The sequence below is a fragment of the Bos indicus genome, chromosome X, assembly GCF_029378745.1.
Source record: "Bos indicus isolate NIAB-ARS_2022 breed Sahiwal x Tharparkar chromosome X, NIAB-ARS_B.indTharparkar_mat_pri_1.0, whole genome shotgun sequence".
NCBI lineage: Eukaryota > Metazoa > Chordata > Mammalia > Artiodactyla > Bovidae > Bos > Bos indicus.
The window spans coordinates 85,420,251-85,559,037 of record NC_091789.1 but is presented as its reverse complement, the minus strand read 5'-3'; the positions used below and the strand labels follow the sequence as shown (position 1 = coordinate 85,559,037).

Genomic DNA, 138,787 nt, shown 5'->3' with positions numbered 1-138,787 from the left:
CAAACACAAAAACATTTATTCAAGAAAATCTAAATCTCAATAAGAAGAGTCTGTGACACTTGAGAAAAGACCCACAACCTCCCCCACCCCAGTTCAGCATGACTGAAGCTCCACTCCTGGCACACGTGGGCAAGAAAACAGAATATCCTCTTCTCTCAGGTCTCAGTCAGGGATTAAAGTATCTTTCCAGGAGGGGTAGGCCTTCAGGATTTCTCAATGACCCCTAGCTACAGTTCAGTTCAGTCGCTCAGTCGTGTCCAACTCTTTGTGACCCCATGAATTGCAGCACGCCAGGCCTCCCTGTCCATCACCAACTCCCGGAGTTCACTCAGATTCACGTCCATCGAGGCAGTGATGCCATCCAGCCATCTCATCCTCTGTCGTCCCCTTCTCCTCCTGCCCCCCAATCCCTCCCAGCATCAGAGTCTTTTCCAGTGAGTCAACTCTTCGCATGAGGTGGCCAAAGTACTGGAGTTTCAGCTTTAGCATCATTCCTTCCAAAGAAATCCCAGGGCTGATCTCCTTCAGAATGGACTGGTTGGATCTCCTTGCAGTCCAAGGGACTCTCAAGAGTCTTCTCCAACACCACAGTTCAAAAGCATCAATTCTAAAAAAAAAAAAAAAAAAACAAAAGCATCAATTCTTCAGTGCTCAGCCTTCTTCACAGTCCAACTCTCACATCCATACATGACCACAGGAAAAACCATAGCCTTGACTAGACAAACCTTTGTTGGCAAAGTAATGTCTCTGCTTTAGAATATGCTATCTAGGTTGGTCATAACTTTCCTTCCAAGGAGTAAGTGTCTTTTACTTTCATGGCTGCAATCACCATCTGCAGTGATTTTGGAGCCCCAAAAAATAAAGTCTGACACTGTTTCCACTGTTTCCCATATATTTGCCATGAAGTGATGGGACCAGATGCTATGATCTTCGTTTTCTGAATATTGAGCTCTAAGCCAAGTTTTTCACTCTCCTCTTTCACTTTCATCAAGAGGCTTTTTAGTTCCTCTTCACTTTCTGCCATAAGGGTGGTGTCATCTGCAATAAGACGACTATTATTTTAAAAAAACAAAAAATAGAAAATAACCAGTTTTGGTAAGAATATGAAGAAGGTTAAATCCTTGTGCCTTGCTGGTAGGAATGTAAAAACAGTACAATTGCTGTGGAAAACACTATGGTGATTCCTTAAAAAAAAAATTAAACATAGAATTATACTATATGATCCAGCAATTCCATTTCTGAGTTATTTACCCAAAAGAACTGAAGGCAGGGACTTGGGTAGGTATTTGTACACTTATGTTCATAGCAGTATTATTTACAATAGTCAAAACGTGGAACAACTCAAATGTCCACTGACAGATGAATGGATAAACAAACTGTGGTACATACATAAAATGGAATATTATACCACCTTAAAAAGGAAGGAAATATTGACACACACTACAACTTAGATGAACCTTAAAGACATCACTCTAGGGGAAATAAGCCAGTCACAAAAGGGCAAATATAATACCATTTGTATGAGGTTCCTAGAGTAGTCAAATGAATAGAGATAGAGTAGAATGGTGGTTTCTGGGGTTGAGGAGACGTGGGAATGGAGAGTTATTATTTAACAGGTACAGAGCTTCAGCTGAAGAAGATGAAAAAGTTCTGGAAATGGGTAGTGGTTGTTCCACAACACTGTGATGTGCTTTATGCCACATAACCATATACTTTAAAATAGTTAAATTCATAGATTTTATGTTATATATATTTTGCCACAATAAAAAACAAGATAAGCAACTTTAAAATGGGCAAAGGATCTGAATAGACATTTCTCCAAGAACATATGCAAATGGTCAAAAGGAATATAACAAGATGCTCAACATCACTAGCCAGCAGAAAAATGTGAAGCAAAACTACAATAAGGTGACTTCCCTGGTGGTGCAGTGGTTAAGATTCAGCACTGCAAGGGCCACAGGTTCAATCCCTGAAAAAAGACACACACAATAAGATACCACTTCATACCCACTAGGATGGCTGTGATCAAAATGACAGAAAATAACAAGTATTGGTGAAGATGTAGATTAATTGAAATCTTCATACACTGCTGGTGGGAATGTAAAATGGTACAGCCTTTGTAGAAAATAGTTTGGCAATTTCCCCAAAGATTAAACATAGAATCACTATATGACCAAGCAAATGTACACCTAAATATATACCCAAGAGAAATCAAAATGTATGTCCACAAAAACACTTGTGCACAAATATTGATAGCAGCATTATTTATAGTAGCCAAAAAATAGAAACAAATGTCCATCAATTGATGAATAGTAAAATAAAATGTGGTATGTCCATAGGTCCTTCCATCAATTGATGAATAGAAAAATAAAACATGGTATTGTTAGGGGAAGCACACTGACTGAAACCGCCCACCCTGGCCAGGCCCTTTAGTAACCATTCGCATGAGTTGTTTTATGACAGGAGATCCTGGTAAGGCATATGGAACTAATAAGCCACCACCAACCGGAAGAGTTCGGCAAAGGTCAAAAGGAGACACCACGTGTCAGTCTGCTTCCCAGAATTCCTCTCGCTAGCATCCATCTTGGCTGAGAGGTGCATGCGCCACCAGGAAAGACTCTGAATTAGAATGATTGGCCAAAGACCACCTGGAAACTAATCCCATCACCATAAAACCCAAGACTGCGAGCCAGGTGGCAGAGCTGTTCTCCTGGGTTCCCTTACCCTACTGCTCTCCACCCAGGTGTCCTTTGCCAATAAAATCTCTTGCTTTGTCAGCCAGTGTCTCCTTGGACAATTCTTTTCTGAGTGTTAGATAAGAGCCCACTCTTGGGACCCTGAAGGGGGGCCTCCCCCTTCCTACAACAGTATGTCCATACAATCAAATATTATTTATCACTATAAAGAAATGAAGTTCATGCTATAACATGAACCTTGAAAACTGTTTGCTAAGTAAAAGAAGCTAGTCACAAAAGACCACACATGGTTAAGATTCCCTTTATATTAAATATCTAGAATAGGCACATTTATAGATACAGAAAATAGATTAGTGGCTGCCAGGGCTGGGAGGGTTGAGAGGAAATGAGGGATGACTGCTAAACTCTGTGAATATAATAAAACCCATTTAAATAAGTGAACTATAAAAAAAAAAATAAGTGAACTATATGTACATGAAATATAGCTGCATCAAGCTGCTTTTTTAAAAATATAGGTGAATTTTTTTTAATAAGGGATATCTTTAGGTTTGTGGATGCATACAAACATGTATCTATCTAATAAATAGAATAGATTTAGATAACATACATAGATCTCCAATACATATGGTTATGTGAATAAAGACAGATGCAAGACAGCATATAAGATGACATCATTTCTCTAAAAAAGAAAAATTATATATAAATATATGTATATATATGCATAGCTGCTTATATATATATATATATATATAGTTATCTCTACAGCTTTTCTCAACCACAGTTCAGAGATTAAAGCCCTATAGAAAAATTTTTTGTGTGAATATTCCTTTAATTTTCCCAAGAACAGCATGTAACTAATGCCATTCTAGATGTTTATTAATTACATACAATAGACACCCTAGGGCTGGGCTACAAAGGGACAACAGAAACTGAAAACCCTGGTTCCCACTGGGATGGGAATGGGAAGGAAGTTTTTCCTGGTATGCCCTTTTATAACTTTTGAATCTTGAACCAAAACATAAATAATAATAAAAATTTAAAATTAAGTTTGTCTAAGAAAAAAAGAATAATTGAGTTTAACTAAACCTGGATATAGAATTAATGAAGCATACCTTTTTCTCACAATACAGTAGATTCTAAAGCATGTTTACCTGCTGAGGGCAAGAATCTGTGATGAAGACAAAAAAGTTTAAGAGATAAGAAAGAAAAGTAATAATATTGGCCAAGTCAGGACTCTTTAAAGATGTGAGGGTATAGGACTTTCCACACGTGTAGAAGATAAGCTTTTCAAAAGGGAGGTAAACAGGAAAGGCTGAGCACAAATATAACTAGATTCTGAAGTAGAGGAGCTGGTATTTGGCTTCAATTTTCTTTATGAGGGGAGGCAAGAACATCTTCAGAATGGGAGGGAACTGAGATGGAGAAGGCAATGTGAGAAGAGAGGTGAGGAACGGTTTAAAATAGCATCTACTGGGAATGGGAGCAAAAGCTAGCTAGTAATAGTAAAAGGATTGCTGGGTCTTTGTGGTTCCTTTAGGGGACATTGTGAATTTCCCTTGGGGCTCCACATCTGAGGAGGCCTCTGCCAACTACATATTAAGTTCAGGTCAAGGCAACCAAGATGGGAAGTTTTCTGGAAACCTTGTCATATGAGGACTGGCTGAAGAAGCTAGAACTATTGAACTTAAAATGAACCTAAAATGGGCGGGTGGTAAAGGAGCCACGAACAATGGTCAAATGTGATGGTTTGCCACATTAAGAAAAGGGCAGAATTAGGAAATCTTCTAGTTTTAAGATACTGTGACTTGCTCCATACTATTGTTATCCTCTACCGCACAATTGCACTCATCTCACACGCTAGTAAAGTAATGCTCAAAATTCTCCAAGCCAGGCTTCAGCAATACGTGAACCGTGAACTTCCTGATGTTCAAGCTGGTTTTAGAAAAGGCAGAGGAACCAGAGATCAAATTGCCAACATCTGCTGGATCATGGAAAAAGCAAGAGAGTTCCAGAAAAACATCTATTTCTGCTTTATTGACTATGCCAAAGCCTTTGACTGTGTGCATCACAATAAACTGTGGAAAATTCTGAAAGAGATGGGAATACCAGACCACCTGATCTGCCTCTTGAGAAATTTGTATGCAGGTCAGGAAGCAACAGTTAGAACTGGACATGGAACAACAGACTGGTTCCAAATAGGAAAAGGAGTTCATCAAGGCTGTATATTGTCACCCTGTTTATTTAACTTATATGCAGAGTACATCATGAGAAACGCTGGGCTGGAAGAAACACAAGCTGGAAACAAGATTGCTGGGAGAAATATCAATAACCTCAGATATGCAGATGACACCACCCTTATGGCAGAAAGTGAAGAAGAACTAAAGAGCCTCTTGATGAAAGTGAAAGTGGAGAGTGAAAAAGTTGGCTTAAAGCTCAACATTCAGAAAATGAAGATCATGGCATCCGGTCCCACCACTTCATGGGAAATAGATGGGGAAACAGTGGAAACAGTGTCCACTTTATTTTTCTGGGCTCCAAAATCACTACAGATTGTGACTGCAGCCATGAAATTAAAAGATGTTTACTCCTTGGAAGGAAAGTTATGACCAACCTAGACAGCATATTCAAAAGCAGAGACATTACTTTGCCAACAAAGGTTTGTCTAGTCAAGGCTATGGTTTTTCCTGTGGTCATGTATGGATGTGAGAGTTGGACTGTGAAGAAGGCTGAGCACCGAAGAATTGATGCTTTTGAGCTGTGGTGTTGGAGAAGACTCTTGAGAGTCCCTTGGACTGCAAGGAGATCCAACCAGTCCATTCTGAAGGAGATCAGCCCTGGGATTTCTTTGGAAGGAATGATGCTAAAGCTGAAACTCCAGTACTTTGGCCACCTCATGTGAAGAGTTGACTCGTTGGAAAAGACTCTGATGCTGGGAGGGATTGGGGGCAGGAGGAGAAGGGGACGACAGAGGATGAGATGGCTGGATGGCATCACTGACTCGATGGACATGAGTCTGGGAGAACTCCAGGAGTTGGTGATGGACAGGGAGGCCTGGCGTGCTGCAATTCATGGGGTCGCAAAGAGTTGGACACGACTAAGCGACTGATCTGATCTGATTGTTATCTTCCCAGACTATAAGCATTCACTGGTTGGTGAACGATTCTGCAAAAGGACTTAAAACAGATCACCACTGGAGTGATGGGGGTTAGAATGTAGTAGATTAAAGGGTGAATGAAAGGGGAGGAAAGTGAGACAATAAAAACAGACTGTTCTTTTTAAAAGCAGGGTTATGAAGGAAAAGAGAAAAATAAATTGAGCTAAAGAAAAATGCAGAATTTATGAAAGGAACAATGATAGCAACTAATACCATTTAATTGATCAAAAACTGCACTTTTCTTCATGCTTTTAGCATTTTTAAAATCGGCGTGCAGTTTATAACTAATGGAATCTCACAATTACTGTTGGCCAGGAGAATACCCTGGAGAAGGAAATGGCAACCCACTCCAGTACTCTTGCCTGGAGAATCCCATGGACGGAGGAGCCTGGTAGGCTACAGTCCACGGGGTCGCAAAGAGTCAGACACGACTGAGCGATTTCACTTTCACTTTCAGGCAGCAGTTATGATGTAACTGTCATTGTCTGACACCTTCTGGTAAGATCAAGAAAGCACCAGCATCAAAACTTGCAAAATGGATGCAGCAACATGGAAGAAAACCTTGGATGGACAAAAGTAGAACACTTCGCCTACACCCCTCCCCCCACTCCCCTGTCACCACCAGAAATAATACATTTCTAATGTTGTTAATGACAAAGAATAATATTATGTAGAAAATTCAGAACATATTGACTGAGCCAAAAAGTAATTCAGAAGAGTCAGATTCCAAATGTGAAGATGTTTTAAAAATACCTTAACCAATTTATTTCATTTCAGAGTTCTTGGTAGCATATATAAAAGAGTTATATATGATAAAAATCCTTTTCTAAACAAGTCTTAAAGAACACTCCCAATAATTATAAAATATAAATTATAAAAGCTAAAATGCATTGTGTTATTTAATTGGCTGTATTTTTCCTTCTTTTTGTTTATTTTTTTTTTATTGAAGTATAGTTGATTTAAGGGAGCATTTTGTCCAAAGATGGGCACAATAAAGGATAAAAATGGTAGAGATCTAGTAGATGCTGAAGAAATCAAGAAGAGGTGTAAAGAATACATGGAAGAACTGTATAAAAAAGATCTTAATGAACCGGATTACTATGATGGTGTGGTTAGTCACCCAGAGCCAGACATTCTGGAGTGCTAAGTTAAGTGGGCCTTAAGAAGCACTGCTGTTAATAAAGCTAGTGAATGCAATGAAATTCCAGCAAAACTATTCAAATCCCTAAAGTATGATGCCATCAAGATTTTACATCCATTATCTCAGCAAATCTGGAAGACCCAGTAGTGGCAACAAGACTGGACAAGGTCAATCCTCATCCCGATTCCCAAGAAGGGTAGTACCAAAGAATGTGCTAACCATCAGACAATTGCACTCATCTCCCATGCTAGTAAGGTCGTGCTTAAAATCTTGCATGTTAGGCTTCAGCATTATTCGAAACAAGAACTTCCAGATGTCCAAGCTGGGTTTAGAAAAGGAAGAGGAACTAGAGATCAAATTGCCAACATCCTCTGGATTATAGAGAAACCAAGAGAATTTCAGAAAAACATCTATCTCTGTTGCATCAACTATGCTAAAGCCTTTGACTGTATGGATCATGAAAAACTGTGGAAAGCTCTTAGAGAGATGGGAATACTAGACCATCTTACTTGTCTCCTGAAAAACCTGTATGCAGGTCAAGAAGCAACAGTTAGAACCCTGTGTGGAACAACTGATTGGTTCAAGATCGAGAAAGGAATACAACAGGGCTGTCCGCTATCACCCTGTTTTTTAATCCTATACGCTGAGCACATGATGAGAAGTGCCAGGCTGGATGAGTTACAAGCTGGAATCAAGATAGGTGGGAGAAGCATCAATAACCTCAGATATGCGGATGATACCACTCTAATGGCAGAAAGTGAAGAGGAACTAAAGAGCCTCTTGATGAGGGTAAAGGAGGCAAGTGAAAGAACTGGCTTAAGACTAAATATTTAAAAAACTAAGATCATGGCATCTGGCCCCATTACTCCATGGCAAATAGAAGGGACAAAGTGGAAGCAGTGACAGATTTCCTGTTTTGGGGCTCCAAAATCACGGTGGACAGTGACTGCAGCCATGAAATCAGAAGACAACTGCTTCTTGGCAGGAAAGCGACGACAAACCTAGACAGTGTGTTGAAAAGCAGAGACATTACTCTGCTGACAAAGGTCCATATAGTCAAGGCTATGGTCTTCCCAGTGGTCACATATGGTTGTGAGAGCTTGACCATAATACAGAAGACAGAAGGCCAAAGAATTGACGCCTTCAAACTGTGGTGCTAGAGAAGACTCCTGAAAGTCCCTTGGACAGCAAGGAGATCAAACCAGTCAATCTTAAGGGAGATCAACCCTGAATATTCACTGGAAGGACTGATACTGAAGCTGAAGCTCCAGTATTTTGGTCATCCAGTGCAAACAAATGGTTCATTGGAAAAGTCCCTGATGCTGGGAAAGATTGAGGGCAGGAGGAAAAGAGGGCATCAGAGGATGAGATGGCTGGACAGCATCACCAATGCAATGAACATGAACTTGGGCAAACTCTGGGAGATGATGAGGGTCAGGGAGGCCTGGTGTGCTGAAGACCATGGGGTTGCAATGAGTCAGACAGGACTGGATGACTGAACAAAAACATAGTTGATTTACAATGTTGTGTTAGTTTCTGGTGTACAGCAAAGTGAATTTTTTTTCTTTCTTACTAGTGCATAAAACAAGAGAATATATTATAGTCAATGATGTTTCAGATTAGATGAAATCCAAATTCTCTATCTTGAGTAGTACCTATTAGAGTGGACTTCCCCAGTGGCTCAGCAGTAAAGAATCCACCTGCAATGCAGGAGAAACAGAGACATTGGTTTGATCCCTGGGTTGGGAAGATCCCCTGGAGACGGAAATGGCAACCCACTCCAGTATTCTTGCCTGGGAAGTCCCATGGATAGAGGGGCCTGTTGGGCTACAGTACATGGGGTCACAAAGAGTCAGACACAACTGAGCAATTGAGCACATATGCACCTATTAGAGTACGATATGATTAGGTGCAAAAAAAATGCTTATTTATTGGGCATTAAAAATGTATTCATTCATTCATTCAAGAAATAGTTACTGAGAGTTTACTACATGCCAGGGAATGGACAATGGATATAGAATGGTGAATAAGACAGATATTGTCTTCACTCTCATTGAGCTTAGTTGCTAGATAAGACAGCAGTTCCCAAACTGGTCCCTCAAAGTCAGCTCCTTAAGACAGTCCAAGAAAAAACAATAGCTCTGTGATCAGATTAGTTTGGGAAATGTTGCACACTAAATTCACTTCTTCACAATGTACATTATCACACTAAAGGTTTTTTAAAATCCTGTGGTAAAGAAGCTTTTGTTTCACTCTGCACACCCCAAATGTATTATGTAAACCTAGAGTCAGAATTGTGATGCATAATATAAAAAGAACTCCCACAAATCGACTTGAAAAAGACAAACAATATGGGCAAAGGACATCAGCAGGCAACTCACAGAGGAAACTGGTTAATGAAAAATGCATCCAAAAAATGCTTAACCTCACTCATGTTTAAAAAACACAAATTAAAATAATGAGAGGACAGACTTCTGCTCATTTGAATGGCAAAATGGGAAAAGATAAATGATAAATAGTTTTTCAATAGTGTTGTGCAAGCAGGATCCTCTATGACCCACCTCCCAGAGTAATGGAAATAAAAGCAAAAATAAACAAATGGGACCTAACTAAAATTAAAAGCTTTTGCACAATGAAGGAAATGATAAGCAAGGTGAAAAAACAGCCTTCAGAATGGGAGAAAATAATAGCAAACGAAGGAACTGACAAAGAATTAATCTCAAAAATATACAAGCAGCTCCTGCAGCTCAATTCCAAGAAAATAAATGACCCAATTAAAAAATGGGCCAAAGAACTAAACAGACATTTTTCCAAAGAAGACATACAGATGGCTAACAAACACATGAAAAGATGTTCAACATCACTCATTATCAGAGAAATTAAAATCAAAACAACGAGGTACCATCTCATGTCGGTCAGAATGGCTACTACCCAAAAGTCTACAAACAATAAATGCTGGAGAGGGTGCAGAGAAAAAGGAACCATCTTACACTGTTGGTGGGAATGCAAACTAGTACAGCCACTATGGAGAACAGTGTGAGTGAAGTGAAGTCGCTCATTCGTGTCTGACTCTTTGCGACCCCATGGACTGTAGCCTACCAAGCTCCTCTGTCCATGGGATTTTCCAGGCAATAGTACTGGAGTGAATTGCCATTTCCTTCTCCAGGGGAACTTCCCGACCCAGGGATCGAACCTGGGTCTCCTGCACTGTAGACAGACGCTTTGGAGAACAGTGTGGAGATTCCTTAAAAAACTGGAAACAGAACTGCCAAATGACCCACCAATCCCACCGCTGGGCATACACACAGAGGAAACCAGAATCGAAAGAGACACATGTACTCCAATGTTCATCTCAGCACTGTTTATAATAGCCAGGACATGGAAGCAACCTAGATGTCCATCAGCAGATGAATGGATAAGAAAGCTGTGGTACATATACACAATGGAATATTACTCAGCTACTAAAAAGAACACATTTGAATCGGTTCTAACGAGGTGGATGAAACTGGAGCCTATTATACAGAGTGAAGCAAGTCAGAAAGAAAAACACCAATACAGTATACTAATGCATATATATGGAATTGGTAACGATGACCCTATATGCAAGACAGCAAAAGAGACACAGATGTAAAGAACAGTCTTTTGGACTCTGTGGGAGAAGGCGAGGGTGGGATGATTTGAGAGGGTAGCGTTGAAACGTGTATATTATCATATGTGAAGCAGATCACTGGTCCAGGTTCGATGCATGAGACAGGGTGCTCAGGGCTGGTCACTGGGATGACCCTGCAGGATGGGATGGGGAGGGAGGTAGGAAGGGGATTCTGGATGGGGAACACATGTGTGCCCGTGGCTGATTCATGTTGATGTTTGGCAAAAACCACTAAAAAAATTAATAAATAGTATTGTGAAGATGTATGGGGAAAATACTCTTATTCACTGGTAGTTGGAGAGTGATGTGGGTCTATGTTTTAAGAGCACAGTTAGGCAATATCTACCAAATTTACTTCTGGCCAAGTCCCTTCACTGTTCACTTGAAACTCTCACAACATTGTTAATTGGCTGTACCCCAATATAAAATGTTTTCAGTGTTTAAAAAGATAAAATTTAAAGAGAAAAAAGTACTTGCCCAAAGATGTATGCACAAAGGATGTCTACTATAGCATTGTCTGAATAGTGGAAAACTGGAAAGAACCCAAATGTCCATCAATTGGACATTTAATAAACTATATTACATCCACACAAAGGTCCACCATGAAGCCATTATAAAGATAAGAGAGTTCTAATTGAAGATGTCTGACTAAAGATATGTGCTTATCTCCTCCCTTTTGACATTCATTAAAATGGTAATAAAGGAATAAGCCCTTAACAGTGGAAAAAAATGGGCTTAACAAATTTCTGGAAGATTGGAAATGTGTCAACTGATGAAACAGAATGGAACAAGCCAATGGACCTGGCAGAATTCCAAAAAAGCTCCCATTTCAGAGCTGGCAAGTATTCAAGGTCAAAAGAAGAAGGGAATCTGAAAACTGTGGATTGAATTAAAAGTCTGTCTATGAAACAAATGTCCCCATTGGCTCCCCATGATCTTCTCACCCATCATCCCCAAATTCTGCATAGTTAACCCAATTCTTACCTCCCAGCAAAAAAAAAAAAAAAGGAATTAAAAGAAAGAAAGCAAAAAAAAAGAGAGGAATTTGAAAGAAAAGAAAAAAGAAAAAAAAAAAGATGAGGACTCAGTAGAAATAGAATAAACATGTGGAGAAAACTGAAGGGTAGTATAGGTGTTGGTGCCCAAGAACAAATGAAAACTCCTCTTAATCCAGCATCTGGGGTCCCCCAGCCTAAAGTCAACTTCCAAACACAAGTCTAAAGAGAAGGTTGTTAGGCACAAGTCCTGATCAGCTACACAGACATCTAGTCCAATCCCCTATTTAGAGAACTATAAGAAAATGGATCTACATATATCAACTATATCAATTACCTATCATTTCATTTATAAATATGAAAAGACAGCCAAAGACCATCAGAAATATGAAGAAAAATAGCATGATGAAAAGAAAGGTCAAGATAAACAAGCAGAATTAATCTCAGAGGAAACAGATAATTCAAAGAAGATTTTAAGGGTTTACTAAGATCAAAGGGGAAAAAGGACCCATACTTAAGACACTATATCATTTTATATGTCAGAAATAAAGAAAAATGATAATACTTCCAGAAAGAAAAAGCAGGCTACCTATCAAGAAACAAAAATCAGTTTTATCATTAGCAACACCAAATGCTAGAGTAACACTCGAAAATTCTGAGGGAAAATTATTAAATTAAATTAAAAATCTAGCCAAATCACCAATCAAGTATGAATACAAAAAAGATATTTTCAGAAATGTAAAGACTCAAAGAATACTTTCTGCAGAGCCTTTCTTAGTTTGTTATTCTAAAGTGTACTTCAACAAAACCAGGGTAAATCCCAGAAAGAAAAAGACATGAGAAACAAGAAATAAAAGACTTAATTCATCAATCCAGTGACAAAACCCCTCCAGGATGACAACTGTGAAACAGGCCTAGAAAGCAGTCAGTCCAATTTAGAATAAGAAACCAGCATGCTACAGAAAGAAGGTCTTCAAAAAGAAGCAACTTGATTCTAAGTGATGGATAGATTAAGAAGCTAGAAAATATTAATGATTAGAAGAAGTGATATCTTTCCTCAAAATCAAAATATAAAAGACAATTAGAAACTCCAAGAAAAACAAACAAAAACTATACCAGAAAATAATGATAGAAATATGAAGCAAAATTTCCATTCCTGGTTATATGGTAGACTAGGTACTTGAACCAATCTTCCAACAGAAAACCACTTAAAGAGACTGGATAAAACAGAAAGAACTCTGTTAAAAGCATCCAAAAACTGGTATGATAAAAAAGTATTAATAAGATAAAATAAAAGGGAACCCGTATAGACATGTGATACACTGAAGCTACTTTGCCCTGGGAATATCTACAAAACCTGGTGACCTTTGTGGATTCCTAGATCCCTCCAAGGTGGGGAAAAGCCTTCTTCCTGTACCCCTGGAATTTAGCTGAATCCTGAAAGGGCCACAACCCTAAGTAAGTGCAAATTAGAAAGTAATCTCACCAAACCCTACTTCCTCAGCTCCAGGGAACTGAAAAAAAAATTGCCTTGGTTCTCTATTATAGAAGGGAGAATCAAGTGCTTGAGAAACTGAACAAAAAGCTGGGCCTTGCTCAAGTTTATAGCTGAAATACACGCCATCTGGTGGTAAACACACACACACACACACACACACATAAAACCTTGATTTAGTTTACAGTCCTAGATATTGCTCCTAAGTACCTAGCAGAAGCAAACACAGAAACTTTCTGAAAGAATGTTCTTTCACCCTACTACTCAAAAAATTCCCACAAATAATTTCCTAAGGAAAATGAGCAGCTCACTGTTAAAAATGAGTAAAACACACTTTTCTCTCACTAGAAAGGTAATTTTTCTCATTTATTGAAAATACCAATTTTGACAAGAATGTGGAGTAATCTGAACACTGATAATTACTAATGGCAGTGTTAAATTGATATAAGCAATTTGGAAAACTATTTGGCAGTATCTAAAGCATACATCTACTTTACAACTCAGCAATTATACTTCTTAGGTAAAAATTCAACAGAAATTAATGTATATATCCATCAGAAGACATGTATAAGAATATCCATAGCAGCTTTATTCATAAAAGTCAAACATTATAAATCCATCAACAGGAGAATAAATGAATAAACAGTGGCATATCCATACAAAGGAATATACTTTGCATTAAAATGAAACAAACTTGATACAGGCAACAACATGATAGAATTTCATTATACTGAGCGAAAGAATCCAGACACAAAAAACTACATACTGTTGATACCATTTATATGCCATTCTGGAAAAACAAATCTACAGTAATGGAAAGCAAATAAATGATTGTCTGATGCCATGAGTAAGAAGGATTGACTGGAAAGGAGCACAAGAGAACTTTCTGGGATGATAAAAATGTTCTCTCTTGAAGGAGGTGGTAAGTTACACAGGTGTATTTATTTGCCAAAACTCATCAAACTATACATGTAAAATAGGCATATTGTATTATATTTTATTATATGTAAATGATGTTTCAGAAAGTTGATTAAAACTTTTAAAACATAAAAATGAGAGATATAATAATTGCAATTAAAACTTAATGTACAGGGTGATTTCTGGAAGGTGATAAGGTAGCAGTTTTTCAATTGCCCCAAGTTCCTCTATAAAAAGAGAAAATAGGATAGCAAACCCAAAACCCATGGACAATATCCGCAACAAAAATAGGTAATAAGATACCCCTGTGAATCCCAAAATATGAGGAAAGGGGACAAATTACCAGCACCTATAAGACATATATGGATTTCAGCAAAAGGAAGCAGAGGGAAGCAATGGGGCATCCAACAGACCAGAGAATCCCCAAATAGCTAGTTACTCAGTGGAAAGTTCAGAGGGCCAGTTTAAGGAGAGCAGTTAAAACTGAGAGAGGTTTTGCATATGCTTATAGCAGGGCAGTGGTAAGACCTAAAGAAGCTGGAACAATCTGGGCCTGGGGTAGAGTGAGCCCCGAACTCTCAAAACCAACCAGCTAAAGGTCCATTCTAGGACAAAGCCCACACTGAGGAGAAACTTCTGGGAGTAGAATCCAAATTAGGCAGTGCAGCAAGAGAAGGTCCAGATGAAAATAGGAGAGCACCATATCATTTGTTTTAATGTTACACAAAAGCAACACAAGAGGGCGCTCAAAAGCCATGAAATTAAAAAAATACTCAATCTAAATTTCTTTTAAAATTAAAACCTTTTCATGTAAAAATGAGCAACAGAAAAGGATCAAGGTTTATTACAATGAAACAATAAGGCTAATAATATCCCTTGACAACAAAATCATGGTAGATAAATAACACTACAAAATATGAAAACTATAAACCAACTGTTTTAGAGCAAGTAAAAGGACATTAAGGAAATTATACAAGATGTGAAACAACAATATAAATCAAAATTAGAAAAACTCAAAAGTTATGTGACAGAAGTAAGGAAAGAATTGCAAATAAAAGAAAAAATCAGAAATGAATTCTAAACTAGAAGAAGCACAAGAGCAAATAAACTCAACACACAATTCCTTAAGAGAAAAAGAAAATAAATAGAAGAAAAAAATTAAAACTAAAAAAAAGAGATAGAATCTGAGAAAAAGTGATAAATTCAGAAGTTAGAGAAAAGTCAACATACATAGAAGAAAACCAAAACAAGGGGAAAAGAATGAATAATAAAGACTCTAAGAAAGTTTTCCTAAAATAACTTTCAACAGACTTGAAAAAAAAATTAAGAAGGGAATTTGTGAAACTGAGAAAATTAACCCAAGATGATCATATCATAGTAAAACTACTGGACTTTAAAGAAAAAAAATCTTATGTATCCTAGTAAAGAGAACAAGGGAAAGAAAATCAGCCAGTTATCAGATGTATTGACAGCAATGGTTTATGCCAGAAGAAAATAAATTTACATGTTCAAGATATACAGGAAAGAAAATGTGGGCTAAGGTTTATCTCTAGCCAAACTGACTGGTGTGGGCTGAATCGTGTACTTCCCTCCCCACTTGTAGTGTTCTTATGCTGAAACCCAGTATCTCAGAATGTGAACTGTATTTCGAGACAGGACTTTTCAAGGTGATAAAGTTAAAATGGGACCATTTTTAGGGTGGGCTGTAATTCAGTCCCACTGTCATCATAAGAGGAAATGTGAAGACCCAGAGAGAAACCAGGAATGAATATGCACACAGAAAAGATTATGCAAGGACACAGTAAGAAGGTGGCCATCTGCAAGCTGAGGAGAAAGGCCTGAGAAAATCAAGCTTGCCAACACCTAGATTTTGGACTTCAAGCCTACAGAACTGTGAAAAAATGAATTTCTGTTGTTTAATTCATCCAGTCTGTGATATTTTGTTACAGCAACCCTAGCTAACTAATACACTGACTTTCTAGATTAGAGGCTACAAACTACTATCAACATGTAATCATTCAAGAAAGATTGGTTTTGTGACCCCCTACCTGAGGAATCTACCAGAGAAAAAACTTCAGAAAACCAAAATAACTAGAAAGACATTGACATGAGGACTGGTGTGTGCTCCGTAGCTCAGTCATATCCGACTCTTTGTGATCCCATGGACTGTAGCCCACCAGGCTCCTCTCCTGAGGAGGATTCTCCAGGCAAGAGTACTGGAGTAGGTTGCCATGCCCTCTTCCAGGGGATCGTCCCAACTCAGGGATCGAGCACAGGTCTCCCACATTGCAGGCAGATTCTTCACTATCTGAGTCACCAGGGAAGCCCAAGAATACTGGAGTGGGTAGCCTATCCCTTCTCCAGGGGAATTTTCCAATCTAGGTATCAAACCAGGGTCTCCTGCATTGCAGGCGGATTCTTCACTAGCTGAGCTACCAGGGAAGCACATAAGGACAGAGAGTGAGCATTAAATAAATAACAAACACACATACACACACATGTAGAACTAAGATTCAATGAAGGTTCTAAGTAAAAGTATAGTATATAATTGCTACTAAAGGGAGGGAAATGGAGAGATGACATGCAGAAATGTTTAATTGTTTTCATTATTATATAGGTGGTGGTAGTATTAATACTGCCATTTTGAGACAGTTGTGTATGTTAGTGGGATAAAGCAAATGAGTAATTATGTGATATTCTATTATTCCCTATATCTATGGGAACCATAGTGGGCCTTAGGAAACATTACTAGGACCAAAGCTAATGGAGGTGATAGAATTCCAGCTGAGCTATTTCAAATCCTAAAAGATGATGCTGTTAAAGTGCTGCACTCAATATATCAGCAAATTTGGAAAACTCAGCAGTGGCCACAGGACTGAAAAAAGTCAGTTTTCATTCCAATCCCAAAGAAAGGCAATGCTAAAGAATTTTCAAACTACGATACAATTGCACTCATTTCACATGCTAGTAAGGTAATGTTCAAAATCCTTCAAGCCAGGCTTCAGCAGTATGTGAATCAAAAACTTCCAGATGTACAAGCTGGATTTAGAAAAGGCAGAGAAACCAGAGATCAAATTGCCAACATTTGTTGGATCATAGAGAAAGCAAGGGAATTCCAGAGAAACATCAACTTCTGCTTCATTGACTACACTAAAGCCTTTGTGTGGATCAAAAAAAACTGGAAAATTCTTAAAGAGATGGGAATACCAGACCATGTTACCTGTCTCCTGAAAAACTTGTAGGCAGGTCAAGAAGCAACAGTTAGAAGCAGACATGGAACAATGAACTGGTTCAAAACTGGGAAAGGAGTTCATCAAGGCTGTGTATTGCCACCCTGCTTATTTAACTTACATGCAGAGTTGTTGCCATTCAGTTGCTCAGTCATGTCCAACTCTTTATGACCCCATGAACTGGAGCACCCCAGGCTTCCCTGTCCCAAACTCATGTCCATTGAGTTGGTGATGCCATCCAACCATCTCATCTTCTGTTGTCCCCTTCTCCTCCTGCCCTCAATCTTTCCCAGCATGAGAATCTTTTCCAATGAATTGCTTTTCGCATCAGGTGGCCAAAGTATTGGAGCTTCAGCTTCAGCATCAGTCCTTCCAATGAATATTCAGGGTTATTTTCCTTTAGAATTGACTGGTTTGATATGCTTGCTGTCCAAGGGACTTTCAAGAGTCTTGAGCACCACAGTTCAAAAGCATCAATTCTTTGGTGCTCAGCCTTCTTTATGGTCCAACTCTCACATCACTCTCCTCAGGCTGGATGAATCACAAGTTGGAATCAAAATTGCTGGGAGAAATATCAGCAATCTCAGATATGCAGATGATACCACCCTTATGGCAGAAAGCAGAGAGGAACTAAAGAGCCTCTAAATGAAAGTGAAAGAGGAGAACAGTGTGGAGATTCCTTAAAAAAACTGGAAATAGAACTGCCATAAGACCCAGCAATCCCACTGCTGGGCATACACACTGAGGAAACCAGAATTGAAAGAGACGTGTGTACTCCATCTCTTTCAGAATTTTCTAGAATTTATTGTGTGGAAAATTCTGAAAGAGATGGGAATACGACCACCTGACCTGCCTCTTGAGAAATCTGTATGCAGGTCAGGAAGCAACAGTTAGAACTGTGCATGGAACAACAGACTGGTTCCAAATAGGAAAAGGAGTACGTCAAGGCTATATATTGTCACCCTGCTTATTTAACTTATATCCAGAGTATATCATGAGAAACTCTGGGCTGGAAGATGCACAAGCTGGAATCAAGATTGCCGGGAGAAATATCAATAACCTCAGACATGCAGATGACACCACCCTTATGGCAGAAAGTGAAGAGGAACTAAAAAGCCTCTTGATGAACATGAAAGAGGAGAGTAAAAAGGTTGGCTTAAAGCTCAACATTCAGAAAATGAAGATCATGGCATCTGGTCCCATCACTTCATGGGAAATAGATGGGAAACAGTGGAAACAGTGTCAGCCTCTATATTTTTGGGCTCCAAAATCACTACAGATGGTGACTGCAGCCATGAAATTAAAAGACGCTTACTCCTTGGAAGAAAAGTTATGACCAACCTAGATAGCATATTGCAGGGCAGAGACATTACTTTGCCAACAAAGGTCCGTCTAGTCAAGGCTATGGTTTTTCCAGTGGCCATGTATGGATGTGAGAGTTGGACTGTGAAGAAGGCTGAGCACCAAAGAATTGATGGTTTTGAACTGTGGTGTTGGAGAAGACTCTTGAGAGTCCCTTGGACTGCAAGGAGATCCAACCAGTCCACCCTAAAGGAGATCAGTCCTGGATGTTCTTTGGAAGGAATGATGCTAAAGCTGAAACTCCAGTACTTTGGTCACCTCATGTAAAGAGCTGACTCATTGGAAAAGACTCTGATGCTGGGAGGGATTAGGGGCAGGAGGAGAAGGGGATGACAGAGGATGAGATGGCTGGATGGCATCACTGACTCTATGGATGTGAGTCTGAGTGAACTCCGGGAGTTGGTGATGGACAGGGAGGCCTGGCGTGCTGTCGCAAAGAGTCAGACATGACTGAGCGACTGAAATGACTGTGTACCCCAATGTTCATCGCAGCACTGTTTACAATAGCTAGAACATGGAAGCAACCTAGATGTCCATCAGCAGACAAATGGATAAGAAAGCTGTGGTACATATACACAGTGGGATATTACTCAGCTATTAAAAAGAACACATTAGAATCAGTTCTAATGAGGTGGATAAAACTGGAGCCTATTATACAGAGTGAAATAAGTCAGAAAGAAAAACACCAATACAACATATTAACGAATATATATGGAATTTAGAAAGGGTAACAATGACCCTATATGTGAGACAGCAAAAGAGACACAGATATAAAGAACAGACTTTTGGACTCTGTGGGAGAAGGTAAGGATGGATGATTTGAGAGAATAGCATTGAAACATGTATATTACCATATGTGAAATAGATGGCCAGTCCAGGTTCGATGCATGAGACTGGCTGCTCAGGGCCAGTGCACTGGGATGACCCTGAGGGATGGGAGCAAAGAGGGAGGAGGGTTCAGGATGGGGGACACATGTATACCATGGCTGATTCATGCCAATGTATGGCAAAAAACACCACAATATTGTAAAGTAATTAGTCTCCAATTAAAATAAACAAATTAATTTTTTTTAAGTGAAAGAGGAGAGTGAAAAAGTTGGCTTAAAACTCACCATTCAGAAAATTGAGATCATGGCACTTGGTCTGATCATTTCATGGCAAATAGATGGGGAAAAAGTGGAAACAGTGATAAATTTTATTTTCTTGGGCTCCAGGATCACTGAGGATGGTGATTGCAACCATGAAATTAAAAGATGCTTGCTTCTTGGAAGAAAAGCTATGACAAACTGAGACAGCGTATTAAAAAGTAGAGACATCACTTTGCAAAACAAAGGTCCATATAGTTAAAGCTATGGTTTTTCCAATAGTTAGTTAGTGTTAGTCACTCAGTCATGCCCGACTCTTTGCGACCCCATGGACTACAGCCCACCAGGCTCCTCTGTCCATGAGATTTTCCAGGCAAGGATGGAGTGGGTTGCCATTTCCTTCTCCAGGGGATCTTCCCAACCCAGGGATAGAACCCGGGTCTCCTGCACTGCAGGCAGATTCTTTACTGACTGAGCTACAAATAGACATGTACAGATGTGAGAGTTGGTCCATAAAGAAGGCTGAGCATTGAAGAATTGATGCTTTCGAACTGTGGTGCTGGAGAAGACTCTTGCGAGTCCCTTGGACAGCAATGAAATCAAACCAGTCAATCCTAAAGGAAATCAACTCTGAATATTCATTGGAAGGACTGATGCTGAAGCTCCAATAATTTGGCCACCTGATTCGAAGAGCCAGCTCATTGGAAAAGACTCTGATGCTGGGAAAGATTGAGGGCACAAGGAGAAGGGGTGACAGAGAATGAGATGGTTGGATGGCATCACCGACTCAATGGACATGAGTTTGAGCAAACTTCAGGGGACAGTGAAGGACAGGGAAGCCTGGGGTGCTGCAGATCATCGCATCACAAAGAGTCAGACACAACTTGGCAACTAAACAACAACAATGGGAACCAAGATTCTCAAGTTTGAAAGAAAGGAGATTCAAATACAACATAGGAGTTAAGTAAAATCCCATAGGCTTGACTTTGAATTAAAGTATCTGTGGGAACTCATGAGGCATTTTTTCTTAAAAGGCTTAGAAACAGTGACCAGCCCTGTACCTATGAGCACTGCTAGCATCTAGACTGTGACCTTAAAATACCTTTTTCCACTAAAGAGAAAACAGGGCCTTTTGGAGAAGTGGCTGATTCCAGATTTGGGACAGGAAATGTACATGGTGTCTGAGATATCAAATATATTCAAATCCATGAGTTCAAAATGAGTGAATTTTTGTTGAAAAATAAGTAAAATCATACATGTCAGCGGTATGCAAAGGGCCTCTGTAAAAGTACAGCAAATACACAGCTTATCTCTTGGGACTAGGATCATAGAGAATTTTTCTTTCCAAGCCACAACTCTCTGGTTGTTTGTTTAAAACTTAACGAGCATACATTATTTTTGTGACTATCAAAAGCAGTGATTAAAGAAAAAAATTTTAAAGACTGATAATCACATAGTTTCAAGAATCAGTTTATAAAATGAAGCATTCTCATTGACGTAATCAAAATTGAGCAATGACTAACACTAGGCTTTGGTAAAATAAAATTTCCTAAGCTCACTTTTAGAATGTTTTTGTATTATTGTTCAAAATTCATAGTTTTGAATAGCTAGAGGACTATTGTTATTGATAGAAATTCATATACTCTCACAAATGGATTTCTGATCAGGTGGTTCAGTAGTTTGATAAAAAAAAGTAGAATCCTGCTTTAAGTTTTAAACATTTCTTTCCTTCTGCTTTGGTGGAATATGAGGATCAGAGGGAAAAGCTTCCCACGGACTTTCTTATCTCTCACCATTTAACCTATGTGGCATGGATCTCAAAAGTGGTCTCTAGACCAGCAGGCACCAATTCTCAGGCCCCATCCTGACCTACAGAATCAAAACCATTGGGAAGTGAGGCCCAGCAAGCTGTGTTTTAATAATGCCTTCCAGGAAAGTTTACCAGATAAAATACAAAATGTTCCAGTTAATTTTGAATTTCAGATAAACAACAAATAATTTTTTGTTATTGTTCCTTGTTGAGTTGCTCAGTCGTGTCCAACTCTTTGCCACACCATGGACTGTAGCATTCCAGGCTTCCCTGTCATTCACCATCTCCTGGAGCTTGCTCAAACTCATGTCCATTGAGTTGGTGATGTCATCCAACCATCTCGTCCTCTGTCATCCCATTCTCCTCCTGCCTTCATTCTTTCTCAGCATCAGGGTCTTTTCTAATGAGTCAGTTCTTTGCATCAGGTGGCCAAAGTAGAGCTTCAGCTTCAGCATCAGTCCTTTCAATGAATATTCAGGATTGATTTCCTTTAGGACTGACTGGTTTGATCTCCTTGCAGTCCAAGGGACTCTCAAGAGTCTTCTTCAACACCACAGTTCAAAAGTATCAATTCTTCATCACTCAGCCTTCTTCACAGTCCAACTCTCACATCCATACATGACCACTGGAAAAACCATAGCTTTGACTAGATGGACCTTTGTTGGCAAAGTAATGTCTCCGCTTTTTAATATGCTGTCTAGGTTGCTCAAAACTTTTCTTCCAAGGAGCAAGTGTCATCTAATTTCATGGCTGCAGTCACCATCTGCAGTGATTTTGGAGCCCAAGAAAATAACGTCTCTCCCTGTTTCCATTGTTTCCCCATCTCAGTCAGTTCAGTTCAGTAGCTCAGTTGTGTCCGACTCTTTGCGACCCCATGAATTGCAGCATGCCAGGCCTCCCTGTCCATCACCAACTCCCGGAGTTCACCCAAACTCATGTGCATCGAGTTGGTGATGCCATCCAGCCATCTCGTCCTCTGTCGTCCCCTTCTCCTCCTGCCCCTAATCCCTCCCAGCATCAGAGTCTTTTCCAATGAGTCAACTCTTCGCATGAGGTGGCCGAAGTACTGGTGTTTCAGCTTTAGCATCATTCCTTCCAAAGAACACCCAGGACTGATCTCCTTTAGGATGGACTGGTTGGATCTCCTTGCAGTCCAAGGGACTCTCAAGAGTCTTCTCCAACACCACAGTTCAAAAGCATCAATTCTTCGGTGCTCACCCTTCTTCACTGTCCAACTCTCACATCCATACATAACCATTGGAAAAACCATAGCCTTGACTAGATGGAGCTTTGTTGGCAAAGTAATGTCTCTGTTTTTGAATATGCTATCTAGGTTGGTCATAACTTTCCTTCCAAGGAGTGTCTTTTAATTTCATGGCTGCAATCACCATCTGCAGTGATTTTGGAGCCCACTGTTTCCACTGTTTCCCCATCTATTTCCCATGAAGTGATGGGACCAGATGCCATGATCTTCATTTTCTGAATGTTGAGCTTTAAGCCAACTTTTTCACTCTCCACTTTCACTTTCATCAAGAGGCTTTTTAGTTCCTCTTCACTTTCTGCCATAAGGGTGGTGTCATCTGCATATCCGAGGTTATTGATATTTCTCCCGGCAATCGATTCCAGCTTGTGCTTCTTCCAGCCCAGCGTTTCTCATGATGTACTCTGCATATAAGTTAAATAAGTAGGGTGACAATATACAGCCTTGACGTACTCCTTTTCCTATTTGGAGCCAGTTTGTTGTTCCATGTCCAGTTCTAACTGTTGCTTCCTGACCTACATATAGGTTTCTCAAGAGGCAGGTCAGGTGGCCTGGTATTCCCATCTCTTTCAGGATTTTCCACAGTTTATTGAGCCACACAATCAAAGGCTTTGGCATAGTCAATAAAGAAGAAGTAGATGTTTTTCTGGAACTCTCTTGCTTTTTCTATGACCCAACAGATGTTGGCAATCTGATCTCTGGTTCCTCTGCTTTTTCTAAAACCAGCTTGAACATCTGGAAGTTCACGGTTCACATACTGCTGAAGCCTGGCTTGGAGAATTTTGAGCATTACTTTACTAGCGTGTGAGATGAGTGCAATTGTGTGGTAGTTTGAGCATTCTTTAGCATTGCCTTTCTTTGGGATTGGAATGAAAACTGACCTTTTCCAGTCCTGTGGCTACTGCTGAGTTTTCCAAATTTGCTGGCATATTGAGTGCAGCACTTTCATAGCATCATCTTTCAGGATTTGAAATAGCTCAACTGGAATTCCATCACCTCTACTAGCTTTGTTCGTAGTAATGCTTTCTAAGGCCCACTTGACTTCACATTCCAGGATGTCTGGCTCTAGGTGAGTGATCACACCATTGTGATTATCTTGGTCATGATGATCTTTTTTGTACAGTTCTTCTGTGTATTCTTGTCACCTCTTCTTGACATGATGGGACAAATGCCATGATCTTAGGTTTTTGAATGGTGAGTTTTAAGCCAACTTTTTCACTCTCCTCTTTCACTTTCATCAAGAGGCTCTTTAGTTCCTCTTTGCTTTCTGCCATAAGGGTGGTGCCACCTGCATATCTGAGGTTATTGATATTTCTCCCAGCAATCTTTATTCCAGCTTTTGCTTCATCCAGCCTGGCATTGTGCATGATGTACTCTGCATATAAGGTAAATAAGCAGGGTGACAATATACAGCCTTGAGACATTCCTTTCCCAATTTGGAACCAGTACGTTGTTCCATGCCCGGTTCTAACTGTTGCTTCTTAAGCTGCATACAGGTTTCTCAGGAGGCAGGTAATGTGTTCTAGTGTTCCCATCTCTTTAAGAATTTTCCACAGTTGGTTGTGATCCACACAGTCAAAGGCTTTAGCATAGTCAATGAAGAAGAAGTAGATGTTTTTCTAAAACTCTCTTGCTTTTTTGATGATCCAGCAGATGTTGGCAATTTGATCTCTGGTTCCTCTGCCTTTCAAATCCAGCTTGAATATCTGGAAGTTCACGGTTCACATATTGTTGTAGCCTGGCTTAGAGAATTTTGAACATTACTTTGCTAGCATGTGAAATGAATGCAATTGTGTGGTAGTTTGAACACTCTTTCGCATTGCCCTTCCTTGGGGTTGGAATGAAAACTGACTTTTTCCAATCCTATGACCACTGCTGAGTTTTCCAAATTTGCTGGCATATTGAGTGCACACTTTAGCAGCAGCATCTTTTAGGATTGAAATAGCTCAACTGGAATCCATCACATCTGCTGGCTTTGTTTGTAGTGATGCTTCCTAAGGCCCACTTGACTTTGCACTCCAAGATGTCTGGCTCTAGGTGAGTGATCACACCATCATGGTTATCTGAGTCATGAAGATCTATTTTGTACAGTTCTTCTGTGTATTCTTGCCATCTCTTCTTAACATCTTCTGTCAGGCCCATACCGTTTCTGTCCTTTATTGCGCCCATCTTTGCATGAAATGTTCCCGTCTCTAATTTTCTGGAAGAGATCTCTAGTCTTCCCCATTCTATTGTTTTCCTCTATTTCTTTGCATTGATCACTTAGGAAGACTTTCTTCTCTCTCCTTGCTATTCTTTGGAACTCTGCATTCAAATGGGTACATCTGCTTCTCTTCTTTTCTCAGCTATTAAGGCCTCCTAAGACAACCATTTTATCTTTTTGCATTTCTTTTTCTTGGGGATGCTTTTGATCACAGCCTCCTGTACCAGGTTATGAGCCTCCATCCATAGTTATTCAGGCACTCTATCAGACCTAACTCCTTGAATCTATTTGTCACTTCCACTGTATAATCATAAGGGATTTGATTTTATTTTAAAAACAAACAATTTTAACTATAAATATTTGCAATATTTGGTATATAACTATATTCAAGTTAAAATTTAACTGGACATTTTGTTTTTGTTTGGTTGGTTTTTGTCTTATTATTTTTCAAAATCTGGCAACTTTACCGCCAAGGGATTCTGATCTATAGATTCTGATCTAAAATTTGAAAACAATGGAGGGAAAGGTAAGAACCTGGGCCTTGGGTTCAGGTAGATCTGACTCCACCATTTTGTTAATACTTGGATGGAATCTCACAAATATGACTGGTATCTCCATGTGACAAAGGAAAACATCGGGGAGAGAGCCAACAAGCCTCAGGGACTAGAGTAGAGTTTAATAGCAGAGAGGGCCTGGATTTTATCAGAAAGTTCAAAAACATCCTGAGTTGCCCAAGGGGTACCGTTCTTACACAAAACATAATTTCAGTCTAAATGGGAGAAAGGGCTGGGGGATCCAAGGAAGGGAAAAAAACAAATATACAACAGAGAGGAAGGAGAATAAAGGGCACAGAAAAGGGCTAAGACTTAGAACCAGCCATGTCACCTTGTATTCATAGCATGTTCTCTACCACTGACTTTGTAGGGAGAAAAGACTGGGGAAGAGTTACTCTCTTTGGGTATAAAGAGGCTCCTGGGCAGCACCTGCTGTGTTCTGTGAACCTCTATAGCAGTGATTCTCAATCAGGGGTGATTTTAACCCTTAGCAATGTCCGGAGACATTTTCGATTGTCACCATGTGGTAGGCCTGAAGGGTATGCTACAGCCGTCTAGTGGGCAGAGGTCAGAGATACTAGTAAACATATCATTCATGAGACAGCCCCCCACAACAAAGAATTACCCAGCTGCAAGTATCAAATTTCAAGGCTGAGAAACCCTGTTCTAAAGCAAGTCAGTGTGGAGAAAGCACTACCCTCTTTGCCATAGCCTCACCCCTTATCCCAAACCTGCGTTTGCACTGCACTAAAGACATTTTATACATGCACATGCCCATAGGTCTAAATTTGAGCAGGCTACTAAATTCTCTAAGCCTTTGTATCCTAATCTATACAGTGTGGGTAAAATTATTTACCTCATAGGGTTATTGCAGGGATTAAATAAGGTATTTTAATATTCTAGATTCAAACATTTATTGAGCACTGACACTGTGTGCTGGGTGTTGAGGGTACAGACACAGTCCTTACTGTTAATGACTTAAGTCTAGTGAGTTTTAAGTCCCAGAGTACATTGTTAAACATAGGCTAATTTCCTTCACACTAAGCCCCTACCCATGTCCTTCTCTTTCATTATTAGACAGGCGTCTAATCCTCTCTCTTCCTTGCCAAAGAACTAGAAAGAAGAGCAGAATTAATACCTATTAGGAAGAGGAGCTATATCACCACTTTGTGCTATTTTGTTGACGCTTCTCATCACTATACTGAGGACAGCATTCAAGCAAATGTATTGTTCTTAATATCAAGAGATTCAGTTAACTATTTAAGACTAACACCTGTTCTGTTCTCAGACTTGACTATTACCTTTGAACATGGTCAGGAAATTTAAAAAAGCAAGTTCACTCTCTTTCTGACCCTGACCTGCATGGCTTCTACATCCTGCTCTGACAGGGCTTCAGTAAGCCAGGTAAGGTTATTGGAATATTAGAAAATGTATGTGCTCTCTCAGCATTCCCACTTATTCATTAAATGGAATGAGAGAAAGGGAGGACTCAAGTGTCATATCCAGGTTTGGGGGTTGAGAAACTGATAGTGGTGCCATTTACTGAGATTGGAAAGTTTGGGGAAGCAAGTTTTGAAGGGAAATCAGGAGTGCCACTTTAGACATTTTAGAAAATCTCTGTTCCTCTTGCCTCTAACCTTTCCTTCTCCCAGCCTGTACAAATGATCAAGTCTCTTTTTTCTTAAAACAAATGAAGCCCTCCACAAACCTTATAATCCCTCTAACTATTGCCTTCTCTCCTTCCTTTTAGGTTTGAACTTCTTTAAAGGATCATCTACTTCTCACTATGTCTACTTCCCTACCTTTGATAGGGATCTTCTCAACCCCCTGTAATCTGGCTTCGGGCCATCACCATATTATTGGAACTACATTCACTAAGGTGGTAAATAATGCCCTATTTGCCACATGTAATGGATATTTTTCAGTCCTAACCTCACTGAACCTCTCTGTAGCCTTTGACATGGCAGATCATATCTTCTTTGAATATCTCTCCTCCCTTGTCTTCCTTGGCATCAGCCTCTCCTGCTTCTCTTTCTCCTTACATTCTTCCTGACTCTTCCTCTATCTGCTGCTTAAATGTTGAATTTGCAGGGGTTTTGCTCAGCTTTTTTCCCTCACTTTACACTGTTTTCAAGGATGATCCTATCATTTAGATCCAATTTAGATGATTCTGGCTGTCATCTATAAACTGTCAACTCCCAATTTGCTATTTACCAACTCTAATTCTCTTTGGAACTAGAGGCCCATATTTTGAGTTGCCTACTAGACAGGTCATCTAGATGCTCCTAGATGACAAACTCAACACATTCAGAATTCAGTTTTAAACAAGGCAATTTACAGAAGAAATTCAAGTTGTCAAAAACAAATGAGAAGATGCCCAATCTCGCCTAGAAATCAGGAAAATGCAAATTAAAGCAATAAATGCAATATATCTCACCAAGCCTGGCAAAAAATTAATGATACTGATAACATCCAACACTGGCAATGATTAGGGAAAACAGGGACTCTCATACACCTCTGTGGAGAAGGAAATGGCAACCCATTCCAGTATTCTTGCCTAGAGAATCCTGTGGACAGAGGAGCCTGGTGGGCTGCTGTCCATAGCGTCACCCAGAGTTGGACATGACTGAAGCAACTTAGCATGCATGCATGCTTTGGAGAAGGAAATGGCAACCCACTCCAGTGTTCTTGCCTGGAGAATCCCAGGGATGGGGGAACCTGGTGGGCTGCCGTCTATGGGGTTGCACAGAGTTGGACACGACTGAAACGACTTAGCAGCAGCAGCAGCAGCAGCAGCATACACCTCTGATAGAAGAAAGACTTATTATAACCTTTCTGGAAAGTAACCTGGCAATATCTATTAAAATATAAAATACATGCATGTCCTTTATATGCCAAAGAAATTGCTACACAGGTCCATAGGGTACATATACGAGTATGCTCATCACATTGTTGTTTGTGTTACCAGGAAGTTGGAGATAATCTGCTTGCTCATCACTGGAGAAACTGATAGTAGACATATACCTCGGAGTACTATATCCAAGTCAGAGGGAATACCTTAGATGTATGTATGCAGTAAACAGGAATGACTTTTTTTTTCTTTTTTTAAATTTTATTGGAGTTACAATGTTGTGTTAATTTCAGGTGCACAGTAAAGTGCTTCAGTTACACATATTCATACTTTCATTCTTCTTAGACTGTTTTCTCATATAGCTTATCACAGAATATTGAGTAGATTTCCCTGTGCTATATAGAAAGTCCTTGTTCGTTATCTGTCTTATATATAGTAGTGTGAGTGTGTTCACCCCAAGCTTCTTATTAAAATGGCTTCTACAACAGAGTGCTGAGTGAAAAAAAACTGAATGTTTAACATAATATGATTTATATAAATATAAATAATACACATATAAAATAACAAATTGCATTTTACATTCAAACAAAAGGATATACATTAAGGAATGGTTGCATGTGGGGTGAAGAGGGCATGAGAGTGGGGAATGGGGCTAAAAGAAAATATATAAACAAATAAAGGAGGAATCTTGCATGGGTCAATGAAGACAATATGCCATAAATTGAGGAATATGATTCACTCAGCCCACAGCACTGAGAACCTCTCCTTAGTTAATAACACATTCTCTTTGACCCTATAGTCTAATGCTATTTTTGCCACTAATGATAATGTTACAATAAATATTCTTTATATATTTTTGTATTAGTGATTCTATGTCTGTAGCATATATTTTAATTGTGATATCTTCAAATATAGAATACAATGCAGTTATTAGAAAGCATGAATTACAAAGAAATCCATGCTAAGACACATTATAATTGAACTTCTGAAACTGAAAGACAAGAAATCGTGAAGTCAGCCAAAGAAAAAGATGCACTACTTAAAAGGGAACATCAGCTTGGATGATGACAGATTCCTCACCTGAAACCATGCAGGTCAGAAGATAGTGGCACAAAATTTTTCAAGCACAGTAAAAGAATAACTGTCAGATTAGGGCAATACATAAGATGAGCCTAGAACATCTTATAGAGCCAGAAAGTAAGAAAGTGCTGAGAAAAGTGCAAAGGAAAAAAATAAAAAACCACAGTGATGGGAGTATGTCAAAGGGACAGAGGAGCCAAATGAAAGAGCTCCCGATGGTCAAAGCCAGAATGATTTGAGCAATATAATAAAATAGTATTGGGTTATAACCCAAAGTATAAAATAAATATCCATGAGTATATACTTATACTCATATAATGATTGATTTGATGGATAAATACATACATACAAGCATATTAATACATTTATTCATAATGCCACATATATGTATATACATATATACATGCATATATGGAGGAAAAAAGACAAATCTCCCATGCAAAACTCTAAATAATTTATTTTGATAGTTTGCTCCCAAGGAGATAGTAGAGCAAAACTCTACTCAAGTTTGGGTATACACAGTGACTTCTAAGAGTACAACACAGGAAGGGGGATAGAATAGTAACTTTACTTTGAGGAAACCTGACAAACACCACCTAGCCAAGTGTTCAATGTGAACATCTAAAGTGAGAAATCATTTGATAGTGTGTACACTTGATAAGATGCAGTGAAAATGGTACTTTACCTCTGTGGTCTTCCTTCCCAAAACCTATAACTCCAGTTTTATCACGCATTGGATAAATTCTAGTAAAGGATATTCTATAAAACAGCTGTCCAGTGCTCCTCAAATCCATCAAGGTCATCAAAAGGAATACAAATCTGAGAAACTGTCACAGCCAAGAGGAGCCTAAGAAGACATGATGACTAGATGTAATGTGGTATCTTGGGTGGTTCTGAAACAGATAAAGAACATCAGGTTAAAACAAAGGAAATTTGGATAAAGTATAGACTTTAATAATAATGTATTGATATTACTTCATTAACTGTAACAAATGTACCATACAAATATACTAATGTAAGATGTTAACAATAGGGAAAACAGTGTGGGGTATATGGAAACTGTACTATCTTTTCAATTTTTCTGTAAACCTAAAACTGTTCTAAAAAATAAAGATTAGTCAAAAATAAACAACTGTTGGACTTCCCAGAGTTGTTAGGAATCCACCTGCCAATGCAGGGGACGCCGGTTTGATCATTGGTCTGGGAAGACTTCACACGCCTCAGAGCAACTAAGCCCATGCACCACAACTACTGAGCCTGTGCTGTAGAGCTTGCGAGCTGCAACTACTGAAGCCCATGTTCCTACAGCCCATGCTCCACAATGGGAGAGTAGAGGGGGCTATTCAGCTCCTGCCCTCTGCAACTAGAGAAAGCTTGCATGTAGCAACGAAGGCCCAGCATAGCCAAAAATAAATAAAGCAGTGTGTACATGTCAAAAAATTTTAAAAAATAACTAACAGTCAACAACAAATTCTGTATCTGTCAAAACTATCCTTCATTCAAAGGAAAACTGAGAGAATGTGTTGCTAGCAAACCTGCCCTTAAAGAACAGCTAAAGGAAGTTCTCTAAATGGAAAGAAAATGATAAAAGGAGGTCTGGAAATTTAGAAAGGAAAGTATATCAGAATGGGTGAAAATGGGGGAATACTATCTTTTTCATGAGTTTCTTAAGTCATATTTGATGGTTAAAGCTAAAATTATAACACTATCTAATGTGGTGGCTCAATACATGTAGAAGAAATACTTAAGACAATTATACATTTTTAATGTGGGTATCATAAAGCAATCTAAATGAAAATAAGGTCTCTCTACTGTAGTTGAAATAGTAAAATACTAATAAGAGTAGACTATTATAAGTCACTGTTCATGGGGTTCTCAAACTTGTTTAAAACTCAACATTCAAAAAACTAAGATCATGGCATCCAATCCCATCACTTCATGGAAAATAGATGGGTAAACAATGGAAACAGTGACAGACTTTATTTTCTTGGGCTCCAAAATCACTGCAGATGGTGACTGCAGCCATGAAATTAAAACATGTTTGCTCCTTGGAAGAAAAGCTATGTCCAATCTAGACAGCATATTAAAAAACAGAAACATTACTTTGCTAACAAAGGTCTGTACAGTCAAAGCTATGGTTTTTCTAGTAGTCATGTATGGATCTGAGAGTTGGACCATAAAGAAAGCTGAGCACTGAAGAATTGATGGTTTTGAACTGTGGTGTTGGAGAAGACTCTTGAGAGTCCCTTGGACTGCAAGGAGATCCAACCAGTCAATACTAAAGGAAATCAATCCTGAATATTCACTGGAAGGACTGATGTTGAAGCTGAAGCTCCAATACTTTGGCCACCTGATGTGAAGAACTGACTCATTTGAAAAGACCCTGATGCTGGGAAAGATTGAAGGCAGGAAGAGAAGCGGACACGACAGAGGATGAGATGGTTGGATGACATCAACAACTCAATGGGCATGAGTTTGAGCAAGCTCTGGGAGTTGGTGATTGACAGGGAAGCCTGGAGTGCTGCAGTCCATGGGGTCACAAAGAGTCAGACACAACTGAGCAACTGAACTGAACTGATTATAAGTTACATGTTTATATTGTAACACTTATAACAACAACTAAGAAAACTAAATAGAGCAGTGTGCTCAAAAATACTATAAATAAATCAAGATAGAATCCTTAAAAATGTTCAAGCAAGCACAGGAAAGCAAAAGAAGAGAAAGAAGAACAGAGGAAACAAACAGAAAATAATGAAATGGGAGACTCAAGTCTTAACATATCAATAATTACTATTTTTTATCACTAATTACTGTTATAGATTGAATTGTATCCCATAGCAAGATATATTGAAGTCCTAATACCAGTACCTGTGAATGTGGCCTTATCTGGAAACAGGGTTGTCTTAGTTCTGGCTTCTATGACAAAGTACTGTAGCGGGGGTAGTTTACGAACAACAGAAATTTGTTTCTCACAGTTCTAGTGGCTGGAAGTTAGATATCAGGGTGCCAGCATGCTTGGTAGGCAAGTTCTTTACCCACCCAGGGAAGAACCTGTGTCTCCTGCATTGGTAGGCGAGTTCTTTACCACTGCACCACCTAGGAAGCCCAGTATAATACAACTGGTGTCCTAATGGGAAAAAGGGAAGCTCCCCGCGTTGAGGATGGTTAAGAATCCAATATGGAATAAATTGGGGGAAATAGATAGGGCTCAGTGAGGTGCCCTGTACCGCCTCAAAGGTATAACTCCCCTAGCTCCCCCCAAGCTCTGATTGGTCTGGCGGTGGGGGGTGGAGAGGTCCAGGATTGAGCCCCCCTCCAACAGCTGGCCCTCTCCTTCTCCCAGCAGTCCCCGCCTCTCAGCCACGTGGTAGTTTTTCCAACCAAATCGTTTCCATCTCCCCTCAACTGACTCCCAAGTCCCCTGAGTCCCTGCTGGCCTCCATCCTCTCGCCTCACGGGTGCTCAGTCCCCGCTCCCCCAACCAGATTGTATATGCAACCCTGCTCTTGCACTCCAGTCGCTCCAGTTGCTACCATTCTCCGCCTCCAACTAAATCAGGTGATCTCTGAAGATGTAAATAAGCGGGGAGGGTAGCAGACAGGAAGATGAAGGGAGAAAAGCTGCCCACCATCACGGGACAGGAATGTAGGTGAATAGGCAAATGATAGAAGAATCACACCTGGGTGAGGACAGCTATATTGTGCACGAAGAGGCTGTAGTTATGACCTGAGGTGACTTCAGCTGGGCGGGTTGGTTCCCACAAGAAGGAAAGCGGAATCTGTAATGTTGTGCGCGCGCATGCGCGCGCATGAGTGTGTGTGCGCATGCGTGCGTGCGTGCGTGCGTGCGTGTGCGTGTGCGTGTGCGTATCGCTCAGTCGTGATGGCAACGGACGAATCAGCTTTCTCATAAAAGACGGAAAGAGAAAAAGTGAAGGACAGAAAGACAAACTGGTGGTATTGGAACACTTTTAAGAAATGACTCGGTCTACACCAGAGTCTTCCCTGGTGGCTCAGATGGTAAAGCATCTGCCTACAATGCGGGAGACCCAGGTTCGATCCCTGGGTTGGGAAGATCCTCTGGAGAAGGAAATGGCAACCCCCTCCAGTACTCTTGCCTGGAAAATCCCATGGACGGAGGAGCGTTGTAGGCTACAGTCCATGGGGTCGCAAAGAATCAGAGACGACTGAGCGACTTCACTTTCACTTTCACATCAAAGTCAACCCAACCTTTCATCATTGGAAGGTTGACAACAGTTAGTTTTGACTTAATTTCCAAAGCCTTGAGTGAGGAAACCAAAGACCTTATAAAAAGCTCAACATCATCTTTCACTGTCCATTATGAAACTGGAGCTTTGCGATGACAACGTTTTATTAATACAACTGCTAATTCGTCTCAGAAGGAACAACTTGTTCAGAGGATCTCCTCCCTCATATCCTGTTAGCACCAGAGGACTTACAGCCTGGGTCACCTCCCGGACCCATACCTCACAGACCGTTATCATATCAAACAGCTGATGGCAAGGCCCCACTGGCAGGTGAGGAGACCGTGCGCATCAATCCAGGGAGAAGATCTGGGACAAGCACTAAGAGGATTACCAGTGTGTGCAAGGGACAAATACCTGGACCACTTGGAGGATGCAGACCCCGACCAGTGTTTCGCCAAGGGCAAGGTCTCTAAGCATGACTACAGTTACCCCATGTGGACTCCTTAGACTTTGGCATCAGTGTGGGACCAGTGAGATTAAGACACAGTCATCTCAGAGCAAGTCCCAGCAGTGGAAGGAGAGTATCATGCACATACAACAGAATGCATTCAACTGTGAGTAAAACGGAAGGGGCTGCTGTCAGGACTCAGTGAGAACTTGGCTCCAAGCAGTGAGCTGTGTGTGGGGAGGACAGCATGCTCTATTGCTGTGTGTGGGACCAATGAAGACTATACAGACCTGTCTTGTGCAATGAGAAGTTTTGCTTCCAATGGATGGCTCTAACAGAGTTCTGTTTCTTGGCCCTCTGTTCTTACTGTCACCTCCCACTTTGGGCCTGCTACCACTGAGGAATGATGTGCAGGTGCTATGGAAGGAACCACAAAGCGGCTGTGTGACACAGTTTCAGAGAGAGAGGGGGAAGGAGGGAGGGAGAGGGAGGAAGAATATGATTTCATTTTTATTTTAAAAAATTGTATCTGTGTGTATAAATACATACACATGATGAAGGTGTGAAAGGCTGCACAAATTGGTACCCTCAATGTTACAAGGGGAGGGGAAGGGAATATGAAAGGGGAGATTTTTTTAATTTTAAAAATTAATTTATTTTAATTGGAAGCTAATTACTTTACAAGATTGTGGTGGTTCTTGCCATACATCGACATGAATCAGCCACGGGTGATTCATCCCATCCCCATCCCATCCCTCTGGGTTGTCCCAGAGCAGTGGCTTTAAGTGCCCTGCCTCATACATTGAACTTTCCCTGGTCATCTGTTTTACATATGGTAATATACATGTTTCAATGCTACTCTCTCATATCATCCCACCCGCGCCTTCTCCCACAGAGTCCAAAAGTCTGTTCTCTACATCTGTGTCTCCCCTGCTGTCCTGCATATAGGGTCATTGTTACCATTGAAAGGGGAGATTTTACCTCTGTCTTCTTCTTTTTTTATGAATAAATAAGTAAATAATATTAAAAATGAATAAATAAAATCCATTTGTTGCTGCACATGGGCTTTCTCTAGTTGCGGAATAGAGGGCTACCCTCTGGTTGCAGTGCATGGGCTTCTCATTGCAGTAGCCTCTTTTGTTTGCAGAGCAGGGGATCTAGAGCATGCAGGCTTCAGTAGTTGCAGCATGTAGGCTCAGTAGTTGTGGCTCACAGGCTCTAGAGCACAGACTCAAAAGTTTTGGTGCACGGGCTTAGGTACCTCAGGTCGTGTGGAATCTTTGCAGAGCAGGAATGAAACCTGTGTCCCCTGCATTAACAGGTAGATTGATTCTTAACCACTGGGTCACCAAGGAAGTCCTTTATCTTCTTGCATTTATTATTTCACTTCCTACAATGAGAACAAACATATTTGTAACTTAAAAGAAAATGTCAATTAAATAAATTTTTGAGAGAAATTTTTTCCCCTCAAACCTAATTTTACTCTTGTTCTCTGCTCTGGTGGACTGATATCATCATTCACTTCCAAGACAAGAGACCTACAAGTAATTCAAGATCCTTCCTTCTCTGTAATCTTCCACCCTTCCACTTAGTCACTAAATCCAAATTTTGGCTCATAAATATCCCGACCTTCTTCTAATTAATAAGTCCTGTCTATTCTAGTTCCTAAATATCTTTTAAATCCCTTCCCCTCTTTACCATCCCTGCGAATAAGGCTTGTGTTTTGTTTTTTTTTTAATTCAGGACTTCATCATCTGTCAATAATCACATATTTTATTCACCCATCCATTCTCTCTCATATAACACTCTCAGAACTATCTTTCTAAACAATTATAGTGTACCACTGCTGGAAAACAAATGAAAACATTTTTAAGAGGCATATTTTTATTTTAATATTCATAGGAAATATATTAAACTCATAATTTCAAAAATATTATTGACTAAATTTAAAAAATTAAAATGGTAAAGGTAGAATATGAATAAGTGAAGTTGGAAAACATTGGCTTATAAGGATAAAGCCCAAACTCCATGAATCTTTATGACCTAGTCCCATCCTACCTTTCCAATTTTGTCATCATAAAAGTACCATTTCAATTAGGGAAAACTTTCTGATGGCCCCAAATATGCTTTCTTCTTTCATCCCTCTCTGCCCTTCCTCATGATATTCTTACTCATTCTACTTAGTAATCTCCTCCTTTTCTTTGAATATTCAGCTCAAATATTTCTTCTGTGAGGATCTTTTTCGGGGGGTATGTGAATGTTTACAGAAGCTTTATTCATAATTACTAGAAGCAACCAAGATGTAATCCAGTAAGTGACTAGATAAACAGACTATGGTATATCCAAACAATGGGATACTACTGAAAGATAAAAGGGAATGAACTACCAACCCATGCAAAAACATGGATGAATCATAAACATATATGATTTATATGTGAAACAAGTCAGTATGAAAAGATGACATACTGTATGATTCCATTTATATGACATTCTAAAAGAGGCAAAACTAAAATGACAGTAAAAACATCACTGGTTTCCAGGTATTTGGAGAAGAGGAGGAAGTTGAAGGACAGGGGAATATTTTAGGACAGTGAACTTTTTCTCTATGATACTGTAATGGTGGATGCTTCATATTTTTTTCCAAACCCATAGAACTTTAGAGCACAAAGTAAAATATGAAAAAAACTTAATATATTTAACTAAAACAAAAAAATCACTTAGGAGATCAAGCGATACAAAGGTCAGAATGCACAACATGAAAAAAGAATTTGCAATTTGGGTTACAAACGTACAAAAGAACGTTTCTGAAGTGGGTGCAAACCTAAGTAACTTTGTAAATGAGTGATGTTTAAGAGTATAGGCAAAAGGGACTGTACATAAGCATTCTATTCTAGTTGACAAAATTTTTTCCCCTAAGGGTACAGGCTAATAATTCTGAAACCACTATACGTGTATACTGGAATTGAACAATTAAGTATCTGATGGTGGACTGTAGGAGCCAGGTTTCTTAGTGTTGAAGTGGGAGGATATAGATAAGCAAAGGGAAGAAGGTAAAATGACCCACAGGGTAATAGATATGAATTGGAAATATTAGTATGAATTCATTTTTACCTTAATACAGATACATATATAAATATATATGTTATTAAATTAATTAAATAAGGAGGCCATTACACTGATGTGGCTCTAATGCCATGGTGGCCTATGTAGGCAAGCCAGAATCTAAGCTTCAAGGTTTCAAAATCACAATAATAAGGACAGCCAATCACAAACAGCCAATTAGGCTTTAAGTAATAGGCTTCAGCAGTACGTGAACCAAGAACTTCCAGATGTAAAACCTGTGTTTAGAAAAGACAGAGAAACCAGAGATCAAATTGCCAACAATGGCTGGATCATAGAGAAAACAAGGAAATACCAGAAAAACACCTACTTGTTTCATTGACTATGCTAAAGCCTTTGACTGTGTAGATCACAAAAACTGTGGAAAATTCTTCAAGAGATGGGAATACCAGACCACAAATATTTTCACCACCTTACCTGCCTCCTGAGAAACCTGTATGCAGATCAAGAAGCAATAGTTAGAACTGGACATGGAACAATGGACTGGTTCCAAATTGGAAAAGGAGTACGTGAAGGCTGTATATTGTCATCTTGCTTATTTAACTTAATGCAAGGACATCATGCAAAATGCCGGGCTGGATGAATCACAAGCTGGAATCAAGATTGCTGGGAGAAATATCAACAGCCTCAGATATGCAGATGATACCACTCTAATGGCAGAAAATGAAGAGGAACTAAAAGAGCCTCTTAATGAGGGTGAAAGAGGAGAGTGAAAAAGCTGGCTTAAAGTTCAATACTAAAAAAACTAAGATCATAGCATCCAGTCCAATCACTTCATGGCAAATAGAAGAGGAAAAAGTGAAACAGTGACAGAGTTTATTTTCTTGGGCTCTAAAATCACTGTGGACAATGACTGCAGCCATGAAATTAAAAGACACTTGCTCTTTGGAAGAAAAGCAATGACAAACCCAGACAGCATATTAAAAAGCAAAGACATCAGTTTGCCAACAAAGGTCCATCTAGTCAAAGCTATGGTTTTTCCAGTAGTCACGTATGGATGTAAGAGTTGGACTATAAAGAAGGCTGAGCACCAAAGAATTGATGCTTTTGAATTGTGGTGCTGGGGAAGACTCTTGAGAGTCCCTTAGATAGCAAGGAGACCAAACCAGTCAATCCTAAAGGAAATTGATCCTGAATATTCACTGGAAGGACTGATGCTGAACCTGAAGCTCCAATACTTTGGCCACATGATGTGAAGAGCTGAATCGCTGGAAAAGACCCTGATACTGGTAACGATTGAGGGCAGGAGGAGATGGGGGTGACAGAGGATGAGATGGTTGGATAGCATCACTGACTCAATGAACATGAGTTTGAGCAGACTCTGGGAGATAGTTGGGACAGCAGCCTGGCATGCTGCAGTTCATGGGGTCGCAAAGAGTCAGACACAACTTAGTGACTGTACAACAACAACAAATGTTTTTTGCAGAATTATTCACAACAGCCAAGATATGGAAACATCCTAGGTGTCCACTGACAGATGAATGGATAAAAAAGTTGTGGGATATACATACACACACATATATATATGCACATACATACAATGCAATATTCAGCCACAAGAAAGAAGGAAATTCTGCCATTTGCAACAACATAGATGAACTTTAAGGGCATTATACTAAGTGAAATAAGTCAGACGAAGACAAATATAGTATGCTGTCACTTATATGTGGAATCTAAAAAACTGAACTCATAGAAACAGAGAGCAGAATGGTAGTTTCTAGGTGCTGGGGAGTAGAGGAGAAGGAGAAATGTTCAAAGGGTACATAACTTCAGTTATAAAATAAATAAATGATGAGTATCTAATGTACAGGATTGTGACTGTATTATATACTTGAACTTTGCTAAGAGAGGACCTTAAATATTCTCACCACAAAAAAGAAATGGTAATTATGTGGGGTGGTAATCATTTTACAATATATACGTGTATAAAATCAATGCATTGTATACCTTGAACTTACACAGTGTTATATGTCAATTATAGCTCAATAAAGTTGGAAAAAATAATTATCAGACAGTTTGTTTAAGAATAATTGAGCTGACACAATAAGAGAAGCCACCACAATGAGAAGCCCATGTGCCACTACTAGAGAAAACCCTCACATAGCAAAGACGACCCTGCTACTGCTGCTAAGTCACTTCAGTTGTGCCCAACTCTGTGCGACCCCATAGATGGCAGCCCACCAGGCTCCTCTGTCCCTGGGATTCTCCAGGCAAGAATACTGGAGTGGGTTGCCATTTCCTACTTCAGGGGATCTTCCTGACTTAGGAATCAAATCCACATCTCTTTCATCTCTTGCATTGGCAGGCAGATTCTTTACCACTGTGCCACCTGGGAAGGGCATTAAGCCAACTAATTTATGGTAAGTGGTTATGGCAGTTCTAGGAAACTAATATACTTCCTAACTTATCTCCCTGCCTCCACATGTTTACTTCTAATCCATTTTCTACACTCCACCAGGATGGCCTTTTCTAAAATACACATGTAATCATATTAGTCTTCTGCTTAAAAGCCTGCCATGGTTCCCTAGTGATCCATGCTGATCCTTACAGCTTCAGTTCTTGCTACTCCATTACATAATCCCTACACATTAATAACATGTTACTTGAAATTCTCCCCCAAATACTATGGTCATGCATACTTATCTGCTCATCTATATATTGCTCCCTCTGCCTAGATCATAGCCCTTGAATACCATCAAATTTTTCTTTGCAATCACATATGCAAGAAGAGGCAGTAGAGAATATAGAATGGTTTTTCAAGAAATCTGGCTATGAAGGCTGAGAAACTTTTGTCAGTGACAAATTTTGAAACCAGAGCTTCTGGAATCCACTTTCTAACAAACACTGCTAGAAAGAGACCCCTTACTTATACAAAGCCATTCTCCCAAATTCTGTCATTGGCCCTCTTCTGTTTCACCTCTGTTTTCTCCCTCTGCAGTGGCATCCAGTCTTCTGTCTTCAAATACCACCTATTATCATTGAGACTAGCAAATCTCTATTTCTACTTTCAATATCTCTCCCAAGTTCAGACCACTGGAAGTTGTCCCACTGCACACTGATACTCTGTTAATTTTTTCTTCTACTCATTTTTTTCTCTGTGTGTTTCATTTCAGATAGTTTCTACTGCTGTGTCTTCAAGTTCATTAATTTTTCCTTTGGTTTGTCTAATCTATTAATCCAGTCAAGTAATTTTTTCTCAGACATTAATATCTATGTTTAATTTCAGTCTTTTAATATCCTCCATATCTCTCCTCAATATGATCACATTTTCCTTTACTTTATTGAACAAATAGAGTACATTCGAACTTTAAAGTCTTTGTCTACTGATTCTATCATCTGTGCTCTTTCTGGGTCTGTATCTGTTGATTGATTTTGCTCATAGTTTCTTGCTTTGTATACTTCATTATTTATTACTAGATACAAGGCATTGGGGATTTTATGTTGTTGAGTGCTGGAATTTTTCTTCTTTTTTCCTTTAAATACTTTTGCAATTTGTTCTGAGATAATAAAGTTACTCAGAAACAGTTTAATCCTTTAAGGCTTGCTCTTAAGTTTTGTTAGGCAGAATTAAAGCAACCTTTGTGTGTGTGTGCACGCACGCACACATGTGTGCACATGCTTAGTTGCTCAGTCGTGTCTGACTCTTTGAGATCCTTTGGACTATAGCCTGCCAGGCTCCTCTGTCCATGAGATTTTTCAGGCAAGAAATGCTGGAGCGGGTTGCCATTCACTCCTCCAGGGGATCTTCCTGACCCAGGGATCAAACCTGCATCTCCTATGTCTCCTGCACTGCAGGCAGATTCTTTACCTGCTGAGCCATCGGGAAAGTCTTTGGTCTAAAGCTAATTTATCTGTACTACTGAGGCAATATTCTTTCTCTTTCTCTCTTTGTCTCTCTCTCTCTGTCTCTCTATGTGCATGTTTCTTCTCTTTTTTACTGTGCCCTGTGAATTTTAGCCACTTCCGTTTCCCTGGATTCTCAACTCTGCCTTCTAAATTCAAAGAGATTGCTGGACTCTAGCCAGGCTCACTCTCTCTGAACTGTTGTTTCATTTATTTTGTCCAGTTTTGTAGTTATTTAAGGTCAAAGAGTAAATCCAGTCCTTTTTAGTCCATTATAACCAGAAGGATAAGTCCTTACTCTTTTGAAAAGATCACTGTATCTACTCTGAGAAAAACCAAACTGTTGAAGGGCAAAAGTGGAAGCAGACAGACTAATCTATCACAATAATCCAGGTAGAATTTATTATCTAGCAGGGGTAGCAGTGGAGATAGGGTTTTACCTGCTGGGGCTTCCTTGGTGGCTCAGCAGTAAAGAATCCACCTGCAACACAGGAGATTCAGGAGATGGGTCAGGAAAATCCCCTGGAGGAGGGTTTAGCAACCCACTCAAGTATTCTTGTCTGGACAATCCCATGGACAGAGGAACCTGGCAGGGTTGCAAAGAGTTGGACACGACTGAAGCAACTTAGCATGCATGCATAGTGCCTGCCATACAATGGGCTCTCTATAAATGTTAGTGATTATTATATTACAGTTACTACTCCCCAAACTTGTTTTGTTGCCAACAGTTTTATTCTTAGTTAATTGTCTCACCATTAATCTAGACTCCTAAACCAGGGCCTTTTAGGGCTTTAGGCCATTTTAATGCTACTCCCTTCTTTTTTTTTTTCAGTTTCTTTAAAAAAGTATTTATTAATATTTATTTGACTGTGCTGGATCTTAGTTGTGGCATGCAAACTCTTAGTTGTAGCATGTGGGATCTAGTTCCCTGACCAGGGATCAAACCCAAGCCCCCAGCACTGGGAACTCAGAGTTTTAGCCACTGAACCACCAGGGAAGCCCCCCAATGCCACTCCCTTCATAATTCCTCTCATACTCTTCACAGTCACTTAGTAAACAAAGGTCTATTGAACCTTCTTCAGAAATACTTCTCTAAATCTATCACTTCCTCTCTTTTGTTTAGGACCTCACTTCTCCCTGAGACAATTCCGATAGCCTTCTAAACTAATCTCCCTTCCTCTGGTCTTTCCTAGCGTATTCTTAAACTGTAACTGGTTGTCTAAAACACAGTGGACTTTCCCCTTTAACACTCTCCAGTGGGAATGCCCTGGAAATTCAGTGGTTAGGACTCAATACTTTCACTGCCAGATGGGGTTCAATCCCTGGTTGGGGAACTAAGATCTTGTAAGCTATGTGGTATGGCAAAAAACAAAACAAAAAACCCCAACTCTCCAATGGCTACCACATAGTTTGGTATAAAAGGCCCTTTTGTGTTCTGACTCCTGCCCACCTATCCAACTTTATCTTCTTTATCTTCTATCAATTCTTTATACCAGTCTATTTTCAATTACAAGAATGGGCCATGCAGTTTTACCATTTCATGCCTGGGTAATTTAATTTCTTCCTGAAATGCCCTTCCTTACCTTGTGCACTTAGTAAGTGCTTATTCATTCTCTGTCTCTGTTTAATTGCATTCTCTCTGAAGATATATCTAATCTCACTCTCTGTTGTTACTTTATCACATTTTTTCTATTTGTTTCCCTTACCACTAGATTGTCTTTATTTCTTAAGAGCAAAAGTTACATTCATATTTTTATTCTCAAAGTGTTCCATAGTGTCTAGTGAATAAAATTATCACCTCCAAAGATCCTGATTTAGTAACCGGGTGTAGGACCTAGGAATTGGCTAAAAAAAAACTCCAGGTGATTCTAAGGCAGATGAGTGGGTCTGCACATGCCCTTTGGGAGGTTCATGAACTCAATTAAATTACATTAAAACTGTAAATATATTAATATATGTGTATTTATCTAGAAAGAGTCTACACTTTATATCATCTATGACCTCCAAAAAAGTAAAAAACTCAGTGATTAAATGGGAAACATATACTGCTGACAAGTTACAAAACAATTAAGCTAAATTCTAGAGCAAAAATATAAATAAGGTGTTGTGGGAACATAGACCAAGGAGCAACTATGTGTGCCTAGGGTAGCTAGAAAAAGCTTCACATGAAGGTAATATTTTAGCAGGATCTTCCAAAGTGAGTATAAGTTTGCCAAGGTAGAATAGAAAAATATTAGTATTCTAGGCAGAGGGAACAGAATATGTAAAGACACAGATACAAAAGGGAAGTATTACATTCAACATGTTTAGAGTATTTGTGAGAGGAAGTGCATGGATATTATGAAAAGAGACCTTGTATGCCAAGTTAAAGAATTTTAACTTTATCCTATAAGTAGAGAAATAATGTTTTTGTAGTTGAGATAAAGTTTTCATAACATAAAAGTCACCATTTTAACTATTAAGGTGTACAAATTCAGTAGCTTCTAGTGCATTCATATTGTTGTGCAACCATTACCACTAATTCCAGAACATTTCATCATTCAAAAAGAAACTATGTGCCTATTAAGCAGTCACTCCTCATTTCCCTCTTAACCCTCCAAGCCCCTGGAAACCACTAATCTGATTTCTGTCTCTAAGAATTTTACATTTTAGATATTTCATATAAGTGGAATCATACAGTGTGAGGCTTTTTCTGTCTGGCTTTTTAAACTTAGGATTTTGTTCTCTTCATCCATGTTGTAGCATGTATCAGTACATCATTCATTCATTCTTTTTTTTTTGCTGAATAGTGTTTCATTGTATGGGTATACCACATTTTGCTTATCAGTCAATGGATATTTGGGTTATTTCCATTTTGGGGCTATTATGAATAATGCTGTTATGAACATTCATGTACAAGTATACATTGGAAAGCCTATTTTCAATTATCTTTGATAATATATCTAGAAGTAGAACTGCCAAGTCATATGATAATTCTGTGTTTAACTTTTTGAGGAACCCCAACAGAGACTTTTAAGCAAAGTAATGGACAGTAGGATAGGAGCTATAGCAAAGTATAGAAGAAAGCTGGAACGGGAAAGAGACAGGAGGCAGGAAGACCACAGGGATGACTATTGTAATAGTCTAATAAGAGTAGAATAAGGGTTTAGATTTCCCTGGTGGCCCAGTGGATAAGATTCTGCCTGCCAATACAGGGGACATGGGTTTGGTCCCTGATCTGGGAAGATCCCACATGTAGTGGAACAACTAAGCCCGTGCTCCACAATTACTGAGCCTGTGCTCTAAAGCCCATGCATGAGCTGCAACTACTTAGCCCACATGCCACAACTACTGAAGTCCACATGCCCCAGAGCCCATGCTCTGAAACAAGAGAAGTCACTGCAATAGAAGCCCACGTACCACAACAAAGAGTAGCCCCTGATCACTGCAACTAGAGAAAGCCTGCACACAGCAATGAAGACCTAGAGCAGGAAAAAAAGAAATTCTGTCACACACACACACACACACACAAAGATTAAAAAGAGGCTAGAGAAAAGGCAAAATAATAGTGTGTGTAATGTTCAGGATAAGGAACAGGGATAAGTCAAGAAGATGACACTGAATTTGCTAGCTTAAAAAACCAGATGGATGGTGACATTAACTGAAATTAAGAACAAAGGAGGGAGAAGAAACTTAAAAAAGGTAGTAGAGCATAGTGGTTAAAATTATTGGCTCTAGAGCCAGACTGCTTAGGTTAATTCAGATATAGCCACTTACTAGCTGTGTGACCTTGGACAGGTTACTTACCATTCCATGTATCAATTTCCTCATCTAGAAGATGGATATAATATGCAATTTCATCAAGGTGTTGAGAAAAATAAAATGACTTAAAATACATAAAGCACCAAGAATAGTATTGAGCATGTAGTAAGTGCTCAATATCATCTAGTATTGTGTTATTTTTGGTAATGATTTCAATCTTTTTAATTTATAAAGATTTGTTTTGTGGTCTAACATGTGGTCTCTCCTGCAGAGTGTCCCCCATGCACCAGAAAAGAATGTGTATTTCTGATGTTGTTGGGTGGGATGTTCTGTATATATGTCTGTTAAGTCTAGTTGGTTTCTTGGTTTTTTATTTGCATAATATTTGGTACTTATAACATACGAAGAGAACATATAACATATGAAGAACGTATAGCATACAAACATATAACATATAAGACATATGAACATATAACATATGAAGCATAAGGTAAAAATCCATGAAGCCACCACTCCCCTTGAGCACAAGAATGTCATACACCTTCACTCTCCCCAAAACACACCCCTGTACCATCCCCATAGGGAAGCATTGTGGCCATTGTGTTGATTCCCTTGCTTTCCTTCATAATTATAGCACATATGTATGAATCCTATGAAATGTATATTTAGTATTGAGCTTTATTAAAATGGCATCATATTGATAAACTTCCAAACCCTGTATTTATTCTGCACTGTATGATAAGAGTCCAGAGTGATGTCAGGGCTGTGGTCCCTGTTTCACTGACTTGACATTGAGGTACAGTCATCCCTCAGTCCTTTATTCATCTTTCTGTAGGTGGGCTTTTGGGTGGCTTGCAGTCTTTTGCTCATCTCCATCCCCTGATTTCTCTGTATTCCACTCAAGGGCACCCAAAATATAACAGGCTAAGGGTACAGAGATGCTCAATGAGACCACCTGGTAGGATGACACCCCCAATTATGCCTATACTCTCGGAAAGGAGGGCCTGATATTGTTAATAATGATGATATTATTTGAGGTGAATAATCTAAGTTTTAGATGCTAAGTTTGAAACATTCAGGGAAGAAGAGTCCAGTACAGAGTTAGAAAAAATAAACTGAATTTTGAAAAAAATAAGTATTTAAAGCCATCAGTATAGATAAGATTTCTTGTAGAGAATGTATAAGATAAAAAAGAAAAACCAAGGATAGAAGATAGAAATCTTCTTTCTGGGCTATTTCTTAACTCACCTTCTAAACATTCCCTTGGGTACTAACGTTAACCTGTTCCTCTTATTATAATCTCCGTAAACAATCTCATATAACCCCATGCTTTTAACCATTAGCTAAGTGCTGCTGTTGCTGCTGCTGCTAAGTCGCTTCAGTCATGTCCGACTCTGTGCGACCCCATAGATGGCAGCCCACCAGGCTCCCCCGTCCCTGGGATTCTCCAGGCAAGAACACTGGAGTGGGTTGCCATTTCCTTCTCCAGTGCATGAAAGTGAAAAGTGAAAGTGAAGTCGCTCAGTCGTGTCCAACTCCTAGTGACCCCATGGACTGCAGCCTACCAGGCTCCTCCGTCCATGGGATTTTCCAGGCAAGAGTACTGGAGTGGGGTGCCATTGCCTTCTCTGTAGCTAAGTGCTAGTAGTTCTTAAATCTCTACTTCCTGCGTTCACCTCTCCTCTGAGCTAGAATTCTTAGATCTCATTTCTGAATAACTGCATCTTCTTGGATTCCCCAAACATGTCTAAAACTGAACTTATTGTCACTCTGACAACCAAACTTGTTCCTCCTGTATTCCTTATCTCAGTCAATGGTACCATTTTCCTCAAGTCAAGCTAGAAACTTGGAAGTCATCTTTTATTCAACAATGCCATCACCAATATATACATATCTTAGTTCCCACTAAAGTTGTGTTCTACTCTTATCTAGATCTCTAGAATCTATCCTCTCCAACTCTACAATTGGCCTAGTTCACGCCCTTGCCATCTTGTATATGGTATAACTATTATATACTCACTAGTCTCCCAGTCTTGGATCTTGGCCAATAACTATTTCCTTCCCACCTACCACATAGCCACCATTATTATCCATTTAAAACTAAATTCTATTTTCTTAAAACCTACTTGAAGTACTATAGGACTCTTTTCCAATAACCACAGCAACTGATAGAGGTTAGCAGTCCCCATCAGTCCTAGCCTCTACCTGCTTATCCTCATCTTTAGTCACTTACCATTTCATACGTCTCAGTGCTATTCAAAGTTCATCAAAGAAGTGGGACTTCCCTACTGGTCCAGTGGCTAAGACTCTGTGCTCCCAATACTGGGGGTCTGGGTTTGATCCCTGGTTATGGAACTATATTGCACATTCCACAACTAAGAGTTTGTATGCCATAACGAAAAAGATTCTGCATGCTACAACTAAAGAAAGAAAGAATTAGAAAATATAAATAAGACCAATCACAAGTAATCAAATTGAAACTGTAATTAAAAATCTTTCAACGAACAAAAATCCAGGATCAGATGGCTTCACAGGTAAACTCTATCAAACATTTAGACAAGAGCTAATACCTATCCTTCTCAAAAAAATTGCAGAGGGAGGAACACTCTCAAATTCATTCTACGAGGCCGCCATTACCCTGATACCAAAATCAGACAAACATATCACAAAAAAAGAAAATTATAGACCAGTATCACTGATGAACATAGAGGCAAAAATCCTCAACAAAATACTAGCAAACTGAATCCATCAACACATTAAAAGAATCGTACACCATGATCAAGTGGGATTTATCCCAGGAACACAAGGATTCTTCAATATATACAAATCAGTCAATGTGATATAATATATTAACAAATTAAAGAATAAAAACCACATGGTCATCTCAATGGATGCAAAAAAATTGTCAAAATTCAACACCCATTTATGATAAAACCTCCAGAAAGTAAGCATAGAGGGAACCTATCTCAACATAATAAAGGCCATATAAAACAGACCCACAGCAAACATCATTCTCAATGTAATGCATATATATGGAATTTAGAAAGATGGTAATGATAACCCTGTATGTGAGACAGCAAAAGAGACACAGATGTATAGAACAGTCTTTTGGACTCTGTGGGAGAGGGGGAGGGTGGGATGATTTGGGAGAATGGCATTGAAACATGTATAATATCATATAAGAAACGAATCGCCAGTCCAGGTTCGATGCAGGATACTGGATGCTCGGGGTTGGTGCACTGGAATGACCCAGAGGGATGGTACGGGGAGGGAGGTGTGAGGGGGGTTCAGGATGGAGAACATGTGTACACCCGTGGTGGATTCATGTTGATGTATGGCAAAACCAATACAATATTGTAAAGTAATTAGCCTCCAATTAAAATAAATAAATTTAAATTAAAAAAAAAAAAGAACTGAAAGCATTTCCTCTAAGATCAGGAACAGACAAGGATATCCACTCTCACCACTCTTATTCAACACAGTTTTGGAAGTCCTAGCCATGGCAATCAGAGAAGAAAAAGAAATAAAAGGAATCCAAATTGGAAAAGAAGTAAAACTGTCACTGTTTGCAGATGACATGATACTATACATATAAAATCCTAAAAATGCCACCAGAAAACTACTAGAGCTCATCAACGAATTTAATAGTTGCAGGATACAAAACTAATACACAGAAACCTCTTGTATTCCTATACACAAACAACAAAAGATCAGAAAGAGAAATTAAGGGAACAACCGCATTTAAAATTGCAACAAAAAGAATAAAATACCTAGGAATAAACCTACCTAAAGGGACAAACCTACAAAAAGAGACCTGTACTCCAAAAACTTATATGCAGAATACATCATGAGAAACGCTGGGCTGGAGGAAGCACAAGCTGGAATCAAGATTGCTGGGAGAAATATCAATAACCTCAGATATGCAGATGACACCACCCTTATGGCAGAAAGTGAAGAAGAACTAAAGAGCCTCTTGATGAAAGTGAAAGAGGAGAGTGAAAAAGTTGGCTTAAAGCTCAACATTCAGAAAACGAAGATCGTGGCATCTGGTCCCATCACTTCCTGGCAAATAGATGGGGAAACAGTGGCTGACTTTATTTTTCTGGGCTCCAAAATCGCTGCAGATGGTGATTGCAGCCATGAAATTAAAAGATTCTTACCCCTTGGAAGGAAGTTATGACCAACCTAGACAGCATATTGAAAAGCAGAGACATTACTTTGTCAACAAAAGTCCGTATAGTCAAGGCTATGGTTTTTCCAGTAGTCATGTATGGATGTGAGACTTGGACTGTGAAGAAAGCTGAGAGCCGAAGAATTGATGCTTTTGAACTGTGGTGTTGGAGAAGACTCTTGAGAGTCCCTTGGACTGCAAGGAGATACAACCAGTCCATCGTAAAGGAGATCAGTCCTGGGTGTTCATTGGAAGGACTGATGTTGAAGCTAAAACTCCAATACCTTGGCCACCTGATGCGGAGAGCTGACTCATTTGAAAAGACCCTGATGCTGGGAAAGAGTGAGGGCAGGAGGAGAAGGGGATGAGATGACAGAGGATGAGATGGTTGGATGGCATCACCGACTTGATGGACATGGGTTTGGGTGAACTCCGGGAGTTGGTGATGGACAGGGAGGCCCGCGATTCTTGGGGTCACAAAGAGTTGGACATGACTGTGCGACTGAACTTAACTGACCTGAACTCCAAAAAGCATAAGACACTGATGAAAGAAATCAATGATACAAACAGATGGAGAGATACACCATATTCTTGGATTAGAAGAATCAATATTGTGAAAATGACTATACTGCCCAAAGCAGTGTCAACCCCAGTACTTTGGCCACCTCATGCAAAGAGTTGACTCATTGGAAAAGACTCTGATGCTGGGAGGGATTGGGGGCAGGAGGAGGAGGGGATGACAGAGGATGAGATGGCTGGATGGGATCACTGACTCGATGGACGTGAGTCTGGGTGAACTCCGGGAGTTAGTGATGGATAGGGAGGCCTGGCGTGCTGCGATTCATGGGGTCGCAGGGAGTTGGACATGACTGAGTGACTGAACTGAACTGACCCAAAGCAGTCTACAGATTCAATGAAATTCCTATCAAATTACCAATGGGATTCTTCACAGAATTAGAACAAAACATTTTATAATTTGTATGGAAACACAAAAGACCTTGAATAGCCAAAGCAATCTTGAGAAAGAGAAACAGCTAGAGGAATCAGGCTCCCTGACTTCAAACTATACTACAAAGCTACAGAAATCAAGAGAATATGGTACTGGCACAAAAACAGATATATACATCAACTGTACAGGTTAGAAAACCCAGAGATAAACCCATGCACCTATGGGATCTTCCCAACCCAGGAATCGAACCTGGGTCTCCCGCATTGCAGGCAGACACTTTACCGTCTGAGCCACCAGAGAAGCCCAATGGTCACCTAATCTATGTCAAAGAAAGCAAGAATATATTAACACAATGGAAAAAAGACAGCCTCTTCACTAAGTGGTCCTGGGAAAACTAGACAATTACATGTAAAAGAATGAAATTAGAACATTCTCTAACACCACACACAAAAATAAACTCAAAATGGATTAAAGACCTAAAGGTAAGACCGAACACTCAGGATGGGGGACACATGTACCCCCATGGCTAATTCATGTCAATGTATGGCAAAAACCACTATAATATTGTAAAGTAATTAGCCTCCAATTAAAATTAAATAATTAATTTTAAAAATTCTTAGAAGAAAACATAGGCAAAACACTCTTTAACATAAATCACAGCAAGATCTTTTTAGACTCACCTCCTAGAGTAATGAAAATTTTAAAAAATAATAAACAAATGGGACCTAATTAAACATAAAAGCTTTTTCACAGCAAAGGAAACCATAAACAAGATGAAAAGACAGTCTTCAGAATGGGAGAAAGAATTTGCAAATAAGGCAATGGACAAAGGATTAATCTCCAAAACACATAAACAATTCATGGAGCTCAATATTCAAAAAAAGTTAAAAATGGGCAGAAGACCTAAATAGACATCTCTCCAAAGATGTTCCTTTTTTCTTCTTTTAGTTTCTTCACTTGTTTAATGATTTTCTTAAGCAGTATTTGTGTTCAGTGGCTTCCCTGATGGCTCAGTAGTAAAGAATCCACCTGCAATACAGGAGACACAGGAAACAGGTTTGATCTCTGGGTCAGGAAGATCCCCTGGAGGAGAGCATGGCAACTCACTCCAGTGTTCTTGTCTGGAGAATCCCATGGACAGAGGAGCCTGGTAGGCTACAGTCCATGGGGTCACAAAGAGATGGACACAAATGAGGTGATTGAGCACATACGCATGTTTGTGTTCCTTTCTCTCTAGTTTCTGTGTATCTATTGTAGGTTTCTGATTTGTGGTTGACATGTGGTTCATATATGTTAACCTATGTATTTGTTTTAAACTGGTAGTCATTTTACTACAAAAATTTTCTAAGAGATCTACAGTTTTTTACTCCCCTCTCTCACAGTTTTATATTTCTGCTGTCATATTTTACACTCTCATGTTTATTCCTTAATGGTTTGTTATAGCTGATTTTATAATTTTTCTTTTTATTTTTTTTTTATTTTATTTTTAAACTTTACATAATTGTATTAGTTTTGCCAAACATCAAAATGAATCCATCACAGGTATACATGTGCTCCCCCTCCTGAACCCTCCTCCCTCCTCCCTCCCCATACCATCCCTCCAGGTCGTCCCAGTGCACCAGCCCCAAGCATCCAGTATCATGCATTGAACCTGGACTGGCATCTCGTTTCATACATGATATTTTACATGTTTCAATGCCATTCTCCCAAATCTTCCCACCCTCTCCCTCTCCCACAGAGTCCATAAGACTTAAATCTTAGTTCTAGCTTATTTAACCACTGAAATGTTGATCCAAAGCCCTTAATATATATTTGCCTTTACTAGTGGGACTTTTCCTTCCCTATAGATTCTTACTTCTTGCTATGGTCCTTTCTTTGCAACTTAGAGAAGATCCTTTAGCATTTCTTTTAGGATCAGTTTAATACTGATGAACTCTTTTAGTTTTGGCTTGTCTGAGAAGTTATTTATCTCTCTACCAGTTTTGAATGATAATCTTGCTGGGCAGAGTATCCTACTTTGTAGAGTTTTCCTGTTCAGGCCTGTAAGCTTCTGCAGAAAAATCAGCTGATAGCTTTCTGGAGGTTCCCTTGTATATGACTTTATTTTTTTCTTGTTGTCTTTAGAATTCTCTTTTAACTTTTACCATTTTAATTATGATATGTCTTGGTGTGGGTCTGTTTGGGTTCATCTTATTTGAGAACCTCTGTACTTTTTGTACCTGGATATCTGTTTCATTCAGGTTCAGGGATTTTTTTAGCCATAGTTTCATCAACTACATTTTTGACACCTTTCTCTCACTCTTCTCCTTTTGAGACTCCTTTAATGTGGATGTTGGTATGCTCTATTTTGTCACAGAGGCCCCTTAAACTGTTCTTATTTAATTTTTTTCTTTTTGCTGTTCTGACTTTGTGATTTCCATTATTCTAAACTCCAGATCACTTACACATTCTTCTGTATCACTTCAGTTCAGTTCAGTCGCTCAGTCGTGTCCGACTCTTTGTGACCCCATGAATCGCAGTACACCAGGCCTCCCTGTCCATCACCAACTCCTCGAGTTTACCCAAACTTGTGTCCATCAAGTTGGTGATGCCATCCAGCCATCTCATCCTCTGTTGTCCGCTTCTCGTCCTGCCCCAAATCCCTCCCAGCATCAGGGTCTTTTCCAATGAGTCAACTCTTCGCATGAGGTGGCTTAGTCTACTGTTAATCCTTCTAGTGTGCCTTTCACTTTAGTTATTATATTCTTCAGTTCTGACAGGTTCTTTTTATATTTGCTAGTCCCTTATTAACATTATCACTGTGTTCATCTATTCTTTTCTCAAGTTCAAATGCTTTGAACTCTTTACCTAGTAAATTCTGTTTTATTAGTTGTTTTTTCAAGGTTTTTAAAATCTTTCTTTGGTTTGAAACAAATTCCCCTGTCTTCTGATTTCCTTTAAGTTTCTCTGTGTCTATGAAATTAGGTGAAACAGTTACCTATCCTGGTCTTGAAGACATGTCCTTGTATGGGCACACCTTTATACAGCCTACATGTGCCCAGTGGCTTTGGTGGGAGAGTTGGACCTTAAGTGAGCACAAGTCATATCTTCCTCTCAGGTTTGATGGCAGTTATCACCTTGGTGGGAGGTGGGACTGGAGATGGAGGGGTTAGGGCCAGAGCCGGGGCTTCTCCTATGCTCAGTGGCCAGTACTAGGGACAGGGTTGGGTCCCAAGGTGCTAAAGCAGAAGCTCTGAGGGTCTGGTCTGAACTGATTCTGTTCCCTCTAAGTGTGTTCTCTCCCCACTCCTGGCAACAGCACCTTCATCCCAGAAGGTAGCAATGCTGGAGCAAGAGGTGCTGATCCAGACTCCCAGTATGGGCCATGGCATGTGCTGGGACCATCCCAGCACACCAGTCAGAGTTCCAGATTGCTCCTGATCTGCTACTCCTATGAGCACCAGTAAGGCTGCCCTCACACCATTCAGATTCAGATGCAGTGCCAGGTATGAGCCATCTCTGTCCCCACTAAGTGTGCACTTTCCTTAGTAATAGCAGCCTTTGTCCTAGTGCAGAGCTGTGCTGGAGAAATTAGTCAAGCCAGAGCCAGTGCTCAGCATGGGCCAGTGCACAGAGACAGTCCTAGCACGTCAATTAGAGCTCCAGACCACTTCTGATCTACCACCCCCACAGGCACCAGTAATGGCTGACCTCACCACATTCAGGTGCAATGCTCATGCTAAGCCAGCTCTTTCCCCACTAAGTGTGTACTCTGCTCAGCAACAGCAGCCTTCATCCTAGTGGGGAAGCTGTGCCATAGCTAGAGGGGTCGGGGAAAGGACTGGGATGGTCATGGGAAACTGGCCAAAGCCCCAGGCAATTTCAGTCTGATTCTTCCACCTTATTCCCGGAGTAAGCAAGCATGTGCATTCTATTTATGAGTGGAGTCTGGATTTCTTACAGCCCTCCTGAAGTACCACTGGTTTTCAAACCAGCTAAGGGGACTCATTATTTCTGGTATCTGACCCCTGGGTTGAGATATCCAGTATGTGGTTCAAACCCTTCACTTCCCAGGGAGGATCTCCAAGTGATATCCCCCTGCTCTCCTGTGTTCCCTCCTGGAGGCACAGATCCTGACCTGATTGCTTTTCCTCCTTCCCTAACTGACTATGTATGGCTCTTTCTTTACAGGCTCGATTATAGAAGAATCTTTCTGTCTGTCTCCAGTTTGTTTTCAGTGAGCATTACTCCACAGGTAGATCTATTTTTGATGTGTTTGTGTGGGATGTGAGCTCAGCATCTTCCTACTCTGCCATCGTGATCTCCTCCCTACAGGAGAAACACTTTAGATCAAAGATACAAAGAGGCTAAAAATAAAAGGATGGAAAAATATATACCATGCAAATAGCAACCATAAGAAAGCTGAACTGGATAGACTAATATCAGATAAAATAGACTTTAAGAATAAAATATTTCTAGAGATAAAATGGGAAATTTTATAATGACAAACACATCAGGAATATATAATAATTATAATATATATGTACCTAACAACATAACCCCAAAATATGTGAAGCACACATTGACAGAATTGAAGGGAAAAAATAGAGAATACAATAATAATAGTTGGAGACTTCAATATTCCACTTTCAATAATGGCTAGAACTATAAGACAGAATATTAACAGGGAAACTGAAGACTTACATAACACTATACACAAACTAGCCCTAATAGACATTTATAGAACAACATGTCCAACAACAGAAGAATATACATTCCTCTGAAATACACAAGGAACATTCATTCTCTAGGATAGACTAGTAAAATTTAAGTGACTGAAATTGTACAAACTATATTCTCCAATCACAGTGGAGTGAAATTAAAAATTTAAGTAACAAAAAAATTTGGAAGAATTAACAAATATGTGGAAATTAAACAATGCACTCCTAGAAAAGCAAGGGTTTAAAAGAAGAAACCATAAGGGAATTTAGAAAATACTATGAGATGAATAAAAATTCAAACACAACATACAAAAACTTATAGACTGCCACTAGAGCAGTACTTATAAGAACTGTATAGACATAAATGTCAACATTAAAAAAAGAGATTGCAAATCAGCAACCTAACCTTCCAGTTGAAGACAATGGGGAAAAAAGAGTAAACTAAACCCAAAGGAAATGAAAGGAAAGAATAAAGATTAGAATGAAAACAAATAAAATAGAGACTAGAAAAACATTATAGAAAGTCGATGAAATCAAAAGGTTAAATCTTTGAAAAGATGAACAAACCTACTAAAGCTTTAGTTAGACCGATGAGGAAAAAGAGACTCAAATTACTAAAATCATAAATGAGAGGACTTCTCTGGTGGTCCAGGGGCTAAGACTCTGCGTACCCAATGCAGGGTGCCTGGGTTCAATCCCTGGTCAGGGAACTAGATCCCACATGCTACAACTAAGAGTTCACATGCCGCAACTAAATATTACACATGCTGCAACTAAAAGATCCTGCATGCTGTAACAAAGATCAAAGATCCCAAGAGCTGCAACTAAGACATGGTACAGTCAAATTAATTTTTAAAAAAGAAGTGAAAGTGGAGACTTCACTACTCACATTAGAAATACAAAAATGATTACTAGGGAATGCTATGAAAAACTGTATAGCAACAAATTAGATAACCTAGGTGAAATAGTACAATTGTGCAGTAGTTTGAGCATTCTTTAGCATTGCCTTTCTTTGGGATTGGAATGAAAACTGACCTTTTCCAGTCCTGTGGCCACTGCTGAGTTTTCCAAATTTGCTGGCATATTGAGTGCAGCACTTTCACAGCATCATCTTTCAGGATTTGAAATAGCTCAACTGGAATTCCATCACCTACACTAGCCTTGTTCGTAGTGATGCTTTCTAAGGCCCACTTGACTTCACGTTCCAGGATGTCTGGCTCTAGGTCAGTGATCACACCATCATGATTATCTGGGACATGAAGATCTTTTTTGTATAGTTCTTCTGTGTATTCTTGCCATCTCTTAATATCTTCTGCTTCTGTTAGGTCCATACCATTTCTGTCCTTTATAGAGCCCATCTTTGCATGAAATGTTCCCTTGGTGTCTCTAATTTTCCTGAAGAGATCTCTAGTCTTACCCATTCTGTTGTTTTCCTCTATTTCTTTGCATTGATCGCTGAGGAAGGCTTTCTTATCTCTTCTTGGTATTCTTTGGAACTCTGCATTCAGATGTTTATATCTTTCCTTTTCTCCTTTGCTTTTCACTTCTCTTCTTTTCACAGCTATTTGTAAGGCCTCCCCAGACAGCCATTTTGCTTTTTTGCATTTCTTTTCCATGGGGATGGTCTTGATCCCTGTCTCCTGTACAATGTCACGAACCTCAGTCCATAGTTCATCAGGCACTCTATCTATCAGATCTAGGCCCTTAAATCTATTCCTCACTTCCACTGTATAATCATAAGGGATTTGATTTAGGTCATACCTGAATGGTCTAGTGGTTTTCCCTACTTTCTTCAATTTAAGTCTGAATTTAGTAATAAGGAGTTCATGATCTGAGCCACAGTCAGCTCCTGGTCTTGTTTTTGTTGACTGTATAGAGCTTCTCCATCTTTGGCTGCAAAGAATACAGTCAATCTGATTTTGGTGTTGACCATCTGGTGATGTCCATGTGTAGAGTCTTCTCTTGTGTTGTTGGAAGAGGGTGTTTGCTATGACCAGTGCATTTTCTTGGCAAAACTCTATTAGCCTTTGCCCTGCTTCATTCCGTATTCCAAGGCCAAATTTGCCTGTTACTCCAGGTGTTTCTTGACTTCCTATTTTTGCATTCCAGTCCCCTATAATGAAATGGACGTGAGAGTTGGACTGTGAAGAAGGCTGAGAGCCAAAGAATTGATGCTTTTGAACTGTGGTGTTGGAGAAGACTCTTGAGAGTCCCTTGGACTGCAAGGAGATCCAACCAGTCCATTCTAAAGGAGATCAGCCCTGGGTATTCCTTGGAAGGAATGATGCTAAAGCTGAAACTCCAGTACTTTGGCCACCTCATACGAAGAGTTGACTCATTGGAAAAGACTCTGATGCTGGGAGGGATTGGGGGCAGAAGGAGAAGGGGATGACAGAGGGTGAGATGGCTGGATGGCATCACTAACTCGATGGACATGAGTCTGAGTGAACTCCGGGAGTTGGTGATGGACAGGGAGGCCTGGCGTGCTGCAATTCATGGGGTCGCAGGGAGTCGGACACGACTGAGCGACTGAACTGAACTGAACTGAACTGAAGGTGAAATAGACAAATTCCTAGAAAGACACAAAGTAAAATTACTCAAGAAGAAACAGAAGATTTTTTATTCTAATATTTTAGTTTATTTTTTGATGTTTGCTGCTGCTAAGTCGCTTCAGTCCTGTCCGACTCTGTGCTATCCCATAGACGGCAGCCCACCAGGCTCCCCCGTCCCTGGGATTCTCCAGGCAAGAACACTGGAGTGGGTTGCCATTTCCTTCTCCAATGCATGAAAGTGAAAAGTGAAAGTGAAGTTGCTCAGTCGTGTCTGACTCTCCGTGACCCCATGGACTGCAGCCTACCAGGCTCCTCCATCCACGGGCTTTTCCAGGCAAGAGTACTGGAGTAGGCTGCCATTGCCTTCTCCTTTGATGTTTATATTCTTCAAAATAATTTTGTTTAATTGAAGGATAATTGCTTTACAGAATTTTGTGGTTTTCTGTCATACATCAACAAGAACCAGCCATAGGTACACCCATGTCCCCTCCCTCCCAAACCTCCCTCCCAAACTTCCCTCCCGTCTCCCTCCCCATCCCACCCTTCTAGGTTGTCACAGAGCCCCTGTTTGTGTTCCCTGAGTCACACAGCAAATTCCCATTGGCTATCTATTTTACATATGGTATTGTAAATTTCCACGTTACTCTCTCCATACATCTAAACTTCTCCCTCCTCCCCTCCCCTCATGTCCATAGGTCTGTTCTCTATGTCTGTTTCTCCATTGCTGCCCTGAAAATAAAGTCATCAGTGCCACCTTTTTAGATTCCATAATATGCATCAGTATATGATATTTATATTTCTCTTTCTGACTTACTTCACTCTATATAATAGGTTCTAGGTTCGTCCACCTCATTAGAACTGACTCAGATATGTTCCTTTTTATGGTGGAGTACTATTCCATTGTATATATGTACCACAGCTTCTTTATCCACTCATCTGTCAATGGACAACTAGGTTGCTTCCACATTCTAGACCCTGAATAGCCAAAGCAATCTTGAGAAAGAACGGAGCTGGAGGAATCAACCTTCCTGACTTCAGACTATACTACAAAGCTACAGTCATCAAGACAGTATGACACTGGCACAAAAACAGAAATATAGACCAAGAAAACAAGATAGAGAACCCAGAGATAAACTCACGCACCTATGGGTACCTTATTTTTGACAAAGAAGGCAAGAATATACAATGGGACAAAGACAGCCTCTTCAGTAAGTGGTGCTGGGAAAACTGGACAGCTATGTGCAAAAGAATGAAATTAGAACACTTCCTAATGCCATATACAAAAATAAACTCAAAATGGATTAAAGACTTAAATGTAAGACCAGATACTGTAAGACTCTTAGAGGAAAACATAGGAAGAACACTAGATGACACAAATCAAAGGAAGATCTTCTATGACCCACTGCCCTGAGTAATGGAAATAAAAACAAAAATAAACAAGTGGGACCTAATTAAACTTAAAAGCTTTTGCACAGAAAAGGAAACTATAAACAAGGTGAAAAGACAACCCTCAAAATGGGAGAAAATAATAGCAAAGGAAACAACTGACAAAGAATTAATTTCCAAAATATACACACAGCTCATACAACTTAATACCAGAAAAACAAACAACCCAACCAAAAAGTGGGGAAAAGACCTAAACAGACATTTCTCCAAAGAAGACATACAGATGGCTAATAAGCACATGAAAAGATGCTCAACATCACTCATTACTAGAGAAATGCAAATCAAACTACAATGAGATATCACCTCACACCAGTCAGAATGGCCATCATCAAAAAGTCTACAAACAATAAATGCTGGAGAGGGTGTGGAGAAAAGGGAACACTCTTGCATTGCTGGTGGGAGTGTAAACTGATACAGCCACTATGGAAGATTCCTTAAAATTTAAGATTCCTTAAAAAGCTAGGAATAAAACCACCATATGACCCAACAATCCCACTCCTAAGCATATGTCCTGAGGAAACCAAAATTGAAAAAGATGCATATACCACAATGTTCATTGCAGCACTATTTACAATAGCTAGAACATGGAAATAGAGGATTTGAATAGATCTAAATAAGTAAAAAGGTTGAAATGGTAATCAAAGCCCTTCCCACAAGGAAAAGCCCAGACACAGATGACTTCACTAGTGAAGTCTACCAAATATTTAAGGAAGAGTTAATAATAATTTTTCACAAATTATCCCCCCCAAAATGAGAGGGGAACACTTCCCAGCTCATTCTATGAGGTCAGTATTACCCTGACATCAAAACCAGAAATATTACTATAAAGAAAATTATGGACTCTCTTATGACTGTAGACATACACATGCACACACACACACAAACACCCACACTCATATGCAACATTAATCCAGCAATATGTAAGAAGAAATGTAAACCATGCCCAAGTAGGATTTATCCCAATAATGCAAGGTTGGTTTAAAATCCAAAAATCAATTAGTGTTAAACACCATATCAATAAAGGACAAAAAACATATTATCATCTCAATAGACACAGACTGACAAACCGCAAAAACTATTCATGATAAACAAAATTTTTTTTTCTTTTAAAATGGGAAAAGGTAACCTCCTCAACCTGGTAAAGGGCATGTATGAATAATATTTAATGGTGAAAGGATGTTTTTCCCTAAGTTCATAAGCAAGACCAGTATGTCTACTCTCACTACTTGTATTCAACACTGTATTGGAGGATATAGCCAGGGAAATTAGGGGGGGAAAAGAAAGGAAGAAAAAAGGGAAAAGAAAACAAAGCATCCAGACTAGAAAAAAAGTTAAACTAACTATATGTGTAGATGACTTAGTCTTATATATAGAAAATCCTAAGAAAAACACTAGAAAATAATTAGAATAAATGAATTCAGCAGAATTGCAAGATACAAGATAAATGTATAAAATTTGATGACATTTCTATACACTTGCAGAAAAAATGATGTTCAACATCGTTCATTATTAGAGAACTGTAAATCAAAACTACAATGAGATATCATCTCACACTGGTCAGAATGGCCATCATCAAAAAGTCTACAAACAATAAATGCTGGAGAGGATGTGAAGAAAAGAGAACTCTCTTGCACTGTTGATAGGAATGTAAACTCATACAGCCACTATGGAGAACAGTATGGAGATTCCTTAAAAAATTAGGAATAAAACTACCATATGACCCAGCAATCCCAAAACTGGGCATATACCCTGAGAAAACCATAATTCAAAAAGACACATGTACCCCAATATTCACTGCAGCATTATTTAAAATAGCCAGGACATGGAAGCAACCTAGATGTCCATTGACAGAGGAATGGATAAAGAAGTTGTGGCACATATATACAATGGGATATTCATCAGCCATAAAAAAGAACAAATGTGAATCAGTTGAACTGACATAGATGAAACTTGAGTTTGTTACACAGAGTGAAGTAAGTCAGAAGGAGAAAAACAAATATCATATGCTAACTCATATATATGAAATCTAGAAAAATGGTACTGATGAACTTATTTGCAAGGCAGGAATAGAGATGCAGACACATAGAGAACAGACTCATGGACACAGTGAGGGAAGGAGAGGGTGGGATGAAGTGAGAAAGTTAGCACTGACATATACACTACCATGTGTAAAATAGATAGCTAGTGGAAAGCTGCTGTGTAACACAGGAAACCCAGCCTGGCACTCTGTGACAACCTAGAGGGGTAGGATGGGGTGGTGGGAGGGAAGCTCAAGAGAGAGGGGATATACATATAGTCGATGAAAGTGAAAGAGGAGAGTGAAAAAGTTGGCTTAAAGCTCAACATTCAGAAAACTAAGATCATGGCATCTGGTCCCATCACTTCATGGCAAATAGGTGGGGAAACAGTGGAAACAGTGACAGACTTTATTCTTTTGGGATCCAAAATCGCTGCAGATGGTGATTGCAGCCATGAAATTAAGAGATGCTTACCCCTTGGAAGGAAAGTTATGACCAACCTGGACAGCATATTAAAAAGCAGAGACATTACTTTGTCAACAAAGGTCCGTCTAGTCAAGGCTATGGTTTTTCCAGTAGTCATGTATGGATGTGAGAGTTGGACTATAAAGAGAGCTGAGCACTGAAGAATTGATGGTTTTGAACTGTGGTGTTGGAGAAGACTCTTGAGAGTCCCTTGAGAGATCCAACCAGTCCATCGTAAAGGAGATCAGTCCTGGGTGTTCATTGGAAGGACTGATGTTGAAGCTGAAACTCCAATATCTTGGCCACCTGCGGAGAGCTGACTCATTTGAAAAGACCCTGATGCTGGGAAAGATTGAGGGCAGGAGAAGGGGACAACAGAGGATGAGATGGTTGGATGGCATCACCGACTCAATGGACATGGGTTTGGGTAGACTCCGGCAGTTGGTGATGGACAGGGAGGCCTGGCGTGCTGTGGTTCATGGGGTCGCAAACAGTCGGACACGACTGAGCGACTGAACTGAACTGATGATTGATATGCAGTGTTGTACAGCAGAAATTAATGAAACACTGTAAAGCAATTCTCTCCAATTAAAAAAATAAATAATATAAAAAAGAAACAATATCATTTATAATAGCATTAAAAAGACTTGTAAATAAACATATCAAAAGAAGTACAAAATATATATGCTGAAAACTATAAAATATTGTTAAAATAACTTGAATAACTTAATAGGAACTTCCCTGTCAGTCCAGTGTTTTATTTATTTTTTTTTAAATTTTATTTTATTTTTAAACTTTACATAATTGTATTAGTTTTGACAAATATCAAAATGAATCCACCACAGGTATACATGTGTTCCCCATCCTGAACCCTCCTCCCTCCTCCCTCCCCATACCATCCCTCTGGATCGTCCCAGTGCACTAGCCCCAAGCATCCAGTATCGTGGATCGAACCTGGACTGGCAACTCGTTTCTTACATGATATTTTACATGTTACAATGTCATTCTCCCAAATCTTCCCACCCTCTCCCTCTCCCACAGAGTCCATAAGACTGTTCTATACATCAGTGTCTCTTTTTCAGTCCAGTGTTTTAAGTCTCCATGCTTCCACTGCACAGGGCGGGTTCAATTTCTGGTCAGGGAACTAAGATCCTGCATGGCACAGCTAAATAAATAAATAAAATGGAAAAGACCTCATTAAAAAAAAAAACTAAATAAGTAGAAAGGCATACCACTTCATGGATTACATTTTAACACTATTAGACATAATGTCTAATGTCTAACATAATGTCTAGTATTGTTAAAATGTCAATACTCCCCAAATTGATGTATGGATTCAAAGTAATCTCCATCAAATTTCCAGCTTTCTCCTTTACAGACATTTATAAGCTGAACCTAAAATTCATATGGAAATTCAAAAGACACAGAATGACCAAACAATCTTGAAAAATAAAAACAAGGCTAGAGTGATCACATTTCCAAATTTCAAAACTTATTAAACACAGCTACAATAATCAAGACAGTGTGGTTCTGGAATTAGAATAGACACATGTGTATGTGTCTTCAGTCACTCAGTCATCTCCATCTCCTTGCTACCTTATGGACTGTAGTCCACCAGACTCCTCTGTCCATGGGATTTTCCTGGCAAGAATACTGGAGTGGGTTGCCATTTCCTCCTTCAGGAGATCTTCCTGACCCAGGGATCGAACCCACGTTTCCTGTGTCCCCTGCATTGCAGGCAGATTCTTTTACCAATGAGCCATTGGAGAAGCCCAGGATAGACACACAGATCAATGGAATAGAACTAAGAGTACAGAAATAAACCCATGTATCTGTGGTCAATTGATTTTTGAAAAGAGTGCCAAGGACATTCAATGGGGAAAGAGTTGTGTTTTCAACAAAGGGTGCTGGGAACACTGGATAGCCATATTCAAAAGATGAAGTTGGACCCTTATCTCACATCATATACAAAATTAACTCAAATGGATCAAAGGCCTAAATGTAACATAAATGTAAATATTCATTATGTTGAATTGGGCAATGGATTCTTATGTATGACACCAAAGACATGAGTAATTAAAGAAAAAATAGATATACTTGACTAACCAAAATTTTAAACTTTGGTATTTCAAAGGATATATCAAAAAAGTGAAAAGACTCCATTAATAAAAGGACCCATGGCAAGACAGTCCATGTCAGATCCCAGGAGAATAAGAAATGAGATCTCCATATATAAGCAGGGTCTGAAAAACTTGGACAAGGAGAATAAAGAGGTCATATCTGTTAACTGCATCTAAAAATAATTTTCTTACAGGTTTAAAGTATAAGACATTCAGGATTATGAAGATCTCTTCAAATGCAATCAGCCTATCTAACTTTATTCTTGAAGGTAATCTCACATACCCAAATTAAAAATGTTCAGAGATAATGTAAAACATATCTGAGACATCACTCTACTTATGAGAATAACTGCTTACAGAAAGCAGATGCACAGGCACCTGAGATGCACAGGATACTTATAAAGACACAATTCAGCAGAAAAACTATTTTTAAAGCACAAAAATTTACTTGGGAAGAATTCAGACAATGATTTACTTAGACAATAATTTGTGTTTTATTCTCTCTGCTGTAAAACATCAAAAAATGAAAGGTATTAGACCTTCTCCATTCTAAATCAGTGGCCACATGAATGTGTCCAGAATGTAGGCTCCATAGCCAAGGACCTTCTCAATAACTGTTCTATGACAGAACTTAAGAAGTTGACAAATACATGAAAGACAAATATCCCCCAGTGCCTGCCATCAGATCTTGTTTGAGAGATGGCAGCTTATAATAAGGTATTGGTATAGGCAGTGGCTTAAATATCTGAGGGGAAAAGTAATGGAAAAGTTTGAGCTTCTCCAGGACAACAAGGAAAGAAGGTACTAGACTTCCAGGGAGTAATGAAAAAAGAAAAAGAAAGAAAGAAAGTGAAAAGACAACACACAGAATGAGAGAGAAGTATTTTCAAATCATATATATGTTAAGGGACTAAACATACATAAATACATAAATTCTTGCAACTTTGTACTAAAATGAATAATCCAATTAAAAAATTGACAAAGGAGACTTCCAATGTCTAGTCTGGCACATAAGAAGTCATCACTCCATGCTAATAAGTAAAAAGCTGAACAAACTAAAAAATTAACAACTCTTCTAGATCTGTCAGTGAATAAGGCAAACACTGCCCCCCAAGTTGGGGAACAAGCAGGCAGATTCAGAGAATTACAACTTGCCAGAACAGAAACCCATGAGCAGAAACTTCCATGGGAACCAGTATTGGGGTAGAAAATTCTGAACTATTGATGAAATGCTGGAGTATCAGAGTAGACAAGCCTGAGAGATTAAAAAAAATCCAGGAAGACCCAGTCATGGAGATAACACACTCTCAGGATTCCAGTAGGAGGAGGAGAAAGTAATCTTTTTGAAATATGCTAGGCCATTCTGTTCTACCCTTAAGAACTGTTTTACAAGAGCCTAATCTTTTGGGGTCTTATTAGAGCCTGCTCAACCTAGAGGAAGGGAAATAGTCAACTCTTGACCCCTCTAAACACTCTGTACCACCTAAGTGGGGAGAATAAAAATCTGAGAGACACATAAATTTCACAGCCCAGGGACACAGGGTCACTGAAAGATTAAGGCTTAATCAGAGGATTTATAAAACACTTCCCCTCCCACCATACTTTACCAGTACATTACAACAGTCCTATTTACCAAAGTTCCTTTTACCTCATACACCACGTCTGGTTTCCAGTGAAAAACAACAAGGCATGCCAAAAGGCAAAACACAGTTTTAAGTGACAGAGCAAACATCAGAACCAGATCCAGACATACCAGATGCTAGAATCAGCCATGAATTTAAAGCAACTATGATAAATATGCTAGGGGCTCTAATGGAAAAAGCAGATAACATGCAAGAACAGATGAGTAATTTAAGCAGAGAGATGAAAATTCTAAGAATCAAAAAGATTTTCTACAGATCAAAAACACTGTAACAGAAATGGAGAATGCCTATGACAGACTCATTAGTAGACTGGACATGGCTGAGGAAAGAATCACTGAACTTGAGAATATCAATAGAATCTTCCAGAAATAAAAAGCAAACTGAAAAGGACTTTTCTAAAATAGGAAAAGAATATCTAAGAACTGTGGGTCAACAAAAATAAAAGTGTAATATATGCAAAATGGGAATACCAGGAGAAGGAATTAAAAAAAGAAGAAATTTTTCTTATTCTAAATTGATCTAATAGATGCCAGTTTGCTCAAATAGCAACAGTGCATTCAATTATGTATACGTGTGTGTGTGTTTATAATGAAGTGAAATGAGTGACAGCAATGATAAGAAAGAACAAGAGGGAGGAATTAGGATTATTTTGTCATCATAAGGCACTTGTGCTACCTGTGAAACAGTGTACAGTTGTCCCTAGGTATCCACAGGGGACTGTTTCCAGGAGTCCTCAATCCATGGATGCTCAAGTCCCTTATATAAAATGGCATAGTACAGTTGCCCCTCCATATCTGTAGGTTTCACAACTGTGGATTCAACCAACCACAAATGGAAATTTCAATATGCAGTTGTTGAACCCACAGATGCAAAACCTATGAATACAGAGGGCTAACTATATATTTATTGGAAACAAATCTGCATATAAGTGGACCTATGCATGTTGTCCAGAGGTCAACTGTAGTGTTATTTGAAAAGCGGACTTGGATTAGCTACAAATGTATATTGAAAACTCTAGGGCAACCACTAAAAAGGGGGAAAAAAGTATAGTTGCTGTTCTAAGAAAGGAAAAAAAAATGGAACTATATAAAATGTTCAGTTAAAACCACAGAAGATACAAAAAGAATAAAAGATAAAAACAGGAACAAAGAACAAGGGCAGCAAATAGAAAACACTAATGAATATGATAAATATTATCACTTTGAATGTTAATGATCAAAATGTACCATTGAAAAGATAGAGATTATAAAAATGAATTAAGAAAATAAGACCCAGGTATATGTTATCTATAAGAAGCCCATTTTAAATATAAAGACACATATAGATTAAAAGTAAATGGATGGGGAATTTCCTGGTGGTCCAGTGATTATGAATCTGCTTTGTAATGCTAGGGCCATGCGTTCAATTCCTGGTTGGGGAGCTGAGATCCCACAAGCTGCAAAGCAACTAAGCCTGCATGCCATGTGCTGCAACTAAGACCTGATGCCGCCAAATAAATAAAAATTTTTTATTAAAAAGTAAATGGATGGAATAAAATATACCATGCTAACACTAACAAAAAAAGAGGAGTAGCTATATTAATTTCACACAGAGTGAAATTTAAGCAAGAAAAGTTATCAGGGATAAAGAAGAGCATTACATAATGATAAAAGGGCTAATTCTCCAGGAAGACATAACAGTCCTTAATGTATATACAACCTAACAACAGAGCATTAACTTATGTGAGGCAAAAACTAATAGCATTGCAAAGACAAGTAGATAAATCCAATATCTTGTTTAGATACTTCAATATGCCTCCATAAAATAGAACTGTCATAAATGAACAGTTCTAGCAGACAGTGAGGATCTAGCTGAACTTAACAACACCATCAATCAACTGGATATAATTGACATCTATAGACTAATTCATTCAATAACAGTAGGACACACGTTTTTTCTCAAGCTCACATGAAACATGTACCAGGATAGATCACAGTCTAGGCCATAAAACACACCTTAACAATTTGAAGAACAGAATTTAAAAGAATAGAAATCAAACAATTTTCACTGTCAGGCCACAGTGGAATTAAACCAGAAATCATAACAGAAAGATGACTGGAACAATTCCAAAATATATGGAGATTAAACAATACTCTTCTAAATAACACATGGTCATGGAGAAATCTCAAGAGAAATTTAAAAATATTTTGACTAGATGAAAATGAAAATATAACTTATCAAAATATGTGGGATACCACAAAAACAGTGCTTAGAGAGAAGTCATAGTATTAAACACACGAAAGAAGAAAGATCTAAAATCAGTAATCTCAGTTTCCACCTTAGGAAGCTAGAAAAAGAAGAGCAAATTAAATTCTAAGTAAGCAGAAGAAAAGACAATAATAAGAATTAGAGCAGAAATCAATGAGCCCTAAAATAGAAATCAATAGAAAAAAAATCAATGAAACTAAAAGCTGGTCCTTTAAAAAGGTCAATATACTAAATTATACATTGGATTGTACACTTTAAATGGGTGAGTTGTGTGGTGTGTGAACTATACCTCAATAAAGCTATTTTTAAAAATCAGATCAAAACTGTAAAAACAGTAAAAAGGCCAGTGGTTACCAGGGGTTAGGGAGGAGAGAGAGATAAATAAGAACACAGAAGATATTCAAGGTGGTGAAACTATTCTGTATGATACTATAAGTGGCTATATATGTCATCATACAATTGTCAAAACCCACTGAATGTACAGTACCAAGTATGAACTATGGACTTTGGGTGATAATGATGTGTCATTATAGGTTCACTAATTTTAAGAAATGCACCACTCTGGTGCAGAATGTTGATTGTGGGGGAGGCTATGCTTGTGTGGGGTCAGGGGGTATATAGGAACTTTCAGTTTAATTTTGATGTGAACATCAGTTCAGTTCAGTTCAGTTCCGTCGCTCAGTCGTGTCCAACTCTTTGCGACCCCATGAACCGCAGCACGCCAGGCCTCCCTGTCCATCACCAACTCCCGGAGTCTACCCAAACCCATGTCCACTGTGTCGGTGATGCCATCCAACCGTCTCATCCTCTGTTGTCCGTTTCTCCTCCTGCCCTCAATCTTTCCCAGCATCAGGATCTTTTCAAATGAGTCAGCTCTCCGCATCAAGTGGCCAAAGTACTGGAGTTTCATAAAACTGCTCTAAAAATAAAGTCTATTAAAATTGTTTAAATCAGAGACTCTTCAAATAGAATGTGAAATAACAATAAAACAAAAAATACTATAGCTTTATACTTTCTGTCCCATGGCTGTTTTTTAGGCCTAGCAAAATTAGGTCCATAAAAAGTACAGTCCATGTCCTCCTTTGCTATTTAGACTGAGAAGCCTAGTTCCTCCTCCTTAACTTGAATAGGCTAATCAGAGAACCTCATTAGGACCTCTGTTTTAGACTCCCTGTGGCACTTCAACTCCAGGCATTCTGTTTCACTCTACCCAGACAAGTGACCTAATGAAGTAAATCCAAAAGGTGATCTACACTAACCATGGAGAAATCTGTACCTTTTATACTCTTACCACTTACCATCTTCTCTGTTTTTAACTAGCATGGTCTGTCTACTTGATCTGTTGATGGTTTTTGCCATCTTACCCAGAATTCAAGATCCACGTCAAACAAACAAAAATATTAAAAACACTAAAGATAAATCTAGCTAAAATGCTAATGTTAAATGCACTGTTCTGGAAGGGAAGTGTAGAAGACTTAATTTGTTACAAACTCAAGAAACAAAGAAAGCTACCCTCCTTCAAACTGGCCTGATTAGCACCCATTGTAGTCCTGATCTCCAAGATGTTCTGACCTTGAAACTTTTTGCTGCAAACTAACCTGACAAGAAATAACTAATTGCATGCCTACCTGTGAAGAATCATTCATCACATTACTGCACTCCCATCTCATTTACTCTTCCTTCCAAAGCCTGATAATAGTGACTGTATATTGAGCTCTAAGTATGTGCTAGGCATCATGTTATACACTTTATATATTTTTTCATTTAATTTGTACAGTAACCATATAAGTATACCTAATCTATTTGATAGGTAAAGAAACTGAAGTTTGAGAAGGTAACTAATTTTCCCATGATCACACAACTAATAATTTAAAGAGCTGGGATTCATTCTCCTAAATATAAAAGAAATCTTTAAAATGTTATTATTATCTCTATAGAGCTAATATTGCTTTAGAAAAAGATACTTCATAACTGAATCACCTTACTGTATACCTGAAACTAACACGACATTGTAAACCAACTATACAGTCCAATATAAAATAAAAACTAAAAAACAAAAAATAAAATATTGCTAGTTTTCTAAAAAAGAAAGAAAAAGGTACTTCATTAAAATTAAGCTTCTATCCATTTTAACTTCAAAGCATACTTCTTTCCTATTTAACCTTGCCTTCATAGGAATTTTTTTTGCAGTTCAACCTAAGTTTCTTCATGCTTGAAGTCAAGCCAGGTCTCAAAACAGACGTAATTCTCCCAGTATTTTTTTCATGAATTCCACTCTAGTGAACTTGTATATAACCCCCAGGGTCATCTTCACCTGTTTTGCTGCTTATGGCCCAAGCCTTAAGTTCTCCTCTAGGGTCTAAGATTCATATCTAGATTTTTTCATACTCCCCTACTTTGGTTTTTTCTTTCTTGTTCTTTTCAGAGAACAAGAAATTAGTCCATAGGGACTACTTACCTGGCTAGACCAGAATGACATAGATTGCCTCATGAACTGGAATTCTGACAGCCCAAGAGCTCAATATCCTAGGTCACAAACGATGAAGAGGACTGTACAGGCAATTGCTTTCTTGTGGTCTCTTTTCTGATGGCTGCTGGAATGACAAAAAAAAAGAAAGAAATATTACATCTAATAAGAGTAACCATTAAACTCTTTCATATTATTACAAAATAGAATCAATATAACAAGTCCTCAGCATAATCATAAATAATTTTCCTGCTGTTATCAACCAATGCCAAATATACAGTATTAACATAAAAACAGCTGTAAGTCTTCTTGCTAGCTAACCAACTCCCCTCCTCCATCCCATCGCCAGCAATTATACACCTCGGTATCCAATTATTTCAATGTTCTTTCAGTTCATAACAAATGATAGCTAGAATTGAAAATGTGCCAGATTACCATCACAGCAGTTAATCTTCTTAAAGTTTTCATAGCTGGAGCTCTACATCTACAATTCAGATTCATTTTTGCTTTACATTTTCTCTTCTCCTACACACCTATGTTTCTTATACATAGACACAATCATGTCAAATAGAATCAGTCAGGGCAACTGAGATAAAAACCCCCATACTCAAGCAGATTCTACACAGTCCTCTATATATAGTGAATTACAGATGGTTCTAGAAAATAGAAGAAGATTATTCCAAAAAGTCAATACATTTTTAAAGCTCCAATTTTCTAATTACAAAAGGCCAAAACTCATCAGTCTCCTGGATATATTCCTATCAAAATTATGATTTATAGTCACCTTCAATTCCAGTGGTGGCATTAATAACTTATCAAACATACACCAAATCCCATTTGTCACAAAGTATTCTAAAGTTGTCAAATTGCTTCCCAGCTACCAATATCAGTTCCAAAATTTCCCTAAGATCTAAATACAATAATTTCAAACAGTTTCCTTAGTATTTCATCTAACTAATAATACTTTTAACAATAACACTATTTATAGTGTAGATTCAAACTAATTTGAATTGTTTGAATTCAAACAATATTATCTTCTAATATACTCCAAATTACGGGCTTCTCTGGTGGCTCAGTGGTAAAGAATACACCTGCAATGCAGGAAGACAGTAGACATGGTTCAATCCCTGGGTTGGGAAGGTCCCCTGGAGGAGGGCATGGCAACCCACTCCAGTATTCTTGCCTGGAGAATCCCATGGACAGAGGAGGCTGGTGGGCTACAGTCCATAGGGTCGCAAAGAGTTGGACACAACTGAAGCGACTGAGCATGCACACACGCATACTCTGAATTACACCTATGCTTGCTTAAGCCAAAAAAAAAAAAAGAACTATCCACCATTTCCTAAAACCTTCTTGCTTTTGGTCTTGCTCATCCATTCAAGGAGTCTCTATCTCCTCTCCTTAACTCTAGGTATCCCAATTTTGTTTCCCTTGCAAATTTCTTAATTGGAAGCTATTCATTTTCCTTTATTCATCCCTTCCCATAAATCAAGACCAAGTTAACATCATCTCAGGTCTTGTTCACTGGATCCCCAAAGTATTGTTTTACTCAATAGCCCTTCTTTCTTCAGAGTTTACACTGCTTAATTTTATCATCCTATTAATGTTAAATGTCAACTTTCAGATCTCCCCCTGACATTCACTGAGGACTTTGGTACCAACTGTTTTCTTTCCCCTTTTCATCTGAAAGCCTTCACTATTCCCCTTGATGATCTAACATCCAAACTTCACAGCTCCATGACATATCCTATTTTAATTTCTTCAGCTCAGCCATCCATTTCTGTAGTGACACCTGGAATGGCTCTACCTCCAAAACCAGAGTCTGCACTCAGAACTACCTGTTTTTCTGCCTGTCCTACACTTTACAGTCTTTGAATTTACCCTTCAACTTTCCAAAGGCCTTCGATTCATCAACACTCTTAACTCTTCTCAAAGGCCTCAATGTCCCTTTGGATTTCACTTCCTTCTCTACCTAGGGAAGACTCCATGGACAGTGGGACTTCATTGACAGTAACCAGCACACTCAATTCTCCTATCCCCTTGATTTTCCACTATATTTATCCTGCCAATTCCTACTCACAAATCAACCCAACGATTTCTTTTTTTCTATTCCTGTTTACAAATTACAAAGTACTATTAAGGAAAATCCTATACTCCTGACCACTAGTTTCTCCTCTACCCAACTGATCTTCTATTGCTAGCAGAGTGATCTTTTACTTTTGGCAGGGGAGGGGGCTGCACTGAGTCTTCTTTGCACCACACAGACTCTCTGGTTGTGGTGTGTGGGCTTAGTTGCCCTCAGTATGTGGGATCTTAGTTCCCTGATCAGGGATCAAACTCATGTCCTCCGCATTGGAAGGTAGATTCTTAACCACTGGACCACCAGGGAAGTGCCAGAATGATCTTTTAAAACATAGATTAAGCAAGACTTCATGAATGGCAGAATGAGGGGCTCAGCTAATTTTCTCCCCATGAAAACAATGATATAACTGTACAGATTTGTCAAAAACAACCATTTCAAGATTCTGGAAATAGACCAAAATTAAAAAATAAATTTAAAAGTATTTAAGAAAATCTATTAAATGTTGGCTAAGAACAGTGGGAATCTATGGTGTTTTAGCCTGAGGCTTGTTCATATTCCCACCTCCCTCCCCAGCTCTACTGGAGCTGATATTATAAGGTTAGGGCAAGTCAAACCATAAAAACCAACAACTTGGCTGCTGGAGGGGAATTACTTGTATGGGAATGAGCACACACAAAAAAATTTCTATGCCCAGGGATGTTGAAGATAACAGCAAACTCCTTAGATCAGAGAAAATGATCATCACAGTTACCTGAGATTACAGCATTGGTTGGGGCAAGCAACAGAACAGCAGGCCTGCTGAAAGTTTAGCAGAGAGATGCAGAGAGAAAGACAACCCTGGTAGGGCTTAATAAGCTCACTCATACCCCCGTGGGTCTACAATGCTAGTATGTACAAGGTTGCACTCAAGCTCAAGGTACTAGAGAGGATCCTACTTAACTACATTTCCCTGCTTGAATGCGAAGCGTTACAAAGGTACAGAGGAGACACAAGAAGGCCCAGCAGAAAGTAAAAATCAAGGAAAATTTTAAACTCTCCTGAACTTCGGCTATACTTCTAAACCTACACACAATTCCATCGACAAAGAGTAAAAGACAATACTGGCCCAAGGTATTTAGACACAATCTCTAATAAAACAATTGGCTGAACGCTAAGCTATCCTGACCTGTATGACACCAAGGAAGCCAAGCTTACAAATAAAAAGAGTAGAAACATTAATAGGCTACACACTGAAGAGAGAGAATTCACAGAATTGATCCAGGCAAGCCACCACAGCAACCTCAGAGACAGAATGGGTAGGAATCAGAACCTGAAATTAACCTTTTGAGGAACTGCCAACTGTTTTCCAAAGTGGCTACACCCACTGTTTTCCAAAGTGGCTACATACCACAACCAGAGAATCTGTGTGGTGCAAAGAAGACTCAGTGCAGCCCCCTCCCCTGCCAAAAGTAAAAGATCACTCTGATAGCAATAGAAGATCAGTTGGGTGGAGGAGAAACTAGTGGTCAGGAGTATAGGATTTTCCTTAATAGTACTTTGTAATTTGTAAACAGGAATAGAAAAAAGAAATCGTTGGGTTGATTTGTGAGTAGGGATTGGCCAGATAAATATAGTGGAAAATCAATAGGATGGCTATGGTCAAAAAGATGGACAATAAACAAGCTTTGGCAAGGATGTGGAAAAAACTGGAACTCTCATACACTGTTTCTGGGAATGTAAAATTGTGTAACTGCTTTGGAAAACAGTATACCACTATTTACAATAGCTAGAACATGGAAGCAACCTAGATGTCCACTGACAGATGAATGGATAAAGAAGCTGTGGTACATATATACAGTGGAATAAAAGCCATAAAAAGGAACACATTTAAGTAGTTCTACTGAGGTGAACAAACCTAGAGCCTATTATACAGAGTGAAGTAAGTCAGAAAGAGAAATATAAATATTGTATTCTGATGCATATAAATGGAATCTAGAAATATGGTACTGATGAACTTATTTTCAGGGCAACAATGGTGAAACAGACCTAAAGAACAGACTTATGGACACAGTGGGAGGGAAGGAGGAAGTGGGTGAGATGTATGGAGAGAGTAACATGGAAACTTACAATGCTATATGTAAACTAGATAGCCAATAGGAATTTGCTGTATGACTCAGGGAACTCAAATAGGGGCTCTGATAATCTAGATGGGTGGGATGGGGAAGGAGATGGGAGGGAGGGAGGGGACATGGGTGTATCTATGGCTGATTCTTGTTGATGTTTGACAAAAAACCCACAAAATTGTGTAAAGAAATTATCCTTCAATTAAAAAAAGCAAAGTGGCAAAAAAAAAGGTGTTTCCAGTTCCTCAAAAGGTTAAACTTGGAGTAACCTACCATATGTCTCAAACAACCCAAATTTTCATCAATTGATGAATGGATAAACAAAATATGGTATATTCATACAATGGAATACTATTTGGACATAAAAAGGAATAAAGGAAGTTCTGTCACATAACATGGATGAACCTTGAAAACACTATGCTAAGTAAAAAAGTCAGACCAAAAGGAGAAATACTGTATGATTTCATTTATATAAAATGCTCAGTTCAGTTCAGTTCAGTTATTCAGTCGTGTCCAACTCTTTGCAACCCCATGGACCACAGCACGCCAGGCTTCCCTGTCCATCACCAACTCCTGGAGCTTGCTCAAACTTGTGTCCATTGAGTCGGTGATGCCATCCAACCATCTCATCTTTTGTCATCCCCTTCTCCTCCTGCCTTCAATCTTTCCCAGCATCACGATCTTTTCCAGTGAGTCAGTTCTTCATATCAGGTGGCCAAAGTATTGGAGTTTCAGCTTCAGAATCACTCCTTCCAATGAATATTCAGGACTGATTTCCTTTAGGATTGACTGGTTTGATCTCCTGGCAGTCCAAGGGACTCTCAAGTGTCTTCTCCAACACCACAGTTCAAAAGCATCAATTCTTTGGCGCTCAGTTTTCTTTATAGTTCAACTCTCACATCCATACATGACTCCTGGAAAAACCATAACTTAGACCAGATGGACCTTTGTTGGCATAGTAATGTCTGCTTTCTAATATGCTGTCTAGGTTTGTCATAACTTTTCTTCCAGGAGCAAGCATCTTTAAATTTCATGGTTTTGCTTTATTTTTTTGCTATATTTTGCTTAAATTTCATGCAGTGACCATCTGCAGTGATTTTGGAGCCCAAGAAAATAAAGTCTGCCACTGTTTCCCCATCTATTTGCCATGAAGTGATGGGACTGGATACCATGATCTTAGTTTTTTGAATGTTGAGTTTTAAGCCAGCTTTTTTACTCTCCTCTTTCACCTTTATCAAGAAGCTCTTTAGTTCCTCTTTGCTTTCTGTGATAAGGGTAGTGTCATCTGCATATCTGAGGTTATTGATGTTTCTCCCAGCAATCTTGATTACAGCTTGTGCTTCATCCAGCCTGGCATTTTGCATGATGTACTCTGCATATAAGTTACATAAGCAGGGTGACAATATATACCCTTGATGTACTCCTTTCCCAATTTGAAACCTGTTCATTGTTCCATTTCCAGTTCTAACTGTTGCTTCCTGACCTACATGCAGGTTTCTCAGGAGGCAGGTAAGGTGGTCTGGTATTCACATCTCTTTCAGAATTTTCCAGTTTGTTGTGATCCACACAGTCAAAGGCTTTGGTGTAGTCAATAAAGCAAAAGTAGATGTTTTTCTGGAATTCCCTTGCTTTTTCTATGATCCAACAGATGTTGGCAGTTTGATCTCTGGTTCCTCTGCCTTTTCTAAATCCAGCTTGAACATCTGGAAGTTCCCAGTTCACGTACTGTTGAAGCCTCGCTTGGAGAATTTTGAGCATTACTTTGGTAGCATGTGAGATGACTGCAATTGTGTGATAGTTTGAACATTCTTTGGCATTGCCTTTCTTTGGGATTGGAATGAAAACGGACCTTTTCCAGTCCTGTGGCCAATGCTGAGTTTTCTAAATTTGCTGGCATATTGAGTGCAGCACTTTAGCAGCAGCATCTTTTAGGATTTGAAACAGCTCAACTGGAATTCCATCACCTCCACTAGCTTTGTTCATAGTGATGCTTCCTAAGGCCCACTTTACCTCGCACTCCAGGATGTCTGGCTCTAGGTGAGTGATCACACCATTGTGGTTATCTGGATCATTAAGATCTTTTTTATATAGTTCTGTATATTCTTGCCACCTTTTCTTAATATCTTCTGCTTCTGTTAGGTCTGTACCATTTCTGTCCTTTATTGTGCCCATCTTTGCATGAAATGTTCCCTTGGTATCTCTAATTTTCTTGAAGAGATCTCTAGTCTTTCCCATTCTATTGTTTTCCTCTATTTCTTTGCACTGATCACTGAGGAAGTCTTTCTTATCTCTCCTTGCTATTCTTTGGAACACTGCATTCAAACGGGTATATCTTTCCTTTTCTCCTTTGCCTTTAGCTTTCTTTTCTCAGCTATTTGTAAGGCCTCTTCAGGCAACCATTTTGTCTTTCCTATTTCTTTTTCTTGAGTATTGTCTTTAGCTTTCTTTTCTCAGCTATTTGTAAGGCCTCTTCAGGCAACCATTTTGTCTTTCCTATTTCTTTTTCTTGAGTACTGTCTTTAGCTTTCTTTTCTCAGCTATTTGTAAGGCCTCTTCAGGCAACCATTTTGTCTTTCATATTTCCTTTTCTTGAGTATTGTCTTGATCATTGCCTCCTGTACAATGTCACGAACCTCTGTCCATAGTTCTTCAGGCACTCTGTCTATCAGATCTAATCTCTTGAATCTATTCGTCACTTCCACTGTATAATCATAAGGGATCTGATTTAGATCATATCTGAATGGTCTAGTGGTTTTCCCTACTTTCTTCATTTTAAGTCTGAATTTTGCAATAAGGAGTTCATGACCTGAGCCACAGTCAGCTCCCGGTCTTGTTTTTTGCTGACCGTATAGAGCTTCTCAATCTTCAGCTGCAATAAAATATTCAGAGTGGACAAATTCATAGAGACAAAAAGTAGACTGTTGGTTGCCAGGGACTAAGGGATGGCGAAAATGGGAAGTGACTGCTAACCGGTACAGTTTCTTTTTGGTGTGAGGAAAATATTCTGGAATTAGATGGTGGTGATGATTGCACAACCTTGTGAATATACTAAAAACCACTGAGTTATATACTTTAAAATGATGTATTTTATGGTATGTGAATTACATCTCAATTTTAAAAAAGCAATATTTAAATGAAAGCAGCCAGATGCCAAAGGTTATATAGCGTGTGATTCCATTCATATGAAATTTATAGAAAAGGCATATCTATAGAGACAGAAAGTAGATTAGTGGTTGCCTAGGAATAGGGACGAGTAAGGAGACTGACAGACAAAGGGTACAAAAGATCTTGTGGTCTGATGGAAATATTCTAAAGTCAGATTGTGGTCATAGTTGTACAACTATATAATTTACTAAAAATCATTGAATTGTATACTTCAAATAGGTGAATTTTATGGTATGTAAGTTGTACCTCAATAAAGATATTGTTAAAAAAGAAAATATAAATAAACTAAGGCTCCTTAGAGAAATGGCAGGTCTCAGGCAGGAAATATATGAGGTAATCTCTATGCCAAAAATCAAGCAAGCTATGAAAACCTAATGACTAGTGTTGAAGGGATACAGGAGGTAACATTTTGGCAAGATATGGGACAATTTGAGTGTTAAAAAGGATAATGAATGCAATCAATTGAAACCCACTAAATATATTTTTAAAAACATGGGTTCATAATGATAAAGCGAGAACAGACACATACAACTCACTGGATATCATTGAAAGTAAGTAAACAGGGCACAAAGCGTTTATTCTAAAAACTGGCAATCAAGTCCAAGATAAAGAATTAAGTATCTCTCCTATCCTCTCTGCATAAGTAACTCAATAGCTGTAATTGATGAGAGAAAGTTTATTTTCAGAAGAATTCCAACTAATTAATGTAGAAGATAAAACTGGAAAATCACCACCTTGAAATTCCTAGTAAAATAATTAATTCTGCTAATGATCATCAATGAATTAAATCAATAGATGAAAGGTTGATGGGAAACATCATAACGAAGGAATCAGACTGTCACCTGCTCATTAAAAGTGGAATAGACATGATGCTCCAGATGTGACTCAAAGTGCATTACACACCAACCCTTGTGTAATATTCTTGACAAAAAAAAATAGTTGAACTTGAATCAAGCCTCTAAAGCTAACTTCCATTATAGAAAAATATGGAGTGTATAGAGGAATAAAGTAAATGACAGCATAAGAAAGGTAAGAGACAAATCCAAAATGTGGGATTTTCTGTAGGACAACTGACCCACTTTTTGTAACAAGTCGATGGCTTGAAAAAGTAAAGTGCAGACTGCTCTAGATTAAGAGAGGCTTAAGAAATAATATGGACCACAGCCTTGTCTAACTCAATGAAACTAAGCCATGCTGTGTGGGGCCACCCAAGACGGGAGGGTCATGGTAGAGAGGTCTGACAGAATGTGGTCCACTGGAGAAGGAAATGGCAAATCACTTCAGTATTCTTGCCTTGAGAACCCCATGAACAGTATGAAAAGGCAAAATGATAGGATACTGAAAGGGGAACTCCCTGGGTCTGTAGGTGCCCAATATGCTACTGGAGATCAGTGGAGAAATAACTCCAGAAAGAATGAAGGGATGGAGCCAAAGCAAAAACAATAATGCTGAAGCTGAAACTCCAATACTTTGGCCACCTCATGCGAAGAGTTGACTCACTGGAAAGGACCCTGATGGTGGGAGGGATTGGGGGCAGGAGAAGAAGGGGACGACAGAGGATGAGATGGCTGGATGGCATCACCGACTCGATGGACATGAGTCTGAGTGAACTCTGGGAGTTGGTGATGGACAGGGAGGCCTGGTGTGCTGCGATTCATGGGGTCGAAAAGAGTCGGACACGACTGAGCGACTGAACTGAACTGAACTGAAGAAATAATAACCATCTTGTATAACTGAAACTTTGTATACCTTGATCAACATTTTTCCCTTTAACCCCTATCCTCCCTGGTCATGGTAAATATTCCCTAGTGTATACCTGTATCAAATCATAAAGTTGTACACCTTAAATATATGCTTTTTTTTTTCTTTCTGGTAGCGCTTTGTAGGCTCTTAGTTCCCTGACCAGGGATCAAAGTTGGACTCCTGCATTAGAAGCATGGAGTCCTAACCACTAGACTGCCAGATAATTCCTTAAATATATTCTACTTTTATTTGTCAATTACACCTTGTCTTGGTCTGTTCGTCCAGGCTGCTATAACAAAATACCATATACTTGTGTGTATGTGTGTGTGTGTGTTCAGTTGGTCAGTCATGTCCAACTCTTTGCAACCCGCCAGGCTCCTCTGTGGAGAAGGTGATGGCACCCCACTCCAGCACTCTTGCCTGGAAAATCCCATGGACGGAGGAGCCTGGAAGGCTGCAGTCCATGGGGTTGCTAAGAGTCAGACACGACTGAGCAACTTCACTTTCCCTTTTTACTTTCATGCATTGGAGAAGGAAATGGCAACCCACTCCAGTGTTCTTGCCTGGAGAATCCCAGGGACGGGGGAGCCTGGTGGGCTGCCGTCTATGGGGTCGCACAGAGTCGGACACGACTGAAGTGACTTAGCAGCAGGCTCCTCTGTCCGTGGGATTCTCCAGGCAAGAATACCGGAATGGTTTGCCATTTCCTACTCCAATTACACCTCATTTTAGTCTGTTTGTCCAGGCTGCTATAACAAAATACCATAGCTTATAAATAACATAAATTTATTTTTTATAGTTCTAGAGACAGGGAGGGAAGTCCAAGATCAAAGTGTTGGCAGATTAAGTGTCTGGTAAGATCCCCTCTTCATAGACAACTCTCTTTTCTCTGTGTCCTCACATGGTGGAATGGGTAAGGGATTTCTCTGAAGTCTTTTTTATAAAGGCACTAATCCTATTTATGAGGGCTCTATCCTCACGACGTAATCATCTTCTAAATGCCCTACCTCCTAACACCATCACAATGGGGGTTAGGTTTCAACATACAAACTTGGGGAAGGGGGTGGAACACAAACATTTAATCTATAGCAATGTCAGTAAGAAGGTAAAAATGATGATAACCAAATGTAATATGAGAACATTGTTTGGATCTTTATATGAACAAACCAACTGTTGGACAATCTTTTGAGATAACCTGAGAAATTTTATAATCAACTGGGTACTAGATACTATTAAGGAATTTTTAATTTTGTAAGATAGCATAAGGAGAAAGCAATGGCAACCCACTCCAGTATTCTTGCCTGGGAAATCCCATGGATGGAGGAGCTTGGTAGGCTGCAGTCCATGGGGTCGAGAAGAGTCGGACATGACTGAGAGACTTCACTTTCACTTTTCCTTTCATGCATTGGAGAAGGAAATGGCAACCCACTCCAGTATTCTTGCCTGGAGAATCCCAGGGACAGGAGCCTGGTGGGCTACCATCTATGGGGTCACACAGAGTCAGACACAACTGACGTGACTTAGCAGCAGCAGCAGCAGCAAGATAGCATAACCACAGCATAACTGTTATATAAGAAAATGTCTGTACTTTAGACATGCCTAGTGAATGTATATGGTGAAATAACATGATACCTGGGATTGGCTTTTAAAAAAATTTCAGCAAATTTTAAAAAAGAAGGAAACCAGAATTGAAAGAGACATGTGTACCCCAATGTTCATCGCAGCACTGTTTATAATAGCCAGGACATGGAAGAAACCTAGATGTCCATCAGCAGATGAATGGATAAGAAAGCTGTGGTACATATACACAATGGAGTATTACTCAGCCATCAAAAAGAATACATTTGAATCAGTTCCAATGAGGTGGTTGAAACTGGAGCTGATTTTACAGAGTGAAGTAAGCCAGAAAGAAAAACACCAATACAGTATACTAACGCATATATATGGAATTTAGAAAGATGGTAATGATAACCCTGTATGCAAGACAGCAAAAGAGACACAGATGTATAGAACAATCTTTTGGACTCTGTGGGAGAGGGACGGGGGGATGATTTGGGAGAATGGCATTGAAACATGTATAATATCATATAAGAAACAAATCGCCAGTCCAGGTTTGATGCAGGGTACAGGATGCTTGGGGCTGGTGCACTGGGATGACCCAGAGGGATGGTATGGGGAGGGAGGTGGGAGGGGGGTTCAAGATTGGGAACACGTGTACACCCGTGGCAGATTCATGTTGATGTATTGCAAAAGCAATACAATATTGTAAAGTAATTAGCCTCTAATTAAAATAAATAAATTTTTTTAAAAAAGAAAGGAAAGAGAAAGGAAAAAAGAGATAGCTGAAACAAGATTGGCAAAATCTTGGTAATTATTGAATGTAGTTAATGGGTACTGGAGAAGGCAATGGCACCCCACTCCAGTACTCTTGCCTGGAAAATCCCAGGGATGGAGGAGCCTGGAAGGCTGCAGTCCATGGGGTATCTGAGGATCGGACACAACTGAGTGACTTCATTTTCACATTTCACTTTCATGCATTGGAGAAGGAAATGGCAACCCACTCCAGTGTTCTTGCCTGGAGAATCCCAGGAATGGGGGAGCCTGGTGGGCTGCCATCTATGGGTTCGCACAGAGTCAGACATGACTGAAGTGACTTAGCAGCAGCAGTTAATGGGTACATGAAGGTTCATTATATAATCCTCTTTATGAGTACATTTGAAGACATTTATTTAAAGTCACAAATCTGACCATGTAACTTCTGAGTATAAAAAAAAACTTCAGTAGTTCTCCAAGGTCCACAGAGATAAAGCTTAAATCCATAGCATGGTCTGTAAAGCTCTACATAATGCAGTCCCCAGCCTCATCTCCTACTACTCCCTAAATTACAGTCATTAAACCTATTTCACATCCCCATGCCTTTGCTCCTGTTTCCTCTGTTTTTTGTTATCACACTTCCTCCTAAAACTTTCTGGCCTGAGGAGAGCTTTCTGACATCAGTACAAGTCTCCATGAACCCTTTCTTGACCTCCAATATTCAATCTACTTTGGTTTGAACCTTCTTCTCCTATCATATAATATCTGTGTTCTTATCTGTAGCCTTAGAGCCTTTGCTCAGTTTCAAACTGTACCTAGGAACTGCTGTACCACGTCCTTCCACGGATCTCACTGGACTGTTTCCCACTGAGAGAGCTCAAAAGTCACTATCTTACAGCACAACATTTAAGGAGGCACTCACTCTCAGGGTCAAGCAAGTGTAGCATCGGCACTACAGGCATCTCATTTTGCTTTACCCTAGATCTGGTCCCTCCTCACACCTAAGTCCAAACATTAAAGTCTTTCTATCTTTTATCACTCTGGTCTCAGGTGCACTCACATGTACCTCTTTAATTCCCTTCTGACAGTTGGCATATGGGAAAATGTGCCTCTCTCCATTTGTAACTTGAAAATTTCCCCTGACTGTGGGCCCTGGTTGCTGAGTACAAGGGAAGTGTTGGTGTTACACCAGTCACAGAAATGGAAATAGCTTAAATCCTTAGTGAAATTAAACATAAGAACCAGCTTTTCGGCCAGAACCACCATTTTCCAGTAATTCGCCAAAATGACCAACACAAAGGGAAAGAAGAGGGGCACCCACTACATGTTCTCTAGGCCTTTTAGAAAACATGGAGTTGTTCCTTTGGCCACATACATGCGAATCTACAAGAAGGGTGATATTGTAGATATCAAGGGAATGGGTACTGTTCAAAAAGGAATGCCCCATGAATGTTGCCATGGCAAAACTGGGAGAGTCTACAATGTTACCCAGCATGCTGTTGTCATCATTGTAAACAAACAAGTTAAGGACAAGATTCTTGCCAAGAGAATTAAGGTGCGTATGGAGCATATTAAGCACTCTAAGAGCCGAGATAGCTTCCTGAAATGTATGAAGGAAAATGATCAGAAAAAGAAGGAAGTCAAAGAGAAAGGGACTTGGGTTCAGCTGAAGTGCCAGCCTGCTCCACCCAAAGAAGCACACTTTGGGAGGACCAATGGAAAGGAACCCAAACTGTTGGAGCCCATTCCCTATGAATTTATGGCCTGATGGGTGTAAAAATAAAGACCTGGACTGTACAAATGTTTCTCTTAATTAAGTAGAGGTGTTGTGTCCAAATTCAGTGGGTGATGTCTTTTCAAATTTAGTGTTTTTTCTTCCTGAAAGATGAAAGATAGTTTGTTGTTCAGTATGCTCCATTTTTTAATAAACTGCCAGATATTATTTATAAAAATAAATAAATAAACATAAGAACCAGTGCCATCAAATTCTAAAAACTCTTGAAAATACTCCATAGATCCCTTCAAAGCACTGTTAGTATCTACCTACATCTTCTTCCTCTAAGTGTATGCATGCTAAGTCACTTCAGTCATGTCTGACTCTTTGAGACCCTATGGACTGTAGCCCACCAGGCTCCTCTGTCCATGGGATTCTCCAAGCAAGAATACTGGAGTGGGTTGCCATGCCCTCCTCCAGGAAATCTTCCCCACCCAGGGATCAAATCCATGACTCTTAAGTCTCCTGCATTGGCAGGTGGGTTCTTCACTACTAGCACTGCCTTTCTCTCACTCAAGTTAAACTTCAAAAATTCATCCAGTTTTCATTTAATAACTAATATTACAAAAATATTTTCTATTTTTCATTGCTTATGTATAATGCTTAATTTACCCTGTAGGCTTTTAATCTGCTACTCTGAAAACACAACCACTACTCTTAGTTTTTCTGATAAAATTGTCCAAAACTTCAAGTCACTAATTTTAAAAATGTTTAAAAATATAACCATAAAAGAATTAAATATTCATCCTGCCAATCATGTTTAAACTATGTTTCAGTATACCAAATAGACCTAGCCAGTCAGAGAAAATTCTTTACAAAAGATTTCCAGCTAATAGATGTAGAAAGAATGATAGAACTAGAAAAATTACCAGTTTGAAGCCTCTTATAAAATAACTGATTTAGACAATGATCATTGTGCATACATTAATGTTAGTCGCTCAGTCATGTCCGATTCTTTGTGATCCCATGGACTTTAGCCCACCAGGCTCCTTTGTCCATGGAATTTTCCAGGCAAGAATACTGGAGTGGGTTGACATTTGCTACTCCAGATAATGATTATCACTGGATGCTAAAACTAATGGAAGACAAATAGGGAACTTTAAAGTGGGGGGATCAAATGGTCACCAATTTGCAACCAGATACTAGAATAGCATGTGTGAAGGTTTCGATTCAAGAAGAAGAGAGCATGGAATTCTCAATAATGGAAAACGGGGTTTAGAGTTTGAGATAGGAAGTTTTGATAAAAGAAGCTGGTACAGGAGCAAGATGTAGGATCTTGGAAGCTACTCAAAGAATTGTGGACTTTCTCTTACAGGGATTAGGAAGCCACTGAAGGGTTATGTTTTAGAAAGTGTTCTCTGGCTATAGTGTGGAGAATGCTTTGGGAGTAGGAAAGTGGGGGCAGGTAGATGAATTAAGAGATAGTTGCAATAGTGGAGGTGAAATGTGATGGTGGCCTGGACCAGAATAGGAATAGGCAATAAGAAAATAGAAGTACATGGATTCAATAGATATTTAGCAAGTAGACCTAAAAGGATTTGGTGGTAGAATAACTAGAGGGAGGACAGTATGACGGTTTCAGGCTTGGGCCACTGAACTAACAGTGGTGCCATTCTCTGAGATAAGGAACAGAAGAGGAGGAACAAGTTTTGACAGAAAAGGGAAGAACAAGCTCAATATGGGAAATGGTGAATTTGAGATGCCTATCCACATAGGCAGATGGATACACTGGGTCTAAAACTCAGAAAAGAAGTCTGAGTTGAACATACACTTGTGTAAAGTGAATGTATAGTAAGCAACTGAAGCCATGGGAACAGATAAGAGAACCCCAATTTAAAAAAAAAAGAAAACAGCAGAAGTTCCCTGATGGTCTAGTGGTTACAATTCTGGACTTTCACTGCCATGGCCTGGCTTTAGTCCCTAGTTGGGGAACTGAGATACCAAAAGCCATGCAGCCTGGCCAAAAAACAAAACAGAAAAGCAAAGCATAATACATTCCCTGTAGCCCCATATCTTTAACCTTATTATCTATGTTCAGTTCAGTTCAGTTCAGTCGCTCAGTCGTGTCCGACTCTTTGTGACCCCATGAATCGCAGCATGCCAGGCCTCCCTGTCCATCACCAACTCCCGGAGTTCACTGAGACTCACGTCCATCCAGTCAGTGATGCCATCCAGCCATCTCATCCTCTGTCGTCCCCTTCTCCTCCTGCCCCCAATCCCTCCCAGCATCAGAGTCTTTTCCAATGAGTCAACTCTTCACATGAGGTGGCCAAAGTACTGGAGTTTCAGCTTCAGCATCAGTCCTTCCAAAGAAATCCCAGGGCTGATCTCCTTCAGAATGGACTGGTTGGATCTCCTTGCAGTCCAAGGGACTCTCAAGAGTCTTCTTCAACACCAAAGTTCAAAAGCATCAATTCTTCGGCGCTCAGTAGTTTAAAGCAAATAAACCTCAGAAAAGGATAAAGAAACAAAATATCATTCTTCTCCTTTCTAGGCTCCTTGCCATAACCACCCTTCCACTTCTATACACAGTTTTCTATCTCAGAGGGCCAAGTTATAAGGCAGCTGAGTAAGTTAGGATTTTTTGCATTATTACATTTCATTCTCTTCTTTGATGGAAACTTGAAAGATACCTTAGTCTCATTAAAAGAAAACTTAGAAACTGTCTTAAGGTAGGTTAATTCTCTTAGAAGCATGCTTTCAGATAGCTACTTTTATCCATTATATTTAATTTTAAGACAATAACCTTTCCCCATCCTTATTTGCAATTCTGAGAGCACCTTCCAGAGTAAGGCATATTTCCTCCTTTTTAATAAAGTATGTAAACACTTGTTGTCAAATTTAGCAGGGTATATAGAAGGGTACATTATTAGGAGGTTTTGACAGTCAGATTTTTGAAGCTTGAACTAGATGATCCTTAAAGTTCTTAGATTCAATAAGGATTCTATGATTAAAGTATAATGGTCTTGGCTCCCTCAAACATTTTCCCTTGACTCTGTCACCAAGGATGACACAGAACGAGCCAGACCAGGTCAGTTTTCATGCAAAAATAAGTTTGGACTATGTGAAAGGCCTCTATTTTACAAGAAATAAGCCTTCTTATGACCTTGAAGCACTGGCCCATGAAAACACTTAGAAATTGGACCTACTTTGTGTACTGTGACAGGTCTGTTAGTTCAGACCCTATATACAACAGTAACTGAAGGTAGATGAACAGCACTAACCCTTATTTGACAGACTGATTTCAACATGGGAGAAAAGTCTCCAATCAGGCTGAAAAGAGTTGAGCTGCAAATTTCCCTTCTTGATATTTTTAAATAGTTAGTTGTATGAACACACCAAAAGCATACTAAGCAAATCTGCAGATGATAGACGGAAAGAAAGCTAGTCAACCGGACGACATTTAGGATTCAAAATAAGCTTGACAAGCAGGAATAATAGGCTAAATTTAACAAGGTGAAGAGAAAGAGATCAACTTAAAGAGTGCATTCCGAGTCCTAAAACACAACTGTGCAAGTACCAAATGGATGAACACAGCAGCAGAGTCAGTCTTAGGAATTCCGACTACCTCAACATAAGTCAACAGAGTGATTGACGTGATTGTCAAAAAGAAAAAGAAAAAAAAAAAAAGGCAAAAGCTAAATAAATCTTGGCCTACATGAGTAGTAGCATAGGATCTAAAACAAAAAGGCATTGACTCTCCTCTCTGTAGTGAGGGGAAATAGTACATTTCATTGCTTGAAATAGTACATTTCATTCTAGATGCCAATCTTTAAAGAGAGATATTAGTGAACTGAAGTAAGAGCAGAACAGAATAACCAGAATGATGAGTGGATCTTAAAACTCTGTCATGAGAATAGTGACAGTAAAGGAATTGCAGATTTTTAGCATAAAGACAAGACTTAGTAGAGGAAACCAATGACCACTGTTTTCAAATGTAAATGTCATCAAGTACCAAAGCTGCGCAACAATAGAAAAGACTGTCTCTGGAGCATATCCTCAAATAATGACGTGTTCAAGCACAGACCTAGACAATCATTTTATGGGAACATTGAGAGAGATTCAAAAGCCTGGGATAATTCATAGGTCTCTCTGCTAAAAAAGCCAAAAGCCATGATACTCCAGTAGTAATAAATATACCTAGTACAAGATCTTAGTTTCTAAATATCATTCTTCATTTAAGAGAGCCAAAGCTCCTTGGAGAAATAGCTGGTCCCAGGGGGATAGCAGGTATATGATAAGCAAGTATATGATAAGCTTGTAATGCATATATATCATATAGCAAGTATATGATAAGCTTGAAATAGTCTTATTGTCCCAGAAAGTAAGGAAGTGCTAAATAATGATGGGGATATGTAAATGGACACAGATATCAGCTTGAAAGGGCTCCTACTGCCCAAGTCTGGGCCAATTTAACTATAAAACTGAATAATGACAGTAAAACATTACTATTGTTGTTGTTCAGTCACTAAGTCGTGTCTGACTCTTTGCAACCCCAAAGCCTCCCTGTTCCTCACATTATAACCCACGTTATAAAATATTATAGGGCTATCTTCCCTGGTGGCTCAGATGGTAAAGCATCTGCCTACAATGCAGGAGATCCAGGTTCAATCCCTGGGTCGGGAAGATTTCCTGGAGAAGGAAATGGCAACCCACTCCAGTATTCTTGCCTGGAAAATCCCATGGATGGAGGAGCCTGGTAGGCTACAGTCCATGGGGTCACAAAGAGTTGGACACGACTGAGCTACTTCACTTTCACTATAAAATATTATAACTCATGCAAAAAATAAGAACCCATGTATCCATACTGATAATCAATCTATCAATACATGGGGTAAAAGGAAAGCTCTTTGTTTCAGCAGAATGCCAACTAATGTAGAAATAAAGATATATTTAGAAAACCACTATTTTCCAAACTACATAGTAATGAGTAATTCAGGTAAGAATTATCAGTGAGTGCTAAAAACTATTAGGTGAAAATTTGATGAGGAACAAGACATTTATACAGTCTCAAATTATCCCCTCACAAATTGTATATTGATTACAAAAGAAAAAATAGTAAATTTACAGTGGAGAAACCTGGCAGACTTCACTTTACCAAATAGCCAAACTTAGCATCAGCGATCGTGGGACAGGCAAACATTATGTGCTTTCTGGTGTAATGCATTGAGAACAAATCACTTCTTCAATATTCCTATAAAAAATGCATAACCTGAAGTTAATCATTGGGAGGCATCAGATAAAGCCAAACTAAAGGACATTCTACAAAATAACTGGCCTGAACTCTTCAAAAATGGCAACACAATGAAAAAAAAAAAAGACAGGAACCATTTCAGATTAAAGGATAATAAAGTGACATGACAAATAAATTCAATAAATAATATTGGCTTGTAATCTGGACTGGGGGAAAATTGCTATTGAGGACATTACTGAGACAAGAAGTAAAATCTAAATATAGATAGTGATAATACTATATTAATATCAATGTGAGTTTTTCTGATTTTGATCATTATGCTGTGATTTTGTAAGAGCATGTCTCTGCTCTTAAGAAAGACATGCTTAAGGATTTAGGAGAATAGGAAATTTATGTCCGAAAATTACTCAAGTGATTCAAAAAATTACAGACAGATGATGATAGAATAAGAAAGCAAATGTGGCAACATGTCAAAAGTTTATGAATCTGGGTAGATAGCATATGGAAATGCTTTGTGCTATTCCTCCAACTTTTAAGTTTGAAATTACTTCAAAGTGATGTTTGTTTTTAAACTTTAAATGATATTTTAAAAGGGGAAAACTATACCAAATGTTCACTAAAGTTCTATCAAGATTAACAGCAGGAGCCAAATTCCAAAACCAAAGCTTTTAGCAAAAGACATAATAACCTTTTTAAAAAATTGAAATATAGTTTATTTACAATATTGCATTTAATGTTTACAACATAGCAATTCAAAATTTTTACAGATTATGCTCCATTTATAGTGAATATAAAATTGGTTATATTCTCTGTGCTATACAATATGCCCGCATGGCTTGTTTATTTCATATATAGTAGTTTGTATCTTTGGAAAAGGCAATGGCACCCCACTCCAGTACTCCTGCCTGGAAAATCTCATGGACGGAGGAGCCTGGTAGGCTGCAGTCGATGGGGTCACGAAGAGTTGGACATGACTGAGCAACTCCACTTTCACTTTTCACTTTCATGCATTGGAGAAGGAAATGGCAACCCACTCCAGTGTTCTTGCCTGGAGAATCCCAGGGACGGGGGAGCCTGGTGGGCTGCTGTCTCTGGGGTCACACAGGGTCGGACACGACTGAAGTGACTTAGCAGCAGCAGCAGCAGTTTGTATCTTTAAATCTGTAGCCCTCTCTTTCCCTTCCCCCTTCTATCTCCCCACTGGTACTAGATCTCTATATCTGTGAGTCTATTTTTGTTTCATTATATTAATTTGTTTTATTTTTAAGGTCTCACATATAACTGATAACATTATATACAGTATTTGTCTTTCTATCTCTGATTTACTGAGCATAGTAGCCTTCTTTTACATGTAGCTGTCCAGTTTTCACAGCACCATTTACTGAAGAGATTGCTTTTTTGCCCCAGTGCAGTCTCAAAAATGACAGACTGATCTTGGTTTGTTTCCAAGGCAAACTATTATATATCACAATAATCCAAGTCTATGCCCCAACCACTAATGCCAAAGAATCTGAAGTCGAATGGCTCTGCTACTTCTGCTAAGTCACGTCAGTTGTGTCCGACTCTGTGCGACCCCATAGACGGCAGCCCACCAGGCTCCTCCGTCCCTGGGATTCTCCAGGCGAGAACACTGGAGTGGGTTGCCATTTCCTTCTCCAATGCATGAAAGTGGAAAGTGAAAGGGAGGTCCCTCAGTCGTGTCCGACTCCTAGTGACCCCATGGACTGAAGCCTACCAGGCTCCTCCGTCCACGGGATTTTCCAAGAAAGAGTACTGGAGCGGGGTACCATTGCCTTCTCCACTAATGGCTCTATGAAGACCTAAAAAACCTTTTAGAACTAACACCAAAAAATGATGTCCTTTTCATCATAGGGGACTGGAATGTAAAAGTAGGAAGTCAAGAGATAACTGGAGTAACAGGCAAGTTTGGCCTTCGAGTACAAAATGAAGCAGGGCAAAGACTAACAGAATTTTGTCAAAAGAACTCAGTGGTCATAGCAAACACCCTCTTCCAGCAACACAAGAGACGACTCTACATATGGACATCACCAGATGGTCAACATAAACTCAGACTGATTATATTCTTTGCATCCAAAGATGGAGAAACTCTATACAGTCAGCAAAAACAAGACCAGGAGCTGACTGTGGCTCAGCTCCTTACTGAAAAATTCAGACTTAGATTGGAGAAAGGAGGGAAAACCACTATGCCATTCAGGTATGACCTAAATCAAATCCCTTCTGATTATACAGTGGAAGTGACTAATAGATTCAAGGGATTAGATCTGATAAACAGAGTGCCAGAAGAACTATGTACAGCAAGTAGTGATCAAAACCATCCCCAAGAAAAAGAAATGCAAAAAGACAAAATGATTGTCTGAGGTGGTCTTACAAATAGCTGAAAAAAGAAGAGAAACTAAAGGCAAAGGAGAAAAGGAAAGATATACCCATCTGAACATAGAGTTCTAAAGAATACCAAAGAGAAAAAAGAACCCCTTCCTATGTGAACAATGCAAAGAAATAGAGGAAAACAATATTATGGGAAAGACTAGAGATCTCCTCAAGAAAATTGGAGACACCGAGGGAACATTTCATGCAATGATGGGTACAATAAAGGAAAGAAACGGTAGGGACCTAACAGAAGCAGAAGATATTAAGAAGAGGTGGCAAGAATACACAGATGAACTATACAAAAAAAGATCTTAATGACCCAGATAACCATGATTGTGTTATCACTCACCAGACATCCTGGAGTGTGAGGTCAAGTGGGCCTTAGGAAGCATCACTATGAACAAAGCTAGTGGGGGTGATGGAATTCCAGATGAGCTATTTCAAACCCTAAAACATGCTGCTGTGAAAGTGCTGCACTCAATATGTCAGCAAATTTGGAAAATTCAGCAGGGACCTTGGAGTACAAAATGAAGACGGCAAAAGCTAACAGAGCCCAGTGATTTTTTGGGCTCCAAAATCACTGCAGATGGTGACTGCAGCCATGAGATTAAAAGATGCTTGCTCCTTGGAAGAAAAGCTATGACAAACCTAGACAACATATTAAAAAGCAGAGTCATTACTTTGCTCACAAAGGTTCATCTAGTCAAAGCTACGGTTTTTCCAGTAGCCATGTATGGATGTGAGAGTTGGACTAAAGAAAGGTGAGCACTGAAGAATTGATGCTTTTGAACTGTGGTGTTGGAGAAGACTCTTGAGAGTCCCTTGGACTGCAGAGAGATCAAACCAGTCAATCCTAAAGGAAATCAGTCATGAATATTCATTGGAAGGACTGACGCTTAAGCTGAGTGAAACTCCAGTACTTTGGCCACCTAATGTGAAGAAGTGACTCATTAGAAAAGATTGTGATGCTGAGAAAGATTGAAGGCAGGAGGAGAAGGGGACAACAGAGGATAAGATGGTTGAATGGCATCATCAACTCAGTGGACATGAGTTTAAGCAAGCTCCAGGAGTTGGTAATGGACAGGGAAGCCTGGCATGCTGCAGTCCATGGGGTCGAAAAGAGTCAGAAATGACTGAGCAACTAAACTGAACAGCAGTGGCCACAGGACTGGAAAAGGTCAGTTTTCATTCCAATCCCAACGAAAGGCAATGCCAAAGAATGTTCTAACTACTGCACAATTGAACTCATTTCACATGCTAACAACGTAATTCTCAAAATTCTTCAAGCTAGGCTTCAACAGTATGTGAACCGAGAACATCCAGATGTACAAGCTGAATTTAGAAAAGGCAAAGGAACCAGAGATCAAATTGCCAACATCCATTGGATCATAGAGAAAGCTACAGAATTCCAGGAAAACATATACTTCTGCTTCATTGGCTACACTAAAGCCTTTGACTGTGTGGATCACAACAAACTGTGGAAAATTCTTAAAGAGATGGGACTACCGACGAGTTTCACTGCCTCCTGAGAAACCTGTATGCAGGTCAAGCAGCAACAGTTAGAACCGGACATGGGACAACCTACTGGTTCCAAATTGGGAAAGGAGTACGTCAAGGTTGTATATTGTCACCCTGTTTATTTAACTTATATACAGAGTACATCATGCAAAATGCTGGGCTGGATGAAGCACAAGCTGGAATCAAGATTGCTGGGAGAAATATCAATAACCTCAGATATGTAGATGATACCACCCTTAGGGCAGGAAGCAAAGAGGAACTAAAAAGCCTCTTATGAAGGTGAAAGAGGAGAGTGAAAAAGTTGGCTTAAGTGAAAAAGCTGGCTTAAAATTCAACATTCAAAAAACTATGATCATGGCATCCAGTTCCATCACGTCATGACAAATAGATGGGGAAATAATGGAAACAGTGACCGACTTTATTTTCTTGGGCTCCAAAATCACTGTGGATGGTGACTGCAGCCATGAAATTAAAAAGACGCTTGCTCCTTGGAAGAAAAGCTATGACAAACCTAGACAGCATATTAAAAAGCAGAGACATTACTTTGCTAACAAAAGTCCATATAGTCAAAGTTATGATTTTCCCAGTAGTCATGTATGGATGTGAGGGTTGGACTATAAAGAAGGCTGAGCACCGAAGAATTGATGCTTTTGAACTGTGAGGTTGGAAAAGACTCTTGAGAGTCCCTTGGACTGCAAGGAGATCCAACCAGTCAATCCTAAGGGAAATCAACCCTGAATATTCATTGGTAGGACTGATGCTGAAGCTGAAGCTCCAATACTTTGACACCTGATGCGAAGAATTGACTCATTGGAAAAGACTGAAGGCAGGGAAAGACTGAAGGCAGGAGGAGAAGGGGACAACATTGGATAAGATGGTTAGATGGCATCACCGACTCAACGGACATGAGTTTGAGCAAGCTCCAGGAGACAGTGAAGGACAGGGAAGCCTGGCGTGCTGCAGTTCATGGAGCTGCAAAGAGTCAGACATGACTGAGCGACTGAACAACAAGAACAATATTTTTGCTTACCTTGTTGTAGATTAATTGACCATAAATGTATGAGTTTATTTCTGTGCTCTGTATTCTGTTCCATTGATCTAAGTGTCTATTTTTATGGCAAGAAATCAGTGAGCATACTTCTGGCTCTGTTCTTTTACTCAAAAGATTGCTTTGGCTACTGGGGATCTTTTCTGATTTCCATCTAAGTTTTAGGATTATTTCTTTTAGCTTTGTGCAAAATGTCATGGGTATTCTAATAGCAATTGCATCAGTATGGTCATTTTAAAAAATATTTGTATTTATTTATTCTATTTTTGGCTGTGCTGGGTCTTCATTACTGCGCAGGCTTTTCTCTAGGTGCAGTGAGCTACTCTCTAGTCGTGTGAGGGCTGCTGACTGTGACGCCTTCTCTTGTTGCCGAGCAGGGGCTCTAGGGTGCACAGGCTTCAGTAGTTGCAGCATGTGGGCTCAGTAGTTGTGGCTCCCAAGCTCTAGAGTACTCAATAGTTGTGGCTCATAGGCTTACTGGCTCCACAGCATATGGGATCTTCCTGGACCAGGGATCCAACCCATGTCTCCTGCATTGTCAAGAGGATTCTTTACCACTGAGCCAGGGAAGACCAGTATGACCATTTTAACAATGTTAATACTTCCAGACCATGAAGACGGGATATCTTTCCATTTCTTTGCATCATTTTCAATTCCCTTCATCAGTATTTTATAGTTTTCAGAGTATAGGTCTTTCACCTCCTCTAAGTTTACTCCTAGATGTTTTATTCTTTTTGATGCAATTTTAAATAGGACTGTTTTCTTGCTTTCTCTTGCTGATAGTTCATTACAAATGTATATAAAAGCATCAGGTTTCTGTCTACTAATCTTGTATCCTGCAACTTTACTGAATTCACTGATTAGTTCTTAGTTTTCTGATGGAGACTTTAGGGTCTTCTATATTTAGTATCATATCATCTGTAAATAGTGAGTTTTATTTCTTCTCTTCCAATTTAGATTCAATTTATCTCTTTGTCTTGTCTGATTGCTGTGGCTAGGGCTTCTAATACTATGGTAAATATATGTAGTGAGAGTAGGCATCCTTATCTTGTTCCTGATTTAAGAGAAAACACTTTCAGCCTTTCACTATTGAGTATGGTGCTCACTGTGGGTTTGTCATATATGGCCTTTATTATGTTGAGATTTGTTCCCTCTGTATCCACTTTGATGAGAGTTTTTATTATGAATGAATGTTGAATTTTGTCAAATGCTTTTTCTGCATCTAATGAGATGAGCATGTGATTTTTATCCTTCCTTTTGTTAATGAGGTGTATTACATTGATTTGTGAATGTTGAACCATCCTTGCATCCCTAGAATAGATCCCATTTGTTCATGCTGTATGATCCTTTTCATATATTGTTGAATTCAGTCTGCTAACATTTTGTTGAGAATTTTTGTATCTATATTCATCAGAGATACTGGCATGTAATCTCTTCTATTGTAGTGTTTTTAATCTGGTTTTGGTATCAGGGTAATGATGGCCTTGTAGAATGAATTTGGGAGTGTTCCCTCCTTTTCAATTTTTTGGAATCATTTGAGAAGGATAGGATTCTTTATATGTTTAGTAGAAATCCCCTATGAAGCTCTCCAGTATTGGACTTGTGTTTTCTGGGAGTTATTTAAATTACTACTTGAATTTCCAGATGTTCAAGCTGGTTTTAGAAAAGGCAGAGGAACCAGAGATCAAACTGCCAACATCCACTGGATCATGGAAAAAGCAAGAGAGTTCCAGAAAAACATCTATTTTTGCTTTATTGACTATGCCAAAGCCTTTGACTGTGTGGATCACAATAAACTGTGGAAAATCCTGAAAGAGATGGGAATACCAGACCATCTGACCTGCCTCTTGAGAAACCTGTATGCAGGTCAGTAGGCAACAGTTAGAACTGGATATGGAACGACAGAATGGTTCCAAATAGAAAAAGAAGTATGTCAAGGCTGTATACTGTCACCCTGCTTATTTAACTTATATGCAGAGTACATCATGAGAAACGCTGGGCTGGAGGAAGCACAAGCTGGAATCAAGATTGCCAGGAGAAATATCAATAACCTCAGAGATGCAGATGACACCACCCTTATGACAGAAAGTGAAGAAGAACTAAAGAGCTTCTTGATGAAAGTGAAAGAGGAGAGTGAAAAAGTTGGCTTAAAGCTCAACATTCAGAAAACTAAGATCATGGCATCCGGTCCCATCACTTCATGGCAAATAGTTAGGGGAACAGTGGAAACAGTGGCTGACTCTATTTTTCTGGGCTCCAGAATCACTATAGATGGTGATTGCAGCCATGAAATTAAAAGATGCTTACTCCTTGGAAGGAAAGTTATGACCAACCTAGACAGCATTTTGAAAAGCAGAGACATTACTTTGTCAACAAAGGTCCATCTAGTCAAGGCTATGGTTTTTCCAGTAGTCATGTATGCATGTGAGAGTTGGACTATAAAGAGAGCTGAGCACTGAAGAATTGATGCTTTTGAACCTTGGTGTTGGAGAACTCTTGAGAGTCCCTTGGACTCCAAAGAGATCCAACCAGTCCATCCTAAAGGAGATCAGTCCTGGATGTTCATTGGTAGGACTGATGTTGAAGCTGAAACTCCAGTACTTTGGCCACCTGATGAGAAGAGCTGACTCATTGGAAAAGACCTTGATACTGGGAAAGATTGAGGGCAGGAGGAGAAGGGGATGATACAGGATGAGATGGTTGGATGGCATCACCGACTCAATGGATGTGGGTTTGGGTGAATTCCGGGAGTCGGTGATGGGCAGGGAGACCTGGCGTGCTGCGGTTCATGGGGTCGCAAAGAGTCGGACACGACTGAGTGACTGAACTGAACTGAATTCAGTTAGTACACTGTATACTCTCCTCAGCAACAGTAGCCCTTGTCCTAGTGGGGAGCTGTGCTGGTGCAAGAGAGGCCATAATGGGTTCTTGGTGTGGGCCAGGGCACACATCGTGATAGGTCAGAGTCCCAGGCAGTTTCTATCAGCTTCCTCTGCCTTGTTTTGAGAATAAGCAAGTGTGTGCCTGCTCTTCAGGGGCACAGTCTTGGTTTCTTATAACTCTATTAGTCCCATTAGTTTTCAAACCAGCTAAGAGGAATTGTCTTCCCAGTATTGGACCCCAATATGTGGTTTGAGCCATTCACTCCCTAGGAAGGGTCTCCAAGTTCATATAATCTCCTCTGCTGTGTTCTCTCTGAAGTGTGCAGGTTCTGATCAGATTGCTGCTTCTCCCTCTCTACCAAATTCATTTGGATCTTTCTTTACAGCTTTGGTTGCAGAAGAGCCTTTCTGTCTTTCTCTAGTTTGTTTTCAGTGAGAATTGCTCCACCCATAGATATATTTTTGATGTATTTATAGAGATAGGTGAGATCAACATCCTCATACTTCACCATTTTGATCTCTTCCCCCAAAAGACAATAATCTTAGAGAAGTTTTACAAATCTTAGGACTTCCCTGGTGGTACAGTGGCTAAGAATCTGCCTGCCAATGCAGGGGACACAGGTTCAATCCCTGGTCCAGGAAGATTCCACATGCCGTAGAGCAACTAAGCCTGTGCTCCACAGCTACTGAGTCCATGCTCTAGAGCCCATGAGCCATTTACTGCTGAGCCCCTGTGCCACAACTACTGAAGCCTGCTCACTCTAGGGCCCACGAGCCACAGCTACTGAAGCCCATGCTCCCTAGAGCCTGGAAGTCGCAACTACTGAGCCTGAGTGCTGCAACTACCAAAGCCCGTGCACCTAGAGCCTGTCTTCAACAACAAGAGAAACCACAACAGTGAGAAGCCCATACACTGCAACTAAAGAGTAGCCCCCACTTTCCTCAACTAGAGAAAGCCCATGAGCAGGAATGAAGATCCAGTGCAACCAAAACTATAAATAAATAAATAATTTTTAAAAGAATTTTTATAAGTCTTGAAAAAGTTATTAAGAGACTAAAAATAATCTTTTTATAAAAGAAGGAACAGTATTTTTTGTCACACAGGCCAGGATTCAAATCCTTGCTCTGTCACGTATTTGCATGATCCCCTGGAAAAGGGATAGGCTACCCACTCCAGTATTCTTGGGCTTCCCTTGTGACTCAGCTGGTAAAGAATCTGCCTGCAATGCAGGAGACCTGGGTTCAATCCCTGGGTGGGGAAGATCCCCTGGAGAAGGGAAAGGCTACCCACTCCAGTATTCTGGCCTGGAGAGTTCCATGAACTGTACAGTCCATGGGGTCACAAACAGTCAGACATGACTGAGCGACTCTCCCTTTCACTTTCAGGCAAATTGCTTAGCTTTTCTTAGCTTCAATTTCTTCAAGTTGTAAAGATAATACTATTAATTCTCTAGTTATACAGACACACTCATTCCTCCCTAACTTACCAAGAGCTTTTACAAATCATTACAAATCAACAGGAAAGTGATGAACACCCCTATAGAAAAATGGGCAAAAGATAATTTATTAAAAATTATATATAGATAATCAATAAATACAGTTAGTGGAAAAAATGTTCAATCTCACCACTAGTCAAAGACATGCCAATAAAACTTTTAATATAAATTTTAATCTATGAGAGACTGACAAGGAATAAAAACATTGATAAAATCCAGTGTTGATGAAAGTATGGGAAAATGTACTATTGGTGATAATGCAAACTGGTATAACATTTCTATCGCTTCCCTAGTGGCTCAGAGGGTAAAGCGTCTGCCTGCAGTGCAGGTAGACCTGGGTTCGATACCTGGGTCAGGAAGATCCTCTGGAGAAGGAAATGGCAACCCACTATAAAGCATTCGATAATATCCATTAAAACTGACCTAGAAAGTTCTACACTGAAAACTATAAAACATTCCTATAAGAAAAATTTATAGGCCTAAATAAATGGACCTGCCATGTTCTTAGATTGAAAGACACAATACTGTTAAGGTGTCAAACCTCTATAAATTCATCTATAGACTCAATAAAATTGTGATCATAACCCCATCACGTTTTAAAATAAAAATTGGCAAGCTGATTTTTAGATGTACACGGAAATGCAAAGGACCTACAATATCCAAAGGAATTTCAAAAAAGATTAACAAAGTTGGTAGATCTATATTCCTGACTTTAAGACTTACTACAAAGAAAGTCACAGTATTTGATAGACAAATAGGCCAATGGAACAGAATAGAGAGTTCTATACATGCAAAGTAATTTGATTTTTGACAAAGCAATATTGAATTGGGGAAAGGAAAAGTCTTTCAACAAATGGTGCTGGAAAAATTGGATATCAATACAGAGAAAATAAACCTCGACCCCAATCCTACATCATTCATAAAAACTAACTGAATGTCAATTATACCTTAATAAAGCTGAAATTTTTAGAAAACCAATTGAAGATAGATTGTGGAACCAGTCATAAAATATAATTTTTAAAACTATAAAGTTTCTAGAAGAAAACTCAGGAAAGGATCTTTGAGACGAGGATAGACAAAGCTTTCTTAGAAAGAACACAGAAAGCAATATTCATATAAAAGAAAAATTATAAATTAGATTTCACCAAATTAAAAAAAAAAAGAAACCTGTTCATCAAAAATCACCACTAAGAAAATGAATAGGCAAGTGACAGACTAGGAGAAAATATTTGTAAAACATATACTTGACAAAGAACTTGTAACCAGAGTATAATGAACTCCTATCTTAGAAGACTATGTCAAAAGATATAGAATGTGTTGAAAGTCACAATCTAGGAGGAAGATAAATGCCATCATTGTTTACTGGATGGTCTGTGGTCACAGCAACCAGACCTGTATGTAGAACAAGAGGAGGTGCCTTCTCCACAGTCTTAACAGGAGCTAAAGGAACCACTTCCACAGGCTTGGCATGAGTATGCTCGTTTTCCTACCGCCCTGCCAGCAATAGCTATAAAAACTTCATTTGTATGCATAGGTACATGGAGTATATGGGAAATCTCTGCCCCTTCCCCTCAATTTTGTTGTGAACCTAAAAATTCCCCCCCCCAAAAAGTCTTTATTAAAAAATACAGAAAAAAAGAACTCATACTTGGTCGCCAAGTCTTGCCCAACACTTTGCAACCCCATGGACTGTAGCCCATCAGGCTCCTCTGTCCATGGGATTCTTCAGGCAAGAATACTGGAGTGGGTTGCCCAATTCAATAATTTAAAAAGGCAAACAATCCAGTTTGGAAAAAGGAGAAAATATTTGAATAGACACTTCACAAAGAAAAATGTATAAATAGGAAATAAGCGTGTGAAAAAGTGCTTGACATCACTAGTCATCAGAGAAATGCATATTAAAACTACAATGGATGCTACTACACAGTAAAATACCTAAAATTTAAAAGACCAACTATATCAAATGTTGGAGAAGATATAGAACAAGTGGAATTCTTATACATTATCAATATGAATTAAAATGGTACAACTATTTACAAGAACTGTTTTGAAGTGTCTTATAAATTTAAATATATATCTACCCTACAGTTTAGAAATGCCACTTCTATCTAGATACTTACCAAAAAAAAAACCCTACAAAAGACAAAGCAACAAAAGTATATGTTTATGAAAAGATTTTAGTCATAATAGCTAAAAAAAAAATATAAACAATCCAAATGTTCATCAATAATAGAAAGGACAGACTGGTATATTCACACAATGGGATATCACTCAATAATGAAAGGGAGAAAACTTGATATGCACAATTAACATGGGAAAATCTCAGAAACATTATGCTGAGCAAAAGAAGCATTACACATAAACTGGTCCTTAAAAGCTATAGATTTTGAAGCAAATGTTGGTTAATAAATGCATTAACAAGTAAAACATTTTACTAAGGACAGAACCAGACAATTACACAAAGATTCATGGGTAAGAATGTTCATCACAGGTGCTTATAATAGCAAGAAAACCTGAAAATAACCTAAAAGTCCATTAAGAGAAAATTAAATAAAATTATATTACATCCACAAATTATAATACTACACAGCCATTTAAAATTATGGTATAATGTATATTCATTGACACAGAAAAAAGTTCAGAACATGCTACTGAGTGCAAACAAAATGGATTACAAACAACTCTCCTTGGAAAGGATATAAAATGATTGATAATACCCAATATTGACAAGTATGTGGGAAAAACACACCTTCATATTCTCTTGGTAAAGCATGTAAAATGGTAGACTCTATAACTGTAATTAAAATTCTAAGTGTGCATACCTTTTCACATAGCAATACATTTCTAAAACTTCATGCTATATACTCACATAGGCACATAAATACATGTACAAAGAATGTTTGTAATAGTCATACATTATAACAACCCAATGGAGAAGGCAATGGCACCCCACTCCAGTACTCTTGCCTGGAAAACCCCATGGACAGAGGAGCCTGGTAGGCTACAGTCCATGGGGTCGCTAAGAGTCAAGACACGACTGAGCAACTTCACTTTCTCTTTTCACTTTCATGCATTGGAGAAGGAAATGGCAACCCACTCCAGTGTTCTTGCCTGGAGAATCCCAGGGACGGGAGAGCCTAACGGGCTGCCATCTATGGGGTCACACAAGTCGGACACGACTGAAGTGACTTAGCACTTAGCATACCATAACAACCCAAATGTCTATCAGTAGATTTGGCTAAATAAAATGATAGTCCATATACACAATGGGACACTATACAGCTATTAAAATTAATTAGTTGGGATTGAAGTCAGAAAGTATAATGGTGGTTACCACAGGCTGGGGGTGGAGGGAAAAGAAAAAATAATTTTTTTGTATCAAAGGGTACAAACTTTCAGTTATAAGATAAATAAGTTCTGAAAACATAATATACGCATGGTGACTATAGTTAATAACAATGTATTATATAGCTAATAGAGTAGATCTCTAGTGTTCACACTACACACACCAAAAAATGGTAACTATGGGAGTTATGTTAATTTGTTTGGTTGTGGTAATCATATCACAATGTGTACATATATCAAAGCATCACATTTTACACCTTAAATATATACAATCTTTAAATATATATACATATATATAATTCTTATTTATCTAAATAAATAAAAATATTTTAAATGAATGAGCTAAGACTCCAAATAGGCAAAATAATCTTGAGAAAGAAGAACACGGTATCACACTCCCCAATTACAAACTATACTACAAAGCTACAGTCATCAAAACAGTGTTACTGGCATTAAAAACACATATATAGATCAATGGAACAGAGTGCAGAGCTCCAAAATAAACCCATGCTCTTACACTCAATTGACCATATGACCAATCTATGACAAAGGAGACAAGAATACACAATGGAGAAAGGGCAGTCTCTTCTGTAAATAGTGCTGGGGAAGCTGGACAGCTACATGTAAAAGAATAAAATTAGAACATTCTCGGACTTCCCTGGTGGTACAGTGGATAGGAATCCACATGCCAATGCAGGGGAAATGGGTTTTCTCCCTGGTCTGGGAAGATTCCACATGCCACAGAGCAACTAAGCTACTGTGGGCCATAACTACTGAAGCCTGCATGCTCTAGGACCTGCAAGGTGCAACTACTGAGCCTATCTGCTGCAACTACTGAAGCCTGTGTGCCTGGAGCCTGTGCTGAGCAACAGAGAAGCCGCTGCAATAAGAAGCCTGCACACCGCAATGAAGAGTAGGCCCACTCACCACAACTAGAGAAAGCCCATGTGCAGCAATGAAGACTCAGTGCAAGCAAAAAAAAAAAAAAAAAGGAACATCCTCCAACACCATATACAAAAATAAACTTAAAGTGGACTAAAGCCCTAAATTTAAAATTGGATACTATAAAAACTCCTAGAGGAAAACTATGTTCCTTCACATGGATCTTGGTGATGGTTGTTTGGATTTGACATCAAAACCAAAGGCAATAAAAGCAAAAATAAACATGTGGGACTACATCAAACTAAAAAGCTTCTGCACAGCAAAGGAAACCATCAATAAAATTAAGACAACCTAATAAATAGGAGAACATATGGGAAACTCATGTATCTGCTAAGAGGTTAATGTTCAAAATACATAAAAAATTCATACACTCAATAGGTACACTCAATTGTGTGTACACTCAGTCATGTCCAGCTTTTTGCAACCCCATGAACTGTAGCCCATCAGGATCCTCTGTCCATGGGCTTTCCCAGGTAAGAATACTGGAGTGGGTTGCTATTTCTTTCTCCAGGGGATCTTCCCAACCCAGGGACTGAACCTGCATCTATTGCATCTCCTGCATTGGCAGGCAGATTCTTTACCAACAGTGCCACCTGGGAAGCCCACACTCAATAGTAACAAACAAACAAAAATCTGATTTAAAAATGAGCAGAAGATCTGAATAGACATTTTTCCAAAGAAGACATTCAAATGGCCAACAGGTACATGAAAAATAAAACATCAATAATCATCAGGGAAATGCAAATCAAAACCACACAGTATCACCACACACCTGTTAGAATGCATGCTAAGTCACTTCAGGCATGTCCGAAACTTTGCAACCCCATGGACTGTAGCCCGCCAGGTTCCTCTGTCCATGGAATTCTCCAGGGTGAGAATATTAGAGTGGGTTACCATTTCCTCCTCCAGGGGATCTTCCCAACTAAGGAATGGAGCCAGGTGTTTTATGGCTCCTGCATTGGCAGGCAGGTTCTTTAGCACTAGCACTACCTGGGAAGCCCCCTGTTAGAATGGCTATTATCAAAAAGACAAGAAAAAACAAATGTTGGTAAGGATGTGGAGAACAGGGAACCCTTGTGTGCATCACTGATGGGAATGTAAATTGGTACAGCCAGTAGGGAAAATAGTTTGTGGAGATTCCTCAAAAAATTAAAAATGGAACTACCATATGATCCAGCAATTCCACTTTTTGTATTTATCTGAAGATAATTAAACCACTAACTCAAAAAGGTACATGCACCCCCATATTCAGTGGAGCATTATTTACAATAGTCAAGATTTGGAAACAACCTAAATGTCCATGAATGATGTGGAACAAGCCTGTCTGTATATCTGATGGTTCTCTCTCTCACTTTGTTTTTCCTTACCAGTATCCTACCTCACGTTTACCCCTGTGATGGCTATATTGCTAGCAAGCATACCTGTGGTTGTAAAAATAGTAGAGCAAAAGAGAAAAAAACTTGGTTATTGATATAAAAGATTTGTGTATGTCTTTTAAACATAATTTCCACCTTACATGGAATAATCAGGAAAAGTGTAAAAACTCAAAAGTTAAATAAAAAAATTTATCAGTTAAAAAAATAAATGTTCATCAATGGATAAAGATGATGTGGTAAATATATACAATAGAATATTATTCAGCCACAAAAAATTAAATTTTGCCATCTGTGACAACATGGATGGACCCTGAAGGCATTATGCTAAGGGAAATAAGTCTGAAAAAAAAAAATACCATATGATCTCACTTGTATGTAGAATCTAAAAACAAACAAACAAAAAAACAAGACAAATCAAGCTCATAGATATGAGAGAACAAATTAGTGGTTGCCAGAGGCGGGAGGCAATATGGGAGAGGGGATCATGGGGATGTAATATAAAGCATGGTAACTGTAATTAATAATACTGTATTACAGTATTATTTACTGTATTACTTATGTATTATTTATGTATTACTGTATTACATATTTGAAAATTGCTGAGAGTAAATTTTTAATATAATCAACAAAGACACACTGTATCACACAAGGAACTATACTCAATACTCTACAATAACCTTTATGGGAAAGGAATCTGAAAAAGAATAAATGAATATATATAACTAAACCACTTTGCTGTACACAAGAAACTAACACAATATTATAAATCAACTATACTCCAATAAAAACTACTTTTAAAAAAAGGAAAGTAAATCTTAAATAAGTTCTCAACACAAGAAAAAGAAGTTCATAACTATCTATAGTGATGGATGTTAACTAGACTTATTTTGGTGATCATTTCACAATATGAAATTCAATAACTGATATTGAATCATTATGTTGTAAACCTGAAACTATATGTCCATTTACACCTCAATAGAAAATTGTTTGGATTTTTAAAAATGAATGCATTGATGCTGTATGTATAAAATGACCAAAATGTCCAAAATAGATTATGCAGAAAGGAAGTACAGAATGGCATATAAAATATAATATGTTCCCATTATTATAAAAATATAAAAGTATGTGTATAGATGAAACTCTGGAAGACCTACACTAAATTCTTAACAGAGGTTATCTCAGAGTAATAGAACTACCAGATAGAACTCTCTAGACTGTAGGTTTAGTTATTAAGCCATTCTTTTATAATACATATTATTTTTAAAATAATAAGAACACCTTTTGAAAAATAAAGTGAAGGGTGGACTTTCCTGGTGGCTCAGTGGATGGGAATCCTCCTGCTAATACAGGGAATACAGGTTTGATCCCTGGTCTGGGAAGATTCCACATGTTGCACAGCAACTAAGTCTGTGTGCTGCAACTAATGAGCTCATGCACCTAGAGCCCATGCTCCACAAAAAGAGGAGCCACCACAATGAAAAGCCAGTATATCTCAATGAAGAATAGCCCCTGCTTGCCACAACTAGAGAAAGCCCAAGCACAGCAAGAAATCCAGTGTGACCAAAAATTAATTAATTCAAAAAAAGAAAGTGAAGGGGTTATGGATTTGAAGGGAAATGACAAAAGGATTAAGGTAGTGAGAAACCAAAGTAGAGGACAAAGACTGCAATAATGGAATTTTACATTTTCAGTAGAGTAATTCTGGGAAATGGCCAAATCCAGGAGCAGGCAGAGAGATTTTTGTTGCAGAAGTAGAGTGGAGAACACTAGCAGTGGCCAGAGAACTGTGAAGCTGGGGTGCTGCTTGGCTAGTCAAATCACAGAGCTGTCTGATCAGGTGAAGAGCTGGAGTTTGGGTAGAGGGGAGAATAAAAGCTAGATGCCTGAAAAATTGGGACTTGTCTGACCAGGGATCGAAATCTGGCCCCCTTGCATTGAGAGTGTGGAGTCCTAGCCACTGGACCACCAGGGAAGTCCCAATTCCTTCTTGATGTAGTAATTTATTAACTTCTTTTATATTTCCTTATATTTTTTTTGAGAACTCAGGCATCTGGCTCTTATTCTCCCCTCTACCCAAACTCTACACTCCAAAACTAGGGGGCCCAGATTCGATCCCTGTTGGGGGAACTAGATCCCATATGCTGCAACTAAAATCCTGCATTCCACAACTAAGATTGAAGATCCCACATGCTGCAATAAGACTTGGCACAGCTAAAGAAATAAATAAATAAATACTTTTTAAAAAAGAAGAAGGAATAAAAAGGGAATTCCTCAGCAATCCAGAGGTTGGGACTCCACACTCTCACTGCCAGGGGCCCAGGATTTGATCCCTGGTCAGGAAATGAAGATCCCACAAGCTGTGGGAGGCAACCAGAAAAAAAAAAAAAAAGAATAAAAAGTAATAATACCAGAAAAGTGAAAGTGAAGTCGCTCAGTCGTGTCCGACTCTTAGCGACCCCATGGACTATAGCCTACCAGGCTCCTCCATCCATGGGATTTTCCAGGCAAGAGTACTGGAGTGGGGTGCCATTGCCTTCTCTGTGAGACATGAACATTGAATATTACCAGAAGGCATGAGCCTTTTAATCTGAGTGTTGAAAGCAATGGTCTGAAAATAGTGAAGAATAAGAATGATGATAATTTCTACTGTGAAACAAATAAAAAAGACTAATGACTGAAAAAGACAAATAACTCTCCAGCATTGGTGACATATGACATATCATGTATGGCTGGTAAGAATGTACATTAGAACAAACTTTCTGGAGTAGTGTGGGTAGTGTTGAGTTGCTATTGTTCAGTTACTCAGTCCTGTCTGACTCTTTGCAGCCCCAGAACTGCAGCACGCCAGCCTTATCTGTCCTTCACCACCTCCCAGAGCTTGCTCAAACTCATGTCCATTGAGTTGGTGATGCCATCCAATCATCTTGTCCTCTGTTGCCCCTTCTCCTCCTGCCTTCAATCTTTCCCAGTATCAAGGTCTTTTCTAATGAGTTGGTGCTTCGCATCAGGAGGCCAAAAGATTGGAGCTTCAGCTTCACAGCATCAGTCCTTCCAATGAATATTTGAGGTTGATTCCTTTAGGATTGACTGGAGCTTCAGCTTCACAGCATCAGTCCTTCCAATGAATATTTAAGGTTGATTCCTTTAGGATTGACTGGTTTGATCTCCTTGCTGTCCAAGGGACTCTCAAGAGTTTTCAGCACCACAGTTTGAAGGCTTCAATTCTTTGGCACTCATCCTTTTTTATTGTCCAGGTCTCACATCCATACATGACTACTGGAAAAACCATAGCTTTGACTATACAACCTTTGTAGGCAAAGTGATGTCTCTGCTTTTTAATACACTGTCTAGGTTTGTCATAGCGTTTCTTCCAAGGAGCAAACATCTTTTAATTTCATGGCTGCAGTTGCCGTCTGCAGTGATTTTGGAGCCCAAGAAAATAAAGTCTCTTACCGTTTCCATTGTTTCCCCATCTACTTGCCATGAAGTGATGGGACCAGATGCCATGATCTTAGTTTTTTTGAATGTTGAGATTTAAGCCAGCTTTTTCACTCTCCTCTTTCATCTTCATCAAGAGGCTCTAGTTCCTCTCACTTTCTGCCATAAGGGTGGTGTCAACTGAGTATCTGAGGTTATTGATGTTTCTCCCAGCAATCTTGATTCCAGCTTGTGCTTCATCCAGCCTGGCATTTCGCATGATGTACTCTGCATATAAGTTACATAAGCAGGGTGACAATATACAGCCTCAATGTACTGCTTTCCCAATTTGGAACCAGTCCTTGTTCCTTGTCTGGTTCTAACTATTGCTTCTTGACATGCATGCAGATTTCTCAGGAGGCAGGTAAGGGGGTCTGGTTTTACCATTCTCTTGAGTCTCCTTCATTGGCAGATGTGTTCTTTACCACTAGCGTCACCTGGGAAGCCTTGCTAGCATGTGAAATGAGTGCAGTTGTATGGTAGTTTGAACATTCTTTGGAATTGCCCTTCTTCTGGGACTGGAATGAAAACTGACCTTTTCTAGTGACCCCATAAGAGACTGAGCCAGACTTGCCTGTTTGTGTTTAGGAGTCTCCAGCGGAGACAAATAGTCCACAGTTTGTTATGATCCACACAAAGGCTTTAGCGTAGTCAATGAAGCAGAAGTAGATAGATGTTTTTCTGGAATTCTCTTGCTTTTTCTATGATCCAATGGATGTTGGAGATTTGATCTCTGGTTCCTCTGCCTTTTCTAAATCCAGCTTGAACATCTGGGAGTTCTCGGTTCATGTACTGTTGAAGCCTAGCTTGGAGAATTTTGAGCATTACTTTGCTAGCATGTGAAATGAGTGAGTGTGAAACTTGCAATTGATATACTGAACTTCATCAAAATTATGAACTTCTGCTCTTCAAAAGATACTGGTAAGAGAAAGAAATGACAAGCTACAGACTGAGAGGAAATGTCTGCATATCTGATAAAGGACTTGTACTCAAAATATAAGAACCCTCAAAACTCAATAATGAGAAAACAAATAATCCAATTTTTTAATGGGCAAAAGATTCGAACAGACATTATACCAAAGATACTCAATACATTAAGTCAAATACAAATTAAATACAAATTAAAACCACAATGAAAAACTTAATAGAATTTTTAAAAAACTGACACTACCAAGTGCTGAGGAACTAGAACTAACTGGAACTCTCATACATTACTGAAAGGAATACAAAATTGTATAACCAATTTGGAAAACATTTTGGCAGTTTCTTATAAAGTTAAACATACATTGACTACACAACCTAGCAGTCCCATTCCTATGCATTCACCCAAGCAAAATGAAAATCTGTGTTCACCCAAAAACCTGATGCTAATGTTAACAGTGACTGCATTTTTAATCATAAAACACCAGAAACAACCCAAATGTCCCTCAACTGGGGAATGGAAAAACAAACTGTGGCGCATCCATACACTGAAATCTATTTAGCAAACTAAGAAGGAACAAAGTACTGGTACAAGCAACAACATGGAAACATTTTAAAGGTTGACATGGATTGGAAAAAGCCAATTTCAAAAGGCTACATACTGTATAATTTCATATATATATATATATAATTTTTTTAGCCATCCTGTATGGCATACAGGATTTTAGTTCCCCCCAACCCGTGCCCCCTGCATTGGAAGAACAGAGTCTTAACCACTGGACTACCAGGGAAGTCCCTGTATGATTTAATTTATATGACAGTTTTGAAAACACAAAACTACAATGACAGAAAATAGGTAGTGAGTACTAGGAAGTAGGGAGGAGTTGACCATAATGGAGAACTGGGGAATTTTTTGAAGTGATGGGTCTATTCTGTATCTTGATTATCATGGTTGTTACACAACTATAATGCATTTGTCAAAACATGTAGAAATGTACACTAAAAGGAATGAATTTTACTATACATAATTATACCTTAATTAAAAAATGAAAACATAATCCGAGCACACACATGCATACACACACATTCACACTTAGAAATATATGAGAACAAAGGAATAAGCAGATTTGGGGGGTGATGGACATGTTCATTGTGGTGATAGTTTAATGGGCATGTACATATGTCAAAACTCACCAAACTACATTCTTTATGTACAGTTTACTGTACATTGATCATACCTCAATGAACCTTTTATAAAAAGGAGGAATAAACATGAGGGGACTTCCTTGGTGGTCCAGTGGCTGGGACTCTATGCTCCCAATGAAGGGGGTTTGGGTTCAATCCCTGGTCAGGGAACTTGATCCTGCATGCCCCAGCTAAAGATCCCGCATGCTGCAATGAAACTGAGGGTCCCGTGTGCCACAGCTAAGCCTCAGCACAGCCAAATTAATTAATTAATTAAAAAAAAAAGACTTGAGAAGAAAATATAAGTGAGTATATTTAAAACCTTGGAGTAGGGACAGCCTTCTTACACAGATGAAAAATAAAAAGCCATAATGGAAAAGAATGATGCATTTGACTACATCAAAATTTAAAGTTTCTATTCTAAAGAGATAAAAAATAAATACAAAAGAATGGGGAAGTGTTTGTAACATACATAGAAGACAGATAATTAATATCTAAAAAATAGAGAACTACAAATCAATGAGAAAAAACAACCCAATAGAAACATGAGCAAAAGATATAATAAGCAAATAAGAAGAGAGGAAATGCAAATAATAAATATATGAAAGGAATATATATAACTAGGCTAATAAGCAGAGAACTACAAATCAAAACATCACCTTTTGCCTTACAGATTTAAAAAAATTATTTTAATTTTTTGCTTGTGCTGGGCCTTCACTGCTGCATGTGGGCTTTCTCTAGTTGAGACGAGCAGAGGTTATTCTTCGTTGAGGTGTGCAGGCTTCTCATTGCAGAGGCCTCTCCTGTGGGGTATCACAGGCTCTAGGCACACAGGCTTCAGTATTTGTGGTGCAGGGGCTTAGTGGCTCTGCAGCATGTGGGATCTTCCCAGACCACAGATTGAATTCATGTCCCCTACACTGGCAAGCAGATTCTTATCCACTGTACCACCAGGGGAATTCCCTGTCTGATTGATATCAATTGTTGGCAGAGGTATGGGGAAATATGTGCTCTCACACACTGTTGTTGGAAATATTCAGTCTTTTGGTGAGCAATACTGTACTATCTATTAAAATGTAAAATGTGCATACCCTTCAACCCAGTAATTCTATTCATTACCTATCCTATAGAAACACTTGCATATATCCACAAAAAAAAGGTAATGAGGGGGGATAAATTAGGAATTGGAATTAACATATACACACCACCATATACAAAATAAACAAGGACCCACTATATAGCACAGGGAACTGTACTGAATATCTTGTAATAACCTATAATGGAAAAGAATCTAAAAAAGAACATATATACACACACACACACATATGTATATATAACTGAATCATTTTGCTGTATACTTGAAACTAACATAATATTATAGATCAACTATATTTCAATAAAAATATTTTAAGCCTTAAAAATATAATATGTTTTTTAAAAATGCAATATGCTTTGAACCAATAGCAGTTCTAGGAACTAGTTCTAAAAAAATAATCAGAAATGAAAAAAAAATCAACATACCAGGTATTTATTACAGTATTATTTATAATAACAAAAAATTCCAGTGTATATCAATAGGAGAACATGAGATAAATTTTAGACATTGCTTAGAAAAGACTGACATCCACATAATGACAGGTTAATTGTATTGCTATGATTTCTTATTTGTATTTTCTCATTTTCTACAATAATGTTATACTTTCATAATAAGAAAACAATTAAAAATTTTTCATAGTAAAAGTTTTTAAAAAGAGTTAATAGGAAAAAACCAAAAACTAGAAATTCTCTCTCAGTGATCCTCAAACTATATGTGGCAAAGGACCAATATCTAACACTTGTAATTTATGTAATATTATACATCAATTATATTTCAATTCAAAAAATGAAAATAATTGTTAAATGGTAAATTTTATGTTATGATTATTTTATCACAGTTAAAAAAGGGAAGTGGGAAATGGTATATGCATACTATAGAATATGATACAGCATGTCTTATGTAAGAAACACTGATTTAACCTCACTCTCTTAGGTATATTGCCAAATAAAAAAGCAAGCTGTGGAACAATGTAGAGTATATCACTTATACAGGGAAAAATAAACAAAATATATATATTTGTATTTTTAAATACACAGAAGATGATCTGGAAGGACAAACACCAAATTGGTAACACCAGTTTCCTCTGGGACAAGGACCTACATTGGAGAGGCTGAAAAAAACTATCTTTAATGTTTGACTCAAACAACAAAAATATATTCATGAATTACTTGAAGAATCAAAGCTTCAAAAGTATGTGAACTGTAAACTTCCAGATGTTCAAGCTGGATTTAGAAAAGGCAGAGGAACCAGAGATCAAATTGCCAACATCCGTTGGCTCATCAAAAAAGCAAGAGAGTTCCAGAAATACATCTACTTCTGCTTTATTGACTATGCCAAAGTCTTTGACTATGTGGATCACAAGAAACTGTAGAAAATTCTTCAAGGGATGAGAATACCAGACCATCTTACCTGCCTCCTGAGAAACCTGTATCAGGTCAAGAAGCAACAGTTAGAACCAGACAAGGAACAATGGACTGGTTCCAAATTGGGAAAGGAGTACGTTAAGGCTATATATTGTCGCCCTGCTTATTTAACTTCTATGCAGAGTACATCATGAGAAATGCTAGGCTGGATGAAGCACAAGCTGGAATCAAGATTGCCGGGAGAAATATCAACAACCTCAGATATTCGGATGACACCACCCTTATGGCAGAAAGCAAAGAACTAAAGAGCCTCTTGATGAAAGTGAAAGAGGAGAGTGAAAAAGTTGGCTTAAAACTCAACATTCACAAAAACTAAGATCATGGCATCCAGTTCCATTACTTCAAGGCAAATAGATGGGGAAACAATGGAAACAGTAAGAGACTTTATTTTCTTGGGCTCCAAAATCACTGCAGATGGTGACTGCAGCCATGAAATTAAAAGATGCTTGCTCCTTGGAAGAAAAGCTATGACCAACCTAGATAGCATATTAAAAAGCAGAGACATCACTTTGCCAGCAAAGGTCCGTCCAGTCAAAGCTATGGTTTTTCCAGTAGTCATAAATGGATGTGAGAGTTGGACCATAAAGAAAGCTGAGCAATGAAAAAATGATGCTTTTGAACTGCAGTGTTGGAGAAAACTCTTGGGAGTCCCTTGGACTGCAAGGAGATCAAACCAGTCAATCCTAAAGGAAATCAGTCCTGAATATTCATTGGGAGGACTGATGCTGAAGCTTAAGCTCCAATACTTTGGCCACTTGATGTGAAGAACTGACTCATTGGAAAAGACCCTGATGCTGAGAAAGACTGAAGGCAGGAAAAGGGGACGACAGGGGATAAGATGATTAGATGGCATCACTGACTCGATGGACACAAGTTTGATCAAGCTCCAGAAGTTGATGATGGACAGGGAGGCCTGGCATGCTGCAGTCCATGGGATCACAAAGAGTCGGACATGACTGAGGGACTGAACTGATACTTTTCCACAATTTCCTGATTAAAAAAGAGTTTTAAAGAGGACTTTTAACTGGCAGGATGAAGGAAAATGCATGATGCCAAGTTCATTTTATAACAACCATAAATGTTTTCTCAATACATCAAATATCTCCTAGCTTTATTTATGTACATGTACAATGTGGGAAGGGAAACAGGAAGTGCTTGGGAAGCTTTTGGACTCATAATATTCCTAAAAGAATTTTTTAAAATAACATTTACATATTTACTACTACTCATAAATAACGATGGCAAAGTAGTACTGTTCATCAAGTTATAAAAAAAAAAAAGAGTATCAAAAACTATCAGATTAGAGAAACAAATACATAAGACACCACTTTCTTCAATATTATTAATAGGAAAAGTCTATGGGGGGATATTGGTCAAAAAGAAGAATTTATAGTAAATTGAAGGAGCGAAATAAGAAAGTGACTTAAGAGAAACAAAATTGATTTGTAAGTTGAAAAGAAAAGTATAAGTCAACGAATTCTTGTTGGCAGAACAACAGGGAGAAGTTGGCAGAACTGCTGAATGGTTTACCTCTTTCCTCTGAAAACTGAGGGTGTAAAAAGCATGGCTAAGGTCTATGCAAACAGAGTTGACATTTCAACAAAACATTTCAAATTTCAAGACTGACACTGATGTATACCCTCCTGTGTTCAGATAATAGGGACTCCTGATGATATTAAAGTGAGAAAGGGCATGTGCTAATGAAGTACAATGTTAGATCCTAGCTTCACCTTAGGAAAAGATTTGCTGAGAAATTCAGGAGAACTGTTACACTTAAAATGGATGAGACTATGAGGAAACAGACATAAATTATACATAAAAGCTTAAAATAAAATTTCCAGGCTCAAAAGCTTGCGAGTTCTATGTATTTTTCAAGTACTCAAATATACAAATGGGATCCACATGTGACTGATAATGGATATACACACTTCTTATATACAAAGAATTTTCTCTTGTCATTAGAAAACAATACAGGCGTTACATAGTGGTACCAGTGATTTTATGGTGGTAGCTGTATTTTCTTGATTTAATTTCAGATTTAAATGCAGGGCAATAGTGCATAAATAGTAAAAGAAGATAAATGAAGCCAGAAATAAGTAAACAAGAAACTAAAAAAATTAATATATGTAACTCAACAATTAGAATATCTGCATGCACAAGCCATATAAAACATACAGTTATTAAATATTAATTTCAAATTGTATGAGTGAAATGGCCTAAAAGAATATGGCACAACAGCATATTGTGTGTTCAATTTCTTATAATGATAAAAAAAATGGAGACATAAACTATAAGTTTTAACAACCAACAAGGACCTACTATACAGCACAGGGAACTATATTCAACATTATGCAATAATCTATAAAGGAAAGGAATCTGAAAAAGAATATATTTGTATATATGTATGTCTTCTCTAGTGGCTCACATGGTAAAGAGTTTGCCTGCAATGCGGGAGACCTGGGTTCAATCACTGGGTCAGAAAGATCCCCTGGAGAAGGGAATAGCAACCCACTTCAGTATTCTTGCCTGGAAAATCCCATGGACAGAGGAGCCTGGCGGGCCCCAATCCATGGGGTCGTAAAGAGTCAGACACGACTGAGCAACTAACACACACATATACGTACTAACTGAGTGGCTGTGCTATATACCTGAAACTTACATGATACTGTAAATCAACTACACTCCAATAAAAAATTTATAAAATAAAAAAATTGAAAATTATTTTTTATATAATTTTTAAAATTTTATTAATTTTAATAAAATTTTGGCCATACCATGTGGCATGCATGATCTTAAGTTTCCTGACCAGGGATGGAACCCGTGCCACTTGCAGTGAAGGAGTGGAATCAGAACCATTGGGCAAGTCCCTGAAAATTCTTAAATGAGTTATGTACTCAATGTTCTTCCCGCTTCCCATCACTCCACAGAAATTGCCATTTCAAAGGTCACTAAATCTCACAGATGCCTTTCAGTCCTCATCTTACTTTGGTCTCTCAGCAGCATTTAATACAGTATTAAATGTACTCCTTCCTTTCTTCTTTCCAACAATACTCTATTCCCTTGGTTTTCATGACACCTCACCCTCCAAGTTTTCCTCCTGTGTCTCTTCCCATTCCTTAGCTTCTTTTATGAGCTTCTCCCTTCTACCTCCTATTCCCTCTATAATCCAACCAAAGGCAGATAGGATATGATTGGGAAATTATTATGGAAAGGTTATCAAACTGCCAACATCTGTTGGATCATAGAAAAAGTTAGAGAATTCCAGAAAAGCATCTACTTCTGCTTCATTAACTATGCTAAAGTCTTTGACTGTGTAGATCACAACAAACTGTGGACAATTCTTAAAGAGATGGAAATACCAGATCCCCTTACCAGCCTTCTGAGAAACATGTATGCAGGTCAAGAAGCAACAGTTAGAATCAGACATGGAACAACAGACTGGTTCAAAATTGGGAAAGGAGTATGTCAAGGCTGTATATTGTCACCCTGCTTATTTAAATTCCATGCAGAGTACATCATTCGAAATGCCAGGCTGGATGAAGCACAAGATGAAATCAAGCTGGAATCAAAATTTTTTTTTTGGGGGGGGGGGGGAAGGTAAACCTTTATTTGGAAAAGAGAATTCAAATGACCATTTAAATCCCCCTTTCATTTCCAAAACAGAAACAAATAAGAAAACAAGGAAAAGATTGTATCTATCAAGCTCCTGCTCTCTGTCATCTTTAGCCATTTTTAAACTATATTTCCTTACAGAAGAGAACAGCTGATGATGGGCTCTAGTTCTAGGTTCTAGGAACCAAGAAAGAGACAGAGTGGATGGTGGGGTGTGGACAGATGGGCCTGGGGCTCAGACAGGCACATGCCCAGTACCCAAGAAACAATGTTTACAAATATACATGTATAGATAAATTCCCCAGAACCTAGGCATGGAAAGCTTATAACCATGAATACAGCAGCAGAATTCAAGCTTGGCCTTTGGCTCTCAAAAAAAAAAAAAAAAAGGGGGGGGGGTGGGGAGAAAACGTGAACCTCAGCTAACTGTCCCTAACTTTAGCCTCTCAGCTATATCCTCCAGTCCCATTCTGGGGGTCACATCTGCAGGGCCAACAGCTACTCTGAATGATGGGAGGTGTGAGGAGGAGCCAGCCAGGAACACCCCACGCCAAATCCAGCAATGAAAGATTAAAGCCTGCAGGTGACTCGTGTGGGCAAGGGAGCCCCCTGAATGGGCCAGAGTGCCCCGCCGTACCAGGCAAGGGAAAGCAGAGGCAATGAGCAGCCGAGGCCTTGCCAGCTGGAGCAAACCCTCAAGCACCACCACCTCCAGGTCTCGGGCCACTTTTGCCCAAGGCTGCCTTTCTACTGAGAAGGTTTGGCCTGAGCTAAATATCAAGCTTTTCTAGGGAAACAAAAAAAAGGGAAGGGAATGGGGGACATAGCAAAAAGTAAAAAGCAGTGGGAGGAGAGGAGCAGAGAGTTGCAGCTTAGGTGTGTGAGGAAAGGGAGCAAGTTCCTGAGGTCTTGAGTCCTAGCTGAGGCCGCTGCCTGCTCTCCCCCCGCTGGGACTCCCACCCTCACCCCAGCCCTCCAGTGAGACCAGAGTTTCCTGACAGCTCTTTCTCCTCAGCCTTAAAGAGCTTTGAACCTTGAACCACTATCTCTGCCCACTGATCCCCTGACAGGGCAGCCTGGGGAAAGGGACAAGCCCTAGGGGAAACACACAGGCCTGTGGGGAGCTCTGGGAAGGAGGCTCAGAGGCTGCTAAGACAGCAAATGTACCCCTTAGTCTGCCACTCCAGGTTGTGGCAACCACTTGTTCCAGAGCCCGGATGAAGAGGATCCCCTGGTTGGCCAGATGAATGCCTAATGAAACACAGAGGATAAAAGGACCTGGTTACGCCCTCCACTGGCCCCAAGGCCAACAGCCCCAGTGTGGAAAGCAGGCTAGTCAGAGACAGGCAAGATGGCACATAGCAGTTCCACCCTGAGAGGATGCAGACATGACACAGATTTTAAGCCACTTGTCTGCTGATGAGTAAGGCTGTGTTCCCACTGGTTGGTTGGGCTAATGGCAATTTCTGGAAGCGCTCACACCAGTTTAGTTCAGTCGCTCAGTCATGTCCGACTCCCAGAGTCCACCCAAACCCATGTCCATTGAGTCGGTGATGCCATCCAACCATCTCATCCTCTCTCGTCCCCTTCTCCTGCCCTCAATCTTTCCCAGCGTCAGGGTCTCTTCAAATGAGTCAGCTCTTCGCATCAGGTGGCCAAAGTATGAAAATATCTATCTACTAAGATTATAAATGCATATAGTTTATGATACCACTCCTAGGTACATCTCCTAGAGTATGTGTTCAGATGTTCTCAAAAGGTGGTCCACAGATCTCTAGAAACCCCCAAGATCATTTGAGGGTCTGTGAGATTCAAAACAGCTTCCTTGGTGGTCCAGTGGTTAAGAATGTGCCTGCCAATGCAGGGGACACAGGTTCGATCTCTGGTCCAGGAAGATTCCACATGCTGTAAAGCAACTAAGTATGTGCCGCCACAACTAACCATGAGCTGCAACTACTGAAGCCAATGCACTCTAAAACCTGTGCTCCACAACAAAAGAAGTCACTGCAATGAGAAGCCCACGAACCACAACTAGAGAGCAGCGCCCACTCACTGCAACAAGAGTAGCCCCTGCTAGCTGCAACTAGAGAAAGTTTGTGCACAGCAATGAAGACCCAGTGAAGCTATAAATAAATAAAGTATTAAGATGTGTTTGCCTTTTTTACTGTGCTGACATTTGCACTGATGGTGCAAAAGCAAATGTGGGAGAAAAAGAAAAAGCAAAGGTGGATAAAAGGCAGTGGGACCAAGCTGTACTAGCAGTCACTATTTTTTAACCACCACACACTTAAGAATGTCCTTGATGAAGCAGTAAAAGTTATTACATCTCCATTGTTGAGTACATGGTTTAATATTTTGTATAACAAAACAGAAAGTACAGATAAAGTATTTCTGTTGCATACTCAAGTTGGGTTGTGCCAAGGAAGAGCACTTGTGAAACTGAGTTGTGAGCTGAACTAGTCACTTTTTAAATGAAACACCATTTTTCTTGAAATAACAACTGACAGATAAATCATGGATATTCAGACTTGGGTTCTTGGCAGGCGTTTTCTCGAAATGGACAAAATGAGCCTGTTGCTTCAAGAAAAACTGACAGAATCTGAGCTTTCGAGCAAAAAGTAGAATTTTTGAAAACTTACACCTCCACCATAGATAGGTTTGGCAGCTTTTCAATACTTAAAGACTTCTGATGAGAGCAGTGGTGATATTAATGAATGTGACTTTTTTGGCTCTGTATAATGAACTGTGTCAACATTTGAAAGATCTGTGTAACAGTGAAAACACCACTTTCCAAACTGCCAATACATGTTATAAAATCATGCACCAGTAAAAGATCTATTAAAGTACAAGGTAGACATGGGTTTTAATGTAACAAAATATGAAACATTTACTAATACAGTTTCAAAATCCACATTAAAAGTAATCTTCTATTTAAGAAACTACCACTTGTTAAGGATTGATGTAATATTAAACAATATACACAATTATTTGAAAAGGCTATTAAAATACTGCTCATTTTTCTAATTACACCTGTGTGATATACTTCAACCAAAACATCATAGTAGATCAAATACAGAAGCAGATATTAGAATCCATATGTTTCCTATTAATCCTATTTAAGAGACTTGCAAAAAATGTAGCACAATTTTACTCTTCTTTTTTGGCTTTGCAAAAGTAATTTTTCATATACAAATATCATTTAACATGTAGTTTATTGCTGTTATTTTTAATGACTATTTTAAAATTATCACTTTGTAATTTCTAATACATTGAATAGTGATAGATATAAACCCACATAAACAAATTCTCTTAGAAGTGTAGAGAGTCCTGACATTAAAAAGTTTGAAAACCACTTTCCTAGAGAAACTCTGAGAAAAATGTCAAGTCCGGAAATGTTCATAGCAGGGCTCCTTGTAAAAACCATATCAATAAGGAATGGTTAAATAAACCATTTAATAGCTGTTCTATGGCATGTTTGTGTATGGTCAGTTGCTCAGTCCTGTCCAACTCTTTGCAACCCCATGGACTGCAGCCCACCAAGCTCCTCTGTCCATGGAATTTTCCAAGCAAAAAATACCGGAGTAGATTGCCATTTCCTTCTCCAATTCTATGGCATTTTTTTTAATGAAGTAAATTTTGATATTAGTGAAATTGAAATGTTTCAAAAACATTGAATGAAAAACTTTCAGGATATGTACAGTATGGTATACTTTTTGTACAAATAGACAACAACACATTGTCTTTTAAAAAGAGTTGGAAAACTACAAGGATATACAAAACAGTTGATAGTGGCTACCTTTGGGAAGGCTAAGAGGACTAGGGTTGTGGGTAATGGCCAACGTGTACTTTAGCACCATTTTTGTGTAATGTTTTGAGGGCTTCCCCCCCACACACCAAGGAGACTGTACTAGTGTAATTAAAAATAATTGGGGTAAAGGAATAAAGCAACGAGGTCAGGTCCACTGACACTGAGAAAGAAAGGGCACTGGCTCTAATCCAGGCTGAGATGGCCGATGTATTTGCTGCAGTCGGTCTGGAGCTGATGAGTCTAGGAAAAGCGAGCGGTGAAATCAGGCGACGGAGGGGATGGTTGGCTCAAACAGTTTTGAACACCTAGACGGAGAAATTTCTGAGTCAGGCACCCCCTGCTTCCTTCTTGGTATTTAATTCAAAGGAGGCCTTCACAGCCGCAGAGCCCAGCCTCTCCCGCTTCCGGCTTCACCTCTCTCTGTGGCCCCCGTCCAGGTCCCCGACCCTCACTCCCCTGGCCGAATCAGAGGAAGAGCTCAGGACCAGCGGTGGTGGAAGGAGCCCTGCAGGTTAAGGCACGGCCCCTCTAAGTGCTAGGCAAGGAGACTACAGGCAGTTTCGCGGCGGCACATCCGGAGACACAGTGAGACGCCAAAGCGTGGACCTGGGGTGACGGGGTTGGGGGGTGGTTAGAGGTAGCTAGGTTGCGGGATGCAGGAAGTTACCGAACAAGCCAAACGAGCTCCGAGGTATCCCGCCGACTCTTCTAGGTGCCCTGAGGCAGGTTATGCTTTCGAAACCAGTGCCACAGGGTCCCCATTGGTCTTCCATCCCAGCCAACCAGCTGGAATCCCTATGGCCCACCCCCTCGATTAAGAAGCCAATCAGAGGAGAGCATGTGCTTCCCGTTGCATAGGACCAATTAAGTTTGCTCATTTCTGACGTGTGGATAGCCAACCAGAAAAGCGGAGGCCTGGCGAGTCGGCTTCTTATTTCAGTCCCCAACTCTGTCTACGTCACTGCCCTTGTCCCGTCCCTACCTGTAATCTAAATAACCGAAAAGGAGATCCAAGCTGGAGGGGTCCTGGTCCAAAAGGCAAAGTGATATTTCCCTGAGTTTCTAAGGAGATTAGCCCTGAGGTCAGATGAGCCTGTGGTTGAGCTATCAGTCCTGTTCTGGGACTGGCCTCAAGTAGTGCCAACCTGAGAAAAATATTGGCCGTCATGAGAGCGCCTCAGATATGTTGCTTTGCCACTAGGCTAGTAGTTTCATTTTCTTCCAAATTGAGGTGGGAAGAAGGCTAGGAACATCCTGAACCTTTAATTGATATGGGTTTTTCTATAATAAGAAGTATAGGGATGCTCAATTAGCAGCGATAACTGCTTATAGAACAACTAAAATGAAAAGTATGGGGAAAATTTTAAAAACCTGACAGTGGTATCATTACAAATAAATGTGCCAGGAAATGCAAATTAAAACTAAGAAAACACCACTTTCACCAAATAGTATGGGTAATTATGAATTGTTTAATATTTGTCCACTTTTGGCAAAGAAACGTTTTGGAGGGAAACAGGATTTCTCCACTTTTGTAAAGTTACAGAAATTCTCATTTTCTGTAAGTGGGAAACTAAACTGCACTCTTTAAGAAGGTAGCTTAGTAGTACCTAACAAAATGTAAAATGCACACGTCCTTTCACCCAGGAATTCCTTCTCTCAAAATCTATCCTACAGAAACACTTAAAACACACAAGGTTATATGCAGCATTACTTATAATAGTAGATGATTTCCACCAATAAGTGAATCATTAAATGTTGATACAACTACACTGTAAAATGTTATGTCACCATTTTAAAAAAATGAGGTAAATTTCCATGTACTAATGAGAGGAAGTTCACACAATATTACAAAATAAAGTTCCAAAATACTTCATAAAATATCCCATTTTGTTTTTAAAACTATATACAAGTATGTGAGTATTCAATGATGTTTACGTGTGTATGAATATACGTATGTATTCATATACATGCATTTGTGCATAGAAAAATGCCTAGGAAGACCCATACCAAATTAGGTTATTCCTGAGGAATGGAAATAGGGTTAGGGAATAAGGAGAAATCTCACTTTTTACATATTTATGTTTTGTTTGAATTTTTTCAACTAGCATTAATTACTTTTGAACTTTCATCACAATAAAACATTTTAACAAAATTGGCACTTTTGTAATCAAATCAAAGCTATAATTTATATATTTTAAATAAGAATAACTACATATAGTTATGAGGTGATTATTTTATTTAAAAATTTTGGCTAGGGTCTTCCTGGTGGTCCAGTGGTTAAGGTTCCACCCTTCTACTGCAAGGGATGCAGTTTGATCCCTGGTCAGGGAACTAAGATCCCTCATGTCACTTGGCAAAAAAAAAAATTTTTTCTTAAATAATAAAAATTTTGGCTAGAAGGCCTATGAAAAAATTATCATCAAATCACCACTGAGATTCAATGGGTACTCATGACACAACAGAATATGTGCAAAGAAAATCTAATCAGGGTAACTGAAGAGTCATTCATTTCTGGGAGAGAAAACCTAACTGCACCATAGCAAACCTCATCACAGAGGGAAAATTGTGCTTTTACCTTTTTTGATAGCATCACCTCCAGGGTTTCTCAACTCCTTGAGAAACAAGGGTTGAAAACCATAAACATTAGAGATTTAAGATAACTCATATATCATTTAGTTAAACCCCCTCACTTTATAGCTGAGAAAACAGGCCCAGAGTGGTGATGCAATTTGCTTAAGGAGCTATGGCCAACTAATAGCATAGCCAGCTCTGAACCCAGGCTTCTCTTTAGGTTTAGTACTCTTTCTACTTTTCAGATCTTCCTGTGTCTTTTCTGATGACATATTAGGGAATATTTTAAAGTCTTATGAACATTAGACATTTCTGTATTTAAAGTTTAGGACAAAAATGCATAACAAAATATTTAATAATATCCCTCCACTAGCACAGATTATCAAAGTTGACTGTATTTGGACAAAAGAAATTAATGGATAAGAAATAACATTAAAAAAATATTTTCTTGAAAAGTAATGCATAAATTTCTGTGAATCTAACTGTATTTTACTATTCACTTAAGAACTACCATTTTATCCAATTTGATTGTTCTTCTATTGGCAGTGCCTCTTAATCCTTTACCTTCAGTTTCTCTATATTAAGTAGTTGTTTATCTATATACAAACACTTAAAACCACCACAGAAGTACATATTTAAAAGAAGCCTGCTGTGATTTTAAAACTCCTTTATTCTGTATATTGTTAATGATTACCCGTTTGTCTCTTTTCTAAGGAATGACTTTTCTGTTCTCAGAAGGGTAGATAGACAGATAGACAGGACGGAGAGAGAAAATAAAAGTAAAATAGGGAACAATTCTTTTGTATAACATAAAAAAGATAAGAAGAATGAGGGGTGGTGGGTGGTCGGGAAGGGAGTGGCAGAGAACCACAAGCTAAATTAGTCACAAAGTGTTTGTATTTTTAAAGTAAACTTGAATACTGCGATATATAGATGGACTAACAACCACCTAAACTTCAGGCTATAATTAAAGTGGTATCCAGTTTTAGACTCTATGACTTGGGGACATATGAGGACCTTGGAGAGACTTCAGAATAATAAAGATAAAAGGGTTAAAAATGAGTGAAGTGAGGAAAACTTAGAACTGTTATTGTGTCTGAGAAGACCAGAGATGACTCAACAATCCTCAAAGGTAGGAAGAAATATCTATTTCAGTCAGCAGTTAGTCTGCATTTCCAAAGCAAAAGAGTAATTTTACTTAAATTATTACAGCATGTATTTGAAGATGGAAATGCCTTACCTAGGACACCTCATCAAACAAAAACTCCAAAGAAGCCTGAATGCTGTTCATCTCTCCCACCCTATACTAGCTCAACTCATCTCAAAGAAAGGGTCAAAGGGTAGCTAAGCCATCTTTGGAATGTGAAGACTTAGACTTCCCTTGGGTATAGCTACTGTATTCAAAAATTTTTGTTAGCCTCTGTCGCCCAGCTTCCAGTGAAAAGTTGAGTTGCTTCTGTGCTATGGAAAAAGAGGATTAATTAGTAGTAAATACCTAGATGCATGCATAAACTTGAATTTCTTATAAAAAGTATGCTTCTCCTTCTCATTGTTCATGGGCTTGGATTTCGGGTTCTTTCAGAACCCAGTTACATTTGAATCCAAAGAAATAATTTACCTGACTGACATTAAAAAGGAAAAAAGTTAGGACAACTAACTAGATATATCTGGACCTCTTAATTTGTCTCTAGCATTTTTTGTCTTACTGAGATATCTCCTGATCTAAAGTATAAAAAGTATAAAGTCTATGAAGAAAGAGAATGTAATCATTTTATTTGTACCTTGAGCACCCACCCCATCACAGCCCAACTTTTAGCATAAGGCTGGGCACACAGGCAGCTATTGATTAGTACTTATATCGTTATCTGTCAAAATTTTGTTAATATTTTTATAGCTGCTTTTTCAGGTTATTCTATATTCATTCTCCAACACTGCTGCCTATGAAGGCTACACTTCTCTTATTACTCTTCCTTTTTCTCATCTCATAGAAACAGCTGTTCTTCCCTATTCCCTCAGATATCTTTAGGCATCTGATTCCCAAATCTCTTTAACTTCTTCAATTCAGTCCCCACTTTTCTACCTGGACTCAAATATCACTGTTAAGTCCTCTTAATTCATTATGTTTTAATGACATCACTTTCTATACCTTCTTTGCATGCTCAACTACATGATTAAAAGTAGCTTTGACTTCCCAAATGCCAAGATTCCTAACTAACCTCTCATTCCAAACCTTTCCCAAAACCCACTTTGTGCATGAAGCCATTTGAGAACCCATTGGTCAAGTGAAACTATCTATCCATCAAAAATTCTCAGAGTTCACTCACCTTTCTGCCTACATAAAATTTATTTGAAAGCAAAACATCTCAACTGAGGTAAAAAGCCTATGAAAAAAAGTGTTTGTAGGGCATGTGTGGGTGTATTGGAGGATGAGCATATGCACACGTTTATGTACACATATAGCATTTGCATATACACACACATACTATAAATATGCTTTGCCCAAATTAGCACAAACCTACAAGCTTAAAAACCAAATTTGCTAAATCTGACCCAAACCACAGTTACTGAGCCCTATGGCTACTTCCTCCAAGCAGATGCATTACCTCTGTGACAAAGTCAATTGGAAGCTGCAAAAAGGACAGGTAAATACTACTACAGGTAGCTTGGATTCTGCTTTTTAAAAATTTAAATGTAAAAATTACTTATCACTTTAGGACATTGACCGTGTTAATATAATTCTGCACAATACCCAGAATATTCTAGAAACTAAAAAGTACTAAATTTACAACTTAAACAGGAAAACAGAGGCTTGCTTCACAGTGGTTTAATATGAACAGAGTTGAATATGACATTGTCTGACAGAAGAATGAACATTTTGCTGAATGAAAGCCCCGAGTCAGGATATATACACAGCAGAAATGGGACCTCAGGCTTTCAGCACTTGTGCACAATGAAAGAAGGAATCTTTAAAAACAAATAGTAACAGAGGATACAGATGAAAAAGGCAGCAACAACACCAACACTGGAAAGGTGGGAAAGGGAGCAGAGCGTCTCTCTAGGGGCTGCTCAGGCCCGGTAGCCGGAGAGCTGGTCTGTCTCAGGGAACTTCAACATATAGATGGACTTAAACCCCATGTTAAAATCCAATCCTTAACCTCTCTGTTCAGGGTCTTGTCAGAATCAGTAATCCTTTTCCCCAAGACCCTATATAAAGAACTCCAACCCTTCCATGACAGGAAGTCTAAGCAAAGAGCCCCCACTTTTGACCTGACACCAGAGTTAACCTGCTCCCATCCCACCACTTGGGATAGACATTGGGCTCCAGCAAGCAAACCACCACCTCTCAGATAGAAGCCTAGGACAGCTGCCAGCCTCAAGAAGCTGCTTCAGACTCTAAGATTTAGGAAATCTATACCCAGCTGCTAACCCTAGCTCAGCTTCTGGGGAGAATGCTGGGGTTCCATGGGAAACAAGTGCAGGCAGTTCAATAACCCTGTGACCAAGCTGGGGAGGGCAGTGACAACTCTTGCCCCTAAGCCCCATTCAACAGCTCAAAGTGCTTAGGAGAAGTCAGACTGTGTGGTTTGTTCATGTGTTTCTACCTTGTGGCAGCACTAAATAGGATGGTGGGGAGGGAGAATGGAAGGAAGAGAGTGGTGATGTCCTTCCCTACCACTGGGAGGTACCTAGAAAATGATCTACTCCCACCCTTCAGGGAGTTACCTGGCAGTGGTGAGTTTCCCCCAGCCCTCAAGCCACCAAACCTGCAAAGCTAACCCATAAAAGTAGCGAGGGCTTGGGGAGAGGAACTGCTGGCCCAGCCCATACTGACTCACCTGCTGGTGAGCAAGAAACAGGTAGTCAGAGTGGGGAGCCACAAAGGAGGGGCTAGGCAACAGGATCTCCCTGACTGTCCTATGGCTTTCTTCTGACTCTGAAGCAGCCATGATGATGGGCCCAAAAAACCCACACACCTTGCTCCATAAACAGACTGCTTAGACCCTAGAATTACTGCCATGAAAAGCAACAAGGGAGAGAGAAAGTATAACAAAAGAAACTCTTGAGAAAACTGGGAAAAGGCCTAGAGAAAATGAGAGCTTTGGGGTCTCTGCCACCTTCCCCAAAGAAAAAAGTTCATGCAGGTAGGAAAGGCAGGGTCTTTCCCTGCTCAGCGTTCCTGGTTAAACCTAAGAGTAAGAAAAATCCCCTGGACTTGCAGCATCAGTATGTATCCAAGTGCCCCACCAACACAAGACCCACGCCCCCAAGGTTGGCCTTCTGGTATGGGTAAATGCCCAAGAAATTGCCTTCCAGTCCAATACCCCCACCCACCCCCCCAATCCCAAGCAAAGGGCATCTGCCTGTGGTTTCCCACCTCTCCTCAGAGAAGAGGATCCTAGTAGAGTGCCCATGGTATAGTCAGGTACCAAGGAACACAATGCCAGACAGTCTATCAGGCCAGGGGATGGACAGACAACTTCAGATCAGAGAGAAAGAGAGGCTTAGTGTAAAAACCAATGTCATTTCAGCAGGAAAGTAGAGGGCAAGTGGTGAGAGGGGCTCCTACTGGCGCACCTTCCCAGGGACGTAGTTCCTGTCAATTGCCTCCTCCTGCAGGAACATGTGTAGGCAGCGTTCATTCTGAGCCAGTGGGTGCCCAGCAATTCTATAAAGAGACCAAGATGGTTATCAGTAGTTTTTGGGACCAGAGAGAATTCACAGAGGGGCAGGGCTGTGGATGTGGACAGGGGAAGAAGGGCAAAGTCAGCCCTGAGGGTCAAGCAAGTAAAGGACAGCAACAGGGCACCATTTCAACCATAATACTGCAGAGAGGAAGGGGACAGAGAGGTAAGGTAGGGGCAAATTCCTGGACACATCCAACATGCAATGCTTCCTCAGGCCCTGGGGTACAGGACCAGAATTCTGTTCAAAGGAATGGAGTTTTACTGTCCAGTGACCCCAGCACACAATCAGCACCACATCATATTACCCATTGCAAAAGAGCAGAGAGATGAAACATACAGAAAGACTAAGATGGCAAAAGTGGCAAAAGGAACCCCCAGGAACTTGGCTTACTTGTTAATAAACTGTTCCAGGCCCTGCCTCCTTTCTTCAATAAAGGACTCCTCAAAGATCCCTTCGTCTCCTCGGAAAGGGAGCTGCCGCTTCAAGGCTTTCCCAGGGAGTGGAGGTACTACAATCTGTAGGCAGATGCAAAATATCCGTGGTAATGCATTGTACATTTAATTTCCTATTAGGAATAGGGTCCATCCTATGCCATAGTTCAGCAATTTGCAAGAACTGAGATCATAAGAACAGTCAGGGGTGTGGAGAAAAGGGAACCCTCTTATACTGTTGGTGGGAATGCAAACTAGTACAGACACTATGGAGAACAGTGTGGAGATTCCTTAAAAAACTGGAAATAGAACTGCCATATGACCCAGCAATCCCACTGCTGGGCATACATACCAAGGAAACCACAATTGAAAGAGACACGTGTATCCCAATGTTCATCACAGTGCTGTTTACAATAGCTAGGACATGGAAGCAGCCTAGATGTCCATCGGCAGACGAATGGATAAGAAAGTCATGGTACATATACACAATGGAATATTAGTCAGCTATTAAAAAGAACACATTTGAATCAGCTCTAATGAGGTGAATGAAACTGGAGCCTATTTTCCAGAGTGAAATAAGTCACAAAGAAAAACACCAATATAGTATATTAATGCATATATATGGAATTTAGAAAGATGGTAACAAAGACCCTATATGCGAGACAACAAAACAGACACAGATATAAAGAACAGACTTTTGGACTCTGTGGGACTCTGATTTGAGAGAACAGCATTGAAACATGTATACTACCATATGTGAAATAGATGACCAGTCCAACTTCGATGCATGAAATAGGGCACTCAAAGCTGGTGCACTTGGACAACCCAAAGGGATGGGATGGGGAGGGCGGTGGGAGGGGGGTTTGGGATGGGGGACACATATACACCTGCAGCTGATTCATGTCATTGTATGGCAAAAACCACCACAATATTGTACACTAATTAGCCTCCAATTAAAATAAATAAATTAATTTAAAAAAAAGAACAGGATGGCTCAGGTCAAAAATTAATCCAACTCTGTTTCTGTAGGAGGACAGGTTTACCATCTCAAAAGAAAGGAAATAAACTTCAAATATTCTTCACTTTCTTTAACAGTCCACTACCATCCAAGAATTTAGCTCAACTTTCCATTTTTAGCACCTATAGGAATTAAGTTGCATGATTTTTCTATCCGCTGAGTCAAGTAATAATTTTTCTTTACAATTTCTCCTGAACTTCCCACTTTCAGGTCTCAAAGGGTATCACTCAGATCCAACATATTGGGATTTGGTAGATATAGTATGTTCACCCTCCCTATTGCCTTCAAGATTTTATAAACCTATGGAGATCTCCTCTCTCAAGGGTCACACAGGGAACAGGGCCATACCTTACTATCTCGCTCCAGCTCATTTTTTAGCCATTCAAAGTCACTGTAGCGCCGTCGTACACAGGACTCCTTTAGTTTGAAGATAGGTAGGTTTGTCTACAAGGAGAAAGAATGAGAGAAGAGAGATGGTAAATAACACTCAGCCTGTGATGCCTACCTGTCACAACCACTTGAACACATCTTAAGAAAAGAAACAGCTCCTAAGGACCATGCTCCTATAACCCTTTTGAAACACCACTGGGTGAATACCAATCCTCACCACATCCAGCCTTGTCAGAGGTAGTGATCAGAAGTCCCATGCTGCTTAGAATTTATCCCACAAATAGACTTGAAGTTATACATAAATATGTGTATACAAGGGTTTTCACTGAATTTTCTCATTTGTAATAATAATAAATGTCTATAGATAGATAATTGGTTAAATAAATTATGGTACACTTGCAGAGTGGAATACAACTATGAAAAGAATGAGAAAGATATATATGTCCCAATACGGAAAGATATTAAGCATTAAAATCAAGGCACAGAACAGTATATAGTCTGTGTTTTTAAAAGGGGTATGTATATGTGTATCTATTTATATTTATGAATTAAAACATTTATGAAAAGACACTGATAATAGTGACTGACTTTGGAGAATAAAACTAGACAACTGGAATGGGTACGTCACATTTTTCACTATACAACTTGAGTTTATCATGTGCATGTATTACATTTTCAATTGAAAAGTGAATTTACGGTCCCTGTAAAAAAACAAGAGATAAGCACCTTCAAAGTATGCTTTCCTTTGCTTTTCCTGTCCAAATCCTTTCCATTCTAAAAGTCCCAGCTCAAGTCCAACTTCATCCAGGAAATCTGTCCTGACAACACTGGCTTAATTTATTGGTCTCCTCCTCTGAACTCTTAGGACACATAAGACTTTGGTATTGCCTGACACACTACTGTTTTATGCATTATGTTAGCCTTGTTACCAAAGTAAATTATAATTTCATTGAAATCAGGAGCCATGACTACTGCTGCATCTCCCTAAATGCAGATTATGCAAGTTACTCAATAAACACTCAATTGATTAACAGTGAACTATGTATCTGTTTACCCTCCCCTTATCCAGAAAGTGCAGCAGAAATAGCAATTACATTAAGTTGGTTTTCCATAGTTTGCTCCCTGATATACATCAGCTGATTCCCACATTTTAATCACTGAGAATTTCCCCAAAGCTCCATTGGCAACATGAACCTCCAACAAACAAAAAGCCCTGATCCTCACTCCTATCTATAGGTTCTAAACAGAAATAGCCAAACAAATGTATTAATACCGACTACTTCCTACCAGTCAATTCAAATCAGTAGATGGAAATAAAAGGAGCTAGTTTTTCTACTTTCTCCACAACTAACTCAGAGCAGGAAAAGGGCATTGGCACCATGCTGGAGCTTCACACATTCCTTGCTATGTTATGTTCTGTAGTCCTTGTCTGGATACTGACTTTTCAGGATCTAGGTATATAGCATCAAACAATAAAGCCAAATAACTGGCCAACTTACATTAGTTACAACTCTACTCAGGATCATGATCCCAGGAATGGCAGTGGATTGAAGTGGAATGAGAAATATGTAAAGCAGTATCTTATTAATGGAAGCAGTAGTTTCTTCAGAAAGAGGAACCTCCAGAAGGCAGGAGAGGGAGACCTCATTGTTACAGTACAGCTGACCCTTGAACAACATAGTTTTAAATCACATGGGTCCACAGATTTTTTTCAATATATATAGTATATCATTTTTGTACCTTTTGATTTTGTACCATGTGCATGTATTAACTATTCAAAACAAGCCATTATAGAGAACATTCTCAGAATCCTGCACGCAAATATGTACATGTATCAAACCATCACAGTCTATACTTTAAACCTACACAATGTTATCACTGACTCAATGGACAGAATTTGAGCAAAATCCGGGAGATGGTGAAGGACAGGGAAGCCTGGCATGCTGTAGTCCATGGGGTCGCAGAGAGTCAGACATGACTGAGCAACTGAACAACAACAACACACAACGCTATCTGTCAATTATATCTCAATAAAGCTGGGAATAAAAACAATCATTCAAGAAAAAAAGCCATTCAGTATCTTGAGATTCTAGGTTTCCACCAGAGTTCATTACAAATACTGTGATCCCCAAACAGTAGAACCTTAACTAGTAGGCCAACAGAAAGACGTAAGGAAAAAAGTGTTGAGTAGATTCTTCCAAGACACAGTAAAACCACCCACTGTCATTTTGTGGACTTCCTCCTTTGACTTACAAAAATGCTATTCTTCCCTACCCCCACAGGATGGTGACAGTAATGGCCCTTCGTCTCAGCACCTAGCCATCTAAGGAAGGGGCTACTATGTACTAGGATACTCTCTCAGGTCCAACCTACAAACTGTATGAGAGAGACAGGATTGTGTAGTACAGGATACACAGTCCTTTGGCTCTGATCAAAACAAAATCAAGGGAAAGGAAAGAAAGAAGCAAAGTTCAAGTCCAAAGGATAACTGACATTTGAAAAGTCCCATACATATCATGTGAAGTCACCAGAACAACTCTCCAGACTCATTTCTTGCGGGGGTGAGGGGGATAGATATTCCTTCCCTGAGCTATTATTATACAAATGAAAAAAGTCAGTGCCATCTGCTTCTACCATACACAACGCCCAACTCTCAAAGCCCACTCTCTGAGCCTCATACTCCCTATAATACCTACCATGATCAGTCACTTAAATTAGCAATTTAAAACCAAATGATTTCATCAATTTCCCCTCAGAGCTCAACAAAATATTAAGTCTATATAGCCATACAAATTAACAAAAATACAAATTAACTCAAACCCACAGAATTAGGAACTGCCATCAATCCTATCATTACCATACAATTAGTAATTGTGGAAAGGCCTGATGAAAAGCTTAGTGGGTAAAAAAAACCCTGCAAACTAAAGTTTTGCAACTAAGCACTGCCAAAGACACTACAATGTAGTGGAAAGAGTATGATGGGCTTTGGAGTCAGACAGATCTGGGTTCAAATCCCAACACTGCCACTTATTAGCTATGTGTACTTGAGCAAATTACTTATATTGCATTCCTCCTTAGTTTCCTATCTGTAAAATGCTGTTTTTGTAAGGATTTATAAATTAAATCCTAGTTCAGTGCCTGACACACGACAGGCACTAGATGAACAGTTCTTGTTATTAGAAGAAGAGTAGCGAACAATTCCATTCATAATCCCTACAGCTCTTGGGTAATACATCAAGACAACGTCTCCAAAACCCCACAGCAGAGAGTTCTTACACTGAACAAGTTATGCCCAGGCCTCTTTAGGTAATTAAATTCTCTACCATTAACAGTTCCCAAGTTTTATCATATTTTGAGGGATCTAACATCCATTCTTCCCCAAAGAGATGATTTCATATAATTCTTATATAGATGAGTTTTTCTCATTTTCTGCTATTCGTGTTTCTTTCTTCAGTTTGGACTTTGCCAAACTTGGAATTTGGAGATCATCACTTCTCAGTTAGATTTCAAAGTTCAGTTGGGACAGCATACTCTCTCATTCAATTCATTCATTCAAAAATAAAAGCACATACACTCTTTTAGGTCTTCAAATGCTGTTTGAGCAGCATGCTGTCCATAGAGAATATTCTGGCCCTCTAGTCTGAGAAGAAAACATAAGGAAAATTAGGAAATGGCTCTCAACCTTTTTGCCTGTAGCCACTTCAGTGGGGGCAAAGAACCTGCAAACCATGTACTCTGCACATTCCATCCTTGCATGGTGGACTAAGAACTAGAGAATAAAGTCCTCTGTAGTGCACACTGGAAGAAGCCACTCCTAGAGCAGTACTTAAATGTCATATATTAAAGTTGACTACAGACCAAGGACTAATATAATGAATCCAAAAGGTTTATCTAGGGCAGAAAGGGCAAATGGCCATTCATATACAGAAAACCCAAATGAGAGCCAGTAAATACTGAAATAAACATTCTGGATACTTCAAATCTAAAGGGTCAGCACAAGATGAGGGCAGTGACTAACAATCCACCAATCCGAGTTGCAAGGTCAGGTTTTCCAGTGAGCATGTAGTACCTGAGAAAACAAGCACTGAACACTTCTTTCAGATGTTAATTCCACACAAGTCTGGGAAGCACTCAAGGAGCCTCCCGTTCTTATTTCTGCTCCACCAAGTCCACTGTCTCCCTTTCCTGTAGTCTCTCTTCCCTTTAACCCAGGCTTTGCTCAACCCCATCATCCACGACAGAGGATGAGATTGTTGGAGGGCATCACCGACTCGACGTGAGTTTGAGCAAGCTCCGGGAGTTGGTGATGGACAGGGAAGCCTGGTGTGCTGCAGTCCATGGGGTCACAAAGAGTAGGACACGACTGAGCAGAACTGATCATCCACGGAGACCTCATTAGGAAGAAGTTGGGCCTTCCTGATCCCCTTCCTCAGACTGACTTCCCACAACCTCGTTTTGGGACCCCGCAGCATATAGCTTTGGCTTTCCATTCCCCAGCCCTCTTCCACTCTTCCTTCCCTCCTTCTGTTGCTACAGTTCTGATTCCTACTTCCTGGAATTCCTCACTCTAATCCTCTCCACCCCCACCGTCTCCAGCCATGCTTCCTTCTTGCTCCTGGGTACTTGTTTTCCCTCAGGCTGGTCATTGGGCCAGGAGTTCCCCCTCAGGAGTTTTCTGCATCCTCAGGCCACAACCTTGTGTGCAGACCTCTCAGCAAACCTACTAAGCCCCTAACCCCCAAATGACCCCTCAAGTGTTTCCTCCACCGTTAGCCTTCCCAATGGCAGTCTTTCCCCCTCCCCGCCCCCGCCCTTCCCGCCCAGCCGCCCGGTCCTCCCTCAGCTGTCTCCCTCACCCCGTGACTCACCCGCATGCGAACCTCATAGGTGGTGAAGCGCGCGCGGCCCACGCCCACCGTCTGTGGATTAAAGATGTCGATCTCCAGGAAGTTACTCGGAGGCCCGTAAGCGTCGGTCAGGTCCTGCGGCTTCGAGTTAAGGCGCCGAGTGTCAGCTACTGCCGTGTCCGACATCTTTCCGAAGGAGAGACCCAGACCGGGGAAAGGGGGGGGTCGGGGGACAGAGGCCGAAGACAGAGAGCGCGCACGGCCCCTCCCGCTTGCAAAATAACCAGCCAACCCACAGACGGCGGCGCCGCGCACGCACGCCCACGCACGCACGCACGCACGCGCACGCCGCCACGGCCAAGGGCCCGGAACCCTGAATAGTGGCTAAGCTGACGGCCTGCACTCCTGTACCGAGAAAGCATCATTCAGACTTCCGGGCAGTGTGTGTGTGACTGCCCCGGAACCTGCATCTCCAACACGTATTCCCCCAGTATCCTAGGAAGGACTACAGGGGAGGTCCGCCAATCGCTGCTCCTCAACCCAAGAAATTGTTTTTATATTATGCATCCATCAGCAGTGGGCACTTCCCCGCAAGCTGGGATCCTACAGTGATAGGCCGAAGCTCCGGGACCTGAATAAGTCCTGGTTTTGCGCGAAAATAGAAAGGTGGTCTCCCGAGGGTGGGGTTCCAACAATATTAAAAACGTAGAACGCAGCCTGGCCACTTGTGCCACTGATAGTTTCAATTCATTTCACACGCAGTTGAGCACTCAGTGAGCGCTACTTATGATGCCAGGAAAGCGACAAAAAGGAATAGCATATGCAAAGTCATCCAGATAAGAAGCTGCACAATATTTTTAGACAGTTATCACCAATTCAGGTTGTGTTATGGAAGTGCTTAGAGAGGTAGCCTGGCTGGGGATGGTCAGATGAAGATGATTGTTGTATATTAAGCAAAGGATCTTTGGCTTTATAATGTAGGCAGTAAGAAACCACTGAAGGATCTTCAATAGAAAGAAAAAAAAAGACACAATCAGATTTGTGTTTTAGAAGGATTATGTTGCAGGCAACATGGAAGAAGATGTATCGGAGTTGAATGTGACCAATTATGAGTATCTGCAATAGTACTTGGAATCAGGTGGTGGCGGTGGGAGTGGAGAAAGGGGAAGACAGAAGGCTGAGACTGAGGAAATAAAATAGGTAGGAGTTGTATCTGATTAGATATGGTGGTTGTAGGGCCTAAATGTGTGAGCTATGGACTTAGGCTGCCTGGGTTTAGATCGTTGCTTCCTAGCTATACAGCCTTGACATGTTATCCAACAAGTTTTCCTCCTCTGTAAAATGGAAATAAGACTAAAAACTACCTCTGGGGCTTTGGTGAGAATTAAATGAAATAAAATACGTGCAAACAGTAAGTGTTCAGTAACTATTAGCTATTATTACTATTTGAGGGAGAGAGAGAAAATAATAAAATGACTCCTAGGTTTCTGAGATAGGTAACTAGGTAGATTGCTGGTGAAAGTGAAGTAAAGTGAAGTGAAAGTTGCCCAGCCACGTCCGACTCTTTGTGATCCCAAACAGAAGCCTTGTGTACTTTTTAAGTTTATCCAGTGACTGCTCATTTCTTGCTATGCAGTGAATGTGAAAGTGTTAGTAACTCAGTCAGTCGTGTCTGACTCTTTGTGACCATATGAACTATAGCCCACCAGGCTCCTCTGTCCATGGGATTCTCCAGGCAAGAATACTGGAGTGAGTTGCCATTCCCTTCTCCAGGAGATCTTCCCGACCCAGGGATCGAACCTAGGTCTCCTGCATTACAGGCAAGTTCTTTACTGTCTGAGCCACCAGGGAAGCCCAGATTGCTGGTACCACCAATCAAAACTGGCATTACAGAAAGAAGAGTGAACTTGGGAGGGAAGACAGTGAGTTCAATTTAGATGAATCTGGGGTATCTATAGGACCTCCAAATGTTCAGGAAGTGGTTGGAAATACTGGCCTGGAGCTCAAGGATGTGATTAGGGCTAGAGATTTGGGAACTATCAGCATATAGTGTAGAAAGAAAAATGTGAAGAGGCAAGGACAGAATATTTAAAAATTGGTGAAGGCATGCAATGTTGATGAGAGTGTAAATCCATATAGTCTTTCTGGGAGGCTAACTGGCAGTATATATTAAAAAAAAAAAAAAAAAAAAAAAGCCTTTGACCTCAAGAAACTCGTAATACTGCTTGTCTCTGGAGAACAGAACTGGAAAACAGGAATCAGGGACAGCAGAGAGAGTTGTTTTTCATATTCATTTCATTTATGTTTAAGTGCTTTTGTATTAAAAAAAAATTTTTAATGGGAATTCCCTTGTAGTCCAGTGGTTAAGACTTGGCTCTTTCACTGCCAGGGCCCAAGTTCAATCCCTAGTCAGAAAACTAAGATCCTGCAAGCCTTGGGGGCATGGCCAAAAAAATTGTTTGATGTTATTTATCAAAACTTTTGGCTCAAAATTTTCACCTCAATAGTAAAACTCACTGTCTTGTGTAAATGGCCAAATTCAGGGTTCTCCCATGTATCCATTTAAAATAATGTTCTTATATTCATTGATATGGGATAATGCCCACAAAAAAAGTGGGGGAAAGCTGGTTAAAAAAAAATATCCTCAATCATGATGATCGACAAGAACAAGCGCCTTATGAAAGGCAACAAAAAGGAAGCCAAAAAGAAAATACCATGATTGAAGCTAACATTGATGTCAAGACTACTGATGATTATTTGCTTCATCTCTTCTGTGTGGGTTTTACTAAAAATGCAACAATCAAATTTGTAAGACTTCTTATACCCAGCACCAGCAGATCTGCCAAGTTCAGAAGAAGATGAAGGAAATTGTGACCCGAGAGGTGCAGACAAATGACTTGAAAAATAAATTGATTCCAGACAGCATTGGAAGAGACATAGAAAAGTCTTGCCAATCTATTTATCTGTTTCATGAAGTCTTTGTTAGAAAAGTAAAAATGCTGAAGAAGCCCAAGTTTGAATTGGGAAAACTCATGGAGCAACATGGTGAAGGTAGTAGTTCTGGAAAAGCTATTGGGGATGAGACAGGTGCTGAAGTTGAACGACCTGATTGGTATGAGCCACCAGTCCAAGAATCTGTTTAAAATGCAGACTTTTAATGGTGACAAATATAAGACCTTATTTGTGAAAAAAGATACTGTAATATGATACCACTTGTATTACTGTATGTTGTTGTTCATTTGCCCAATTGTGTCTGACTCTTTGTGACCCCATGGACTGCAGCACGCCAGGCCTCCCTGTCACTCACCATAACCGGAATTCTGCCCAAGTTCATGTCCATTGCATCAGTGATACCATCCATTAAAATGCCATGTATTACTGTATATGATATATATAATAATTTTTAAAGACCAGAAGGTTATAAATCAAAATGTTAGTGGTAGTTACCTCTGTGTGGTTGTAGAGTTTCACTTTTATGTTTTTAGTTATAATTTTCTAAAGGATCTAATTTTTAACAATAGGTGAAGTGAAAATGAAAGTCGTGTCCGACTCTTTGTGACCCCATGGATAGTCCATGGAATTTCCCAACCCAGGGATCGAACTCAGGTCTCCCACATTGTAGGCAGATTCTTTACCAACTGAGCCACCAAGGAAGCCCTTTAACAATAAATATGTATCTTTTTTCATCAGAAAAATAAAAAAATAAAACTGTTTATAGTTGGGAAAAAATTAGAAGACAGGCACAGGAAGAGAATCTTGTGAAGGAAACCTAGAAAGGAGTTGTCAGAGAGGTAGAAAGAGAACCAGGAGACACTAGTGATCTGAAGGGAGAGAAATAAAAAATGTTTCCAAAAGGAACAAGTAGGTGGTAACAATGTTTAATACAATAGAATGGTCAAATAAGACCTGGAAGATGTCCACTCAGTTTAACAATTATCTAAAGGTGAAAGGTTTGGCAGAGCACTGGAAGTAGAACCCAGATTGCAGAAGATTAAGAACTGAATCAGAGGTGAAGTGAAAACGTTTAGTAGAGACTATTCTTTTGAGAAGCTTGCCCAAGAATCCAGGAATGTGGTAGATAGAAAGCAATACATTGACAAAGAAAGATTTGTTTGTTTTGTTTAAAGAGAAAGGAGATTTGAATATGTTTAACAGCTGTGGAGGGGGGTAGAAGTTTATAGAAAGAGAGAAGTTGATTACTGGGCTAGTTAAATCCTTTGCAGTAATAATGCAATTGACAGCTGTTATCATCTGGTTCCTGCTATCATCTGGCTCCCATACACACACACACACACACATGCAGAATAGAATAGCCAAGTCAGATCTCTTGGCAAACAGGTAACATCAGAGTGTGATGTGATAGCAATGCCTATTTTCTTTTCTGTTGGGTCTTTTTGACTGTGTTCATCCTTTGTCAAAAGGAATCCAGAGTTGGGGGGAGGATAAGAGAGAATTTAGGATCCTCAAATTGGAAGGAATCTCAGTAGTTCATCCTCCTGTCCACAGGCAATACTTACTTTAATCAAACATACATTTATCCATCTTTCTGCCCTTTAACTTTTTTCAAAGGAGATTGCACAATCTCTGAATCAGTCATTTGCAACAAGAGTGACAAGAACTTCTTTTTAGTTTCTCTTCAGCCTTCCCCGAGGAATTGGCACATCAAGAACACCTATAATTTGGAGTGTTTTTGTTCTTGGGAGCAGGGGTCTAGAACTGCAGGGAGGGAGTAGGGGAAAGGTCTGAGTGCAAAACAGGTAGTGGAGAGAGGAAATCCAGAAAGTGGGACTCATGACACAGTCTCCTCCAGGCAATGTTGGCCCAGAGTTTACCTGCCTTCTTATGATGCCCTGCTGTCTGCACACATTCATCCAGCTGCCTACTACCAGTAGTGATTTCTCCCCTTGAAGTTCATTTAACCCTAATTTCACCTGGCACCTCCCTAGGGATCACCTCTACTTTAACTAAATCCCTTCTAAAAGTTGTCAGTTCCCTCACAATGTTAATGAAAAGTTCTTTAAATACTCAATTTGTCTATTTGAGTTGGTGATTGTGTTTATTTTACTAAAGTGTCTCTGGATTGCCTAGGGGTGAGGGCTATCTGGGGAAAAGTGGTGTGGCCTAAGTGTGTGTGTGTCTATGCGTGTTTATCAGGTGTTAACTAAAGACCTAACCTTTAGCTGACAGGAGGCTGGCCTCCAACTTCCATAAGGGTGTTTGTTAATTATTTAACAAATTATCTAGCAACAATAAGACCTGGAAAGATAATAATGTTGTAGTTAGCCAGCCTTCTTTCCTTAATAAAAGCTAAGATTTATTGAATACATACTATATGCCAGGCACTCTTTTAGGCACTTTATATATTTTAACTCAGTTAGTTAATCCTCAAAATAATCCTATGGCATAGGTGCTATTTTTATAGCTGCATTTTACTGATGAGGCACAGACAGATTAAGCAATTTGCCCAAAATCACACACCTAATGAATGGTAAAGCCAGGATTTGAACCCACACGGTCTGGTTTCTGAGCCCAGGTTTTCAACCTGCCTCACAAAGATTCTTTTAGCCCTATATATCACCATAAAGGGAGTAAGATGAAAAAAAGAATTAGAAAATGAAAAAGGGCAGAAAGACCAAAAAAAAAAAAATGGAATAAGGGGTAGAATTTCACTAACAACAGCTTAGTAACATTCTGGTGTAAATTGCCTGCTCCTGCCTAGATGTTCTTCATCTGCCCTTTAATCTGAAACTTTTTGTATTGAATTCTATATTCTTAATGCCTATGGTAACTTCAAGATTATTTAATTTCTGTCCATCCTTCAAAGCCCAGTGCAGGTCCCACCTCCTCCATAAAACCTCCATATTCATCCAGTCTACAGTAAGCTGTACTTTTGAAATTTTCTACAAACTTATAATCTGTAGTGTTCATTTGGCTCTGATTCACATTTTTAATTAGTTTTATACTTATACATGTCTCATCTTACCAACCATACTGTAAACTCCTTAAGTGAAAAGACTACAACTTTTATTTCTCTTGCATCATGTATCCCCCATAATGCCTAGCATGGCGTATTGCAAATAATAGGCACTCAGCAAATATTTGTTGGTTGACTGATTGATTGGGAAAGGTCAGGGACTACATCAAATCTCGGTTAACCCCTGCATCATTTAGTGAAGAACTATGCACTCAATGTGTACTCAATAAACATTAATGATGATTACAAAAATCATTCAAAATGTCTTTATAGAGTTGCTACAGTGTGTAGAGAATGGGTGCTGTGAGGATAGAAATTAAATAGAGTATATAGCTTCTACCTTTGAATAGCTTAGTC

At 39.3% G+C, this 138,787-nt stretch overlaps 2 protein-coding genes and 1 non-coding gene across 7 annotated transcripts; 2 read left to right on the top strand and 1 right to left on the bottom strand.

Moving 5' to 3' along the window:
• Positions 1-33,485: 33,485 nt before the first annotated feature.
• Positions 33,486-33,557, top strand: TRNAC-ACA (transfer RNA cysteine (anticodon ACA)). Its single transcript has one exon. It is a non-coding gene; the product is annotated as a tRNA-Cys (tRNA).
• Positions 33,558-69,630: 36,073 nt separating this feature from the next.
• SNX12 (sorting nexin 12) lies at positions 69,631-132,774 on the bottom strand. Of its 5 annotated transcripts, none has more exons than XM_070784149.1 (5): positions 132,478-132,773; positions 127,568-127,663; positions 126,161-126,285; positions 125,660-125,750; positions 69,631-69,748 (listed from the first exon to the last, which is right to left on the bottom strand). In XM_070784149.1, the coding sequence occupies exons 1-5, from the start codon at positions 132,640-132,642 to the stop codon at positions 69,686-69,688; spliced, it is 540 nt and encodes a 179-aa protein (XP_070640250.1). In that variant the 5' UTR covers positions 132,643-132,773; the 3' UTR covers positions 69,631-69,685. The 5 variants fall into 5 exon arrangements, with proteins under 5 accessions (XP_070640250.1, XP_070640251.1, XP_070640253.1 ...); XM_070784150.1 differs by having other exon boundaries at positions 69,671-69,745; XM_070784152.1 differs by lacking the exon at positions 69,631-69,748 and adding an exon at positions 78,939-85,249 and having other exon boundaries at positions 132,478-132,772.
• Positions 82,313-82,830, top strand: LOC139181246 (large ribosomal subunit protein eL21-like). The gene has a single exon (XM_070784153.1). It carries the CDS (start codon positions 82,313-82,315, stop codon positions 82,793-82,795), a length of 483 nt encoding a protein of 160 aa, XP_070640254.1. The 3' UTR covers positions 82,796-82,830.
• Positions 132,775-138,787: the final 6,013 nt, after the last annotated feature.

Excerpts from the sequence above, each read along its gene's own strand:
- SNX12 (XM_070784148.1), bottom strand. The coding sequence starts at position 132,642 with ATGTCGGACACGGCAGTAGCTGACACTCGGCGCCTTAACTCGAAGCCG. Across the intron at positions 127,664-132,477 it reads CCTATGAGGTTCGCATGCGG|ACAAACCTACCTATCTTCAA; the intron begins GTGAGTCACGGG and ends TTCTCCTTGTAG. Across the intron at positions 126,286-127,567 it reads AGCTGGAGCGAGATAGTAAG|ATTGTAGTACCTCCACTCCC; the intron begins GTATGGCCCTGT and ends ATCTGCCTACAG.
- LOC139181246 (XM_070784153.1), top strand. The coding sequence starts at position 82,313 with ATGACCAACACAAAGGGAAAGAAGAGGGGCACCCACTACATGTTCTCT.